This window comes from Dermacentor silvarum, chromosome 6 (assembly GCF_013339745.2).
Source record: "Dermacentor silvarum isolate Dsil-2018 chromosome 6, BIME_Dsil_1.4, whole genome shotgun sequence".
Taxonomy (NCBI): Eukaryota; Metazoa; Arthropoda; class Arachnida; order Ixodida; family Ixodidae; genus Dermacentor; species Dermacentor silvarum.
The window spans coordinates 145,285,627-145,427,862 of NC_051159.1; the positions used below are offsets into that span (position 1 = coordinate 145,285,627).

General features: G+C 43.1%; 9 protein-coding genes across 13 annotated transcripts in view; 5 read left to right on the forward strand and 4 right to left on the reverse strand.

Moving 5' to 3' along the window:
• The first annotated feature begins 3,400 nt into the window (after positions 1 to 3,400).
• LOC119456136 (persulfide dioxygenase ETHE1, mitochondrial-like) lies at positions 3,401 to 13,792 on the forward strand. 2 transcript variants are annotated; one of them, XM_037717746.2, is made up of 7 exons: positions 3,406 to 3,735; positions 4,919 to 5,063; positions 5,861 to 6,046; positions 7,906 to 7,998; positions 8,568 to 8,657; positions 11,467 to 11,583; positions 13,624 to 13,792. In XM_037717746.2, the coding sequence occupies exons 1-7, from the start codon at positions 3,577 to 3,579 to the stop codon at positions 13,680 to 13,682; spliced, it is 849 nt and encodes a 282-aa protein (XP_037573674.1). In that variant the 5' UTR covers positions 3,406 to 3,576; the 3' UTR covers positions 13,683 to 13,792. The 2 variants fall into 2 exon arrangements, with proteins under 2 accessions (XP_037573675.1, XP_037573674.1); XM_037717747.2 differs by lacking the exon at positions 11,467 to 11,583 and having other exon boundaries at positions 3,401 to 3,735.
• Positions 13,793 to 13,945: 153 nt separating this feature from the next.
• LOC119456135 (persulfide dioxygenase ETHE1, mitochondrial-like) lies at positions 13,946 to 21,439 on the forward strand. The gene is made up of 7 exons (XM_037717745.2): positions 13,946 to 14,272; positions 15,040 to 15,184; positions 16,273 to 16,458; positions 17,720 to 17,812; positions 19,567 to 19,656; positions 20,356 to 20,472; positions 21,102 to 21,439. Exons 1-7 carry the CDS (start codon positions 14,084 to 14,086, stop codon positions 21,158 to 21,160), a joined length of 879 nt encoding a protein of 292 aa, XP_037573673.1. The 5' UTR covers positions 13,946 to 14,083; the 3' UTR covers positions 21,161 to 21,439.
• Positions 21,440 to 28,432: 6,993 nt separating this feature from the next.
• Positions 28,433 to 50,967, reverse strand: LOC119456137 (splicing factor U2af 38 kDa subunit-like). Of its 2 annotated transcripts, XM_037717748.2 has the most exons (9): positions 50,843 to 50,967; positions 50,371 to 50,458; positions 50,201 to 50,267; positions 47,337 to 47,416; positions 46,872 to 46,943; positions 41,537 to 41,670; positions 35,365 to 35,403; positions 31,765 to 31,860; positions 28,433 to 28,801 (listed from the first exon to the last, which is right to left on the reverse strand). In XM_037717748.2, the coding sequence occupies exons 1-9, from the start codon at positions 50,884 to 50,886 to the stop codon at positions 28,660 to 28,662; spliced, it is 762 nt and encodes a 253-aa protein (XP_037573676.1). In that variant the 5' UTR covers positions 50,887 to 50,967; the 3' UTR covers positions 28,433 to 28,659. The 2 variants fall into 2 exon arrangements, with proteins under 2 accessions (XP_037573676.1, XP_037573677.1); XM_037717749.2 differs by lacking the exon at positions 35,365 to 35,403.
• A 600-nt stretch (positions 50,968 to 51,567) lies between these two features.
• Positions 51,568 to 83,937, forward strand: LOC119456138 (ubiquitin conjugation factor E4 A). The gene is made up of 20 exons (XM_037717750.2): positions 51,568 to 51,726; positions 52,160 to 52,440; positions 54,347 to 54,444; positions 56,580 to 56,735; positions 57,515 to 57,650; positions 58,839 to 59,056; positions 61,008 to 61,193; positions 61,735 to 61,852; positions 65,728 to 65,943; positions 67,784 to 67,964; positions 69,212 to 69,288; positions 69,789 to 70,045; positions 70,837 to 70,997; positions 72,056 to 72,248; positions 73,799 to 73,912; positions 76,926 to 77,138; positions 80,572 to 80,741; positions 81,738 to 81,831; positions 82,536 to 82,693; positions 83,709 to 83,937. Exons 2-20 carry the CDS (start codon positions 52,164 to 52,166, stop codon positions 83,815 to 83,817), a joined length of 3,132 nt encoding a protein of 1,043 aa, XP_037573678.1. The 5' UTR covers positions 51,568 to 51,726; positions 52,160 to 52,163; the 3' UTR covers positions 83,818 to 83,937.
• A 1,341-nt stretch (positions 83,938 to 85,278) lies between these two features.
• On the reverse strand, positions 85,279 to 86,786 carry LOC119456139 (uncharacterized protein F54F2.9). The gene has a single exon (XM_037717752.2). The coding sequence runs from the start codon at positions 86,759 to 86,761 to the stop codon at positions 85,331 to 85,333; it is 1,431 nt and encodes a 476-aa protein (XP_037573680.1). The 5' UTR covers positions 86,762 to 86,786; the 3' UTR covers positions 85,279 to 85,330.
• Positions 86,787 to 86,944: 158 nt separating this feature from the next.
• Positions 86,945 to 88,172, forward strand: LOC119456140 (succinate dehydrogenase [ubiquinone] cytochrome b small subunit, mitochondrial). The gene is made up of 4 exons (XM_037717753.2): positions 86,945 to 87,106; positions 87,239 to 87,379; positions 87,445 to 87,580; positions 87,935 to 88,172. The coding sequence occupies exons 1-4, from the start codon at positions 87,070 to 87,072 to the stop codon at positions 88,110 to 88,112; spliced, it is 492 nt and encodes a 163-aa protein (XP_037573681.1). The 5' UTR covers positions 86,945 to 87,069; the 3' UTR covers positions 88,113 to 88,172.
• Positions 88,173 to 104,218: 16,046 nt separating this feature from the next.
• LOC119456142 (phosphatidylglycerophosphatase and protein-tyrosine phosphatase 1) lies at positions 104,219 to 110,332 on the reverse strand. The gene is made up of 4 exons (XM_037717756.2): positions 110,080 to 110,332; positions 109,685 to 109,765; positions 108,054 to 108,245; positions 104,219 to 105,407 (listed from the first exon to the last, which is right to left on the reverse strand). Exons 1-4 carry the CDS (start codon positions 110,230 to 110,232, stop codon positions 105,240 to 105,242), a joined length of 594 nt encoding a protein of 197 aa, XP_037573684.1. The 5' UTR covers positions 110,233 to 110,332; the 3' UTR covers positions 104,219 to 105,239.
• Positions 110,333 to 110,878: 546 nt separating this feature from the next.
• LOC119456141 (electron transfer flavoprotein subunit beta) lies at positions 110,879 to 124,870 on the forward strand. The gene is made up of 7 exons (XM_037717754.2): positions 110,879 to 111,002; positions 113,366 to 113,524; positions 114,990 to 115,148; positions 116,947 to 117,009; positions 118,191 to 118,349; positions 120,997 to 121,169; positions 124,751 to 124,870. The coding sequence occupies exons 1-6, from the start codon at positions 110,949 to 110,951 to the stop codon at positions 121,165 to 121,167; spliced, it is 765 nt and encodes a 254-aa protein (XP_037573682.1). The 5' UTR covers positions 110,879 to 110,948; the 3' UTR covers positions 121,168 to 121,169; positions 124,751 to 124,870.
• A 6,949-nt stretch (positions 124,871 to 131,819) lies between these two features.
• Positions 131,820 to 142,236, reverse strand: part of LOC119456145 (serine/threonine-protein kinase Chk1-like) — a 13,740-nt gene continuing 3,323 nt past the window's right edge. For 2 of the 3 annotated variants that reach the window (XM_037717759.2, XM_037717760.2), the window contains 9 exons: positions 141,339 to 141,408; positions 140,386 to 140,571; positions 139,611 to 139,715; positions 138,808 to 138,906; positions 138,649 to 138,739; positions 134,051 to 134,237; positions 133,244 to 133,375; positions 132,912 to 133,013; positions 131,820 to 132,166 (listed from right to left, as the gene is read on the reverse strand). In XM_037717759.2, the coding sequence (XP_037573687.1) occupies positions 132,050 to 132,166; positions 132,912 to 133,013; positions 133,244 to 133,375; positions 134,051 to 134,237; positions 138,649 to 138,739; positions 138,808 to 138,906; positions 139,611 to 139,715; positions 140,386 to 140,571; positions 141,339 to 141,408 (1,089 nt within the window). In that variant the 3' untranslated portion in view covers positions 131,820 to 132,049. The remainder of the gene's footprint in view (positions 132,167 to 132,911; positions 133,014 to 133,243; positions 133,376 to 134,050; positions 134,238 to 138,648; positions 138,740 to 138,807; positions 138,907 to 139,610; positions 139,716 to 140,385; positions 140,572 to 141,338; positions 141,409 to 142,236) is intronic. The other variant, XM_049669565.1, reaches the window with a different exon arrangement.

The following is a 142,236-nucleotide window of genomic DNA, read 5'->3' on the forward strand; positions in this document are numbered from 1 at the left end:
TGCGCTCCGGATACTGGCAGACTGCCGTTGATGCCATGGACCACGAGAAGACTGCGTTCGTCACACCTGGTGGACTTTACCAGTTCAAGGTTATGCCTTTTGGATTGTGTAATGCCCCAGCAACCTTCGAGCGAATTATGGATTCTCTCCTTATGGGCTATAAGTGGTCAACTTGTCTTTGCTATCTATATGACGTGATTGTCTTTTCGCCTACTTTTAAGAACCACCTGACCCGCCTATCGGCGATTCTCGATGTGTTTCGCCGCGCTGGCTTGTAACGTAACTCCTCCAAGTGTTGTTTCGCTCGACGTCACATCACCGTTCTCAGTCATCTTGTTAATGCTAGCGGTGTTCAACCTGACCCCGACAAGGTGCGTGCCGTCCAGGACTTTCCTGTTCGTCACTCAGTCAGAGATGTCCGGAGCTTTGTCGGCTTGTGCCCTTACTTCCGCCGCTTTGTCAGGAAATTTGCCGACATTGCCCGGCCGCTTACTGACCTACTCAAGAAGGGCATCTCTTTTTCTTGGGGTCACGCACAAGCTACCGCACCCACAACCCTGGCCAGTTTACTTACATCATCGCCCATTTTAGCGCATTATGATCCGTCGGCCACTACAGAAGTTCGCACCGACGCTATAGTGGCCACGGCGTAGGCGCAGTCCTCGCCCAACGCCAAAACGACCAGGACCGTGTCATTGCCTACGCCAGCAGCCTGCTCTCGTCGTCGGAGCGGAATTTTTCGATAGCTGAGCATGAGTGCCTTGCTTTAGTCTTGGCTGTGGCAAAATTCCGCCCTTACTTATACGGCCGCGCGTTTTCTGTCGTCACGGACCACCATGACCTTTGCTGGCTCTCGTCACTGAAGGATCCTACAGGAAGGCTTGGTCGCTGGGTGTTACGGCTACAAGAGTATACATTTGACGTTCTGTACAAGACTGGCCGGATGCACCAAGATGCTGACTGTTTATCACGCTACCCTGTCGACCCTCCCGACACCGCCGAGCATGATACCGCGGTGACTTCGTCATGGCTATTGCAGATCTGGCCACCATACGCGCTCAACAGCAAAGTGACAGCACGTTACGATCTATAATCAGCCGCTTCCATTCTCGTCAACCCGACCCATCGCTGCGTCTGTTTGAGCTTCACGACGATATTCTTTACCGTCGTACGTAGTACCACTACCGATGGCCCAAAGCTCTTGCTTGTTCTCCCCATGCAACTTCGTGCTACTGTTCTCAAAGATCTCCACGATCTTGGCGATCTCGCACATATGACCGCGTGCAGCGCCGGTTTTTCTGGCCTGGTCTGTACCTATCTGTTCGACGCTACGTTGCTGCGTGTGACCTTTGCCAGCGACATAAACGGCCCTCGGCGTTGCCTGCAGGCCTTCTGCAGCCTATTTACATATACCCAAGGAGCCATTCTACCGCATCGGTCTTGACCTCCTCGGTCTATTCCCTACGTCTGCTTCAGGGAAAAAGTGGGTCGCAGTTGCGACAGACTACGCTACGCGGTAGGCCATCACGCGAGCTTTGCCGACTAGTTGCGCCACTGCATGACGTCGCCGATTTCCTCCTTCATGACGTCATCCTTCATCATGGTGATTCTTGGCAACTGCTCACTGACCGAGGCCGCTACTTGTCTAAAGTTGTCGATGACCTCCTTCGTTCCTGTTCTGTGGAGCATAAGCTCACTACTGCATACCACCAGCCGACCAACGGGCTCACCGAGAGGCTGAACCGCACCTTAACCGATATGCTGGCGACGTACGTGTCTGATGATCATCGGGACTGGTACAGCGCTTTGCCGTACGTCACGTTCGCGTACAACTAACCCCGTCATGACAGCGTGGGTTTCTCGCCATTTTACCTCCTGTTTGGCCCCTACCCTGCCTTGCCTTTCGACCTGCTACTCCCTGCTGTTGTACAACATAGCACGGAGTATGCCCTCGATGCTGCTGCGCGAGCCCATCTGGCACGTCAGATCGCTCATGAGCGACAATCCGACTCGCAAAATTATGCCAAAAGGACTGTTATGACCACAGCCACCGACACATCTACTTTTCTCCGGGATCTCTTGTACTTCTCTAGACTCCATATCGTCGTGTCGGTCTTTCCGAAAAGCTTTTGTCGCGTTATACTGGACCTTACCAGGTTTTACAGCAACTTAGTGACGTGAACTATGAGATCACCCCACTGGACAGTTCTTCACCATCTACCCTGTTATCTCGTGGCGTCGTGCACGTATCCCGGTTGAAGCAATACTTTTCCGCCGCCTCCTCCTTGTGTAGTTAGTCTGCGCCGAGACGGTGCTCCGCCCGCCGGGGACGTTAGATGTTACGAGCCACCTCCTTGGATTAATGAAGAAGACGACGATCGCCGGGACGTTGCGCGTGTTCAGCCATCTTGAACATCTCTGTAAATAGTCCGTTTATATGCCGTGCTTCTCTTTTAATCTATTTAACGCCCCGTCACAATATAACAGCGGTTCCACAAACAAACATTAAAAACTACTGAAAAACTACCTTAGTTTCACCGCAAATGATCTCAAATGAAAAAAAATAATAATAATAACACTCCCCTTGTGCTCCGACCCAAATCCCTTTGGGTCGGAGTAAATTGGTACGCCTGTTTATCGCAAAAACGCTCACCTAAATGGAAGCTATATTTTACACCGATTAAATGGGAGTAAATAGAGTGACAGGTGGGAGTGGCGCTGAGGACAAGTGAAAATACTCCAATCTGGGTGTTTTTCTTCTTTTTGAGCTACAAATGAGCTACTAATTGTGGTTAAAATTAGATTGCTCATTTCCACATTTCATGGCAACTAATCCACTGCGACGTTCGGAGAACTATAGCCGCACGCAGGCTCTTACTTTTTTTGCTCGTCCCTGACGACTGCAGTTTAACGGATGGCAATATTTTAAACATTGGCGGTTATTATCCTGAAAACACATTTTTACTACAAATAACATGGAAAAGAAAGACGGGCAGAAACGTTAAAGCAGCGTGCTAAGGCACCCCAATCTTAATAGCCTTCGAAAGTAAACTGGAAAGTGTGTGGGGGTAGGGGGGGGGGGGGGGGGGGGCGTGCGTGCACAAAGAGGAAAGGCCCATTCCATGCTAGTGCTGTACTGTACATTTAAACTTTAATTCATTTTTCTCCACCGTCGTTAATATGGAGGAAAGTATGCATATACTGTTCCTTCCGACATGCACAACAACCACTCCATGTTATTCCGGGATTTCCCACACGCCGCACACTGCAATGCAATAGCTGATACGGAAATAAAAAAAGGATAAGGATAACAATAAGCGCAGGGAGCATTTATCGGTGACGCTTCCTTGTTTTACTGACCAAAACAGCGGGACGTGGCGCCACCTTTGGAATCTTTAAATAACCAAACTCCCAGCTTTGTTGCACTCACGTGGAGAACAAAGAAAGGTGTGTCCAACTGCGCGTGGTAATACAGTAGCAATTCTGAGAGTAGCAGTAGCTGCAGAGGAAGAAGAAGCGGAACGAGTTCTAAGCCAGAATAATTTACATTGTGGTTTGTAAATATACGGCAGCTTAATGTCAATGAAGCTCCTACGAACAGCATGGCAATCACCAAGTCTTCGACCGTTGTTTCACGGGCAGCTAAGATCAGCGGATCCTTCCGCAGACGTGGCAAGATTCGTACGACTCCTGTCGGCTAGCCCAAGTATACGAAGTAATGTCCTCTTCAGACAGGTGAGCCGCCTTTAAGTCTTGTCACAGATGACACTGCAAATAATATATTCGTCAATAAATACGCATAACTATCGCGGCGCTCTTTAATTCAGAAATTCGTCAGCGTCCACTCCCGGTAGGTTTTTACAGCGCAAGCAAAATGGAGCAGAAAAGATGCAGTCGACACGTCTTGAACCTGTTATATGCGCCGTAAGGGCCTGTCATGAATTGCCGGCGAATTATCAACGAAGTCGCAAGGAGCGTAACTTGCGGGTTCTGCCGGCGTGCCATATCCTCACATTTCTCGCTAATCGTATCTCCCCCCCCCCCCCCCCCCCCCCGAAGAGAACACATAATATATGCTCCACTGACTCTGACTATGCAAGCAGTACCTGACATCGCGCATGATCGGTATGATGTAAGGATTACATTCGCTCAATTCTACTCATTTCTTATTACCCATGCACCGTTCACGGCCAGCCATTCCCGGTGGTAACGTGGGTGGAGCGCCACTCGGACCACTGACAAAACACAGAGAGATCGGCATTAGAATAGAATCGTAAACAATACCGCGGTCCAGATCTCGTGCATAATGATCCTGCGTGACAGGCGGTTTATATATACGTTATAATGGATTAACAAACGATGTAACCGCTATAGGTGCTTGAAATTTAGTTTACGAAACTAAGAACAATCTTTGGAGAAGTACTAGTGTTGTCCAGAACAATTTGCCCAACCCTGAAGAACACGCCCTAACAAAACGGAAGAGAAGGCGCGATCGTTTGAATGCCACAGCTGCGGCGCGCTATCGTGGCAGCTGCCAATAACACACTTAAATGCTGCAGCGCGCCACGTTTTAATATGGCATTCATGTGGCCTGTCGGTTCAAACAGTACCCGTTTTCCTTTGTAACATAATAAATCTTGCGCGTATAACACTTACTTGATCAGAACTCACCAAGGAACAACACACAAAGTTCTCTGATGGGTGTTAAATTATTGAAAACATTGGGTATCAGCTCTTACAGTTGGGAAACAGGTCCAATACATTGGAATGCCTTTTCAGACCTCCTCAAGGACAAATATTTAGCGCTATAGTGGCATATTGGTTCTTCACTCTTTCCTTTTTTTTAAAGCTACGGGCACTCACGTAAAATCGAATGTGCACGTAACTAAGATGATAACCGAATTACCTGTCCCTGTAGTTATTTGACGAGAAGAGCTGGACCTACACCTACCTACTGGCTGACCTGAACACCAAGGAAGCGCTCTTGATCGACCCAGTATTGGAGCAGGTGGAGAGAGATGCCAAGCTCATCAAGGAACTCGAACTTCACCTTATTTATGCAGGTATTCGCATATTAGGGAAGACGTGGAACATGGACGAATGACACATCTCGATTAAGAAAATGAAACCATTTTGTGTCGATTCGGTAGACCTTACCAAACTGTGTAGTGAACCTATCACAGGACACTGAGCTCGACTGCTGTATTCGGGACAAATGTATTTATCTGATACGTGGTCATCTATCCATATTCCCGTAAAGAACACGAAACGTTTCTTCAATTTATAGCAGTTATGAACACTAAACAAAAGTATGCGAAGTGGCTCAAACGAACTCCAGCCTCGAGTTCGCGGGATTCGGTACTGCGACCTTGCTGTGGAGCGGAACTCCGTAGCTGTTCGAATTGCACGCATGGTAATTTCATACACGGTTTCAAGCCGCAAAGAAGCCTCAGAAGAAAAAAACAACATATTTGTGTATATGGCGTTTATCACGTCATTAGTGCTTTCCATGTCTTCTGTGATAAGAAACATCTGATCTTTATGACTGATATTTGTATTGGGCTTTTAGTTCACAACATTTGTATATGAGTGTACTTGGTGGCCATAGTGTCTAGCATCATTGTGCATTATGATTACATGCATGTTGCTCTTATCCATTACTTTCAATGTGTTTGTCATACCTGTAAAACGTAACAATGCTTCGTGAGTGTCTGAAACGGGACCGAGGACTGGTCGGAGAAAATGTAACCTAAGTACCCCGGCCTCTTTAGACACTGCAAAAAGCCAAATAGAGTAGGAAAAAAAATACAGAGAGCTCTACACGACTGCCATGACGCACGTCGCCAACCATGTTCCGCAGTGAACACCCACGCGCATGCTGACCACATCACTGGTTCCGGAAAGCTGAAGGGATTGTTCAAAAGTTGTAGCAGTGTCATTGCAACCGCATCAAGAGCACGGGCAGATCAACACCTCAATCCAGGAGACGTGATCGGAGTTGGCAGCATTAAGCTGGAAGCCAGGGCCACTCCTGGTCACACAAACGGTACGTGCTGGTGTCTCTGATATATGCGTAGAATCTCCAAAAACTTGTCAAGTTCTTCGCAAAAGGCAGCAGCCTTTTGTGTATGTATACCTTATATATTCATCCATGCTGCAAAAATCATTGAAGATCTGCGTCACATGCACTAACCACCTAGTGCATGCGTCATCTGCCTAAGTGCTTTTAAAGGCTGCTCATAAAAACAATTAGACATGCCAGCTCTGCTACCTTGCAAGGTCACTTCAACAGTATCTACGACTCATAAGTACTTTAGCCAAAGTGAACTTTAATCTACTTTTTGTTCGCCTTCCAACTGTAGTAATTCAGTCTTACTGTGCGCGAAGCCCTGTTGAATACGAAAAAGCGCAAAAGCGAAAGATGAGCGGCGACAACACCTTGAAGTTCCCGCATCAGCTCTCCGTGACGTCATGAATTTTGACAGCCTCTGTTCGGGTCTCGTTATTCACTGATCAAAAATTCAGCGGCGATTTAGCGGTAAATGCGTGAGAAATGCGTTAGCATTATGACGCACCTCTCTGAGGTCCCGGATCCATGGTTTAAACCTCATTCACCACGTTGGACGATGTTACTCAGGAGCTCACTCGACACATCTCCAGCCTCTTCGAGGGCTACTAAGTGGTTCGTTATTAGAAAAGGAAATGTTGGCGCTATCTTCTGCAGCCCTTGAGGGAGCACGGCTCAGCGCCAACAGGGAGGGGAGAGTGGGAGAGGGATAGGTGTAGATGTCGCCATGGCAGGAGCGAAGCAAATGGGCAGTGCAACTGACGTTGGCACTCCCGACCCTCTCGCGACCTACTCAGCCACTCTGTACTTTCTCACATCCCATCTCTACCTCTACCAGGTGACCGGCTTCCCACACTTTACACACATACGCATTTTTTTACACTTTGACACTCATAATTCTAACACATTAATAAAGATGAATGTTGTCTGTTTCCTGTTTTCGCCAAAGATGGAATGTATTTAATTCTAAAGAAACCGAAGATTCAACCCAGTCAGTATTTGACTTTTTCTGCACGACAACGGCCTACGTGTGCGGGAAAAAAAAGTTTGAAATCCATGACGTCACACTGACGTGCTGGCGCTATGGTTAGGGCGAGAAATTGAAGAATGAAAATGCTGGCTTCATTTCTCCGCTAGTGGTCCATCGTTCGCCATCACGTAAATGGAAACTGAGTTTTGAAACAATAGTTGTTTATAAACTGATTTAGTCTTGCTCTTTAGTTCTCTGTTAATCTCAATGCAACGCTGCGCACTTGAATCTGTCACATTGTCTGCGCGCCAGTTTCTTGTTCTCGGTTGGTTGGGTCTTCCCGCTCGCATGTTTTGACCCCCGTTCCTCGAAAGGGCCTCTGTGTCGCGACCTCTGCTTCTTGCACTCTTCCGCAACGTTGAGACAAGCCTGCCTTCAGGTAGCTCCGCGCTCTATTGGGAAGGAGTGAATGGGCCAAACGGTAAAATTTGAGCACACCGAAACGCTTGTGATAGCAAATGAATCCTGGCCGCGTGGAGCAAAATTTATTTTGCATCACCGAAGCCCCAACTCTGAAAAGTGGAGAGCTGCTCTTGTGGTAACTACCAGATGTTTTAAACGCTTGGGATGGCTACAGCCGCTCCAAAACCCATGCACGGCGCTGTTACAGCTCTGGTCACGCGCGTGGCAGCTCGTGACTAGAATATTTTGTCGTCAACCTTACTGTATACTTGTCAGCTGCCAATTCATCCGCGGGTAACAGGAGGGTCCACACGAATCGGAAATGCTTGTATAGTCAGATGAGTGTGCGATACCAGCCGTTGCCGTCTATCTATATTATTTCTTAAAGCTGATTGTTGATTTTCAGGTTGCATGACCTACGTGTGGCATGATCAAAGGAAAGCCTTCACTGGAGACGCACTGCTCATTCGCGGCTGTGGACGAACGGACTTTCAGGAAGGTATAACTATATGCCTTAACCACGCATGGATGTTCTGCAACGCCTACGCGCGCACCCGGAGATGTTTAAGGGGGCACTGCAGACAAGCGTTTTTCTAGTTTCGCTTTATTTTAATTATCACATTTATTTTTGCTGAAATATTTCCACTAGCCAAAAAATAACATTCACTTTAGAATGTTCCTAAATGGATTATTTAGACTCCTTTTTTAGATCCATTGTATAACGCGCGAACTTCTCTTGATGATGATGACGATGATGATTTGTAGCGCATGCATGCGGCAGAACCTAGTGCAGTAACTGTAAACACCCGCTATGATATGCCAGCCTTATATAACTATGATTCACCTATCTTATCACCCATTTTACTATGCGCTTGTGAGTGTGCTCGATACTTACACTAATACGATGTGGATTTCACCCTATAAGTTGAAATCCAGAATCTATATATATATATCCTTGGCTTCGTTGCCTGCTGGCTTTATATGGCCGTGATTAACAAAAATCAAGGCCCTGTTTCCCTTCTTGTCATTCATATATATTAGGATGTTTTCTACTTCGTCCACATGCAGGGAATCCAGAGCACCTATTCGATTCGGTGCATTCCCAGATACTCAGTCTTCCAGGCGACTACAATTTGTACCCTGCTCATGACTACAAAGGTATGCCCCCAACGACTGTCCTGTTAGCGCAATAGTCAATATACCTGTAACAGAATACTGTGCATTCATTTGAGCAGCTGTGCCAATAACTGTTATTGACCAAAAACATCGTTCAGTTACACGTGAGACAAGTGTCTAGATGAACCTCTTGTCTCCCAGCTTTGACGCGGGCTCTGAAAGGGTCACCGGTAGAACTAACATTTGGGTCATTCCACGCCAAATCAACCAGCGTTTTTTTATTTATTTATTTCTTTCTCAGACATCACGGATATAGCTGAAAAAAATTCCACGTGTTTGTTGAAGTTCAAAACACGTTGTCCACGTTTATTTACTTTTGCCAGAAATTTCATACCATTTTGGCTACAATTTATTTTTCATGCCGCCTCTTGAGCTAGAAGGCATCAATCAATTTTTTTTTCAAAGGCACATTGTACGATCCAGTCATTCAAATGGTGTCTACGACAAGACAATAAAGTGATGTGACTGCCAAAATAGCCAATTTTTCATACATTTGAACACTTCGAGTGCTTTTGCCGGTGCTAAAAGTACTCGAAGTGTTCAAATATATGAAAAAAATGGCCATGTTGGCAGTCAAACACCTCACCTGAATGTCTGGATCAGACAATGTCCCTTCGAAAAAGTTTTGATTGGTGTCTTCTAGCTCGACTGGCAATAAATTTTTGCCAAAATGCTAGAAATTCTATTCGGAAGAAAAATAAACGGGGAGAATTAGTTTTTAACTTCAACAAACACGTGGAAATGTTTTCAACTACATCTGTGACGGTCGAAAAAAAACGCTGGTTGATTTATCGTGGAACGCCCCCATTTGCCAGCGTTATCATCCAAACGAGTTTCATTGATATAAAATGAGTTCGTTTTCCTCGGCAATTTATTTTACCATATACACTGGTGACTGCAGTTAAATAAACAACAAATATATTTTATAACCTACAGAAAAAAGGGCATTGCGGTCTCAGAAGCAGCGCTGACACAAATCGCTGGTAAAATTCCACTGAAACTGTCAGTCCAAAATCGATGGCGCAGGGGTTTTTTTTTTTTTTATTTTTTATTTACACGATACTGCAGACCTCGTTGGTCCAAGCAGGATGGGCAAAAATAAAACAGAATATTCGGAACGCCAAGAAACAATACTGCAAGTCAATAAAATACAGGGTTATTCACTAACAGCAGACAGGCAGAATATGGAAAACATGAATAGGACATAATTTATACAATGTTGGCAATGGAATTCACAAAATTTTCACTTTGAAACACATCTTCTGGTAATGAATTCCATTCCGTGATTGTTCGCGGGAAATATGAATATTTATATTGGTTAGTCCGAGCAAAGTAAGGGGCTAAGGTGAAATTATGTTTGTGGCGGGTTTTCCGTGTGACTGAAGGCGTGACGTAAGGGTTTGGAGAAATTCCAAATTTCCTATGAAGAAGAGAATGAAGAAAGCTTAATCGAGAAATTTTTCGTCTTATGTGGAGGGGCTGAATTTGGTTAGCTACCATTAGAGCAGATGGAGAGTCAGTACTTCGAAATTTGTTGTAGGTGAAACGCACTGCACGTCTCTGCACTTTTTCCAGTTCTGTAATGTCTTTTTTGGTATGTGGATCCCAGACTATTTCTGCATATTCCAGTTTCGGCCTGATGAGAGATATATATGCCAGTTTCTTAACGTTGCTTGGTGCTCCTTTAAGTTTATGCCTCAAGAGGCCTAGGTTTCGTTTTGCAGATGACGTGATATAATTAATGTGGTCAGTCCAACTAAGCTGGGAATTAATGATAACACCTAAGTACTTATAACATGTAACATCAGAAATAGGTCTGTTTTCAAGAGAATAGTCAAATTTTAGTGGCATTTTCTGTCTTGTTATTCGCATGGATACCGTTTTTTCTGTATTAAGAACCATTCCCCATTTGTCGCACCAGTTCAGGACATCGTTTAGTGCAGTATTAAGCAAGGCTTGATCAGAAGGTGAGTAGATCGGTTTAGAAAGCATGCAGTCATCAGCAAACAGACTAATAGCAACACTGGGATCTATAGCAGAAACTATATCGTTCACATACACTAAAAAAAGTAAGGGGCCAAGTACACTTCCTTGGGGAACACCTGAGGAGACGGGAAGGGGTGAGGAACAAGCGCCATCAACTTCTACAAATTGTGTACGGTGATTCAAATAGGCGGCAATCCAGTTGATGTGCCTCATTCGTAAATTATTATTATTATTATTATTATTATTATTATTATTATTATTATTATTATTATTATTATTTTATTACACTCTTACGTCTATACAGTATGTGACAGCGGAATTATATTCACTTTAAATACGCTTAAGGCTTACGTTAGAAGTGCTGCGCGCACGTATGTATCGTATACGTTGTTGTGTATAACAGTCTATAAAATAATGATGCACTTTTGTTTGCGTGCGTTTTAAATTCAAGGCAAAGAGGGCATTTCAATCGGTCAATACAAAGACCTGAAGCGTTCGAAATTCAAGCAGGAATAAAAACTTTAAAGAGAGATATTGTAAAATATCGCGTTAACTCGCAGGCATTTCTGCACAGCGTTTATCTTTATACGATCACTTCGGCTTCTGTAAGGAACAAATGTAATGCAGTAAGGACTAAGTTACGTCCTTCCAGTGAGCTATTTTGAAGTATGACGTAATAGTTCAGCGGAAACCCGCTAGGTGGAGAGTAATTAAAGGAAAAGTGAGACTAAGGGAAATGAGTTCATATTTTCCCTTTAATGCTTTTAAGTATACTCGGAACATTGTCGATTTGGTCTGCACGCAGGTATGACCGTTACTACAGTGGCAGAAGAGCTCAAACACAATCCTCGGCTGACAAAAACCAAGGCTGAGTTTGTGGAAATAATGAAGAACCTCAATCTGAGCTATCCCAAGATGATGGGTATATGGCTGATTGTATATTTCACTGACTTTTGCTATGTGCATCAGTAAATGAAGCAGCGGGGTTTAATGCCCTGATCAATTGGGGGAGGAGGGAGGGGGGGGGGGTGAAATGCAAAATCAACACTGCACTTAGATTTGGGTGAAATCGGCTGCTGCGCTTCAGCTAGTGGTCAGGGCGGGGCGCCTCTCCTGTCTTCTTAAGTTATAACCGACTTCTTTTTTTTAAGTTGCGACGCGCGAAAGTACGCTGCGCGAGAAAATTCGCAGTGGAGCGCGATCGGAATCGCGCTGAACGCGATTGCTTCTCGGTTGGATAAAAAAAAAATATTTGCTTTCAAGTTGGGGGTTCGGCTTTTTCACGGATTTATACGAAAAGAATCTTGTTCGTGTAATTGTCTTATGCTTCGCTATCATTAATACTCCTTCGCCTTTCCGGCAAAACTGCAGTCTTTTTTTTTTCTGAGTCCTAGTAGAAGCTCTGCTGCGTATGCCTGCTATTGATTCTGATTTCGAGTGAATCCGGCTTGGCCTCACTTCGGTTACTAAGTTAATTATGCATATTTATGGCCTCTGCATGCACGTTGCGATGTTTCCATCCTCAATATATGTTGTAAATTATTATAAGTTTTCTTTATGAGTCGCTAGCATTACCTACTGGAAAGAGAAGCAATACTGAGATACATATATCATTCACGTGTATTTCACACAACGTTGATAAAAGACTGCCGAAGGGGTCACTGAAGTCTGCAGGTCTTTTTCAGTGTCAAAAAAGTGTGCAAAGCAATCTGTAGCGAGTTGAACATACAGCAACATATTGATTCTCTAGACATAGGCTATCCATATCATTAGAAATAATTGTTAGTTGGCTACTTCTTTCTCTTTCAAAATATCATAAATTTTGTCCTGTGTACACATTGAAATATAATGTGTCTGTGCATGGTGTTCACATTGTAAATTAAAATAACATGTTGAAGTGAAAAAATACAGATGAGGGAGCCGCCGTGGGTGCTTCTAATGCGCTTATTTTCCTATTGCCAAGATTTTCAGAAATAAAGCGAAAGTATGAATAAAAGCCATGCACGTCCGCTTCAACAATGATGCAGTTAGCTTTTAGCCACAAGAACATTTTAAGGGAAAATGTAGAGGCAACTCAAAAGAAACCATAAACGGTTTGGGTAACAGGACTCTGGTACTGACATTTTAGGAGTGGGGGGGGCTTCGGCATTCCGGGAGGGGGCTCGAGCCCCGGAGCTCCCCCCGTAGTCGGCGCCTATGATCGTAACAGTGCACAGAAATGTTAGGGAAAGGTGAGGGGGGCCCCTGTCGAATCTCAGCACCTGTGTCGGCGAATGAGTAGCCGTGCATAATTGGTATAACGTGGACGCCTGGGCGTCCGAGACAGCCAGACTATCGAGTCTAGAGAGAGGGATAGTCCACCTCTGGCAGGCCGACACGCGACTATAGCGCTGTTTAGGGGTGACGACCTTGAACTTTGAAATTATACTCGCAGCAGTAGCGCACCCAGGATCCCTGCCAGGGGGAGTTTGACAGTTTGCCTTAGTTTGCCAATACCATCTAAACAGCACTAATTTAAATTAAATTTTAATTTTAATTTAATCTAAACAGCACGGGAAATTGTCAAAAAATGCGCTTTTTCCGCAAGTTTGCGAGTGTGCAGACGATTGCGCGTCTCACATCTTAGTTGCAGTACTCAAAGGCGCAAGGAAAGAAAAGGGGTCAAACAAAAAAAGGGGGGGGGGGGGGGGGGGGGGTTAGAACCCTGAAACTCCCCCGTCGGTGCGCCACTGCTCTGGAGGGAGCAAAACCAGACACCAAAAGCGTGGTGTGTCTGTTTCTACTCCTTGCGTCCCGTCTAGACAGTGTCCCGTCTAACTGACCTCATGTTAATTGAGTAGCATGTTTCACAGTTGTAACTTCGTCGCTGGGTCACTTAGCCAAATCAAACCTTATTTGTTACCGTCACCAAGTCCGCAGTTCATTTTTCAGCTGTTGCTAGTGCTGATCGCTCTATTTCCAGACAAAGCAGTTCCAGCCAACCTGATATGCGGACTGGAATATGCCTCCTCCAGTAACTAAAGGAAGCTACAAGTCAGGTGAAATTCATTCCAAGTACCTTCCAGAAAGGCGCAAGCAATGACATATTTTATTAAATATTTATATTTTACTTTGTTTTCACGTCTGTTTGTCATGATTTACACTCGCATTTGACTGCATAAGATTGTGCGGACATTTGTTCACAAGTTTGCTTTTTTGTCTAATTCTATGCAATGTCATTGGTATTATCTGGCATCTAAAAAAAGGAGCACAGGTGCACCCGCACAAGAAAATTATTATACACCCTACTACAACTCGGTGGAGTCATTTTTTCTTTTAAAAATCTCCATAATAGCACTCCCTGGGACTGGTGGCTCCATCTGGTAAGCATTTACACAAGCGCGCCTGTGTTTCTTTAAGAGTAAAAACCAAGAAAGTCGGCGATGTCATTGGGGTACCGGACTTTACTTGTGGAGAAACTTCGACAGATAGTAGCACACTCGCCCACTCTTCGACCGTCTTCTGGACACTCGCGAGACCGGTGTGCGGTTCCTACCGTGAACGTGGTGCATCGATTCGTGCGACTGCTCTCAGCTAGCGCGAGCATGAAAAGCAACGTCCTGTTCAGGCAGGTAAGTTCGTGTTTATTAAACATAACGCCGTGTGAACTTTAGGCACATCGCTGCTTTTGCGTATTTATTTTAGTGCCACAATTGGATAAACTTTCGATAGTTGCACGGACGGACTCACGTTGTTGAGCTTTCGTAGTTTTCCTGGATTCCGACGGGCGCTGCATGTGCGGCGCCTTGGTCTTGCGGTCAGCTGTTGCTGCGTGCTGCGTTCAGTGCACAATCATGCGCATCGTCGCCGCATTTCAATGCGAGAGAAAGACATTTATTAATTGAAACACATTTGAATGCGAGAGTGCGTATTGTCAGATTGCATAAACGTGACGACCTTAGTTTCGGTACCTTTTCGGACACTGTAAAGCCTGTCTAACGAATGATAGCGTTGTCTGATAGCGGCACACTTTATGTTAAACATCACATAACTCTTACGTTTGCCCTCAAAAGTTGACTTAGAAGTGGCCTAGTAGTTTGGAAAGTATTACTTTCCCTACTTGCATTGACTCGTAGTAAAAGAAAGGAAAAAGAAAGAATGGTTCTGTTTGAAGGCATCATACGCGAAAAGCCTGATTAGAGCTCGCTACTGGCCCTACGTACTTACGTTAAAACAACAAACTTTCTAATTGTTTCCAAGTTCTCCGTTTGGTGCCTCCCTTTTCTTGTTCCAAGTTCCGGTCCGCTATATTCGGCAGAGTTGCACAAGCAGCGCCGCTTTCGCATTGCGCGTCGTTTCGCCTTGGCATGATTGCTAATGGTTTCGTGTGTCCTTGTAGCTCTTTGACCAGAAGAGCTGCACGTACAGCTACCTTTTGGCCGACCTGAACACGAAGGAAGCCCTCCTGATCGACCCGGTACTCGAGCAGGTGGAGAGAGATGCCAAGCTGATCAACGAACTCGGTCTTCGCTTAGCATATGCAGGTGTGGGCTCACTGACAGTGGGAGGGTCAAAAAAAGAAAGCAAATACACTGTATGTCTACTCTTTAGACGTACTCTACACATACCACTTTTCATCCTCTGTGTTTAAAAGTTAGTGACGGTGGGTGGTAAAAGCTTTTTAGCATATATAGCTGTATAGGCGTGTAATGGAAATGATTAATGTGATGCACTCAACTTGTGATACCATGTGGTGCTTGTGTACTGCTAAGAGTGCACTGTATGCAGACGAATGAAGCACATTAACAAATATGATACTATTTCACTGGAAGAAAAAGAGGAAACATTAGTAAGGTCTTGATGAGGGCTAGTTGGTTCATGATTTAGAACTGAGGTTTGAACAGCGTGAATAAAACAAGGACACGAAGAAACAAATACCACAAACAAGTGCTGACTGCCAACTGGAAGTTTATTTGAAAATAATCAGCCATTTATACTTTTCCCAGCATAGGCATGCATACACCAGTCATATAAGCATACGCAAAATCAGCAACAACATAATCTATTATGCAAAAAAGCTATTTCTTTCTCCGACAATGCGAGAGAGGGAAAACTTACACATTTGTCTCCTTCCTTTCGAATGTGATATGCCTATCATTGAAACACTGTCCTGTTTGTCCAATATAATTTCTGCCACAGCTCAGCGGTATCTGATAACGTGCGTGCAATCAGTGAAATGGGATTTATGGTCGATGGTGCACAGATGCTGGAAAAAGTATAAATGGCTGATGATTTTAAAATAAACTTAGTTGGCAGTCAGCACTTGTTTGTGGTATTTGTTTCTTCGTGTCCTTGTTTTATTCGCGCTGTTCAAACCTCAGTTCTAAAAGGAAACATTACTTTCATGTACGAATTCCGATGTACTATGATGCAGTCTGCGCCAGTAGCATAGTAATTTCATAATGAAATTATCAGGCACCTAATGGAATGCAGGTTATAAAGTGTTCGTTCAAAAAATGTTAGGGGAAAATATTGCAGACAAGCATAGGATATCTTTCAGAGTACTTGAGGTAGTCATTGCTGCTGGTTATTGGCTGCCAACATGAGCATATATTGTAACCTTTCCATGCAGTGAATACTCATGTCCATGCTGACCACATAACTGGGTCTGGGAAACTGAAAGGTATTATAGAAAACTGCCGCAGCATCATCTCTGCTGCATCCAAGGCAAAAGCCGACGATCACCTCAATCCAGGAGATATATTTGGAGTTGGCTGCATTAAGCTGGAAGCCAGGGCCACTCCTGGCCATACAAATGGTATGTATTGCCTTGCACATGTCAGTAGTCCATATAAAGTATAATTCATGCAAACTTTACATTCTCAGCCATTTTAATGACTGCTTTTATAACAATGAAATTCCAAGGATATTTAAGTTGACAAAATTATCAGGTCTAGTTGAAGCAGTAACAATCAGTGCACTCAAGTTTGACCTGCCGCTTAATGCATTATGGCAATTAAATTTCTGTCATCCAACTGATTTCATTATACTCTCTGCAAATGCTTTGTGTTTTCATGTGTCAAGAGACAAAAGCTTAACCCAGATTTAGCAAAAGTGCTTAATGTCAAACTTTTGTCATCCAACTGACTTCATCATAACGGGCATTCTCCGCAAGCGCTTAAAATCTTTTCATGTTTTGAAAGGCAAAAGCATAACCAAGAGCAAGAGTGCTTAATCTCTGCATTGTTACATTTGTTACTGAGGGAAGGAACGGAACATGTTGCATCTCTGGGTGCTTGATCAAAAAGTTCAGTTTTTCAGTGCATTTACTATCAGAAACTATGAACATGTCATCGGAAGATATTCACATGAATGTGCACAAGCTTGCACAATATCCAACCCTGTCCTTCGTTCAGCACATACTGTTTGAAATTTTTTCTCATGTATAATTGCTTTATTTTGTCACACCACAGCACAGAAAACAGTTCTTTTTTAGGAAATGAACTCCGAATTAAATTAAATTCTTGTGTTTTACATGCCAAAATGATGCTGTAGGGGAGGCATGCTGTAGTGGGGGTCTCCGATTAGCTTTTACCACTTGGGGTTCTTTTCTAACGTGCACCCAATGCACGGTACACAGGCGTTTTTGCATTTCGTCCCCATCGAAATGTGGCCGCCGCAGCCAGGGTTCAATCCCACGCCTGCGGGCTTAGCAGTGCAATGCCAAAGCCAGTACGCCACAATGGCGGGTGTAATGAACTCTGAAAAGTGGCCATGCGTGTGTGTGAGAGATATACTGTTGAAGAATGTGAAGTATATATTGATGGGACAGCCAGGAAAATGTATAATCTCAGCTACAGCTCCTCTCTTTGAGACACAACACATACATACTTTCATTTGCATTGGAAGCCTACGTTTAAATGATTCACATCTGTAATACCTTAGCATGACTTTCCCTGTGCAAGCAAACTCACCACATGCTTCAAACGAGAACACCGAATTTAACTGTCGAGTTATAGTAGACAACACATGTGAAGGCATGCGAGGCTTATTTTCTCATATTGGATGGTTGTTTTCAGGCTGCATGACCTATGTGTGGCATGACCAAAGAAAAGCCTTCACAGGTGATGCACTGCTCATTCGTGGTTGTGGAAGAACAGACTTTCAAGAAGGTGAGTGTGCAGACTTAATTTTATCATTTTGCATGACATGCACACAAGCCCAAATATCTGGAACTGTCACTGAAGCAACTTTGTACTTGCCAAACTGATTGAGTAGGAAGAAAATTTAAGGTATTGGGTCTTCTTGAATAGCAAGGACATAAGAAAATTAGGCCTTTATTCCAGGTGTATTATTTCAAGCGTATTTCAGGCAGTATTTTAAACAAAGTGTTAGCAGCTTGCAGAAAACACTCAACTTGTTACATGGCCACTAGTGTTCTACCCTATTATAAGGTAACAAAGAAAAAAAAGTGACTATTAGGTTAGGTTAAATGTCATTATGCTGGGAGCAAGAGCTGCTGCTCTAAGCACACTCTAGAAAAGGGATCTGCATCATATGCTTTACATAGCACTCTGTCAAATGTTTTAGTATTTGCTGTACATCATATTCTGAACATTTGTATTCTAACATGAGTGTACCATTGCATTCAACCAGTACTTATGTATGGGACAGGTACTTGGAAATTAAAGGATCACTAAAGGAAAGCATCAAGTTGAGCTAGATTGAAAGGTTATGCTTCTGTAATAATGAACTCATCATATGTATCTCTCATGTGACATCAGCACTGCCAGATTCTTAGATAGTGGGAGGTCACATGGGAATTACATCAACTCATCTGTCTTGGTGTGGGCGATTCATATTGAGGAGCAGCAGCGAGACCGGTGGTGGTAATTTTCTATGCGAGAAAATTATATATTGGTGCACAGAAAATGACGATAGGTTTTTATACTAATAATCTATGAATCTGACCAGGCTTGATATTTGCCTTCGGTGTCCCTTTAATAAAGAAGCTTGAGAGGAAGCTCATCTGTATTTCCATTTTTTTGGCTTTAACTTTATTACTCCAATAAGCCAATGGTTAGGTCTATGCGTCATGTGACTTGCTAAACTTTATTTCTTGCTCAACTTCAACATCCTCTCGTTTGATGCCTAATTTGCTATCTCTTAACTGTACATTCATCACATTTTACCTGTACTAACTGTGGGGCAGAGAACTTGGAGGTTAACAAAGAAGCTTGAGAAGAAGCGAAGGACTGCACAACGAGTGATTGAACGAAAAATGATGGCTTAACGTTGAGATACAGGAAGACAGCGGTGCGGATTGGAGACCAAACGGGGGTAGTTGACATTAATAGGAAGAAATGGAGTTGGGCAGGCCGTGTACTAAGGCATAGCGCAGGGAAACGATGGTCTATTATAGTTACTGAATAGTTGTTGAGGAAAGGGAAGCACAGACGAGGACAGCAGAGAACTAGACGGTGTAATGGAATTGCTTATGGTGTGTAGTCATTGAAAAGAACACTACTTTTGTTGAGTGCCTGTGGAATTCGTCACAATACACACAGAACAGGATGCATGTCATGCCACGATCATTAAGGTTGACAAGCCCTTTCATAGGTTGTGAGGAAAGTGTACAATAAGTGTCTAGGATAGTTGCAAGTTATTGAAAGTGCAACTGGAGTTGGCTGTACTGCAACTCTTCTGTTGGCATGCATAAAAGTCACAAGTATATATATTAGTGTCCTGGTTATCTTATAATGATTACATGATATATTAAACAGCCTTTGCACTCCCCATCCTTTGTTTGGTTGTTATTGGTCATTGTATTGTCTACTACAAGTTGTTGCATGCAAACATATTGCCTGTGCCATGACACATATCTGCACCTCAACTTGCTTAGTCAAAACTAAATCTTATTTCACAGGAAACCCGGAGCGCCTTTACGACTCAGTACATTCACAGATACTCAGCTTGCCTATTGACTACAACTTGTACCCTGCCCATGACTACAAAGGTACGTGCTTATACTCTCCCTCTGTTGTGCTGAATGCAAGCTAGGTCTTGTTGCAAGATATCAAAACCTTACATATCGTCACTGTGTCATGTACAGAATCTCTGAAGCATTATTTACCTTTGCCAGCTGTGTCACATCTCTATGCATGGTTACTGCCTTGCAGAGTTCTCTTCACTTGACCCTGTCACTCTTATCCACCCATTCTTGTATTCTTAAGTGTCCATTCATGCCTAGGTAATAGTTCACTATTCAACAATGGGTTATTCGTCCAACAATAATCTAAATTCACCTAGTGAAGAACCACATACATCAACAGAGACAAGTCTGCCAACAGTGTTACAGGATCTCAAGCTGTTGATCTCACCAACAAGAATTCCCACTCGTCTCAGATAGTCTGCGAGACAGCTTCTCCATATTAAACAATTTGTGATATCATAGTGGTTGTGCAGGCACCATCCGCGAGTCAACAGGGCCATTTAAACACTTGTAGAAAAATAACCGCTTGTGTTTTGACTTTCTGGCAGTTAATTCCCAAGTTTTACACTTCATTAATCTAAAATATTCATAACAAAAGCATCAACCAAAGTACCTTTCAATGTTCTTGTTTTCATCTCCCTTGAAATTGTAGGGCATACGCTCAAGGGACAAATTCCCCCTCCATTCCAGTGCTACAGTGTACATTTCTGCCTTCAATTCCAGGTCAGACTACCACTACAGTTGGAGAAGAGCTGAAGTACAACCCTCGACTGACAAAATCTAAGGAAGAGTTTGTAGATATTATGAACAATCTCAACCTCAGCTATCCCAAGATGATAGGTATGAAAGACCACTGTTAACTTTTGTACCTATCATGTGCTCACCTGTACTCGTGTCTTTACACAACCCTTTATATGTACTTTCATGATAAGTGCAAAACAAAAAGAGACAGTCTCTCCCTAAGCCACATGCTTGCACCGAACTATTCTCATAAGGATCATCTGCATTACTTTTTGTTAGCAGTTTTTTAGGTTTCATAGTCTACAAGACACTGTTCTTGCAACAATCAGGCTGCCTAAAAAGGACTTTTTTTTTAATGCAACTTATTTACTTCTACAAAAATAGCCACAATTAACCTAGTGTAAATGCCTCATAGCATTTGCTTGATCTCTTTTGACAGTCATTTCTTCAAGATTGTCAAGTTTCCGATTTGAACTGAACAACCGGCTAGCACACGTCTAATTGCATAACTCTGCCTTCATGGCCAAGAAAAAAGTTGTCCATGATTGATTTCGGTCACCAGCGCTTTAGTGTAGCTGCTAGTACAGCATGACAACTCTCTCAGCAAAGGCATTAACAAACTCTTGAGATAGGCATAATTCTCTACCAAGATAACTAATACAAGATCTAAAGTGTTTGCACTTAAAACGTGATGTATTCTAACAGGTTAAGTATATATTGTTTTCCAGACCAGGCTGTCCCAGCCAACATGGTGTGTGGGCTTCACGATTTTGCCGAGACGTCATGAACCCAGTTACAAGAGCACAGCAACATTCACATTACTGGCACCTGCAAGAAACAGCCTTCAGGGTGTCGGTAATTATAAAATACCGCACATTTTAGCCACAGTTGCTTTGTTAACTGTTGTTGTGTGACAGCATTCCATAGTATGTCGGTTAAATCTTTCCCACATCAGGCTTTAGACACAAGATGTAGCATGTGAGCACTGTGACACCCAGATTTATTGAAAGTGCAATAAAACTATTTTGTTAATCGCTCAGTATAAGAATCTCCTGTGTGTTGCACTATTTCAACTGCTCTAAATGTGCAAACTACTTGAAGACATTATAGTGCCAAGCTTACTCACTGCCCCGCCTACTGACAAGTGCAACAACAGTGAGGCTGCAACATGGCTGTCACAGCCAGAGAGGATTCATACGGCCACTCCTACAAATAGCTTTGTGGTGAGTAGCTGTTATGGTTCCCATACACAGCTTTTGGGTTCTTTGTGCAAGAACATGCAACAGGCCTCATCAAGTGCTCTGCCTTCAGGATTGGTCCAATGGGTATGCGTGGGATGGGAAGACACTAATTTACACTACTGCTCTGCCAGTGAAATTCTTAATTTTTAAGTTTTTTCCTGTAGCTTAAGCAGCTTACAGGTATTGAAGAAATGCACTGACAAAGGCATGCAGGAAGACAAGTGGCAGTGCAAGGGCCAATTATGGCCAAAGAGCACCAAGCAATGGGATATTGTAGTCAATGATGCGGTCAATCACAATGGGTAGATGTAACGCGGTTGTACAAAGGCCTAAAAACAGTTGCTGTAAAGTGTGGAAAATACATAGGTATTGAAATAATGATAATGACTAGTGAGGTGTGCTATGAACACAAAACATAATCGTTAGAATGACATGAAAAAATATAGCACTACTGCCTACTATCCAGCGATTTCCTTTTTCAAAATTGCCCAACTTTCCCAAGTTTTTCATGGCTTTTGCAGTTAAATTTCGACTAAAAAAAAAAAAAAGAGCGAAGACAGCAACTGTTTTCTTAACAGAATTCTTGCAACATCCGAAAAATTGGGTAATCCAAAAGAAATAAAACTTCAGGGAATATTTTAAGCTTACAGTGACTGCAGATATAGTCTAACATATTAATTCAATTTGTTAATTCAATTTTTCAGTTAATTAGATCCCGACCGGCACTTGCACATTTTTATGGACCCAAGCTTTAGTCATTTTGAGTTGGGCTTTCGCCAGGTAATTCCAACTTTGGTTGGTCAGCAAGCATGCACCTAACCCCACTGGTAACCCCAGTGGTGACTCCACTAACAGCAGCACCTGTCTCGGCAGCACTTAGGGTAAAGTTAATGCGTCCAACACACGACATCGCCTGCCAAAAATGTATATTTTCGGCTCGTGTACCTGAGCCAGGCACCAAGACCACAATAGACAAACTTTTTGTTTTTAAGTTCCGAAATTTCTGTGGACTAATGGGCAGCATATGTGGCTAGAGTCACTTGCAATGCCAGACGAGCAGATGGCATCCAACGAGATCAAGTGAAACCTTTCAGGGAGTCCGAAATTTCAGGGAGTCCCCTGCAAAGTGCATTCCTTAATATTTCTGGAAAAAAAATGTTTTGTCTACCTCAGCGCCATTAAAATGTCACATGCAAGTCAAGACCTAGTGTACTTTTCTTTTAATTACGCCTAATTTCACGAGTCTAAACATTTCGTGGGCAATTTAGAGAAATTGCACTTTGATCTGTGACCCCTATTATTGGCCATCACTTTAACTGTGCTGTATTGTTAAATCAAGAAGCACAACTTGTGATAGGTCTGAATTTTATAGAACTTTTACCTCTGTTCACTGTCATTTTATTATCAGACACTGGACAATTGGATATATGTGCTTTGTCATACAACAAAGGGGGAAAATGGTTCCAATTTCAAGTAAAAAAAAAAAACGTTTGCCATGTGTTCTTCTGTAAATGCCACTTTGTTGTGTGTCATCTAATATGAAAATAAATTTGGGTTAAAAAAAGGTAATTGTGACAGAAAAATTCACCAATGGTTACAATACTCCCTAATGCAAATGTTGAGCAAAGCTGTTTAGGTGTTTGGATTCACAATTTATTATGGCAAAGAATTTGATTCTGAACGACGGGGTGCTCTTGGCAGAGGCACTGAGCCTCTGCTTGGACAGCTCGTTTAGTGGCAGCGGCAGACGAAGCATTTCTACCGGTTGCGTTGCTTGTTCAGAAAGCTGGCTTGTGCGGAGCACATTCCCTGGTGGCGCCGCAGGCAAAGTAGCGCGTGCGCAGTGGGTTCGAAGCCCACGCCAGGGCTCTGTTCCCGCACTCGCCATTGGCATGCCGCTTTTCTCCTCACCCTTTTGCCATAACCTCCTCTGTTTTCAGCCTCCTGCTTGTGCTGCACCCTCCTCTCCACTTTCCTCCTCACATCTTTCACTCCTTACTGCGCAAGAGCTGCGTTCTAAAAAGTTCTGTTACTGATCTGTTCACTAGCTATCAGTAATCCGCAGTACGTCTTCACTGCAATGGACGTCTTAGTCTGAAGAGCAATTCATCGTTTGAGAGCGTTTTTCCTATACGAAAATGCTGGAGTGCTGGACCTGTGGCTTGCACTGCACTGCCATGCAAGTTCTTCCTATTGCGTTTTCCAACTAAGCGCTGCACAATTCGAGTAGAAATGTATGCTGTACACAGATGTTTCTTTAAAAGAATTGACCGTTTCCTGCGGTGCAGCAGAAGCTGACTTCCATAACAGATTTGGTGTATGCCACATAGATTTGAGAACACTTGAAATTCCAGTAAAAATAACTTGAATTTATGATTCCAGGAAAATAAGTTACTATCGTTAAATACGTGTGATAATTACACAGCAAATGCAATGACAATGGCATGAACGCTTTGTTCTCTTGTATGAAAGATTGCTAATGTAACTGACAAAAAGGTCACTCAATGTCCAAGTCACTCTCGGTGGACGCACACGCACTAGAATCGACTGCAGCTGCTTCCACATGCCAATTTGATTGTACGTAGACAAGTTTTTGAACATGTTCACTTTCGAGCCTGTTGCGAAGCTTGCCATGAACATTTCCACAGACCAGTTTCGTTCACATCATGCAGATGGCGAAGGTACCTGCAGCAGCCTGGAAGCTATAGGTGTCAGCGGCAGTTTAGTGCAAAGGCTTTGCCACCAAGTTGACGGTTCCACATGCTTTGCGGGCCCCAAAGGACAGTCCTGGACCAAAACCCAGAGGGTGTCCTGTATTCCACTACGTTTAAAAGCTATGCTTACTTTTCAAAGCAAAACTGAAAGCATATAATGAAGACACTAGAAAGTTGTGCTGCCATTTTCGTGTCGTCTTCGCTTCTAGAATCGAATGCTGCAGAGAAGAGAATGGCAAGTGCAACTGTATGGGGAAATTTTAATGGTTTTTTCACTAATATTTCTGCTCTTCTCCAGACCCTTACATCTCTTGGCCCTGCAGTAGCCAATGAAGACACTCTATTACAAAGGGCTTCAATAATGTAACAAATTGCATCAATGCAGCTCTGCGCGTGAGGTCCATCCAAGCCCCTTCTATTGACCCTTTTCGCGGCGATCCCGTGGGCACTGCCATGTTTGATCACGCGGTGACACGTCCATTGCTTGCCTCAACTGCCTCCGTTGCTTCCTTGTTTACAATGGAAGTGTACGACGCCGGCGCGGCTTAGAAAACCTCTGTTTTCGGAGATATCGTAGACGGTGACTAGGTGGACGACACGAAGCTTTGATCACAGCTTCAGAGAACATGCAAAAGCGCTTTCGGAGCTCATTAAGCCATGCCCAAATGGCGCAAGCAGTGCATATGGTGCTTGTTCTAAAAGCGGGGCTAAATATGTATTCCAAGCTATCCAAGCTTTCCGATTATAAATTCAGTCAGGATTAGTGTGTTTTGCTCTTTGTTCATTATTCGGCAAATATTTTGAAGCAGTGGCTTGTCAGTTTGACTCAGTGAAGTTCCTCGGTGCGGCCACTATATCTGACTATTTTCTGCCTAATCGCTCGCGGGTGTCCTCAGTTCCGATTGATTTGTTCTTGCTGCGTACAAAGCTTGAAAGGTAGCTGTTTTGTACATTGTAATACCTTGTAGCAAATATATATTGCAGCTAGTAACTCGCTTACTCTTGTGGACCGTCACGAAACATTCAGCTACAAAAGCTTGAAAGGTAGCTGTTTTGCACATTGTAATACCCTGTAGCAAATATATATTACAGCTAGTAACTCGCTTACTCTTGTGGACCGTCACGAAACATTCAGCTTCGACCATTCGTGCGCCATTGGTGTAGTCCGTCATTTATTGTGCATATACAGTGCGCATATATTCAAGTGTGCGCCCATTCACTTATTCTTGATACGTCGGCGATAGAGTGGGCGTAAGTTTTCCTGCCATTTTGGACAGATGTCTACAGATAATGTGCGCGAAACTTGCTATGACAGGAAGCGACGGTACTCCCTTTATCATTGTTTAACGAGTGGTACTCACTCTTGCCGACGTTCTGGGGATGAAGCCCTTTCTTTGAAGGTTAACGATACAAGGCTGGCGGATGAGCAAATTTCTGCATCCTCGAGAAAAGCCGTACATCACGAAGTGCTGGTAACACGTTCGGACAGTTTCAGCAGCGGTCCGCGAACTTCGCCACACAGATTCATTCTATTCCTTAACATGCCAGTCACTATTTTTGCAGCCAGCTACTGCACACGTCTTCAATCCACATGATTCAATCTAGCATGATTGGAACACGGTGTGTTAGCGAAAACTCAGTTGCATTTCCGACAGCTGATCGCACAGAAGCAAGGTAGAAGCGGTAATGGTTTCGTATTCGTGCACGGTTGCTGAGAGGTATGGCGCGCCGCCGTGAGCGCCATCTCCATTTCTCTAAAACAAACTGCTCCGCGAAAAGGGTCAATATACGGTCTTCGCATGTTGGTACCCCATGTGTGTAACGGTGCAACCCATTGGATTCGTTACACTAACAAAAACTAACCACGTGTTTCTACTGCCAGAAATGCAAAGGCGCATGATAGCCTTAGTTGCTTATGCGCCATTAAACACAACACATGCAACTGCTATGCAGCATTTACTCAGTCAAATTATATATATATATATATATATATATATATATATATATATATATAATCACTTGGCGGTGAACTAGGCCAGTATTTTGTAGCGATGTGTTATTCTTTATTCTATACTAGTCTTATCTACCGCTCACGGCCCGCTGATCCCGTTGATAACGTCAGCAGACCGTCGCTCTGACCACTGACCAAGCGCAAAAAGGCATTAGCATTGGAAAATCATCACAACAAAATACCGGCCCTAGTCTTCGGTTCTTCGTTGGCGTGTACTCCACATGCCAGGTTTGCCCCTACCACTATGAATATCCTTCACCACAACATACAAGATACTTCACGTTCGGCAAGCCTTGCGCGTAAACTATATGGTGGGTTGTAGAAGGTCGGCTGTCTTGCAAGAGCATCAGGGGCTAAGTGTGTACTCACACTGAAGCCTAGTGCTGCTTGTATTTTACAAATCAATTCCTTTATATAGCGATTAAAATAAAGGAATTATATAATGTATTATGCAGGAAAGCTGATTGCAGCACTGCGAAGAGCCTGATAACTCTGTGGGGAACCTACCTACGTGAATTGAAACTTGGGTAGTTTAATCTCATTTTCCATTACATTACTCATTAAAATGAAAAATTCCCTGACAATTGCATGACTTTTCCAGCTGCTCAGAATTTCCCAGACTTTTCCAGCTTGTTACACACCCTGTTAAATGCAAAGGCCTGGAGACACATACTCAACCAAATGCTGCTATTGCAGCAGCAGACTCTAGTAAGAGAATGTGCTACGAAGCTTATAGGCTAATTACATGTAGCACAATATTACTTAAAAAAACTGAGAACCATATTGGTTTTAAAAAATGGTTCCTGGGCAAGAAACATTGCTGGACGGAGGGGAACCTGCTGATAGTAAGCTACAGGAATGCTTTTTTTTTTTTTCCGTTCAGCTTCTACTTTCCGCCACTCCAGTAAGGCATGGAGCATGTTCAACCTCTCGCCAGATCTACCATAAATGGTAATTTTAAACTGTAGCTAGCTAGAACATAGCACATTTATCTTCCCACAGAAATTACACAGGATTGGGGAATAAAACAGCACAAAATGCTTTATTTTTTTAGTAATGTGAAATGCTAATGTGTTGTATTTTTTATAGGGGTATTTCTAGCAGTGGATGCTCCTTCAAAGTGCGTCGCATTTAATAAATTCACTGATGTTTTCCCTTCTTCATTCTAGTGCAAAAGGAGTAAATTTATTCAAGTGAGACCATATTTCTGTGGTAGCTTCAAATACAATTTCCGAAGATAATAGAAAGCAGCTAAATATAGAAAAAGCAAACACTTGGTGGAAGTGTTCTCTATAATGGCTTAACATGAAAGTGAACAAAGAGCTGTTCATTCTTATGAAGCATGGAAATGTACACACATACAGTTTACGAGGAGTGTCTATATTTCACTGAAGCTACACTGAACAATGGGGCATGCATGTTCCAATGCTCAACGTACCCTGCTTTTGGCAGCACAGTCATTGCACGCATAAGTGGCAGTGTGAATCACCACGTGTGACCATGTCCGTTTTCTGTAGTGCATCTAACTACTTTGAAAAAAAGCTGCACATTGTGACGTGCATTTTGAACTGGTTGCATTGACAGGTGACGTACTCGATCATTTGTTGCAATCTCGAAAAATTGAGGCTTTATACTGTATTACTGTACTGTATTAAAGGAAAGGAAAGGGCATGCACGATATAAAAATTTTGCCAGTACACAATAATGCTGATAGCGAAAGCCATTTCACTATAAAATGTCTATCAGGCTCAATACATTCATTACCATTTTCCCAGCACCTCTTTCTTGAGTGATTTGACTTAACACAAATTGTTGGGTAGCCAATATTACAACTGAGAATGGGAGGTGGAGTTGGGCATGTTGTGTAATGCATAAATCAGATAGCAGGTGGTCTACATATAGAGTAACAGTACAAATGCCAAGGGAAGTGAAACAGTCGAGGGCAGCAAAGGGTTAGGTAGAGTGACGAGTCTAGAAATTGGCAGATGTGGGCAACTGAGGCGTGTTGAGGAGAGGCCTTTGTCCTGCAGTAGATGTAAAATGTGTAGGCTGATGTCGATCTTGCAAAAGGGGCAAGCACCAAGGCTAAATGGTACGACCTTGACAGCATGGTTTTATTCCAGCTTTCTTTGCCAGAGAGGGATGGGGGAGGGAGAAAGTACATCAATGTTTGTCAGGCTGCTAAGTGAGATGAAGGGAGAGAAAGAAAAGGAGGTCAGAAAACAATGCGGACAGCGAATGAAAATACAAAGCAGGAAAAGGAAATGAATTTGAAAAAAGAGGGGCACACAGATGCCCGTTCGGGGAAACGTATGGAGGTTCAGAAGCGACCAGCACGCTCCTCTCGGTCCTTCTTGTCTCGGGAGCGGGACCTGCGCTCACGGCTGCGGCTGCGACGCCTGCGCTCACGGCTTCGACTGCGGCGCCGGGGGCCCTTGGGACTCCGTGATCCAGACCGAGACCTGCCCAACACATAATAGTTTGTGTGAACAGTAGCCAAACCGGCGTTGATGTTAACGCTACATTCACAGTTTTCTGTGGCAATGAAGGGAAAGCTATACAGGTTGAGCTTCAACACATGCTACTGTGCCAAGTAGTTCAACAGTTTGGCAGAACTTTACATTTCAGCTTCTTGTGGCAGATACTGAATCAGCATAGCTTACTACAGCCGAACCTCATTTTAACGAAGTAGCAGCTGCCACTAAAATTACCTCGTTATATTCGACGTTCGTTATAAAAGTACTACATGAGAGAACTGCACGCATGACACCATGTGTCAGGATTGCAAGCCAGCCATCAAGGGCAGTATTCTCGGTCGTTCTCTTTCGTAGAGAAAAAAACATTTCATGCGACTAGCAACTGACTTGTTTGTGCAGACGGATGACGGCATCTTCCTGGCAATGTGCAAGCACGGTGTCTGACATGACTGGCAAGCCGCCATACTGCCGTTATTGGCCACTCGTTGCCGTGTGGCCAAGCCCACAAATAATGGCTATGCAGCAACATGCCAGTCACGTTAGAGCTGAGCAAAACTCACGCTGATCAATTGCATGCGAACACCGCCACATGGCATGTGAACACTACCTCATTTGAAAAAATAGACGTAATTGCAGTCGCTGGCTATTGACAGTGCATCGTGGTGAAGCATGTCGCATGGCCAGTCTACTCAGATGCCAGATGCACATTCCAGACCGATCGTAGCTGGAGCTGCGGTTTCCTAGTAGTGACAACGCTGTCGCTATATGTTTATCTAGTTATAGTAACAAGTTAACCCAAAGTTGACCCAAAACTGGGAGCGTCACGAGAAATGTTCATTTAGAGGAGCCCTGAAAGAACTTTTTGCCTGCAGAACACAAGTGGCATGGCAGACTTCAGAAGTGCAAGTGCCCCTGCCAAAGTGGTCACAGTTACCAGCATATACTCGTCGTCTATTCCCATTCTCGCACAAAATTCAACTCTTGAGTTGTAACAATCTGCTTGTCAGGTGTGCGACTGAAGTAGTTATTTGAAGAATTGTGCAGGCTATGGAGCACCCATTGTCGTCTTATATACTTCAATGTTTCCTCTCGAACCAGTAACCTCTGTTATTTTTAGTTTTGGTTCATATTCAGGCATATTGCAAAAATATCGGTTTGGGTTCGGTTTCAGTTCTACCCAAAACTGCAGTTCGGGTACGGCTTTTGTTCGGGTTTGGTTCGACACCTTGATTGTATCCGCAAAAATGACTGACCGAGAATACTGATACAGAATGCCTGCCTCCCAAGAAACATGTTTCGAGCTGTGAGTGAGCTAATATTAGCTTTGCTGTATCTGGTATTGCATTGGATCATCAATGCATTAGCCCAATGAAATAAAGCACAGTCAACCAAATTTTTATTTACTTCGTTGTACCCGGTAACTCGTTACATCTGTTTGTTATACCTAGGTTCGACATACTTGCAATGACTTCGCATTTGTCAAAACGTTGAAGATCAAAGTGAAAATAATTTATTTCTGATTTAACATTGTGCGGTGTATCTTATGCCTCATTACAAGTGCTGCAGTAAATAAGATTACTGTTTTCTCGCTCCCTAGCCTAAACAAGCGCGAATGAGACTGTGGAACTATCTTTAGGAGTGCTGTCACATGTGTGTTTTGCCTCTGTAGCTTTCCCTTCCTTGCCACAGAATACTGCCTGCAAACATGGAAGGTTCCTCATAACTGCTTATAAACAATATTTCGCAGTGCCTCTCCTAGACCAAAACAAAATTTTAAGTTGTATTTCATGCTGGTAGATGAAAATGAGGGATGACACAAGGAATATCAGTGAACTACAGCATATAAGGTCATTAAAGAAATCAAGGAGGATATCACTCGAAATCAAAAATGTTTAAAACCAGCCCCATTACCTAAGCATACCACAGGTTTGTTCTGCGAGCAGTCCAACTTCCCTAGATAAATTGCACACTAGCACCTAACACAAATTCTTCAGTGCTGACCTGGTGAACAGAACATACTTAAGTGTAGTAAAGGCTACTTGACTGACTACTGCAAACCAATCGCATTTTGCCCCTTCCACTGTTATTAATGACCGCAATCACTTTATCAGCACCTGAGGGTCCCATCTACATATTTTGACTGAAATACTGTATGCCTCCGTGTTTTTCGTGGGATTGCAGAAATAAACATTAAGTAGCCGAGAAACAGGCAAATGTGCTGTTAGTGTTACACGAACTGCATATGTGTTTCGAATTCTCGTGCAAGTAATGTCCGCCTCTCTGAATAATTCAGCTCAAGGACTAGAATTATGTTATCTGCAACAGGTGATTTTTGAAAATTCCTGGAAACTTAAAAATGGTCCCCTCGTATGTATAAATAGTACATACTATATATGTAACTTAAAAAGCGTCAGTTTGATCAATCACAGGCAGCCTCACTTAACATTGCAAAAAAAAAAAAGCTTCGTGCTTTTCCTAGACTTTTTTTTTGCATGCATCTGCCTTCGTAGCACTGATTACAATTTGTCAGTTTTACATGTTAAAAAGGTTTTTGTGCACTTTGCAGCTATTTAATTAAAACCTCTTCAATCATAATAATTTTAAAAAATAAAAAGAGAGAACTGGATAGGGCATAGTTCACTACAGCATTATCAGAATGCTATTTTGCGACCAAACCTCTAGAAACATCATGTATATTTCAAATCAAACCGCACACTTATTTGGCATGTAAGTGTAAGCAAAGAAACAGAGACCTTGCAAGTCTGCTTCAAACTTATAGCCTTATTTGCCTCCCCCACCCTAAATTGTGCAATGAATAAAAATACATAAATTGCAGTTGCTAATTGCCTAGTTGTGCAAAACACAGACAAAAAAAGAATACATTCTCTCACTAGCAAATGAAGCAAATGATCGCTGCTTTCCAGCTGTACAAAAAGGACATGGCTCACCTCCTGCGGCGCTTGCGGCCATACAGTTCCCTGCGCAGCTCTCTCGAGATGGGCTTGAGGTGCATGAAGTTGCAAAAGCCACTGCGAGTGCACTCCCTAGATACAACATGGAAAAGAAGGCAGTCCCGGATGAAAATGCACATCCCCCCCAGCCCCAGACACAAGGCCAGGCAATGCTCGACACACCAAAAGCTGCAAATGCCACTATTGTGCTACTCGGGCCACCACTGTGGAACTGCACTTCAGCAAGGTCAAAGCAAGCACTTACACTGAAACACAGGAGTCCAGACAGGCTAGTGGAAAACCCCCTCGAACAAATGTGCCTTTCTTATAGGCAAAAGAAAGCACTAAATGCTTAGGCAGGGACTGCAGAACTTCGAATGTTTTATAACTTTCCTCCTCGGAAAGATAGATAAAATGTAGCTACCTGCAGGACACGCAGCACCATGATTAAATAATCAACGAGCCAGACGTTCAGGCTACTGAACTTTCTTTACAGTGCGCCGTTTCCAGAAGCTGTGGTGCCAAGCTCCTACAATATGCCTGAGAATGGTTGAAGGCCTAGTGTCGATTACATGGTGTTCCAACAGATATTTCAACATACATGTAATCCACATTCGCTGCGAGCCACAATATGTGCACAATAATGTGCACTGCAGGTGACAAAAGCCAACCGTGCATTCCTCACACACTGTGCTTGCATACACTTTGTGATGCCACACTGCTGACAGTTATGAGTCACATTCTGTGAAAGTGTGCTACTTCAAGGGGGAAAACGCAATAAATATTTTGATGTGTCTACTTCTGTAGGTAGCATATCGAAACTGCACTCAAGCATCGCTTTCTTAGTCCAAGGTTGAAAATGCTTTCCTGACACCAACGTTATGTTGTGGAAGCTTTAAGGACGCATAAGCATCTTTTTCTACAACCGAGAGAGAATAAGGTTTAATATTACTAGGTGCTTAGAGTGGAATGAAGCTACAGCACATTTTGAAAAGAAATTTGTGGTTTCTGCTGATGTGATATCATCCGTGCTACCTCATGCAAAAATTACCTACACAATAGGAACCTGCAGCTCATTCAGGGTGGCAGCCCAAGTATCACTTCGAGCATTAGCGTTTCGCCTTCGTTAAAGTAATTCTCAATAACCCCATGTGTGTTTACAGTACCTATGTAATTAGCTTACACTAATGTAGAGAGAATATGCCACAGGGATACAATCACCAAATCACCAATGGCACTTGTGCATTGTAAAATAATCTCTGGACACTAACAGCTATGGTTACCAGCCATAACAGCGAACAATATCATTCACGAACAATCTCAAAGCTGTAATATTAACAAGACATACCAGCGCTACTCACAAAATGTCTTAAGAAGAAGAAAAGAAAATGAGTTAGTTTCAATATGCTAGAGCAGACTAATGTATATGCACACATTGTTCTTGTTAAAACTGTTACTTTTGTAAAACAATCTAAAATTTTAAGCAATGAGCCAGTCAGTAAAAACCTGACTGACATCATTATAGTAGAAACACCCTTGCAGTTGCTTAGAAAAGCACATTTGGAACACAGCACGAAGAGTGTAGCAAAGAAATACAAAGTAAACTGCACACACATGGGCATTTCTATTGGGTGCAGTAGTATAGACATACTGCTCAAGCATGCTCACACATTTTATGGTATCAAACACAGCCTACTTTGCACACACAGTCTGAACTATCCCACAGCTTACTCCGCCTATTAAGAACTGAAAGAGTGCACATGGTATAAAAGGGGGCCCTGAAACACCTGCTATGATGGCTGTACAATGCGTCTGGTATCTTCATGTACTGCCTTACGACTCTTATAATATCTATGCAGTGGTGTTCACGATAACCAGATGGCACACTACCGTATCAGTCATGCAATTTGTTTATGGCCCTGCTGAAAGCATTCATTGGCCATAGCATTTAAGTACAGATAATAGCCACCATGTATATTTGTGTGTCATAAAGAAAAAAAAATGGCAGCAATTTCAAGTAAAAGGAAAGGGCAGGCAGTCGTTTTGTTGAAATGTTATGCTCCTTGTCGTGCAAAGAAATAATATTTGCCCCATAAGAGTATTGTTAAGCTACTAGACAAGCTTAATTACAATGTTAAAAAAAAATCTTGCAAGACCCTTTCTAACCATGGTGACCTTGGTGGCTGACTTTTACGGTAAGTTTTGTAAACAGTCTGCAGCAGTACATTAATGAAAGCATTCATACTATCAGCTTGCACCGATTGCTTTGGATATATCGCCCTCATCACAAAACATTGAACCTCGCTATAAAAGTTTCAATTCATAACTAAGCACTTCATTGTCATCTGGAATCTGATGTCATCTGAAGTCAGGCAACAGCACCCCAATATAAGGCACTAGACCTTACAAGCCCTTCCTGTTACAACAATCCCTGTGAAAATGTATCATTTGTCACAGCAAAGGCCATACATTGCTGTCAGGTAGCTTTCTCGCTCTTATCAGATCAAAATAGTTGTGATTCTTAAGTCCTTACAGTTACTTGACTACACCTATTGTTGCATTAAAAGCATGTTATGAGCCTTTGTTTGATACCAATTTCATTTTAATACCAAATGACTGAAAGCACATTTTGTGCATTTCAGAAAACAGTAAAACACTTTTAAATACCACTTGCATAACCACATTTCTTTTGCATGCAAACTAAGCCCCTGTAAATAGTTGTTTATTATATACAGGCATTTCCTAACTGCATAATAACACAGGCATTGGGTTTCCAGAGCCCACACTGCATTGCCAGGTACCCTACAGCCAACAACTCTTAGATTACGGTTACACATTTCATTATGTGCAATGGTGTCATACTGTCAACAGACAACTATACATAAAAGACGGAACAAATGTCATAATGGGCTCAACGATGGACAAGTGACAGGTAGCGAAATTGCCGTTGCTCTTTGGCTATCCCTGAATCAAGAAATCTTGACCGCAAGGAAATAAAAACCACAGAGCTGAAAAAGAAGGTCACAGAGCTGAAAAGCAAAGCCAACAACTTTCGTGTCGCAGCTGGAGCTGAAAAACAAAGCTGAATAGAGGAAGGGAGGGAATGTATCGGGAGAAAGCTCAAACGTTGACCAACTAGATTTAGAGATGACCTCAAGACGAGACTGAAATGGAAAATACGGCGTCAGAAATGGTGGTATGTTTTGCTGCTGTCCGCGCCAACTGATGACTGTGCTATACAGTGTGGCAAGGGGAAAAAAAAAAAAAAAAATTAGAGTCGCATGCGGCACTCGCAAGCTGAAACGAAACTGACGGTTTTCACTAGTAGGCACCTAGAGGGATCCCAGTGCTCTTTCACCTAGGAAAAAAAAAGCTGGAACAAAATGCTGCGGGAAAAAGACAAGCCAGGGCAGCCACAACTTCATTAGTTAAAGCCAGCTTTTCTTAGCAACCGCAAGGAGTTCCTAGCAGGCAAAGGTGCAATTCTGCAATTGCTGAGAGTTTTTCTTGGTGACCCCACATGTGAAGAGCTGAAGCTGACCACGGCTACAACTGCCGCAACAACCTGACGCACCCACCCAAGGAAATGCCACTTACTCAGTAGCTGCCGTGGAACGCCAAGTCTTTGCTTTCAAGCTAAAAAGACAGAGCACAGGGTTACTCCTCAGAGCTTTGAATTGAGGCAGCGGGCTATCCACCACTGCCATTTTTTCAACGGCTTCAGTGTTCTCGAATTTATTGTAAATAAAAAAAGTGAATTGCACACCATTCCAGATATGAATTGATCCTAGCCGAAACTTTCACTGCCAATGTGCGGGCGGCAAGGAATCTAAACATACTGTTGATAATGCTAGGGAATGTGTGGCTGACTGAAACTAGCGCTGTCCGAGAAAAGGGGGAAACTGTCATAAGTGATGAAAGCTGCTACTGCAGCTGATCAGAAAATGCTAGAATGCATTCTTCAACCCTTCACCTACTATGTTGGCTTAGGAAAGTCATTCTCAAATTACTATCCTCTCGTTATCAGCTTGATAAAGGTAACAAACAAAATTCCCAGAATTCTGTTTTTAAATGCCTTTCATGTTATAACACAATGTGAAAAGTTTTGGCAACAACAATCGAAGACTCTGGCTTTCCTTCAAAACTAGTCGTGTACTTCAACTGTCTTTGAAGCAAGCAAACTTTTGAAAAAGTGCACACTAAAACATTGAAAAACACTTCCGTGCACATGACATGGTAAACCGATTGCCATCTTGGATAGAGCTACTAATGTTAGAAGCCGGAATATCTATAGAATGACTTGCATGCCTCACACACGCAGTGACAGTCCATCACACAATCATCAAACAGCTCTATACCAGGAAACTATTATGGCAGCTCTATCATAGAGATACCATAAAAGCCCGAGCAAGGCCCTTCAGCAAGACTGGTCATGCTTGTCTCTGTTCCCTCTTTCTGAGAGTTGTACACTATCCACTGTAATGGTTTCTGAAGCACATACTGAGCCAATTCAGTTAAGCAGTCACTGTGCTATGTGTAAAGAGCTTGACAATCTGCATTTTTCCTTAAAGATCTGACTGCCTGCAACAAGTGATGTTTAGTAGGCTACTTCGTCTCCTCCAGGACACTTAAAGCTTATTGGTGCAGTCTGCTCAATCGTTAAAGCATTGGTCCAGGTGAAGCAATTGCCAGCACCCTCGTGAGGCTATTCCAAATTGTTATACATCAATCTGTACTCTAATACCTGCTCAGATTGCGAAGAAAGGTTCCCAGTCAATATTTTACACCATTCTTGTGCAAAGCTCCTGGTACGAGAAATAACAGCTAACGATAAACGCAATTTCCCCCTATTCCAGAACTAAAATCATTCTTGGCAGAAGTTTTATTGCTTTTAGAACCATCTATAAATTAACATAATTCTACACACTGATACTTGTGTTCAGCAGCAAATGTGAGAAAAAAAGTGGAGGAATACTGTTTGTCTAAGGTAGGTAAGGGGTTAGGGCGTACACGCAGAAAATAATGCATACTATAGAAAACCGAGTGCAAGTTCATTGACAGACTCCACTATCAGCAAACGATGCAAAAAAAAAAAAAAAAAACCTAACAGATGACCAAATTACCACTCCCCCGCCTATTCTGCTATTTGCATTACATCTCATCACAACCAGTAGGCATCACATCTATACGTCAACATGCCACATGTCAGGAAACTCAAAAATCCTTTGAGTAAAACCTTTGAAAGCATGAGACCACCAGGACATATCAAGCAGGATAACAATACAAACCGAGGTATGGATAAAGGAGAGCTGCAGGTATAGCTAATATGAAGGTGTGCAAGAGTCACAGGCTCAGTCGTTACACTGCGCATATCGTGCTTCGAGCTTGAACGAATACTTATCTATCGATTGGAAGTGGATCACTCTTAAGCCTCACAGCTGCGGAAGGTAGCTGGACTTCTTAAATGTCAGAAAACACTCGGCAAATAATAGACCCCACTTTCAGCTTAAATTCTGCGGACAAGCTGGTTGTGTGGCAATTTTCCTAGTGCTCAGTTTTCTATCAGAGTACAAGTGATGTTAGTGTAAAGACCAAGCTAAAGAAAGCTAAGCTAGAACCATGTTCTCAACTGGAAATAAACCTCATAGAATCTGTGAGGGTGTCTTGGACCGTACATCAGAGATGAAGAAACTGGAGACCCCTCAATGAAACACTAAAACCTCCCCGATTATCTCCTCTGCACAAGGTGAATGATATATATCAACATATTCAGAGTCCTGTATTTCAAACTAAGAAAGTTCCATGCATTATAAACTCATGATTACAAAGTATTTTTGTGCTCTCCTGTGCAATACATATGCTAGAACTATGGCTACTTACCTGAAAAACACTCAACTGCTAATCCCCAAAAGGCATTTATCTTTCGTCAATAAATTCTTATAGAAACCACTGCAGCCACTAATTAGAAAGTTAATGACTAAGGTTGGCAATGACCAGAAAGCAATAAGGCCATGTTGAGCAGCTGGGTAGATAAGGTGTCACTGAAATCTGGCAAACTAATTTGCAGGGCTGAACACACCACATGTCTTGTAGCGAAAGCTGTAAAATCCCAAGTAAAGAATTCTGAAACGTGCTTACCATAAGTTTTGAATCGGCGCCTCTCATAAAACATGTTCTTTGCCAATGGTGACTACCCCTTTTTCTTCAGCTGCACTGAATATACACTCAAGACGATTTTGCGACACAGCCCTGATTCTGGACATGACCAACATCCTCATTCACACTACTAACCAACACAGCCTTTGCCAGGATAATTAAATGTGACCAAATAATCAGACGTAAATTTACCTTGGTTATGTTCTCTGTGCAAAGCAGCTATATACAAAAAGAAATTATGCACAATGCAACATGAACAGCCACTGCACTTCACACATGCTGAAGTAGGAGACGACGCAGGAGATTACATTCAACCAGCCTCAAATTCTGTCCCCAGAGGCTACCAGCTTGCAAGAAAAGCATACAATAAAAGCTACAGCTGATAATTCGCAGTGGTTCATCTGTCACTTCACTGCTAGTCACAACGAAGACAAGAGGCTTGAAACGATAGCTTTGCACGGAAGGCAGACAAGGCATAACTGCAGAAAACAGGGCCAAACCAGCCTATCCTATCAGCTCAATCACGTCAGCCACCAATGCATGTGTGCTCAAGGCTACTTATAACGAAGTTTGGCACAGCTTAAATGTGGGCACATTACATCAAGCTGGACATGGAATATGTTTAGAATGCATATAGCAACCACCAAAACCTGCCTGCTTTCAATTCCTGCCAGCATCTGGCTGCCTCAGCAAGCGATAAGCCCGCGTCTTTGACGTGACAGACTATAGTCAGACAGGCCAAAAACGCAGCAGTAAGCACCCCTCAAAAAGGAACACGTATAGTACATGTGCCAGTAAGTCTGTCGCCAAGGTCTTCCTCCCCTTCCTTATATATATATATATATATATATATCAATCTCCTGATCTTCACTGTTTTAGATGCTTCCTTGTAGCACACAATAACTTCTAACCCTACTGGGGAGCTTATTGTGTGTCAGCAGTGAATAGCAAATCTATGAAGGGAATGACTCAATTGGTTGATTCAGCATTTTCTGGTACATCTTGACAGTGGCACCTGCACCTACACAAAGCTAGCGGGGTAGGGGGAAGGGTTGTCAGCGAGGAGGTAGTTGTACATGATGCAAGTGTAAACCCTATTCTTACTCCCTTTTCAAATATTATTTGACAAATGAACAGTACAAACAACCTGTGCTCTCTTCTCTGACCCTAAACTTCGTGATTTGGTCTTCTTGCAAATGTGGTACGTGACCTGGTGTGCCCATTGCTGCTGAACAGCTACAGCTCCTCCTCTTTGTGCCAATGACATTTGTAAGGAAACGTATTTGTTGAAATGTGGAGGGATACAGTAAATGGCATGTGCACCGCACTTGTTTGAAAGGAGCCTATCTTGCATTCTTGACTTGTCACGACTATAATAATAATAATAATAATAATAATAATAATAATAATAATAATAATAATAATAATAATAATAATAATAATAATAATAAACAATAAATTCTGGGGTTTTATGTGCCAGAACCACCGATGAGGCACCCCGTAGTAGGGGACTCCAGATTATTTTTGACTACTTAGTGTTCCTTAACGTGCGCCTAAATAAGTTCACAAGCATTTTTGCATTTTGCCCCTATTGAAATGCAGCCACCATGGCCACAACTGCATTCGTGATCTCAACCTGAGCAGTGCAATGCCATAGACTGACTACAGTTCTCATACTGCATTTAGGCACAGGTCCACATTCATGGACTCATTACGTTAGCTCAACAAATGGGCCGCACCAACCTTGTGGCCGAGGGCTGAAGATGGCTGTGGCTTACATTACATACCGACCTTCAAAGTGACAACTGTTGAGGGTTCTTCCCATGACTTGAAATTATGTTGTAAGCAGTTGTCATCAATACTGCTGAATGCTTGAGAAAGAAAATCCCAAGAATTCTCAGGATTCAACACTAAGTGCGGCAATGAAGCGACCATGCTACACATGTAAAAACTGTTTAGGTGCAACTTTGTCACACATTAATCATCATCAGTCCTGCCTTTTCCCCCCATGCTACTTTGCTGTCAGGAATGCAAACAAATGCTGAGAGGTGCAAGATGTTCCTGGCCAGAAAATAGTAAACGTACGTTGTCTACAGCAATGTGCACATGACTGATGCCGATTTTTCTGTGACAAAATTGCACCTCAAAGAGAGTACAGTTTTTAATTAAGAGTGTAAAACAGAACTATACCAGCTGCTTTGATGCACCACATAATAAACTGCATGTGTTGAGCACAGCTGTAATTACGAGTTTTGCACTATGCCTCCTAGAAGGCTGCAGTTGTGATGTCACATCATGCCATTTGCCCCAGTACAAGATCCAGTGTTCCTTGCTTCATGTGTGACATTGTTGTTATGAAAGCTGCCTGTGTCCACCCTAAACCAAGCATGTGCAGGGATTAACTCTTTCGTTGCCACGCACATTCAAATTGATCACCGGTGATCTATTATTCCGAGTGCCAATTTTGGCATGTTGAAGCTGTCTTCCAAATACATAACACTACTCAGCTGGTAGTCCAGGAAAAGGGCTTTTCAGAAGCAGTTTTATTTTGTTTCTGTGGAAGAATTGCGATTTCAGTGTGGCGACAATTTACATGGCCTTTGTCCTTCACTGCATCCGAAAGAAAGCACGTTGCTCATGATTATGGCACACCAACACAAATTTTGTGATCAGAGCTCCAGCAGTAAGTCAAAGGACTGCATTACATTGCTGGATTTACGATCTCGCAGTGCTGATTGGTGATGATTGGAAGAAAATATTTGCAGCTGTCTGCTGGTAAGCTTAAGTTTCAACTCTGAGCAGCTATATTCCTTCCTCCACAGGCGCACTTAGAAAGGTCTTCCGCTTGTGCGTGAAAAACTGGGCTTCTTCACAATTTTTTTTTTTAACTTTGTTGTGGTTGTACCCAAAGAAATGACTGCTTTTTTTTTTTTTTTTTACAGGAAAGTGTTCTGGGAACATTAATCTACGATAGAGGCATATTCGTTTTTTTTTTTTTTTTGTAGATAAATTGCTTTTTACTGTTCTTTTTTTTGAGCTGCCACAAATGTGTTAGCTTCCCAAAGTTTTGTCTATTATCTGCTAAACCTTTCTTTCTTGCAACCTAGGTATTTAGGAATACCAATTATATTTCAACAAATCATAATGCAAGAAATATGCTAAGGCATTGTATGTGGTGACAAAAACACTTTTCTTAGATTCCTGAAAAAGTAATATCATCCTCTGGTAATGAAAGAGTTAAACAAAAGCAAGGAGATGCACGATCCCAATGAGCTATCCCTATTTCTTGCAGCACTACAGGTCGCTGCAAGTTTATTTGCACGTCAAAAGATTACAGTACCAATTTCCTTACAGTTTTTAGGACACTACTTAACTGCAGCCAAAAGTAGTGCCATATCTTTCAATATTCTAGATGTGAGAGCAGGGGAATACCTGCGAGTGTGCACGTTCTGATTTCTCGTTTTGACATTCTTAAAAATAAATAAGCATACAACGAACAATTACCAAGGTCTTTATGAACGAGCTCAGCTATAAAGAGCTCCTGAATATGTAAAAAACACTGCATATTTTACAGTTTATTGTAAGCGAGCTCAGCTTGCAACAGGTCACTTACCCCATCTCATACTGGCGACAGCAGGCCTCACGAAAGTCAGTGACTGGCGACAGCTCTGAATAGATTGGGTGACCGGCAAACCACCGATTGTTCAGGTCTGCCACAGCCTTCTCAGCATCTTCCTCCCTGCGAAACTAGACAAACACGATAAGCAGAAGCTTTAACTAGTGCTTCAGTGACCTACTTTTGAAGTTGACAGACAGGTATCACTGAATAATAATAATAATAAATAAATAATGGAGTTTTACATGCCAAAACCACGATCTGATTATGAGGCACGACGTAGTGGGGGACTCCAGAATAATTTCGACCACCTGGGGTTCTTTAACATGCACCAAAACTTAAGTACACGGGTGTTTTCGCATTTCGCCCCCATCGAAATGCGGCCGCCGTGGCCAGGATTCGAACCCGCGACCTCGCGCTCAGTAGCCCAACACCATAGCCACTGAGTAACCACGGCGGGTCAGGTATCACTGAAGAGCTTAACCTCTGGTGGGCCAATTCTTCTCGCCAAATGCGAACCTACAGGGTCGTTTCTTTTATTATTGCAGATTTAAAATCTTCAGACTGACTTATCTCAAAAAAATTTGCTGCAATTTTTTAGTGACTATAGTGGAACCCCGATTATACGACTTTCAGGGGACCACGCAAAACCATCGTATAATCGAAAAATTAAGAATATAGGCAGTGACGCTCAGTCTTGCCCAAAAAACGGGTACAGACCACCCGAATAAGCCCGCGGCATGAACCTGCACTGCCCCAAAGAAGGTAGATTAAATTATACAAAGAAATTACCATATTTATTGATGTAACGCACATATTTTTCAGGATTTTCGTTGCTTGAACTCAACCCTCGTGTTACGGTTGAATAACAGCAAAATTGGCCATTTAAATGCTTTAAATTCCGCGATTTCTAGCACTACGTTGGCAACCTGTAAAATTACATCTCGATCCAATCCATATAAAGTCGACCAAAATCGGAACTTGTTTTTGATAGGAATCGACGCTGTTTTCGCTGTGCTTGTGCCTGGTTATGATGCCGCAATACCCTACGGCCTTTTGCGGTTCGACTCCGTTCATTCACGACATTATGGCGACGCAGCGCATTAGGTATGACGGCCGCTTCAAGCGACGAGCAATTTTGATCGCCGAGGAGCTGGGAAAGTCTGCCGCGGCTCGGTGTCTCGACGAATTGTGGATGGCAGGATCAGCGGCAGGCCCTCTTTAAGTGCGAGGCCAGTCGGAAAGGCTCTATGGAACTTGAAGTGGCCTGGTACTGACTCCGAATGAAATGTTTGTGCGGTCTTTGAAGTATTCAAATCTCAAGCAAGCTCAACGGCACGGAAGATGACTTGATTCGCGGGCGATCACTTCTGAAGATAGTTTCGGTTTCGCAAGACTCTGCTCGTTCCGGCACCGAACCCCTCGAAGTATACGCACGACAGCACTCTTGGCGCTGATAACGTGCTTAGGACAGCGCCAGAAACGCTTGGTTGTGACGTTTTCAGTGCCGAGTCACACGAAATTTCGCAAAAGTGGAACTATCCACGAAAGTGATCGCCCGAGAATACCGTCCAAGGAAAGCTCCGTCTCCTCTTCAGACAACAATGATGAGTGAAGAGAACAAGTTTCCGAAGTGCGGTTACTTGAATAAAGGTACATTTCTTTTTCCATTCATCTCGCGTTACATTCTCGGTTTTATTTTTATTATTTCGTGTGACTGGAAAGTCACCCCTCGCGTAACAATCACGGTCACATATATTTGGGTGAAAACGGTACTGCACACCCGTTATCAGCCAGCTGCAGTGTGCTCCCGCGCCAGCCTGCGTCTGCTTAGGGCTTTTTTTTTTTCTTTTCTCGGACGGTACCGACAGAAGCGTCATATGAGGCGGGGTCAGCGTAAAGTTGTGTCGTATAATCGAGGTTATTAATACATTATTTCTATGGAGGTTTAGCCGGAACCAAACCAATTCGTCGTAAAATGCGGGTCGTCACATAACCTGGGGGCGTATAATCGAGGTTCCATTGTACTTTAAGGGGGGGGACGCGGCTTTCGCATCGCGAAATTTGGCCAAAAAATATTTTTTTGAAAATCACATTTTCGTATTGTATGCCTTTTCTATCTTTTTTCAAAATTTCGTCACAGAAAATCGTGCAGAAATGATGTAAAAAATTTTTATCGAAGCTAAGGTGGCGAGGAGTTTCTCGAAAATAGCGAAAAAACTGCATTTTTAGAGCCGCGATATCTCTGCAACCGCGTAACCTAGCGCTGCCATCTTGGTCTCTATGGATAGCGCGATTCTCCGTCTTCAAATATGGCACCTCGGCCGGCTGCACCAAGCAAGAGCAAGCGCACAGCAAACAAATGTTTCAAGGTCTCGCGACGGTTTCTGATTGGCAGCGCGCGCCACGCGAGTGTACGCGGCTCCGCATTGGTCTCCCGGGCGGTTGCCCTTAGTAACCAGCGGAAAGGTCGTCCGCACTGACAGCACTGAGGAGCCGCGAATTTTGAGTCTTTTCAACTCGTCGCGGCGTGGTTTAGAGATCGTATCTCACTGATGATAACGGACCGGCGCTCGCTCGTTAGAGAAACGAAAACGTTGTTGTCAAGCTCGGCCCATCTTAGTTTGGAGAACGGCTCTCGTCTGTGATCATGGGCCGGCGATCGTTCAAGAAACGCAAGACTGCGCATCAATTTGGTGCTCCTAGGTCGAAGCCACCGATCTCTAAAAAAAGTTTGCTCGACGGTGGCATGCAGCACGACGCGGACTTGCAGCTGAGCACCTAAAGCACGGATGGAACATCGTCCGCGCGTGTTGGTGAAACTGTTCAGGAACCCCTGGAGCAGTGTGTTGTGCCGACGGAAACATCAGTTCATCGTGCTGCGCAGGTTGCAGACATCGTGGATGCTCAGCCTAGTGTGAACTAAAGGTGAAGCTAAAGGTGAACTAGTGAGAAAGAAGCTAAAGGTGAACCACAGCGACCCCATAAATACTGTCCGAGACCCCACGTTGCCACTGCCCTGCTGCCTGTGTATCAGCGGCTTTCGGATCCACAGCTTCTCGAACGGTGTCAGGGCAAAAAAAACTCAAAATGCCGCTGAGAGCCTACATTCAATAATTTGGTCCATTCTGCCAAAAGAACACGCTTCATTGATAGCTGCAGAGACTGCCATCAATGAAGCAGTCTGCAGGTACAACGCTGGAAATCTCCGTGCATGTGCAGAACTTTGCTCAACTCTTGGCCTCCAGCCTGGACACCATGCACTCCGCAGAGCAGCTGAAAAAATGCCATGCGGAAAAAGAAAGCTGCAAAAGCTCATCAGGCTAAAGGTCAGATGGTCAAGCGATGCCGCATCGCAAAGGACACAAAGGGTTTAACCCTGGTGCCTATTACATTTTGACAACTTTGAACCTTGTTTTCTCAGTACTGTTTTTTTGGCATGTTGCTCAGCTCGTGGAGCAGATATCTTGGTAACTACTTTACACATTTTGATTGAGTTTGTTTTGTCAGACTCATTGAACTGTACTTTAGGGGATAGCGCTCTTCTTCATTTATCCTAGTGTTTTAAGAATTCTTAGTAGGGTTCCTTGTTCGCAGTGTAAGCGTGCTCACTACAGTGGGACTGGAGAAAAACAAACTACAAATTTTAGCGTTGCAAAAAAATAATTTCAAGAACGCTATCTCCTTCTGCATACATTTTGCTGTGCATACAGAATTTAACAAACTTTTCACTTCATTTCGTAAATCCTCCAGTCCCTCCACGAGGTTCAATAAAGAAATAATTTGTCTGGCAAAAAGTTTTCATGGTATCGCTTTGAAATTTTTATGAAAGCATCATAGAGCCATTCTTATTCTCTGTACCAATTTTCATTGACATCCACTAAGACATAAGAAAGTTGGTAATGAAAGCCACGTCCCCCCTTAATTCATTATATTGAAATTCGACTTTTTAAGCTAATAACTACAATCAATGACGGATTTTTCTTACACGGAAAGGGCCGTAAATTTTCTGACTTATCGATCACATGGAAAAAAAAGTTTTATTTTGTTGAACTACAGAGTCGGTGACCAAAGATATGGGCCGGTATTTTGTAGCAATGCCTTTCCAGTAATAATGCCTTTTCGCGCTTATCGCGCTTTGTCAGTGGTCAGAGCGACGGTCCGCTCGCATTATCAACGGGATCAGCCGGCCGTGAGCAGTGGATGATAAGACTAGTATATCGCTACAAAATCACGGCCGTGGCTTCATGCTGTATTGATGATATTTTCACATCAGTGGTATGAAGCAAAGCCTGTGAAGCTTTTGCGTTGACTCGGCCACCGCGGCTGTAAAAGCTCATTAATTAGAATTCCGCAGAGATGCTACGAAAACTCAAATTAAACAAAATTCGAACTAATGAAAGTCAGGAAAAATTGTTCGGTTAAGGTGTGTATAGTCCAACGTAGCCTGAACGCACGCACATGCTATGCCACGTTGGCGAGAACGTCTATAGTTCGATGCACTGGTGCAGCCAATGTAACCGGACACGGCCAACGCGGTCCGACGTGCCTGATGTTGAGATGGCTCTTGCTCCATCCGTGCATTCTTTGTGTCGACCCACAATGCATCGAGCGAAGAAAAAAAAAGTGCCCACGCCGCTTCGCCAACGGTTGCAGACAGCCGTTCAAAGCGGTGTGCGCGTTGGGGATCGTTCTGTGCATGCTCCAAATGGAGCAGCCAACGCCATGCTATGCTGCTTGCCCTGCACTGGCTGAGATGCCGTCCCCTCTATACTTCGACGTGCGCGCCGTTGGCTGCTCTCTTTGAAGCATGCGCAGAACGATCCCCAACCCACGTGCTGCCTCTCGCTTCAATGAGAACTAAGCGGCAAGAACACAGCACGCACGAAGCTATCAGCACTCGGCGCCCTCTGTCCTAGTCGCAGATCACTTTCAAGATAGGGGCCACACAGTCCCCACCAGAGTAGAACTCCATCACCCTCCTCCGTGTGCCTTGCGCGCGACGAAAGACAGCGTGCTTCTTCCCGCTTTCCTCCCTTGTGCACGTGAGATTGAGCCACCATTGTCGGCTCACCCTCGCACGCTTTCACTCGCACATGCAGCATATGGCGCGCGGCGACTATGTTATCGCCCTTGGATTTTGTACGGAACATCACGGCGATGCCGACTGCAGAAATGCACCTGGAGTGTCCATATAAATCGCAATAAAAGTTGAATACTTCGTTATATTGAGGTTTAACTGTATATTTCATAACCAAGTTTTTGCATCCTGCAATTTGTTGTAAATAGGTCTGATTGGACTGCACAAACACAATAAACAGACTTCACTCACCTTGACATAAACGTTGCCCACAAGATGGTCACCAAGGTTATCACACACATTCATCTCTTCGATCTCTCCATACTGTAATGAGAAAAAAATTAAAATAAATGAAGGCCAGGGCACCAGATACTAACAAACAAGTAGCACCAGTAATAGACAGAATGCACTTATGATGTATGCAAAGAGCAGGAACTTTAATATGGGCAGTTCTCCTTTGCTTTTGTATCATGTATATTTGAGCATTGCTGATTATACTTCTTGTAAATAGTTTTCTTTCTGAACTTCCTTGTTTTCTTGATGCTTTAAATTGACTATGCAGCAGATAATGTCTTGCAATAACCTTTGAGAGCTAGTCCAAGCAGGCTCATAGTTTGAGCGTGAGCACTAATTTCACAATTTCAGTCCCAATCAAACTTACAAAGTAACAAAACCACCAAAAATGAATGGAAATGCACAGCACAACATATGACATACCTTGTCTTCTAGCTCAACAAAGACATCTTCAAAGAAGTTGTCAAAGTGCTCTTGCATTTCTTCTTCAGTCATGTTGGCCACTGGAATGAAACAAACGTGTTGGCGTGAAACACTATTTGCAGTAAATTTAACGCAAGACGATCTACAACCCAATATAATCTTTAAGAATAAAGAAGAGATCATGTGTTTTGCCAACACTCAGAATTGCAAGTCTGGAAATGTTCTACCACAGGTGAGTCCTTATATTTGCTCATATGTATACTGCCCTTATCCAGCATGATTACTGAAAACTAAATGAAGCTTACTTGAGCTTACATGCCAATTTGAGTTTAATTAAGATTACTACACTAAGGTCCGGGCTTACAATCTTACTGCACAATTTTAGGTACCAATTTTCATTGATATAATAATGACGTTCAACTTTATCAATCAGGAGCATCCTGTTTGGTGAACTTGAGGCAATGAATTAACATGTATGGTCAACTGCATTTGCTACGAGAAATCCACCCATGAAACCCAGTTGGGTTGCTCCTGCTTTGAATGTTTACTTTCAACCATGACGTGCAAACAGTAGTGTTTCAGACCGCTATGTTAGCATTACCTTTATTGCATATTTAATGACCTGCCTGGTTACCTTTATCATTTTACTTGCAAACAAAACTGCTTTATTTAACACTGATGACTTCTCATTTTATGTATGTGAAGTAGGAAGGAAGGAAAGAGTGGAGAAGGAAAGGCAGGGAGGTTAACCAGTTTAGCACAACCGGTTTGCATGGTGTAATGTCAACATGCTTTGTATTAATAGTTAGTAACTATCTCTTCACAGCCCTGGATTGTCCCAAATAAGCCCTCCTCCTGTGTACTGTAATCATGTACACTTGCAATTACTAAATACTTTGTATTTTATTGAATATGTGACCACAAACAGCTTGGCACCTTTAGAGCATCAATAGCGTGGCATGCCACCTTATAGTTGGCAACAGTATGCACAAGCACAGAAAGCACTCTCTGGTGAGAGCATCATCTCTTACACTGTTCACATCAGGAGGACACAAGCCCTGCTAGGATTATCTGCACAATCCTGTTAGCAAGAAGCAGGTGTGACACTAGGTGTAGATAAAGACGTTACATCTGCAATACACTTTCCACTTTTTTTCTTTCTTCGTATTACTGGAACCTGTGCATGTGCCAGGATATCAAGATAGAAAAAGGAGGTTTATGATCATGTGTGAGGTTATGGTCTTAACAAAGAGGATGAAGCGATGATTGCAAGTACCTGTAGCTGCGTGGCCTGGCTATTTGTGGTGGTGCGCGATGGGGTCTCGCAAATAACAAAGGCAAGGCATGTGCGCAGCAGACAGCATTCGAGCTGGAAACTGATGTACACACTGGTGCATACTGTCGCCAATCTTGTCATTATAAGGCGCTGACATGCCATGTGATCGACACTCGTTCACTATTAACCCTTTAAAGGCCCAGTGATTTCAAATGGAATCATCAATTTTGTAGCTCAGTGGGCAACCCCAGGTTAAAAAAAAAAAGGTTGTTCGTATGCTACAACTCATATTTAGCCCATGCTCTACATATGCTGGCAAGCTGGTAGACTCAAGGAAGTGCTGCCACCTCTGAACGAAAAAATAAAAAGAATCGCTTGCACTGTTCCCGCCATTCGCTGAGATCCCCTCTTCTTTTCACCGTGCAGAGGTAAGACAGTTATTTTATTTTTGTCTCGATCACTTGGACTTTGACTATTAGGTGCTATGCTATCCCTTCGCAGTAAATTTATTCGGCGAAAAGTATTTGCGGGTACCGGAAAACTTTGTGAATCTTGATGATTGCAAATGGAATCATTGGGACGTAGCGGCCCCAACCCATCCGGTGATACATTTTCGATTGACGTTACCTAACTGACTAAATCGCGTGTTTGTTCATGCTCGAACGGCGTTTTCATGCCGTACTTGGCCATGTTTTGGGCGCGTGTTACCCGATGGATCATTATCGCGTCAGGAGCCTGTATTGTTGGTGGAGCCTTGCTCTGCTTTTTTTGCGACTTTATGTTGTTGATATGAGCTTATGCCGTGCAGATACTTTTTTTTTTTTGTGAAATCCCTCCGTAATACGGAAACATTTTCTGTCTGAACATATGGCGACAATCAGCACATGCGAGTTTTATGGGAAAAAAGAATGAAGTGCTGATTCCTTGAGGTGACATTGATTCGTCCGATGAAAAAGAAGTCATCGCGCAAACTAGAAAAAATGAAGAATGTGCTCTTACTCCCGCATTCGGTGCAAGAAGTGTGGCACACACCTCTGCCTAACAAAGAAAATAATTGCTTCAAAGAGGTTCATCTAGATTTTTGATGTATTGCTTGAAACATCATTTCAAGTCCACCAAATCCCACTGATTCCATTTGGAATCATTAAACAAGTTTTGATTGAAAAGTGTGAGCAGATTTTTTTTTTTTTTAACTACCACGATCATGCACATCTCAAATTGTAAAGAACAATTTTTTACATTGAACAGAATTAATTTGGGCCTCAAGGGGTTAAATAATAATGTGTTACAGGGCCAGCATATTGTCGTTTCCCACGGAAGCAACACATACACCATGCATTGGGAAGTGCATGAATCATTAGAATAGTTAATTTTTATAAGCGATACAAACACTACAACATCCCCTTTTAGTAAGCCGTTGTGAAACAGTATCGAAGTGCAAAAGGACTGCGCTACAGTGAACTACGCCAAACTACCGCCGACCACAAGGCAGCTGCATTTATAGCGGGTGCATGCCAGAATGGCTGAGGCTGTTTAGTTAAATACATGACGCGCCTTGTGATGGATTTGTAGGGTAAATGGCACTTACAATGAGACCCGTCAGCTGTCTGCGCCGAGTTCTGAGGATTGTGGTATAGGTTTTGCAGCAGAACAGTCTGCGAAAAAGGAGAAGATCAGTCATTGATAAACCGAATGCCTCCGCGCTTGATTCGCCAAGGCGGTGCGTCACACGCATCCGCGACAGTGTAGAAAATTTACCTGACTAAACGTAGGTTTGTTGTGAATCCTCGAGCATCTGTCGCCATGTCGACAGGCTCCAATCTTGAAGTAGAAAGAGCAGTTGACTCTACGAAAAGAAAACGTCGAACGAGTTAACACAGGCGACAAGTAGGTTTATTCACGCAATGCACACAGTAGGCGATATACTGCCATAAGTGAACAATGCGGTAAGCAAACTAGAACGCAACCCATTGTGTTTTTTAACAAATTAAAAAAAAATAAAGATTTATAATGTTCCGCATATTTGCGAGCATTACCATCAAGAAAAAAGAAAGCGCTAGGTGAAGCCATGGAACAGCGGCATCGCTGAAACGTAGACAGTTTGCTTGCCTATGTTCTCCAATAAATAACAATAGCAGCGCTAAGCATGGGCACAGACCTGTTGCTTGGGTAAAAAAGGTGAGTTGGGCTTGCAAAACATGCAGGCAAGCGCATGAAATTAGTAACTTACTTATCTTTTTCAGTGCCGAAAATCGAAGCCAGATACTCCGCCATCTTGAACTCGCTCGCAATTCTCTTCACTCAGGACGGCTTCTAACGATCATGTTGCGTTTATACTGATATATAGAGGGCGCTATAAATTGTATATTATTTAAAGATAAATAAAAAGATAGAGCAAAAACATTTTTGTTTTTGCGTTTAGTAAAACGCAACAACTGGCTTTTAAATTAAATTTTACCAACTGACACTGCACTATAGAACTATAATATTTTAGCTAGGACGCAACAGTCAGCTTAAATGACGAACAACAAAATGAATCTAGATAAATAAAATCTAATAAAAAACGTTCATGACTGCAAAAAAAGTGCTGGGCCGCGATTTTGTAGCGATGACTTATGACTTATTCTATACTATTTTATAGTCTTATCCTCCACCGCTAACGGCCGGCTGATCCAGTTGATAACGCGAGCGGACCGTCGCTCTGACCACTGACAAAGCACGATAAGCGCGAAAAGGCATTATTACCGGAAAGGCATCGCTACAAAATACCGGCCTTGTTTAGTAATTTTTATTATTAGAAACGACTACACGGCTGCGGTACAACGGGTACAAATGCGCAGAGAAAAAAAGGAGAGACACGGTGGTCACGGCCGCTCGATGACGTGGGAGAGAGTCCGAAATACGAAACCGCTACACGCATTTGCACGAGTGGCGGCTGATTCAGAAAAACTCTCTCTTTCACTCTGTTGCTTCTCCTCGCCACCAGTGCGTGGATTCTCAGGAATGGCAGTGGGGTAGTGTTTGGCAGTTGAGCTGGTGCGTAAACACCTGTTTCAGCGTCTGTCCTTCGGGAGACTTCAGCAGGAGTTTCTATAACATCTACTGACAAACTAAGTAAGTACACGTCAGCGAGAAAGGCACCCATCGCCGCTTAACGCATCGTGTCTTTCTTTAGAACTGCCGCGTCCGAACGCAGCTTGAGCTGTTGCAGATATCGCAAGCAGTGCGTAAGTGAATTTCACTGTGCGAGATCAGCTACCGAGGCGCGGAAGACGAAGCCTGCCGTCGAGGCAAGGCGGCAGTGGCTGACCCATATTCGCCCATTCACTTCCTACCTTGGCCCTGGTGTCCTACAATACGCTGGCGGTCGCTAGATGGCTAGACTCCCCTCAAAACAACACCTGCGCGCAGGATTTCCCAGTTGCTTCTAGGTCATTGAGTTCAGTGGCCTCGTTCGGAGAAAGTGTAGGAGTGAAAGTAGCCGCGGTGGATGTCCGCAATTGCCGTCGAGCCGTCTTCCTTGACGACCGTTCCTGGGTTCCCGCAGCACCATGTCGGACTCGGACATGGCTCGGAACCCGTTCGCGGCCCTCTTCCCGTCCATGGTGGACGTGCAGGCCTTTGTCCAGAACTCCGCCGAGGTGTCCCCTCGGGATTTCCCACTTGCAGTCACCGAGAAGGACCTCGCTACTCGTCGGATGGAGTCCAGCGAGAGCTCGCCACGAGAAATTATCACTTCGGGGAGCCACGTAACCAGCGGCATCGTGCCCGATGACCAGCAATTGTTGTCGGCCACACTCGAGGATATATTCAGGGTCGTCGTGTCAGGTAAGGAGCCCACGTATATTAAGCTCGACATTGGAGTTTCTTTTTTTTTTTTAATTTCTCTCTCTCTCTTCTACGAGAGCGACTACGCGCGTTGCGGAAGTGCGCGATTGTATCGGAACTAACCGCGGTGCAGGTGCCGCAGACTGCGCGGTTGTCGCTTGCCTTCAGCCTCAGCAGGTCCATTGCGAAACCCCGGAACCAGATTTTAATCGCGGAAGCGCGCCAGTGGAGACGGCCAAATGAGATGCTGAGAACTTTCAAACTGCTTTAAACAACTCTCGACAACTGAACGCTTGCAACGCGTGTTGTGGCATTGACCCACAACATGCGCGAAGAAAATTATTGCGGGCAGAATAGATTACGGAAGGCATGGTTCATTTAACATTATTCGGTCAAGTTGCAAAATAGCGTGGCTCGGAAAGTGCTTCAGTTAAGAGTACTCCTCGAGTGTGTGGCTTATTATAAGCTGATCGAGCGAATAACATGAACAATGAGATTTGCTGCGCAGTTTGTTTTGCTATGCGCGGCTTGTACAGAAACCACAAAGCGTGCTGTGCTTATGACACAAGTAATTCATATTTTGTCATATAACAGTGTGGTTTTCTCCATTCGAGCTTCATAAATCAGAGTTAACGTTTAGTGCGAATTTAAATGGCATCATTACACGTTTATTCGTGACCAACCCGTGAGCACAACTATCAGTTATCACCCTGTGTATATCAATAAGTAAACCTGTCTCAACACTGCTCTTGAAATTGCTGACCCATCAATTCATGCCTGACACGTGCACACACACACCACTTGCACTATGGAGGCTGGCCTCTACATGCGCCTTGCTTTGTGACCCACTGCAAGTAAGGAACGTTTTTGACGTATTCCCAATAAACTCATTTATTCTCTCAACTTAATATAGCTGGCATATTCACTGCATTCAATGTTCTGATGTTGAACAATTTAAGCTGTTGGAAGTTATGCCACGCTGTCATTTCTAAACATATTTCCCATGTCAGAGCTCGTACCTACCTCTTTTTGTCTCTGTGATGAGCTGCCTAGTCTTCATTGATTATCTTGATTATGTCCTTACCTCAGTACAAACGTCAAAACTTGCTTGTGGCCATCTAGGCAAAATTTTGTACATGTCTTTAGGCTGCTCGCGGTGCCAAGTTGTAATTGTTATTGTCTCACTTGACACATACCATGTTGCTTATGGTTAAACATGCACTTCCATGGTTCCACACATCTTCCAGCAGCCTAATAAGCATGATTGTGAATGGAAAAGGAACATTATGATTAGCTAAAGTGAAAGGTCATTTGTGCGTGAAATGAGGACATTTTTAATTTGATGTTGCTACACTGTACACCTATACTCCATCTCACAAGTCATTTGCAGCACGATGGATGTTGCAGGACTCCTTAGCCAATAGGAAGACTGAATGCTCCTCGAGATGTGTTCACCTGCGCAGCCGCATCTTCTCAGCGGTTGCTGCATTCGCGGCATACGATGCGCATGTTCAAAGGTCCTTACATGTCACATATTGCTGTAGTGCGTCATGTACCAAACAAAATAAAAGCCCACTAATCCTGCCATTAATCGGACAGTTACACCCGGAACTATATTCCACTGCACCTCGTGCCTTCAGCAGCACTGCAAACAACTTGTGAGATAGAGTATATACTTTCACATCTTTGTTCTTTAATCAGGCATTTGTGTTTCGTACTTGCATTGTTGCCATTTTATTACCCAGGAACACGAAAGTATTTGGCAGGATTGAGGCTTTAGTAAGTTATCAGTCTTACTTCCTCTCTCATGGCATCACAATCACCCGAGTTCTGTTTCTGTTTCCTTGCTAATGTGTGGCATAAAACATTGTGCTTTGCTTAGCATATTCATACAAACATATTTCAGGCGACATCGGTTCCAGACCGCGCAAGGGTCCCTGCTGCGTTCTCCTAGAGACGTTTAGGGATTCAAAAAAGTGCCTTGAACTTGATACGCTTGACGAGGTAAGAATTGATTTGTACAAGTGATGTGTATTTGTGTCAATGCTACTGTAGATGCTAAAGTAGATATTCCAGGTCAGTATGGGAGTTTTCCCTGCAACTTCTTTCCCTCAAAAATGAGAACACACTGGATTGAGTGCGACACCTTTCAATTAATATATGATATATTTGAACTTGTTAAAGGGACCCAATAATAATCCATGTATCAAGCATGCAGTGTTCACATTCCTAATTTCTTTTCAGCATAGTGTTTCTTCTCAGTTGGGGCAGCGCTCATAGCATTGCCCTGCCTATTGCTCCTTTCTTAATTTTTCTTCTTTCGGCAATGCACTAATGATAACCCTTCAAGGCGTCTGCGAAAGTGCCCGGGAGTGACAGAGGAGCAGTGACAGGACAGACTGGATATGTTAATAGCCACTGCTTTCCCATTTGCTAGAAACTTGGAAGGGTGTGCATGCATGCGCAAGCTTTTTCTCAGGAGTAACTCATGATCAGCACTCCCCCAATAGCCTACGCTGTCGCATGAGCCTATGATAACAGATGGTGCCTCGAAAGCTGCAGAAGTGAGTCCGACATCTTTTATGCGAGATTGCGGGCTCCTTGCTACACACAGTGGAATAATATTTAGCTCGCATGTTCATTGCAGCACTGTCTACGTATTGCAAACATTTTCTTATATGTTCTTAAAAGTGTTGCAGTGCTCCTTTAAATGGACCCTGAGCCACTTTTTATCGAAGTGGAGAAATATATTTGAGGTGAAAATTGGCTATTTCAGAAATACGTTGCCGCAAAAAGTACTCCAATGCGTTCAGCAGAAGTGAAGTTACTGGCAATCAAACACGGCCTCCACTGTGCTCCCATTCCTTCTTCACTGTGAAGGTTACAGCGAGGTGGGGCGTGCCCAAAACACTCCACCTTTGAAATGTCACCGTGGCGCGTAGTTCAAATTTCATTTTGGATGTTAATGTAGACTTCCGATTTTGGTGCCTACGAAGCGCTAAACGTAACCCAAACGCGGTTGTCCTCAGCGAGCCGCAGTGCGCTTAGCCATTGGACTCGTGGCGGCACCCCGCGGTGGCCGCAGTGTAGCCGACCGCAGCGACCAATAGCAGCCGCGTTTATTACGAAATAAAGCCCACATAAAAGAGTGAGGATCATGGCCTCTGTTGAAACAAGAGCGTTTGAGAGAAAGGTGACTTCGTGCTCCGGGCTTGCGAGCTCCAGGCACTGCGTACAACAGCAAAACTTGGCTGAGATGTTCACAGCAGCGTATGCTACCTGCGGACTATGTTATTTCACCAAGCCCGAGGGGTGGTTCAGGGCCCCTTTAATGATTATAAGTAATTGCAAAGTTCATGTTTGTGGCAGTAAGGCTATTTTATTATATGGCACATTGTGGTTCAGGCGGATACAGCTCCAAATAAAGCATGCACAAACAGAAATTAAAAACCAGCAGTTAATTTTTGTGCTCCTAGTAGCAGCAAAATGTTAACTCTTCTACCATAGGAAGTTTTTTCTTTCATACTGTGTTCATAATCTCATCCCTCTCCTCCTGGTAACTGAAATGTTGGTAAAACTGGTGGCAACGGTTCTCAATTAATAGCTCTTGTACAACTACTGCAGTTCTTACAAATGCATAGTCTGTTAAAAGCATGCAGGCTACTATGTGTGACCAGAGCTACCTTTGAGCTTTGTGGCACTCCCTTGGCAATCTGGTGCTCCTGTATATGTTTGTGTAATTGCAGCAACCTTACAACAGCCCCATTGAAGGTCTAAATGTGAAAATGCCAAGAAATGATATTAAAATGTTACTTTATAAACTGCACCACCCCTAACCTTGGTAAGTGAAACGAGCAATCTTCCTCTCACGAAAATGACAAGTCCATTATTTTATGCATGCAGCTCTTCCCTCAGTAGTATGTCAATGCGTTTTGTACAAGCTAGAATATTGTCACTGTCAGCCTATATTATTCCTCACAATAGTTTCATTTTGCAAATTGCAAATAAGTCTCCTGCCAAAAGAGGATTCCTTGCATTTGTTTCTGCGTGATAGCCGTGCCATGGTTTTGTGAGTGAAATTTTTAACAAAGTTTCATGTGACAGGAGGGATTACATGTGCTATAAACTGACTTTTTCAGGTGGTGTTTGAGAGGCTTGTCCTAGACGATCCCCAGCACCATGTCGTACGCAAAAGTACAATAGCAAGTGAAACTGCTGATGCATCAGAGCCGAGGGTTTTCTTCTACCTGTACCAATGCTACTTCAGGCTACAAAAAGCAGTGTCCAAACTCAAGGTGTGTGTGTGTGTGTGTGTGTGTGTGTGTGTGTGTGTTTTTGTTTCTTCTTTTCTTTTATAGCAACTGTACTGCACATCTACTCCGTGGTAGATCTGAATACTTTGTACAATTTTTTATGCTCTTTGTAAATACTGTACCTGTGGGATACAGCATGTGCAAATACATTATGTTAAAATACTGAAGGTTGCACCATTTGAATAGTAGTCAAAAGCATACACAGATGTGAAATAATGTCAATGAGTGCCTTATAAAACAAGTAAGTCACTCAGTTGAGCACCGGTTACCTGATTTTTTTTTTTTTTTTTTCGTGAACAAGTTCATCTATTTCAATGGCAATACACTTCCCTGACCACTGTGTGAACATGTGACACTGATGCTAAAATTAAACAACTTAGGCTTGTTTGAACATGGTAACAACGAAAACGCAACAGTAGGTGTATTACATAATGAATGGCAAGAAGTACTGGTACCAATGTGTTATTTGTTTTGTCTTTTGCAGCAGCGTATTGATCTCAGCATGATTTTAGCTGCCCTTATAATGAACTTCCAATTTAAATGCTTTTTATTCTGGATAAATGCCTGTGAGCCATGACCATTGTTTTCCCTCTGTCTCTTATTGAGCAAATCTAATTTTCGCAGTATTATTCACACTTTCTGCCTATTTTTTTGTTGTTTCGGTCTTTTTCACAAGAGCGGCTTGTGATGCTTTTTAAGTGACACATTGCTCGTTAGTTCCAAGACATTTGGTCAACCTGGTTTTTAATATTTGCTCGCAGAATGAAGATTTCAGAATCATCGAGAAAACAATTGTATCCCAAGCTTCAACATGCCTTTGCCACTGTGACATTTACCCTGGTAAAAAGATACAGGAGCAGGTGTTCTACCTTCTGGAAGAGTACCATGATAGCTCAGGCAAGTAGCTGGGTGATTTTTTTTTCTTTGTTAACTAAACGTGGGTCGAAAGATTGCCTTTAGTTTGTTTGTGTGTTGGTTTACGTGTAATAATGTGAGAGCAAAGGCTGTCATTACACCTTCACATCACATACAGTGCATGAGCACAATATCTTTGGAAAAGTGTATTGCCAGCTAATCATAATCACCATGGATATGCTGTAATATTTTTGGTATAAGAAAGTGCAGGCTGACTAGGTGGCTATCTTGTGCTTTTACGGCACAGCTCAAGTGTTTCGAAACTAATTCAAGACTTTACCCATCATGATCAATAGTAGTCGTCACAGTATAAAATATAAGTGAGCTAAAACTAATGTGATCAACAAAGACGTAAACCTTCGTGGTCACTAGGAGCCTTGTCATCTGAAATCGGAGAAAGGCAGATCCACTTCTTGTGGTGCTTCGCGAGCACTTATGCACCTATCATTCTTTGTGCTTTGAACTTCATTTTCTAATTTGAAAATCTTTTTAAATATGTATTCTCTATATTGTTCATTCTCTTCTAATGAAAAAGCAACACAAGCCCTGCCAGGCACATTCATATTACATTTTGTATTTTGTCTTACCGATTCTAACGCGCGCACAATTTTTGTACCTGTTTTATCGGAAAATGTGCGCGTTAGATTCGAGTAAATAAGGTAAGCGTGATTTGGTAGTGGGCTGTAAGGTCGTCTTTATGGTCCCACAACGACAGTGATATGCACAGAAAAAAATCGTGTGGCATCTTGTTGACATTTTCAGCAGTGGTGAATAGCTTTTAAAATGAATCTTTCAGTTAGTATTCTTCATTAATGTAACTAATTATAAGGAGGAGCAGTATGTTGTTACAGGTTAGTACATCAGTTGACCATAATGACATATATAATTGAAGCAAGAGGAGCATGGGAAAAAAAGACAGCAAAGTCAATCTAGCTACCAAGGCTATGGCACAAAGTTTTAGTGAAAAATATGTTTTTACAACCTGATGCTTTGTCATCGTAGCAATATACAGTGAACTATAAAGGTTTCTTTATGAAAACAAAAGATGCATCCAATAGCCCCGTTTAGAACTGGTTAAGTGTGAACTGATTTAAAATACAAAAGTGCTTTCTTTTTCATGGACTTGCAGTATTAAAATTTAACAAACACAAGTTCGGCTCTAATCCTCAGGGCATCAGGAGCATCTGGAGAGCTTTCTGCGGATGTGTGCCGACTCCATAAAGCAGCGCTTTGACGCTGGGGAGGAACAGGTGTCTCTGCTGGAGGTGCTGTCACACTCATTCGACATCCTCCGGGCACGCTTTGCAAGGGTGTCCATCGCCAGCCGTGATCTCTTCATGCTGCTCAACATACTCAAGTACTTCGCCCAGTCCACATCCATGGCAACAGTGAGTGTTGCTGCATCTATTCAGCAATCATTATTAATGGGGTATATGCATATCTAGCTTTTGATGTGCTAACTGTTGTTAGTCATAGTTACCTAAAGATGCAACTCATTTTCTTATTCTACATGTGTACTGAGGCTCCTGATGCACTGTTAAAGGACTACTTTTTGTAATTGCCACTGTAGTACAAGTGTGGGATTTGGAATTAAAATATACATTGACGTATTAGTATCATAAAGAATGAAAACGGCCATAGCACGTGCTGTAGTCTAAACTAAACTTATATTGCAGGTTATGGTAGCCGATTGGCTATTTGATTGTTAGTTTATGTAAATTTGTTACTTCTCAAGTCCTTATCTACACATTTAAACCATTGCCTAGGTTAACAGGTTAATTTGAGAGTACTGCGCATGTATTGTCACGCCTTTTGTTCATTCTAGCATCCGTGTTTCATGCTGCATGCTTCAGTCGCGAATCCAAGACATCCCACCTAGGCAACACACTGTGGAATATTAGGCAAATCAACAAAAGTGAGATGGGGGCCTCAAATGAAAAATGCTAGTTCTTAAGTGAAAATTTTGATTTTGGTTACCTATCGCTTTTTTTGAATATGCACTCATGTATACAGCAGTAGCATCTGTGTGGCAAAATAATAAGCTATTTTCATTTGCTGCCAGTGATGACTTGTTGTTTGTGTTACCACATGCAGTTTACAGAACAGAGCTTTATATAATCCTTTAGGTCTACCAGGCACGTTCTAAATGAAAGTCAGTGTATTGCTGAAATGTCATGCGTCTAATGACTGGTGAGTGTTCAGTTGTATTAGTATGATCAAATTGTCTTGATAGCAGGGCCACTTTACAACAGCAAAAGCAAGCTTGTTGTGTGAAGTTGTTTTGCTCATCTGATGACTGGAAAGCTCCAGACATTGTTGCTATTCTAGGCCTGGTCAGTAAAATGTCTGGTCTCTCCTTTTTCCCAATGTGCCAGCTCTGTCAGTGAAAAAAATGAGTGATTTAGATCAGCTCTTTGCCTTAGATTGTTAGCATTCTTACTCAACTCGCTTCTGCAGCCCGCCGAGTGTCAATGGCATTGAAGGTCACTGATCATAACTGGCATGTGTCCAGCAGTGCCGCTTGCCTTTAAAGATAACAGCAGGAGGAAAAAAACATGCCGTAGAGGGTTCATTGAGTTTTAATGAGGCGGCGTGGCAGTCAGTGCACGCAATTCTTTCCCGCTTAGCACATTGGCTGTCCACTGAATTGATGTGGTCACTGTTTGTAAATATAGAAATATGCCGTTAGTCACTTGTGCCAGACACACCTCTGGTTGGGTTTTCTTGCTTGTGTTTGAGGAACTCTACAAGGCTCTGCATAAAATACAACTGAATAACAAAAACAACTACCTTAGAAATAATGGTTGAGCAAACAGCACTAATCTAGTAGAAATAAAAGTTGTGGTTTATGAAAAAGCAGCATTTACTGTCTTGAGTCTTAGTCACTGTTATTGAACTGTAGTTCTTGTTTCAGTTCCTTGGTTGTGGTGTTTTATTTATTTATTTATTTATTTATTTATTTATCTATCTATCTATTGTTCATTTGATTGTGAGTATTCGAATGGTAGAAATCAGAACCTGAATTTGGTATGTTGCTTGTAGGTTCCTAATTTATTGGTTTCAGTAACCAGTGTTACTGTGTTTTAGGGTTGTATGAGATAGCTATTGCCAAACTAAAATGTTGGCTTTTTGGTTTAGGAGGTTTAGCTTTAGACTTCAGACCTTTAGTGTACTAATTGGATAGCAGTAAGAAAGGCCTTTCTAATAATTCTAATAATTGGTTATTATAATAACTGTTATTAATATAAGTATTACAAGTGCATTAACATCTTTCCCAGTACCAAATTTTTTTTGGCTTAGTGCATTCCTGTGAATTTGGCTGTGCTCAACATTTCACAGGCCTTGCTGGACTTCAGCACCCCGTCAGGCACAGGTGACCTTCGGAGCTTCCAAGAAAGCTTGCTGGGCTCACCGCTTTGTGTGTCGTGCCTGCCACGCAGGGAAACAGACCCCTTTGAGTTCTTTGAGACACCTTCTCAGTCCAACATGCAAGAGCATTCCATCACTGAAAGTAACCTCTGGCTGGTAAATAGTCCTTTTGATATTACATATTTAGGGAGTTCTTTGTGTCAAGTGTTTTGTGCATAGAATAATGCTTTTGCACGAAAACTGAAACATTAAAACAGGGGGAGGGCTGACTAAGAAACCTAAAGTTTAAATGAAAAATAGCCACAAAAAGTTTCATTTGTTCGGGCCACTATGCTTGAATGGTCCACTGCACTTTTCATGGAATTGTGCAGAGAGGCTTATATCTTTTCAGGTGGGAAACAGCATTGTAACTTTTGCCTGCATGCATCTCTCCTTATCATTCTCTTGTTTGGCATAGACGCCATACAAGTAAACTTTTTTCCCCATTGAGATTTCAGGAACGTCTTACATTGTTTCCATCATTGGTAAGAATCTGTATCAAAACGAGTTTTGTTTTAACATGCAACTGCGCAAAGCCATATTTTTTGTACAGTTGTTATAGAAATAGCAGTTACTGAAAATCTTGTATCTTTTGTATTTTTGTGTGTCTGTCATTGAGAGGTATCAAAAAGGCTGTCAACAAATTTTACGCTTGCAGCCACTGAAAGGGCTCGCTGCAGACATGCACAACATCTTCTACACCCTACTGAGACTGTCTCCAGAGACCCGCAACCAGACGCTCACATGGCTTGGTCAGTGCATCGAATCCTGTGCAGGTGAATGCAACAGTTTGCTGTCTACTTATTGAAACACACAATGTGCAAAAGCCACACCTATGCTCTGTGATCATGATTTGCTTTAATGTTACCTCAAATGCTGTCAGCTACACTAAAGAGTGTACAGTATGGGCCAGTATTTTATAGATGCTTCACAAGTTTCTGTTCAGTTCTCCAAACTGGTACTCAGTGCCATACTTATGCACATGTAGCCTGCCTTCATATTTAACCCATACCTCCAATGGTCAATGCTCAGGGTATGAAAAACACCTGCCATGGTGGCGCAGTGGCTATGGTGTTCTGCTGCTGAGCACAAAGGTTACAGGCTCGATTCCCGACCACAGCAACCTCATTTCGGTGTGGGCAAACTGCAAAAATGCTCATATACTTAGCTTGAGGTGCACATTAAAGAGCCCCAAGTGATTAAAATTCATTCAGAGCCATCTATGCCATCTATCATAGCTCATAACTTGCTTTGGAACAGTAATCCCCATAACTTGATCTTTCATAACTGGAGAGAAAAAAAATTGGTCTTCATAACCCGCACAGATAATTGCATACAACGCCATTCAAATCTTTATGAAAGCTACCTGGGGCAATTTTTAGTGCAAGGCAAAAATCTCTTTTCATATATGTCCAGTCATCCGCACTTTCCCTGTTGCTTCATGTTGAAGTGCATTGCTGTGAAATCGCATTTAAGGGTAATATTTGCCTATGACTGCCACCCTTAGTCTGTACAGTACTCACGAAATGAAATGCAACAGTTGGAGCGTGCAGCTCATGCAACGCTGCCTGTGGAAGGAAGATGTTTCGTTGTGGTATACTGCAAGGGCATTTCCGGAACAAAATTACTGCTTCCAGCTGCCAGCAAGCGGGTATGTAATTCACCACAGACCCAACTGTCGCGACTGTCTGACTGTTGCATTTCATTCTGTGAGCGGTGTACTTGCATTTAGTTTTGGTCAAGGTCAACACCCAGAATTGCAACGCTTGAAACATTTACTCTATTGTAATGTGCCCTCGATTGTAAGATTTGGCCGATTTTTGATGGCTAGAAATGGACAATGCAATGCCTTTGATTGAGATGCGTACCCCAATTTTTATATTTAAAAAAATGCAAAATGAATTATTGATTGTTTCGTTATTATTGGTTATTATATATATATATATATGTATATATATATATATACATAATTTTTATAGTTTAAAAATGCACAATTAATGATTGACTGTTCCCTTACGAGTATTCATAGTATGAGAGATAACTAGCAATTTGTTGGCACTTCAAAAAAATATGTATTCCATCTGAGCCACAGTAGAATGGGCATTACTTGTCGCTGTTTAAGGCCTCCTTTTCACTATCAACTGCCTAGAAGACGTCATGTTTGCTTCTGTTTGTGGAATTTGATATTCCACATTTATTAAATGCCTTTTTTGACTTTGCAGCATGGCCGTCAGGATCGGAACATGATATTTCGACTCCACCTATTGCAGTTTTGGTTTCATACTCGATTCTAATGTGTATGTCTTAATTTAGTAAATTATTCCAGAAAAAGTCCACATTAAAATTGAGTAAATAAATTGTGTTCTCCACCTCATGTTGAATCATAGCACAGGCTGTACTTGCAGCATGAAGAAAGAAAAAAATAAGGGCGTTAGAAAAGCACACATAGTTGTCAGTGCTTGTTATCTTCTTTCATCTCTACCCTCATCTTTTCCACACTTTGAATTATCAGTGCTTCCCAGATGGCCGAACTCGTCATCTTATATCTAGACATACATTGCTGCATAGCACGCTTATGTACTTTATAGGTTGTGGTAATCACTTTGTCAGCATGCCTACAGTTTAACCTAGGTGTAACAAAGCCTAGCACAGCAAATTACTAGATATGTATTACAAAGTGGACTAGAACTGTGGATCACTATTCTTTATTTAAATGGAAGTTCTGTTGCAGTATTGAAACAAAAAGGTCAAGGTCTGGCTTAGCATCTGTTTTATCAAAGGTAGATAAATGAGTAAGTTTGAGGGAGTGAGAAGTGTCATTCTTCCTGATGTGCCACGAAGTTATATTTGTGACATCAGAACTGGGAATGCAAATTTAATTTTGTTACTCTTTAAACGCATAAAGTTTTATACTATGATTGTTAGAAGAAGGGGAGCTCTGGCACTAGAGTCATTCATCCACCATGGAAGTCCTACTTAGAACTAATACATACATTTGTCTACAGCTTGTCATGGATCCATTGCACATTGGAACATCTTTTATTTGCCTTTGTAGTTCAGTTGTGTTGAATGCTGGCAGTTAAGTGCCTTAAATTGAACTCGTTTCATTATATAACTTCCAGTGCGTAAATTACACAGCTTGGGATATGTGTGGCACTAAATCTAGCTGAAATTTGCTTACTCAAGCTCACCATGCATACTGGTTTATTTCATGTTCTAAGCAATTACTTTTCTGTTATATCTCAGAAGCACTGAACCATAATTACAGCCTAAATGAGACTAGTGATTGCCACACAGTGCTTTTGCAATGAAAAATGAGCTTCAAGAAGGTTCACAAATATGCACATGGTCGTCGAAAGCCAGATGGATGAAGTTTCACCAACTCCATGCACTGACACATCTTCCATGCCTTGCAAAACTTGAAACGCCATTCTTACACTTGCACGTGACAACTACTGCCAAATTTCCCTATAGTAGTCTTAGTATAAAACATTTATGTTCAACCCGCATCGGTGGTGCAGTAGCTATAATAGTCTGCTGTGGGCCTTGAGGTTGCGGGTTCGATTCCCGGCTGTGATGGCTGCGTTTCGATGGCCGTGAAAGGCAAAAATGCTCGTGTAGTTAAATTTAGTGAACATTACGGAAACCCATGGGGAAAATTAATCCGGAGGCATCCACAACGGCGTCTGTTATGGCCCCAGTCTCGCTTTCGTACATTAAACCACACAAACCAATTAATCAATCGTGTTCAAAGGTGACAGATTTGTGCCTAGTGTGTTACAACCAGAGTTCTCACCACAGTGGGCAGCGGTGGTTTTGCCGCCCACCTCTCGGGGACAACTTTCTGTGCCTATGCAGTGGAAGCTATGCGTGTAAGAGGCCGGCTTCCACAAGTGCGCTGTTACGGACAAGCATGGATGCCGCTCTTCTTGTTTATGTCTATCTTGTTTTTATGTCGTTTTTCCTTCTGCTCTTTCCCATATAATACCTTGCATCAGACAATAAAATTTCAGTTGGCAGTAAGCGCTTGTCCTAGTTTATCTGTGTCCCACATCCTGCTTCGTGCTATACCACATAGCGTTGTTAAAATGACACAGGAACTGAATAGGGATCGTTATTCTGAAAAGTTCGGTACTCTGAAGTTCCTACTACTGAAATATTTTTACATTGAAACTATAAGCACTCAGCTGGGGATTTCTGATAAGTTAGTTAATCTGAAAAGTTTGTTAATGTGATGTTTATAGTAACGAGGTTTCTCTGTATTTTGGACACAAGTTGAAATCTGCCATGTTGTTGAAACCTCAAGGTCGCATAATCTGATTGGCTAAGAGCAGCCTGCGAGCATGCTCTCAATCAATCAGATGAGGCAACCTTGAGTTTTCAACAATATGGCGGATTTCAACAAGTACCCAGAATAGCACCCCAATAAGCTGCATTTGCAGAAATCTCTGCATTGTCTGCAAGTCTTTTGCATTGTTGCGGTGTGTGATTGTGCTTGAACATCTGTTGCATTGTCATTAATCAGTATGTGCCTCTGCCCCCCCCCCTTTGGTCCTCAAATGTCCACCTCTATAAATTTTCTGGGAAGAACCCTGGTTACAACGTATGCCTGCCATTTGACATTTTGCTCCCAACTACCTCCTGCACACAGACCGAGGCAAGCTGTGGAACAGTCAGGTGTCAGAACTGTTCCTGACGATGCAGAGGGGTGACGGCTTTGCCCTGAACCTGGGCGCTGTGCTGCTGAGGCTAGCTCGGCCTTTTTCCGAGCCCTCCTCGCCCAAGCTGCTCAAGGTCGATTACCGGTACTGCTCTGTCGAGCCGCAATCAGAGGAACAAGCTTCAAGCCTTAGCCTACACCTTCGTGGTAAGCTCTCGCACTTCAAAAGCGTGAACTGTGACCCCCCCACATACTGGAATCCTACGACTGGAATAGTGCAGGCTTGGGGGTTGAAGGGCTAACATGGCTGGTAGTATTACCAAATGCATTGTTCTCAAATGTGCTTCCTTTGTAGTGCTTATGATACCGTTGCTGTTGGTGTACTTCCCTTGTTCTCTCTTGTTTTGTATTCTAACAAGTATTTACCCAGTATAATGCAGCAAGGGCCATTCCATTTACATTGACTACTTAAAATTGCAGAATGTCAGAGTCATAAAAACAAACATTCATTATTATGACAATATGAAGCATTCATACAAGTTTTTGTCAAACACTAAAACCTGTTACATATTTCTGTTACAATAATCGTGTTGCTGATGTCTTTGCCACATTTCCCAACATGCAAGAAATTGCTGCCTTGTAATATGTGCAGGTGATTGCTGACAAAACACGACAACATATGTTTCCTTTTGTTCCACTTGCAAACATCCTGCTTTGCCGCTTGCGACTTATTCATAATCACCGGCTGTGTGATGGTTTCACTGAGCTGGTAAGTACAGTCGGCATCAAAAGTTTAGACTGAGATCTGAGAAAGGTTCCGTAGTCTGTGCATACAGCCCTATATACGGATTTCCAGCTTGTACTATACTCGCGGACATCTTTCTGTGGTAATGAAGGGAGAGCTATGGGGCCGGAGGTACTGCACATGTGTTGCTGCACCAAGTAGTCCGACCCTGTGTGAGTGATTTTATGTGCGAGAGTGACAAGGCATAAGCTTCAAGTAACGAGACAGGCCGTCATGCAAGCAGTTAATTTGTTCTTGTTGCCCCCTGTGTGAGCGATTTTGTGTGCGAGAGTGACGAGACAGGCCGTCGTGCAAGCTGTCAGTTCGTTCTTGTTGCTCAGTTCTGGAAATCTAGAATTTGTCGCTTGTCGCCTGGGAGTGCTATGAGTGAATAGCCAATAGCGCAAACCTGGAACAGGATGTACTTTAGTCAAGTACTATACCAGTTGTCGTACGGAACGAGTAAACAACCAAATTTTGATACATTAAAAGATGAAGAACCTACTGCAAGACCTTCAGAAATATTTTATGCTGCTCTGCACAACAAGAGAAATCAACCTAAATTATTAGATTAAGCGTCACACCACTTTTGGTGTGTATTTGCTGCCCTCATACCGGCAAATCTGGAAAGCCATCACTCAGTCATCGTTTACATGGAGCTCAACTTGTGGTCGATCAGTGGATGCGACAGCCTCCTCCATTGTGTTGCTTGTTGCCATCGTGTGCAAAATCGCTTACATTGGGTTTATATTTTACAGTGTTTTTGGTTTCTTAGATTAGAAATTGAATCAGCTTAGCTTCCATGCATGACAATTTTGCATTTGCCTAAACCTGGAAGAGAAAGGCAAAAGAACAAGTTAAATTAATACCCTATGGTGTGCTGTTTTATTTTGCTGTTGTAAAAAAAAAAATTTTTTCTCTCTTTCCCAGCTTAAATTAATGTTGATGAGAATCTCTGACTATATTCAGGAGCCCTCTTACTTGAATGTACTTTGTCTCCATAGCTTTCCTTTCGTTGTCTCAAGAAAGTTGCTCGCGAGTATAGTGTGTGCAAGCAACACATTGTTGTAGAGTTTTACTGCCTACTGTAACTACTAAACTGCTTGTAAATTGAACATTTCATCAGATCCCACAGTCCGTAAACTTTTGATGCCAACTATACACTATATCTGTTGTCCTGCAAATGATGCTTGAGTAGTTATATGCTAAATAACCGTTACAAAAGCTTGCGGTGTTATGATAACAGCAGCCTGGATGATGCAGGGCTTACTAAAGAAACATGCCTTGTGCCTCGGGAAGAAGGTGACGCTGCCCAGCCCCCTGTTACCAGCTTCAACTTCCCGACTGAGTGCTTCTTTGCTTGCCATCGGGTGCTTAGCCTTGGCTTTCGTGTGGTGCATGAACGGCTTGCCAGGCTGAGCCAGGACCTCAACCGAGTTCGCAGGTACTGTCCACAAAACTCGCCCCGTTTTCTTTGGTGTGTTGGTTGTCTAGTTTGAAAACATCACTAATTGATAGGGCTCGATGTTCCAAAAGAACACCTGGAGATTTGTTACTGGAAGGCCGAGGGCTAATGTTGACCATCTGTGTTTAATGTGTGCCCGAAGCTAAGTACACATGAGTGCTTTTTATTTAAAATTCCCAATGGAATATGGCCGCAGCTACCAGGAATTGAACCTATGAACTTGTTCCCAGTAGCATGAAGAGCAAGTTACTGTTTTGTTGCTTGATGCAGCTTTTGGCACCTGACTCATTTTGTCCAAATCTGTGTACCGAGGGTTGAAAAAGTGGGTTTCTTTGTGAGCTTTTATGGATTTTTTGGGCTGAAATTTTGATGTCAAGATGGGCGGGTGGAGTGCCAAGGAAAGGTAAAGTTCAGGATTACTACATTCGAGGAACATTCAGTCATTATTGCAGCAAATGTTCAAGAGAAAAACTTTAAATGGCTTAGACACATAATGAAAATATATGGGAACAATATAGAAAAGAAGGCCCTGGCAATTGGGGGGACTCTAGAACTAAAAAGAATTGAGGTCAGCTCGAGAAGAGGTGGTAAAGTGAGGTCAAGGACGAAAGTAAGTCACCAGACACAGTAACCCCATATAGATGGTGTAGCCAACAAAAAGTGGCCATTTAAATAGATGTATTTGATAGAACAGTGGGCTTGCCTGCTTTCTCTTTGCCACAATGTTCACCTACTAGCATAGATCTTGAGTCGTCACCTAGTCAAGAAGTGCCATTCAGTTGCCTAGAAGTGGCAGGAAGCAGACGCACCCTTCATGCTAATATGCGTGCTGCTTTCACTATTTCAGAATAAGAGGCTCCTGCAGACATTGATTGATTGATTGATTGATTGATTGGAAGTATTCATTGAGGGGCCGTGCACCTGTACATTTCACAATATACAGCATTTCCTCAGCATTAAAAAAAAAAGCTGACCTGCTTCCGTCAAAACAGCTTTCTGCATGCTTAGACTGCGAGAAAGTCTGTTTCTTCGCAGCTTCTGTGTTCCAGACATAAGTTGTGACCTGTGTAGCGAAGCTACATTAATCAGTGCCCCTTCATTGTATTTTCTGACTTGATGGATGTTTGGTAATATATTTGAGTTACTTGATTTCAAGCCGTTTTCATCAGCTTTGATGGATAATGTCTTGCTGCGTTTTTTTTTTTTTTTTTTTCTGCTCCTTGCAGGGTGTATGAGGAGACACGTGCACAAGGGGGCGAGTCTTCAGAGGTGGGCCGCAGGCTGCAGGAAAACATGGAGAAAGGTGCTCGCAGATGTCTTCTTTTGAAATTGCTCATCAAGTGACTCTTCTGTCTAACTGCTCTTCCACTTTTCCAAGGGAAAGAGTAAATCAGTTTAGACCAATAGTTCTCTTTCAAAACGTTAGCTCTCTGAAGCTGATAAAGTATTCTTTCAAGCTTCAGCTCTAGCTATCTGAAGGTGTGAACACAACAGTGCAGTGATGCACTGACACTTTTGACAAAAGGCACTGAGGTGCAAAACCTTAAAGGGGTACTGACATGATGTTTTCGACTATTCATTTTTTTTTTTTTCAGTTATAGGAAGGTTCTAAACCCAACAAAAAAATATTGTCAGGCCTCAAAGCACCCTAAATAATTTAATATAGTTTTTCCACAGAATTGTACCCCAAGTGGCACACATTCTCGAGCCTTTGTTTGCTAATAAAAAGTCTTACTTGTTGAAGCCAATTCGAATACACCCATAGTTGGAGCAAAAATGCAGCTCAGCCTTCTCTCCCTTCAGGCATGACACGTTTCCTGTCGCTGAAGGCAGCTCTGCTGGAGCCAACTTCCCTTGAGCAGATGCTGCGGTTCCATGTGGCATCAGCAACGTGGCTCTGTCATGTGGCCACGGATCCGGACTTGAACTCATACCAACCGCTGGCGTTGCCCTTTCCCGAGCATGGCTGCAGCCGCCTGGCTCTCGTGCCCGAGTTTGTGGTGGAGAACATTTGTGACTGCATCGTGTTTGTCAAGAGATTCAGCGAACGCAGTTTAGAGGTTGGTTCTACAACAGTCTATTGTCATGTAGCTGGAATGGTTCACTTGTAGGTAGCGAAGAAGGCAAGCAAAAAATAAACTTCAAGCGGCTAATTGGGTGAGCAGCTGCCCCCGAAGAAAGTAAAGGAAAGAAAACTTAGCAACTGCGATTGCAGCAAGCAAGGTCAGCAGTTGGTGAATCTAATGCCATCATTTTTACATTTTTGATTTTTTTTACTTGTGTTGCTGTACTTTCTAAATGCAGCGCTGGCAACCAAGTAAATTCTAGAACATGCCACAATCATGCATGAGCACATCTACTAGCTGATGTGGTGGGCCTGTCTTTTTGGAACGAATGGTGACATTCAAGATTCATGCGTTATAGTGAGCGTGCTCTTGTGCAACAATAGGGATGTAATAAGAAAAGGCACACAGCAAAAGTGAATGACTGAGACTGCAAAATTCTTGTGGCACTATGTTTTAACAGGCAGCATAGTGGACCTATGTGTTATGTCAGATTTTACTGTAAACAGCTGTCTTATGCACGCTCAGTGCTGATCTTCTCTGTTTTCTGTTCCTGCCTAAAAAAACCCTTACATTTGTTGACTGTGAACACCTATGCATCGATGTTACAGCCTATTTTCAGGCATCAAAATGCTTGTTTTGACACATGTGACAGTTCAATAATGCATTGGGTTGTACCTCAATCTCCACATAATTGAGCAGTGTAGTAGTCCTATAGGCAGTGGAAGGATTGTCAGCTTGCCCTTGCCCAATTGCACAATCTCAGCCTTGCCATGCTTGTCTCTCAGTTTGTAGGGCAAGACTTGGAACACCTTATGACGCTGGTGCTGGTGTTCATGGGCAGCCCACAGCGCATGAACAACCCACACCTGCGAGCACGGCTGGCCGAGATGCTCGAGGTTCTCATGACCTCCTCTGAAGATGAATCCTTCACTGGCATTGTGCCCTTGTAAGTGCTTGTTAATTAATGGACGCTAGGGACCATGCGCCCAGCAATGTGAAGAAAAGTGCTGGGCATAATGTCAAATGATAGAAAAGTGGCAGTAAGAATTAAAGATCAAACATGGGTAAGTGATACTATTCTGGTTAAGACAGAGAGGAAAGAGTCATATAATTAATACAATGGATGCCAATGGAAGAAACGCACTTGAGGGTAGCAGCTGATTAAGTGTAGTGATAAGGAAGCTTGCAGGCAAAGAGTCAGTTTAGTTAAACAGGGTACAGGTATAATCAGATACCCCAGTGATCCCGTAGTGGACCTGCAGTTGGCTGATAGCAATGACATGCTGAAGCAGTCTTCGCAATAGCAAGGTGGTTTGGCATAATGATACATTCTTTGCTTAGAGCCGATTCATTGGTGGTGGTAGTAGTAGTATGTAATGAGCCTGCAGTGCACTTGTCTTGGTTAAAAGTAGAATATATAATGTCCCATTCAGTTTTGTACTGAAACTATTGTTTTCTGATGGTTGTCTTTCCTCTATTAATAATCTGAATGACCATAGCTACCATGTGTTCTTGTGTAAGGGCCACACCCATAAATTTTGAGAAAGCAGCAAGCTAGGGGTAAACCACTACCATTTGGGTACCATTACAGAAATGAACGTTGGGTCAGCACTACCACGTCAGTGTACTCATTGTACTAAGACGGTGCTTTCCATATTCCAATTAAATTTCTTGAGACATTCTGTATTATTCAGACTTATTCACAGTGCTAGTTTGTAGAGTCAGCATACAACCAACACTGAAGTTTCAAGTGCCATAAGATGTTCGTTTTATTGATCTTTTGACATAGCCACTGCCGTTTTAGTCCATCACATGTTCCCATTTTTAAGTGCATTTAACTGCCATTTGGATGCCATAGGCCAGGCACACTCAGTTTCTGTATGAAACTTTGAGTTTCCTTACTAGGAGAAAGAGTGTTCAAAGCAATTGGTTTTATTATTACAAACTCTTTACGAGTTGAGTCGAATAGGTTCATGAAATGTTCTTTTCTCTTACTTCACTCAGGAGCAACAGGAAACGGCTGTTCTTGCAGCATCCTTTTGCAATGGAACTGTCGCCAACACTCCTTCATGTTTTTGTGAGCATTGAGATGACTGGACAGAGTGTGACATTTGAACAGAAGTTTCACTACCGGCGTCCAATGTACACCATTTTAGAGCATCTTTGGAACATACCCGGTCACAGAAATAAAATGAAGGTCAGTATTGGCTTCTGCATGTCTGTTGCTGCAGCTCTGCATTTTCTGGATGTCCATTGTAGCGACATGTGTTGTTGAGTAGCATAAGGCAGGAAGTTCCTGATTGATGCAACAGCTAATTCCCTGCTGAGTCTAGCTTCGTAGTGGAATAGTTGGGCGGCATTGAAATTTAGCACTGATGTTTAGCAGAGGCTGTCTAGCAGATGTTTGTTTCTGCAACTATGAGCGTATGGCACCATTAATGCACTTCAATGACATCTTGTTTCTTGCGAAGGTGACTGCATTTGTCTGCGTTTGTAAAGTGCACCTGGCAAGTGGGCACTGTTACTTTTACTTCCTGCCCTGTCTTCGTGGTGGCAAGAAAATTTTTTGCGAACAGCTAGTCAAGAAAGGGGAGAGATAGCGTTACAAAGGTACACTGGAGTGAGGATGGCATGGCATGGCGGAAATTGATATATCACGATGTCAAGACATGCGTTGGACATGCTACATGCATTGTGAGGTAGCTAAGTCAGTGTCACTGCCTGTCCTCTCTGGCCTGCACTTTTAAATTGTAACCATGTCCAACATCAAGCAATGCTTTTATCTCTCCATCACCTCTTACATGTTCAACAACATGTCAGCAAAATGTGTTTTTAGCGAAGCCCTGGTGCAGCAGTACAGTTCACTTATAATGATGCTACATGTAACTGAGTATAAATTATTCATAACAAACAGCCATGCTGAACATTATGAACTTTTTCATTGGCTGTGTGTAGAAATAAACTGCATGTGAGAATGCAATTACCATCACTCATCAGATGCAACAGTCACATCTTTTCTTTAAAACATTGTTTTGGGGTAAGGATCAGATGTCAAGAGAAATGATTCAAGGAGATTAAAGCTAAACAAATAATGCCAATTTTAGCTGGAGTCATTGTGGATGATCATTTTAGTTTGCTGCACTGTTATTCAAGCAATTTCATGCAGTTCGGAAGGCTTCAATCAGCAAATGTAAAGCAACTGGATGCAGAATGGCAGCAGATATTGCTACCCTTGTGCAAGTGCATAAATATCATGGGCAGTAGTTCTAAGATCAGTTTAGGTTTAATGATAACCTGTCATAGTATTCGAACATTTGAGTTTCATTAATAAAGTGGATTGGGTGTTGTGTTGATGGATTGAAGACTTATTTTCATTGGAGTTATACATCAGATACCAGATGAATGTTTTAATGAGAAAGCTTTGAAGAACAAATCAAAATGCACCAGAAGACATTGTCTTTGTTACGAAGTTACCACAACATTTCTCATTTGAGAGTTACGGCACAAAGTGATTTCATGGCGTTTCCTGTATTTTCACTTCACATAAACACAGATATGAAATCCCCATGCTTGTTGAATATAGGTGTTAGTTACTAATTTTGATAACAATATCGCTCTTAGTGACCCATCACCGATGTGCCATTCTTGAAACCCATCTGTTGAACAGGCAACTATGTATTTCTTGAACATGCATCTCTAATGTGTGTGGTTGTTCTATTCCATCTTGTTATTTGTCTAAACCTGCAGAGTCTGGCGGCTGAAGCAGAAGCAAACATTGAGTGTTCCACACCTCCCCTTTTTCTGAGATTCATCAACTTGCTCATCAATGACGCTATCTTCCTTTTAGATGAAGCCCTTTCGGTGAGTTTAATTTACATCTGCACCTCTTGCTTGTAAGGTAGTGCATTGAAGTGTGAGTATAAGCTATTTGCTGCTGAGCTGTGTGCAGAGCAACATGTAGCGGCCATCGCCAAAATGTTCTGTGAGATAGCTGCCTCATTTTATTTAGCTGGGCATTAAAGAAGTTTGCATCAAAGAGGTTCAATAAAGACCAGCACAGGCCAAGGGGGCTCATATCCAGTGCTCCAAGTTGGCGTCAAAGAGTTTCATATAAAGGGGCCCTGAACCACTTCTTATCGAAGTGGAGAAAGGCATTTGAAGTGAAAATAGGCTATTTCAGGAATACTTTGCCGCAAAAAGTACTTTAATATGTTCAGCAGAAGCGGAATTATTGGCACTCAAACACGGCCTCTGTGGTACTTCCACTCCTTCTTCAATGCCTTGCACTGCGAAGGCTACGGTCGAGTGGGGCATGCCCACAGCGCTTCACCTTCTAAATGTCACCGTGTCATGCAGTTAAAATTTGGTTTTGGATGTTAACGACGACGCTACTTCCGATTTTGGTGCCTATGATGTGCCAAACGTAAGCCAAACGCGGTTGACTTCAGTGAGCCGGAGTGCACTTAGCTAGTGGACTCGTTGCGGCGGCCGCGGTATCTACGCTGCATAGCATACCGCTGCTACGTGCAACCGTAGTGCGTATGCACAGCGTTTGCTTTGTGCACGACAAAGCTAGAATGCATGCTCGCCCTCATATGCAGCAGTCTGACCATGCTACGTGGTGCGGACCGGCTTTGTCCTTCACCAGGCGGGGGTATTCTGTAAGAGTCCACCCAGTGGACTGTCCATTTCGGCATGAAAGATGCTGGCTCCTTCTCGCTCGTGCTGCTGGAGCCAATTGTGACAGCCGAAGTGGACAGTCCACTAGGTATGCACAGCGTTTGCTTTGTGCACGACAAAGCTAGAGTGCATGCTCGCCCTCATATGCAGCAGTCTGACCATGCTACGTGGTGCGGACCGGCTTTGTCCTTCACCAGGCGGGGGTATTCTGTAAGAGTCCACCCAGTGGACTGTCCATTTCGGCATGAAAGATGCTGGCTCCTTCTCGTTCGTGCTGCTGGAGCCAATTGCGACAGCCGAAGTGGACAGTCCACTAGGTGGACTCTTATAGAATACCCCTCCTGCTTGACCGCAAGATAGTAGCCACATCCAACTTGCGTTTTTTTAGTCTGTCAAGACGTCTACCAGGAGTGGCCACGAGTGAGCACATGCTGGCAAGCATGAGGATGGTCTGACCTTAAGTTTCATGTGGATCGAGGATAGTTGAGCATTCAAAACTAGTCTAAATTGCCGAGACGCGACAGGTACGATACCGATAAGCCGGGTGGGCAACGTTTATTTCCTACACGGGCTGCCGCGGCCCAGCGTGAGCAGACGATAGTCAGCTTCTTCCGGAAGTACGTAATTATTATAGAAATTTGAAAGCACATTTGCACTTACTTCAGCCTGTTTATTGAACTTCGTGTATAAATACACACAATAACAATAGGAAGAAGTGCACTGATCCAAACACCCTTTTTGATTGATGTCAGCTATTGGCCAATAGCAGCCGCTGTCGTATGGGAATCTGCTATATGACGAAATAAAGCGTCCAGAAGAGAGCGAGGAGCAGGCTAGTGTTGAAATGAAAGCGTTTGAGAGAAATGTGACTTCGTGCTCCGCTTGCGGGCTCCACGCATCGCGCACGACTGCAAAACTTAGCCGAGATATCCACAGCAGTGTATGCCATCTGCGGACTTTGTTTTTTCGCCAAGCCCGAGGGATGGTTCAGGACCCCTTTAATTGTGGATTTGCTTAAACATTGAACAGCTTATCTTTGATGTCTTAATCTTCATTTCCTGTATAGTGCGAATGACAAGGGCATGTAAGCTAATAAGCACGAAAAAACACTGAATAACATGTTTTGCTATGCATCTTGCACGGGTTCTACGATTCCTACAGAGGAGCAATGTAAATGTGTCATTGCACATGGATTTTGGTGCCAAATAAAGAACCCTGAGTGGTAAAGATTAGTATCTTTCAAAGCTCAGGTGTTGTTTTGAGATATTAAACGCGATTCATCTATCAATCCATCAGTCAATCAATCAGTCAAACTTATGGCAGTGTCTGTTTTGCAGTGTTGGTAACTTTCTTTTTCAGAAAAGTCACTGGGTTGCGGCCCAAAAACACAATTTTTTAGTGAGAATGTAAGTGATGATGATGATGACTAGGTCGGAATTCCGCTCATGTTTCAATTTTTATAATATAGCCTTAAGTTATTTTCGGTGGCAGGTCGAAGCTTGAAGAAGGGAAACCAAACAACCCCCAATTCTCCAAAACAGTATCCAATCTCAAGATGGTGGTTCGCCTGGAAAAGCAGCTTGTATGCACCTATAGTCGGGTACAACTTTAGAAGGCAGCGGCATTTGCCTCCTCAAAGGCGGATGCATACGAGTCTCCACCTCTCGGCGCGCCCTAAAGACTTGCGTCATGAGCCGGATGGCCGGTGTCCCCGCCGACGGAGAACATGGCAGCCCGCGCTTCAAGCCGGGGCGAGTCGCGTCAGCGGGACTATTTCTTTAGTCGCGGAGGAAATCGGCTGCTGCGCTTCGGTCATCTGGGCGGGGCCTCTCCTAACTTCTTAAGTTGTACCCGACTATAGATGGCTCACTAATAAGCTTTTCAGCATGTCTTTAGAGGTAGTTGCAATAAACAGAGGTGTATAGTATATCCCCTAAGGGATCAAATAAATGGGAGCAAGGCATTAAACTTAGCCAAAGTCTGTTGAGCAATTTTACCAGGGCTATTATATAGCTATTTATGTCGTGAAAGAAGTCACTAAAAAATTCACCAGGACTCCAAAAAGGCAACGTTGTCATTAAGTTAACTATAAACTCTCCAAATTTAGTGGCTTTCTTGCTAATTTACCAGCACTGCTGTTGTGTTACTACAGTATTCACTTTGGATGAGCAATTTGTTGAACATGTTGCTGCAGTACATGAGCCGGCTGCGAGAGCTGCAGCAGCCTGGGCAAACGGCGGAGGCCAACCTGCAGCACCTTGGCATGCTGGCCCACTTCCATAATGTGATGGGCACCGAGACCATCCGCACATTGGCAAGGCTCACGGCCGAGGTGACCTCCATCTTCTGCCATCCTACCATGGTAGACCGCATTGCGACCATGCTCAACTACTTCCTCCTGCACCTCGTAAGTTTCACCCACTGCAGAGGTCACGATAGTTTCCTGCTAAATTTACTAGAGAAACTCCTTGCACTGCTACCGTTCAGCTGCCATGGGAATGATGGGTAGTGTGTGGATTTGTCTATCATGCTTGTAACTTCGGGCGTTCATTTGGCTTTATTTATACGTAATGTCCAAAACATGTTGGCCATGGCGTGTTTGTAGTTCCTGCTTGTTTAGTAGACAAAACATGACCTTCAAAATCCATCTGTTACTCCGAGGGAGCCATTACTGGGGGTTGCAATTTGTACGCCCCCTTCGGTCATCAACCGATAATTCAGATTTAATGGGAACAGCCAAAATGTCAGAATAATCGGATGTCCGAAATACCGGATTCACCAAAAAGTAAGTCTTTATTAAACGAGTGGCCAAAAAATTTGCGCTGTATACTCAGATCGTCACTGTCGTGGAGTGATGGCATTCTTAACACTTTAGTCTGTAATCCGTCGTCGCTGTCACGAGCCGAGAAACGGTTAACACAGTACCAAGCTCACTATATTTCACGTGGTTAGCACAAGACGCGTTGGTGTCTACAAGCATTTTCATTTTTGGAGCAGTACCAGGCTTGCTATCCTATCACTGTGCAGAAATGGTGCTGCCGTTCGACGTGTCATGTGCTAGTGATCATTAAAGAATACGGCCCACGTTTGTCAACACTGGTTGCTGCGTGCACATATGTTTATTTTCGGCCTAAACATTCTATGGCCACGATTTTCTAGCAATGCCTTCAATGCTATTCCTTTTCATGCTTTTTGTGCTTAGTCAGTAGTCAGAGCGACGCTCCGCACACGTTATCAACAGGATCAGCCAGCCGTGAACAATGCATGATAAGAGTGGCATAGAATTGAGCAGCAGACGATGCTACAAAATCACCACCCATATCTTGACCATTGTCGTGCTGTTGCTACAGATAGACGAAAGTGCAGTCAATGCATGTGCCAAATTGTCATCAGCGACTACTAGATCGACTAAGCTTCGCTAGTTTCGGTTTCACGGAGCAACAGCGACATGGCCAACGACCATGCTGGCGTCATTTCAAAACAAAAATATCACTACAGTTAAACCTGCTTATAACGAAATTTTTCTATTCCCTGCCGTTAATCCATAGAAGCACATGTTTTTGAGACCCCCACATAACGAAGTGGCAGCGGGAGACCCCCTTGAAATAACGAATTTTCCCCGCCGACAACCTAGATATTTCGCCCCAAATTTTGTCATTTTTGCGCGAGCAGCAACCGGAAGCACCTTCTCTGCCTCGACGGAATGCGAAGCGGCAGCGGCGCACTTGGCGCACTCAAATTCACGGCGACTGCGAGGCGAGAGTGAGCGCACGTGTGCATGCGAGCGTGCGCGAGGCTGGCCTGCATCCCTCGGCCCGGCGATCTTGCTGCCGCGGGCGTGACATTTCCCCCTCCCTTCATTCAAACCTGATCCCGCCGCTTGCTGCAGCTGGCCTAGCCCGCCAAGCCGGCACTCTCCTTTTCCAGTTGATGTTGCCGAAGGGAGTATTTTTTTTTTTTTTTTTTCCGCACTGGCAGCGCCACTTTTTGATTACTGCGCAAGTCTCTGCACTTCACTTCACTAACCTGACACTAGGTGACACTATACAACGCTACGCAGTAGCGCACCCAGGATCTCTGCCAGGGGGTGTTGACAGTTTGCCAATACCATCTAAACAGCACTAATTTCGATTTCTTCACGGGAAATTGTCAAAAAAATGCGCTATTTGCGAGTGTGCAGACGATTGCGCGTCTTACATCTTAGTTGCAGCACTCAAATGCGTAAGGAAAGAAAAGGGGTTAAACAAAAGGGGGGGGGGGGGGTTACAACCCCCGAATCCCTCCCCGTCGGTGCGCCACTGACGCTACGACACCCTTTTGCTGGCTTACCGTATTTACTCTAATCAAACGCGCACTTTTTTTTTTCGATAAAACGGGTCCAAAAATTGCCTGCACGTTAGAATCGAGTACGACCCTAAATTTGCGCTACCATATCGCCATCAGCATCGGCATTTACAAGGACGTGTGTGATAAGTAGACTGGGACCTGCCCTCATTTGTGTCATTGCATACTGAAGATGCCACTTGTATAGGTGGTGAAACTTCTATACCCTTTTGTTGTTAATTTGTTAAGTCGGAGTAAAACTTTTTTCAATCACTGTAAGGTGTCCTAATTGCAGTCTATGGGGGCTAGTGGTGGTGCTGCGGGGTTGTCCGAATAATCGGTCATGGACTGTAATGCGCTTTCTAAGTTTCCAGGCAATTGTATTTTTCTAAATGCATGAAGTCAATAAGTCATTGTGCACATGCATAATCATTGTGAACTAGTTGCATTTTTAACGCAAATATTTTGTCTAAAATGATGAATTCACAGTCATAAAGGATTTGAAGCAAGGATGAAGTTTAGCTAAATCCATGTACTACCCATCTTTCTCGTGCTGGCTAAATTTTGATTTGGCTGAACTGTCATGGATACCGTATTTTTGCACTTATAACCTGCACCAAGAATTTCAAAAATTTAGGTGCAGTTTGTATGGCTATTTTGCCTTGAGGCGTGCGCTGCCATGAAGCCATATTTTAAAGCTAAGTTCTAGGGAAGCAATGTTCTAGGGAACCCCACCTTTTGCCCAACCCCCCATCTTGAAGCTCCCTTCTCTCCTCTTTTCGGGTCGCCATTTAGCATTTGGGCTGTGTTAGCAGTTGACGAACAGTGCATGCAGCACCAGCGAACCAAAACTCTTGACCACAATGAGTTGTGCTCGAAGGCAGCCTTTTACAAAATAGCAGAAGCTGAAGATTATCAGCGTCGATGAAGAGGTGACGAAGGCAACCACTAGCCAAAGATGCAATGCGGATGAGTTGCGCATCTGCAAACGGAGATGGTGTTTACAAAGATTTTAGCATTGTTGTATGCAGTTGTTTTTGTGAGCTATGTGCAGCTTTTTTTTCTCCCCGGGAGTTTGTAATTAGCGACGTGGGTTATATGTTCACAGTAAAATACATTGCTTGCACCAGATTTCTTTTTGGCAATTTTTGTAGGACTCTCTATGGCAGTGCCAGTGTTTGTCTGCTTTTCTACATCTCATATTGCGCTTTGTGCTGAAGATGAATGTGTACCAACTTGCCTGGGTTTTGGTTCTTTTACTCTGTGGCACTTTTAGTGAGAGAGCAATTTATATAACATAACTCTGCCAACTTTATGCAATAGTGGTCGACCTGCTACATACACAATGCTGGAATTGCCATATTTTGTTCACTTGCAGTCCACATTGGATGTGCAGAAGTCTTGCAGTGGCCAGTCATAGCCGTTAACATGTTCTTGGAATAGCCTGCAGTCACTGTGTATAGTCCATGCTGAATGAAAGAATGTAAAAACTTTGCTTCCACCTGTTCATATTGCAGGTTGGGCCACAAAAGAAAAACCTCAAAGTGAAGGACTTCAGCGAGTATGAGTTCAAACCGCAGGAGCTGGTTCAAAACATATGCAAAATCTACACTAATCTGGGCTCGGCGGATTCCCAAACGGCTCAGGCATTTTGCGTTGCAGTGTCCAAGGATGGCCGGTCCTACAGGTGGGTGAGACAACCAACAGCCAGAGGGCTAGTTTTTTATTAAATTTAGGCATGTTTGGCAATGAAATCCTCAAGTTGCTTTACATGGAGCCAGAGCGTCATGCCAAGATAAACACTGAATCAGTTTTGACTGATAAAGTATTCTATCAAAACTCAATTTTTGTTAATTTTGCAGTAAGTGGTTGGTTACTAGAAGAGAAAACCAAGCCCAAGCTAGGGAGTTGGTTGTATGCACTTAAATCAGCATATGCTTGGAGTGCGATATGTGCCATCTAATATTGAAACAGTGCATGGCATGTCCTCAGTGTGTGCACAAATAGCTGTTACTTGGCTATCTTGAAAATTTGATCAGCAGATATTATGCTGAATCTGGCTTGTGGGCAGACATTCGCATACATTCCCCTGCTACTTATGCCTTACTTGGATAATATATCTTTGACTCATGCCTTTGAACGACACTCCAGTGCTTGTGCATATATATGCCTGCACATCTAGCCGATTTTCTTCACTTGACCTCTTCCCGATTGCAAAGAAGCAAGCTGCAGCCGTCTGCCTTGCGCAAGACACACCGCGGTTGGCCATTGGCTATGGCATTGCGCTGCTGAGCTTGAGGTCGCAGGTTCAATCCCAATCGTGGTGGCTAAATTTCAGCGGGGGCCAAATGCAAAAACGCACGTGTACTTAGATTTAGGTGCACGTCAAAGAACTCCAGGTGGTCAAAATTAATCCGGACTGTCCCCCACTACGACGTGCCTCATAATCAGATCGTGGTTTTGGCTCATAGAACCGCAGCATATATTTATTTTTTGTGTTACGTCAGCACCTTCTTTCACTTTCTATCAAGATTTTTTTTTTCTCTCTCTTTTGGGGCCACCTTGGGATGTTGGATAAATTTATGCATAGCGTTTCCTAATTTTCTTAATTACTGTGAACAAGCGTGGCAAATGGGAGGAGTGAAACAAGTATTTCTTTTTTTGATGCCTTTCCTCTCGCCAGTCCCGAGTTGTTTCCACAGGCACAGAAGGTTCTCATGAAAATCAGGCAAGGAGCCCTCTCTGTGGCTGTGGGAGAGCTGGCTGAGAAGATCAAGGTGTGTGTGCTCACGAGCATTCTGCATGCATTGCTTATTTTGCACCCATGAGAACATACACAGTCAAACCTCGACAGAAAAAATGCGATTAATAACAAAGGAAATCTGAAATGTTTCTTGACATCAGCACGTAACAAATATGCTTATAAGGAATGTTGCATATAACGGTGTCATTTTCATGTCGGATAACACGGTTAGTTTGAACGAATTTTGGGGCATGTCTTTTAAGGATTCATAAAAGTGTTGTTCTAGGAAAGCAAAACATCACACAGACATTTCTTTCTTGCTTTCTCAAGTGGGTCATAATATCATGGGACAACACAATGTATCAAAGGTGCTCGCACCTTTCCCCCTGCACAGGTAGCAAGTGATGCATGTCGGAGGTCTCCGTTCGCAAACATAAATATGCTTGTTTTCATATTTGTCAGAATGCTATGAAAATATAAAATCATGTGTACAGCAATTAATCCCTTCCGTGTGTTGGGCAAGCTCTGCTCATCAGTGGTATTTTGCATTTTCTAGCAGTGCCATGGATGAGCCTAGTTTTGTCTCAATGCTTAGTGGCGCTTTTGGTAGATGGCAGCACACAATTCATTTGCACAGAATTTGTTTCCATTCAATAGCTTTTGATAAATTTATGCACATAACTTTTGGTGAAGCATAATTTTAAGAAATGGCTGTGCAATGTATGTGCAAACTTGCAGAAGACAGCCTCCCAACAGAAGCAGGAAGATGAAGCCACTGGAGATGCTCCCGAGGAGTTCCTGGACCCCATCATGAGCACAATCATGACCGACCCAGTGGTGCTGCCAAGCTCGGGCATTACGATTGATCGTTCTACCATAGCAAGGCACCTCCTCAGGTGAATAACATCCTTCTCATTTGAATATCGCAGAGCTGTGCCCTGATTGACTGTGCACCAATATGAATGCAAAATAGGGCTTTGCTACACAACTCTCCTGTTGTAACTTCCATACATTGAAAATATAGATCTAATATTGTTAAAGGCTGCACAAAAGTGGGCAGACAAATGTATGCCGCTGTATTCATTTCCCTCGCCTTCTTTGTTTCCAAGTGGACACGCATCACTTAAATGACGAGACAATACAACAATGAATCCAGACATTGTAACAATAGAGACTTTAGCTTTGGAATACAACCAAGAAAAGTACCCCTCATTTTTCAGTGCCCTTTAAACGGCAACCACATCCATATGATATTCAAGTGACAGCAATGAGCAATGCGACAGGCAGACCCTGTTGTGTCGCAGCGTGGAACAACCACATGGGCGCAACATCGCGAAAAAAAGTAGCAACAAATTTACATTGTAGTACCACGAGGCCAATTTTTTAACCAAGCTAGGTAGCTTGGTCAAAGATAGCTTTAATATGCTGTCATCGCCAGTGGAAATCAGTTCCAGGCCGCCAGCGTGAAATGCTATGGCGCTATCCGGTGAGCAAAACTCGAAACACTTTCGCTGCTCTTGGTTGCACCCGAGGCCTAACAGCGTCAAAATCTAATCGCAAAAATTACAAGACAACACCAATACCTTGTCCTCAGCTTGACACTCAGCGAAGCGATGGCTGATTTTACTATTTATTTTTTGCTGTGTCAGCACAGAGCAAGTTTCAAGAGTGAATTGCGGATGAACTGGTTGCTGCCATGTTGTTGCGCAATCACACTGTCCCCTGCGAAAGTCGCCGCTTGGACTTCTGATCGCGTTGCCATTTATTTTTTGCAAAATTTTCCGTCTGGCAAAAAAAATGGCGATGCGATCCATAATGACATGTCGCCGTTGCTCGAAAATTGTGTGCATGTGGTTGGGGCTTTATGCTATATACTATATCCCCCCCCCCCTTGTTTTTTTTTTCTTTCAGTGATCAGACTGATCCATTCAACCGGTCCCCTTTGACAATGGAGATGGTGACACCCAATGAAAGCCTGAAGAAGAAAATCCTGGAATGGAGAGCAAAAAGAATCCAGTGATGCTAGCTCATTTTATCTTCTTTTAAAGTGTTAAGTTTTTTAAAGTGTCTATCATCTCTTGGTTTTGTTATCCACGTCCTGTAAATATTTAGCAGAGAGAATAAAGCTGTTATTTCCCAAGGTGGTTTTGCAACAATGCCTTTAGAATAGGTGATGTTGTAATTTTATGTCCATAGGCCTCTCCTGCTCCGGAGGTTTGAACGCTTTGTGGCACTGCCTGGCATGGAACAATGAATTTGGCTATGCAATACACTCCAGCCCAGCCATTACAGTAACAGTAGTATCATGGATATCCTTAGGCTTTGTGGCCTGTTCAATTGATACACTTGTCCTCCGTCACTGCCGAAGACATGTGGACACTCGGTGAACTCTGCCTTTTTCTAGCCAAATTTTATTAGCCTTGTAATGCTATATATGCCGGTCTTCATCTGATCACCTAAGTGGAACTTGGTGATTGCTGCGGAGGAAGACCGCCTGAGAATGCCAAGTGCCAATGACTTCCAGTCTGCCATGAAATAGTTCAGGTGTACTAATTGTTCGTGACAGTTACGATGTCCTCCCACTCTCCATCCTAAACGAGCGCCATTATTTTGGGACTAAGTAGCGCAACTGCTCAATGCGCAGAATGATTATCACCTTGCACTGTTATGACATAATTGCACAATATTGACATTTGGCTTAAGTTTGCAAGTCAAGAATAGCAAGTACTATTTCTTTATTTTAATCAGTTCATTTCTGCCTCGGTTATGATAAAAAAGGCATCAGTAACCACCCTAGCATTAGCATTCACTACCAGTTGCCTGTATTTAAGCAGCTCACTGAAAATACTATTTGGTCGGGTCACGCAGAGCAGGAAGTGGAGTTTCGGAAACTGTCACTGCTGCTGCACTGACAATCGTAGTTCTTTTTTCAGAGCTATAGAAAGTGTTGTGGCAGGAGTAGAAATTATTATTCAAAAATATAGCATAGTAAACCAACAGATGCTCCTCACTACAAAAATCTGCCAAAAGGTCACAAGCCGTTCAATTTTCAGTCGGGAAACTTCTATGCCACTGCTACTGCCCGACAAGACGTTTGCAACTCTTTGCACGCCGTTTTTTTTTTTTTTTTTTAGAAGTTTCCTTTCCTAGTGAAGTGTATAAGGTGCATCAGAAGTGTTTGCATACCACAGCACAACCAAAAGTAACATATTCTGGATCTGCACTTTTAAAAGCAGTCGCTTGGTTTCTGTACTGCCAAAGCAAGCAGATATGAAGCATTACTGATCATGCAAACAAGAATGTGGAGATTTAAGGCACTGTTGGTCAGCATTTTTACAGCAAGACCTGGGCAGTGCAGAATAATTACCATCGAGATGATGCTAATGCAGCCAACCTGAAACCCACATCAACACAACCAACTTACAAGCCACACATGACTACTTCACGATAATGCACGTTGTGGTGCACACTGAGAACAAACTATTTCAAAATAAATATATTTCATCATCAACATTAAACAAGCAAGTGCACTGTCAACTCATTTTTGACTTCTCCTCAACCTTTCTTCGCTTCAGTTGTTCAACGAGAAACTTGAACCTGAGCATACACTCCTCCTTTGACTTGCCGGGAACAGCCTCGGCTATTCTGTCCCAACGGTCTTCTGTTCCTTTCGGGTACATCTGCAGCGCAGCCTCCATGCACTTCTGCTGTTCCTGGCTCCAGTCAGCGACCCTTTGCGCAAGCGGTAGCGCGACCCTGGGCTGCTTCTCGGCACGCGTAGGCGGCGGTAGGCTGAGCTCGCCGTCCGTGCGGGTCGCGTTTTCGTCTAAACAGTGGTAGTCTTCTCCTGTCACACCCTGAGAATGTGGCAATGCGTTGGCAGCAGGCGAGTTTCGAAGCTGCTTCATTACCGACATGACTTCATCCTGGCTGCGATTCAACAGGTCAGCAATCTTCAGCCACCGGTCTACGGTTCCCGTCGGGTACTTTTTCATGGCCCTTATGAGGGCGACGGTGTCTTCCTCGCCCCAGGGCGTCTTCCGAACGGCGCCCCGGTCACTCCCGCCGTCCTTTGGAAGTGGCGCGAAGGTGTCAAGCGCGGGAATCGCAGAGCCAGCCGCGACAGGCATCTCTCCGGCCTCGGGGATGACTCGCGCTCGCCTCCGAGGCTTGCGCTCGCGCTCAGATGTCTCGTCGCACGACTCGTCGTCGCTCGTTTTCTCTTCCTCGAGTGCGGCTCGGCTGCGGTGCTCTTGGATCTTTTCAAGACACTCGCGCACAAGTGTCGGCGAATTCCACACGGCCCAGCCGAGAAACACAGTGAAACGCACAATCAGAAGGTCGTGGTAACGCGGCTTGCCAAGACTATCGAGGTACGACGCGCGAATTTCATCCTCGACAGGCGTCAGCTTCTTCGACTTGCGTTCTTTGCGCTTGAACTTGGCCAGCACGGTCTCCTCCAGCTCGTACTTGCGCTCCCAGTAGGCCGCCCACGCCAAAACGTGCTGGCCCAGAGTGAGGAGCACAACGAGGAAGAATGACAACTCGGCGATACCCATCTTGCGCACTCGCCTGTAGTAGTACACGGGCTGCCTCCAGTCGGGCAGGCCATTTTCGAGCACCGCATCGTATTTTTTCCTTTTCTCTTCATCCTTTAGTATCTCTACAACGGCGACGATCTTACGGAACTTCTCTTCGGAGCCCGGCTCTTTGTTTTTGTCAGGGTGGTACTGAAGAGACAGTTTCCTGTACGCTTTCTTGATTGCCGCCGTGTCGACATCTGGGGATAGCCCGAGGAAAGTGTAGAAGTTCTCATTGACCTCTTCCACAACGTCGAACAGCTCAAGGTCCTCCTGAGTCCACGCAGATGCACCACCGTACAGCAGAAAGGCAGTAATCGCCAAGTAATACAGTATTTTTGAACCGAGAGAGCCTACCGCGACGAGGCACGACCGCGTCAACATGACATCTTATCCATGATGATGATCATGAAATAGGCGAGCTGACAGATAAAAAGGTCAATTACAATAATGCATGTTTTTGTATTTGAATTGCGTTAATTGTTTATATGTATATTTGTTTAATATTGGCAATGGTTGAAATTAGACTTGTCATTTGCTATTTTATTAATTATCCGGCCAATCCAGGTCAGACTTCAATCCGTATGCAGAAGGTCCGGCCGACCTCCACGATCTAATCCGGGAACGACTACATAGCATAGAACGAGCAGGTTACACCTGTGTAGCCACTGTAGCGTTCATACAGGCTGAACATGGCTGCAAGCATGCTGCGCCTGACTATGTGCCGAGGTAACGAACTTCTAACCTAAATTAAGATCTTAAGTACCGCAGGCATCTACGCTGCCTTCAGTGATGCTCCAGAAAGCAATCGTTTCACTATGCGCCTGCTCACCGGCATGATGCATTCTCTCTATATTCCAGGAACATCTCTCGGCACTTTTCAAGCACGAGCCTTCTTTTCGACCGTGGCCAGGAAGCAGCTGCCCGTGGTTTCGTCAATGTCTCATAAAATTGCTCCATATAATCCTCAGGTCACAGCGGTACGGCTGGCTTCCGCAGACGGTAAGCGCTACTGGCAATTGTTGTGGCCTCTTGGCGTGCATTAATTGCCTCATTCTACGACGCAGCGAACTACGTGAATATCTGGAAGGCGGAGCGTATTCTCGCCGCGTCTATGCTCGCTATCGTTCCCGGGGCATTCATGCTCCCCTGTCCAGTGATGGATTGCCTCCTTGCAATATCCGCTGTCGTGCACATGCACTGGTAAGTATCAATTTGGTATGCCGTAGACTGTCCCATTGCTAATGGCAGTTTGTTCTGGTGCTAATTGCGGCGCCAGACAGCGAAGCATTCAGCGGTAACAAGTTTCCCAAAGATATAACGACGAGCTTACAACGGCTTGCCAGGTGTGTTAAACTTTTCTTTCTGTTCATCAGTAATTTTATGGAGTGCTACACCGATTCCGCCTACTCTGGTACAGGTAAAAGCATACTGCAGTTATTAAAACCTCCTTTTCTTTTACGTACCTCTGACGTTCCAGCTGCTTGCAAGGATAAGGCCAATTTATCGAGGCCACCTTGTTTACAGCATCTAAGTGTGTGCCGTTATGCTTTGCAGGGGCGTTGAAACAATCGTGGTGGACTACGTTCGACCTGCTCTGTTTGGCAACCTCATCCCCAAAGTTGCAGTTGGAGCTGTTTATGCACTCTCCATTGCTGCGCTCACGGGCCTTTTTTACTTTAACTTCACAGACGTGGGTATCATCAAAGCCATTCAGATGCTCTGGACCGTGTGATCAACTAGGCAGGAACAGCAGGCAAGCTTTCTTGACAAATAAAGACAGTCAGGTTGTTGAGTAATGTCTTGGTTTGTGCATTGATGGTTACACCAATGTTACACCTGTCAGCTATTTGGGTTGGAATTTTATTACATATGGCTACTGGCAGTACAGTTTCAGTCACAGAAATAAACGTGACCCCTTTCAAAAGCAGCAAGTGTGACTAGTCATGTTCTTTCCTCACTGCAGTCTAGTATAAAATGATTTATAGGTGGTGTCCAAACAACACCCAAGGTGCTTTCAGCTCCCTTATGCACTGTGGGGCCATGGTTCATAAATTAAAAACAATTAAATGGGGGACAAAAATGTTGGACTGACCGTGACCTCTGGCCTTGTGTGGTGATGGTAGTACAATGTGGCTGGAAATGATACAAAGGCATTGTGATACACCAGCCACTGCTAGCACAAGTATCTTTCATGGCCTCCAAGCTTGGAGCATGCTGTTGTCTGCAGAGTGCTTGAGGCAATGCAGTCTCCGAGGACTTGGCACACTGTAGTCATCACCCACTTGCCATCACCCACTCACAAAAGCAAAAGCAGAGTTTCCTCTGCTACATCAAATTTTTTGCATCACAGTTGTGGCTGGGTGCAAGCAGACCCAAAACACACAATAGAATTTGGAAGGCAACATATGATATTGGGCTGTTAGCAACTTACAGTGATGTCAGGCATGGACTGTGGACACCGCCATTCCAGAGTATGAGCATGTGGCCTTTGATACATTCTGCACCAAGTTGAAGCATACATTTAAAAGCATGTCGGAAAAAAAAAAAGGATTGTCAGAACTTGCCACAAAACAGATCAAATGCCATAAATGTTGCTTTCATAATACATACTTGCAATCGGTATGTAAAATTCTGAACATGTAGCTTGATAATGTTTTGCCTGCTTTATCAGTGAAGAGTAAATGCTAGCTAAAAAATTCCGGCAGAACCTGTCTCACGATGAATGTCGACATTAATGCAAGCAATGTAGCAACACCGTATTGCCGAAGGCAACCATATTTGCAATCTGTAGGGGTCATTCTGAAAATTCCATTGGTTTAGAATACATTTGTACATGTGAGGGGTCTGTGGATGGTGAAGTACGACACATATTTAAGTGCTTTAAAGTCGGTGAAGACCCCTAACAAACGTGGTGAATGACCCCTCCTGTTCACACTGTGGGTACATCTTTGAAGGCCTTTTTGATGCTAAACACCTCTCTCAAACTAGGGAAACCAGGCATTAGCAGGTCTTTTCCATTCTAGCTCGGCAGCTGATAAGGCACTCTTATGTGCCATGTCATAACTACAATGAAGGCTGCGTGACCGGTTTTACATATAGTCGTGATTTATGGCGTAGCTGGGACAATGTGCTGCTGTTGTATTTTGTATTGGTTGAACTTGCACATACGCTATTGTTTCGCAAGTAAGAGCAACGTTTCAGGGGCTAGACAGTAGCAGCATGCCAAACTGGGGGAAGTAGGCTAAGAATGCTAATAGCATTAAAATGTTTCTTCTATAAACAAACTTTGCCTCGCCATTTTCTTTTATTAAATGCAAAAAAAAAAAAAAACATTCTTGTAGAGCCAGTTTCCGATGTATTTCTTCTAACTCGTGCTTGAAATGGCACTTCCCAGCTTGCGAGAAAGTTTTTTCTAAAAGCAAATTATCAGTTGCCTGCCAGTTATAACAACCTCGTAGTAACTAGTTTTTCCAATTGACATCCAATTGGAAGCTCTAATTTAACACTAACTGGCGTGACACTCTTCGCAGTCGACCTCCAACTGGAAGCACTTACTAGTACTACACGTTTTCTTGAGTCCAAGCACAACCCCCTTCCACTGTGTTTATTTAGAGCGAAAGCTCTACTACACCATGTAATGTAGAAAGTTGGGCTAGTTGGTGATTGATCATCATACCGTATTGTCAGTGCGCTGCTCCGCCAATACGGTATGATGAACTACACCATGTCTTGCAAGGTCATTCATCGCATCACAATGACCCAGAGCCGCCGGAGTGCAACTGTGGTGAGTGTGATGTCACGCCATGTGATCCGCTGCGGAGAGGCGTCGCAGCTGTGCTCGCTCAGAGCTTTGCCACTGCGGTACCACGTGACTAGGCGAGGGTTTAACGGCTGCTTCGTCGGCGCTTGGTCACTCAGTCTAGCCATGGATGGCGTTCCGGCTGGGCCGTCTGTGCATGCACTTCAGCGCAAGCAGCAGGCTGAATTCAATCATCCAGTAGATATAGCTAGACGGGAGGCTGCGAAATCTCAAGCAAAGGCAAAGTTGGCTGCTGAAACACCGGAGCAAAGGGAGGCCAGATTGGCACGTTATAGAGAAGCTTACCAAGCGCGGAAGCGTGCATTAATGAAACACTCTGTGCATAATTTTTGCAAAACCAAGCCAAACAGAGCATTTGCTCGTGATAGGTAAGTTTACAAGAGTTGAACCTCAGCCTTTTTTTTTCATGCTCATGATGGCCAAAGTTGGGAGCAAGGCGCCTTAATTTTACTGAAAAGCCCAATCAGGAATTTTTTCTTCCGAGAAATTACGCTCCAGCATTAAATTAATGATGCCCAACATTAAATTTATCTTGGTCCAAAAGTACAAGCATGGCTAGTCCATATTCCATTTTTTAATATGGATAGTGAGGACTAAAGCAACACGGGGACAGAGAAATGGAAGCAGGAAAGTGCTAGCTGCGATAGCTATCCATGTAACAAGCATTAATGGGCAACTGTCAACACATTAAAATGGGCCTGGAAAACTAGAAATATGTTTTAACACGGTGCTGACACAGTTTAATTACCTTACAGACATAGGCCAATAAGCAATTGCAATGTGTTTAGATTTACAGCAACAAAGGCATCACATATTCACATATTAGAAACAATGCTTGGCATGCAAGCTCTTCTACCAAACCACATTTATGCGCTAGATTTGAATGCATGTATAAAAAAGAAATGGCAGCAAATAGATTTTAGCACAGAGATGATGCAAACACAGTTATAAAAGGCAAGAAGAGAAAACTCCAGTTAGTGTCACGAGAAGTTTATTCATTCCAGAAGTTACATCAACAGGGCACACTGTGTCCATTCTTTGTGCAAAAAGAGAAAGACTTGGTGCTTGTACACAGTTCATCAGAGGGTTCAACAGGGCTGGGAACATCTCAGTGGTTAAAATAGAATCGCTATCCATTGTATCACAGAAAATGAAGTGCTTTACATGTTCTGTACGTACAGGTCTGTGGAAGTCGGTGGATAAAAGGTAAGAACAGCGTCTGGGCTACGTCTACACTAAAATTTTACTATGCATTCATAGACACCAGAGTCGCAGACATGCCATGAATACCTCGAAAGACTATGGCAATCCGTAGAGACGGAGTGATGGCTGGCAATGTTTCCTGCTAGGTTTTTGCAGCAAGACAGCATTGGTTCCACAGTGCATGTGCTACTTGCTTTATTAAAATCAGCAGCCTTTGGCAGCTGTACAATCTATGTTGAAAACTTCATGCTAGAGCTTAGATACTGTATTATGAGAAAGAGTCCACAAATAGCTAAATGCAAGCAACGCTGGAACGAGCATCTCCATAAAGACAGCTGCCTAAATGCCTGCTTTTCTGAAGTACACAAGGCAGATGCCAACTGACAAGAGCCCAGGACGTTGTGCGGAATGGTAGGAGGTATCAACTCTGAAGCAACACATTCGGGGTTAGTTGACCCATAGATTGGCCAGTCAGTACTTGGGCTGAGAAAGACTGCCTACATGATCTCAACATCAGATGTGCCAAACTGCACCAGTTTTGCTCCTGTATCCCTTAGACCCACAAAGCCAAATGTATCATTTTTGATACGCTGGGGTGAGATTTGATTAGTGGATACTTCTGCAAACCAATTACTGACTACTATATTAATAAAGTTTGTACTCTACTAATGTTTCATAACTTTTTTTTTCCTCTCTTTTCTTTTTTATGAATGTACTCTCCATGGCCAGAAATAGTGGTCAGCAAGTTCTAGTTTTCCTTGACGTGGAATGGTGCTTGGGTTTTCTGGGGTTAAAGTTCAACTGCAATGAAATTTTGGATTGCACGAAAATCCTAGTTTCAGATAGTTTCGGTACACAGCAGCCATTGTGCAAGATTTTACATTTAATATACGAGTTGATGCGTCACGAAAAGCTAGCGAAAACTGACATTTTTAAAACCGTAACTAGAAAAGGAAAAAAAAAAAATAAGCTGCAACTACCGCTCACCCTGAAATGACGCAGAACTAAAAGCATTGAGAATTACTGCAGTTCCTCTGCATGACCTCCGAGATTAGGCGGCGCTCGCAGCGTGCCGAAAGTCTCTGAAGGTCTAGGATTTGTGTCATATCCACAAACAAAGTGTGCATGTCGTCTGCTTAGGTACTATTTAAAGGGTGTCAATAAAAAAAGAAGAAAAAAGGAAGGAGCTTCCAGCCCTGCAACTCTGCCAGGACTGCTCTAACAACTCATTTATAACCAATTTAGAAACAGTGAAATTTATTGCAGTTAGCCTTTAAGTAACCTACTTCCTTCTTTTCAATGTGTCACCTTTGCAGCATGCACCCTTTCTTCTCCGCAGCTAGACTAAAACTGACATAACATGAGAGTTAACAGTAGCTCTTAATACCAATGGACTAACAGACATGGATCAGGTTAGTGCTGTCACTAGTACAGGTGAGGGAATTGATAACACTATCACCTCACAAGTGCTTATCGCATTGTTAGCATACTTTATAAGAAACAAGCTTCAGCATACAGAAACTCATGCTAGCAGTATCTTGACAAGGAATGTGCCGAAGGAAAGTTGACCATATAGGTTTTTTTTTTTTTTTTTTTAACACACTTGTTAGAGGCCTTGTTTGCATACCCTGGCTGACCACTGCAGTTACTGCTGTTACATAGATTTGTAAAACAATTTCTTGCTGCACAGGCACATGTAAATTACCTGGTGTCCGAAATCAATCCCCTAATTTGTACTATACCAAGACACCTGTGTAAAAAAAGAAAACTATTGTATGACTTGACTCTTGACAGGTGGAAGGAACTACGCCATACACCACCTCACATTGTAAACATCTTTCACAAAACGAACACTGCTATTTGTGTTTATGCACAAAGCAGTATTGCAAGTATGGAGTTCTTCCAGCTAGGAACCAGTCAATACAGGTCAGGCATATAAGCAGTACAGTGAAAAGTAACAGGGTAAATTATGCATAATAGATAGGTTAGCTCAGCTTTGAGCAAACAGTTTAGGCCCCACAGTTGGGCGAGAGAAATGATTATACAGCAAGACTTCAAGCTTTCACTATTCAACTGTATGTAGCAGATCGACTATGCTGCCATTGTGGTGATCCAGCCCAAGTTCACTAGTGCAGGTGTCCTAACACAACATTGCCATGTGCAGCACTTTCTACATTACCAACTTTTCAAACATTTCTCAAAACTTAGAAATTCAAATCAAGTGTTTGGCAATGAATCTACCCCACGCCTGCTTTTACATCTGTTGTTTGGAGTAACCTAATCTGTTTCTTCACGTAAGTTACGCAACTTGCGACAGGTTGAATCCCCATTAGCACGCACGAAACAATACTTTACCCATGGGACATGTGCAAGTTTAATGCCATTAAGTGTCCAGGACCGTAATTTCTTAATGCTATTACATCTGAAGTTGCTGCTAATTTGTGCACTTTTAATGACATAAAACTTAGTGATGACGATAGCAGCAGTGAATACAATAAAATTGTTTGACAATCCTAATACCTCACAAAAAATATTTAACAATCAAAAGTTAAAGAAATGACACTGAAAACATCAATAGGCACATTTTCTGTAGAATTATTTCAACTTCAAAATTCACTTTGGTCCTAGTCCTGTTCTCACACTGTAGTCTCAAGCATGGATTGCACCAGTGCTTCACAGAGGCTTTCGTGACTAGGACCGATAAAGAGCAGCCATCAGAACAGAAAACAGGAAGGTTTGAAGGTTTGATATACCATGAGCACCTTTCTTTGCCTGCAGTAAACACAAAACAGACAACATTATGACTTGCAAATGTAGCACAATGCTTGAAATGCAACAATGTCCACAAACAGACACCATGAAAAGGTAACATCACTTTTCAGTGGCCAAACATAAGTGCTCAGAACTGCTTGAAAAATGCACTCGTGAGAGTTATTCAGGATGCCACTGCACACCAGCCATCCTTGCCCTGTTTGAATGTGGAGGGTTTATAGGGAGTGTGTTTGTGCGCGCCTTAAATGGCCTTGAATCACGTCATTAAGTAGGGCGGGTTGGGACAAATTGTGGTTGATACCCATCTTGTCTAGTCTCGTGTGCCTGTGACCCAGAAAGAGTGGCTGGCAGACTCCCTCCCCAGACATCAAGAGGTCATACTTTAGACTTGCAGCTTGACTGACGACTAAGCCTACCTTCACTTAATGGACCCGAACTGGGATTTCACGTTAAATAAAGTTGTTCTCTCTCTCTCTGTCTTGGGAGCACCACCAAGGATGGTGCAAGCTCCCACGAGGGCTCATTTCAGGCAGTTTTGTGTGCTCCTTTCCACCCGGTAGGAAGTGCCATAAAAAAAACGTGCAAAATGTTATCAAACATTTGCTCACATTCGGCAAACAAGCATGGAAAAGAAATTGCATCACTAGAACTACTCTGGACACAGCACTCTTTACAACTACTGGAAAAGATTGTTGTAGTCTACCACAGTAGGATCTGTGAAACCAGTGACTATCTCAGGGAAGAGAAAAAAAAAAAAAAAAAACATTAACCTCAATGTTCAGCATAGTCGCAGGAATCTCCGGTTTCTACTGTGTAGACACTAACTTAACTCAATGGTTGAAATGGCCAACTTCAAAGTTATGACTTGTTCATATTGCTTTTAATGCACCTTAATATTATAGTAGTAATTCAAATGCTGCTTCGAGTTTCTTGCCCAAGCAATGAACTGACCAAAATAACAGTGCATCTTTTGTCCCCTCCCCCAAATGCAAGACATACAACCCAAGATAAATTAAATACCTCTTGTATATTTTGCTCCGAAATTCTGTAGTATAATTTTAAAATGTTAATTCTGTAGCTTTAAAGTGCTAAAACCATGATCTGATTATGAGGCATGTCGTAGCAGGTGGTCAAAATTAATTTTTACCACATGGGGTTCTTTTAACGTTCACCTAAATCTAACTACACAAGCGTTTTTACATTTCGCCCTCATCGAAATGTGGCCGCTGCAGCTGGAATCGAACCCACGACCTCAATCTCAGCAACACAACACCATAGTTACAAAGCTACCACGGCGGTGGGGCCTTTGTACAAAAGAAGCCCAACCTATCTTGCGTGAGAAGAATAAGGGGAATCAAGGGGCCAGATTTTTTGTTTTAGTTCCAACCACATAAAGCCAACAGATAATCAGGTGATGTTCTACCATACAGCAGCGGCCCCATTATAATTTTGTGCGCTGACAAAGCCCTAGAGAGAGTTAGGAGCCTGTGACCACTGAATAACAATTATGTTTTACGACGTATTGCCTTGAGTCATGCATGTTTGCAAAATATGTTAGTAGTTCTGCAGAATAAAATACCGAATTGCACCTTTCCTGCATATGCATTCACACAATAATAGAAATTCTGACTTGTACCACAACTTGTTAAATTTTTAGTCATTCAAACAAAATACACATACGTGAGAAGTTTGAATTAACACAAATCGATTGCAGTTGACATCTGTTGCAGCATTGTTGTAACATGTAGTGAGGAGGAGAAAGCTGATTCAGTATGACCTTGAGGTACCATAGCCTTGTTCGCTTGCCCTAGCTAGGCAGACCTGAGTCTCAAATGACTGCTAACATACAAGGGCCATATCCTGTTTCCTATCCTCATAGAAATTGTTCCTCAGAAGCACACTTTAGTCAGCTGAAGCAGTAGATGCAGATGAGCCAGTTAAATTCAGTGACAAGGATAGGTGCACAGGCCGACAGCAACAAATTCCCAAGCTAGCCTTTTAGATGCAGTGTGTGGCTGTAGTCTTGGATGCTGACTCCAGCATGACCGTCCGAAAGTGAACGCAGCACTGCAATGTGCTGTGATTCACCACAGCTGTGCAGGAGCTATCGACATAAAGTCATAACAGAATCGTTTTGGTTGCTTGTGAGCACTTCAAGATTGTAAAGCTTTGATGAGATGCCTTATCCAGCAATGAAGCGTTTCACAGTCTTAATGGAAAGTGGCACCTTACATAGCCGCTCCCAGCAGATTGAAGATTATACAGCCAACAGCCACAGCATTATGGTGTGCCCAAACTTTCTCTCATAATTGTATTGATCCTGCCTTCTCCACTATTTCAGCTGATCAAGGCCCGTCGCTTGGTTGGGCTTGGATCCAGAAAACAGCTCCAGCAACAGAATGTTGCGCAACACAATGAATGGCTCATACCCACATAAACGCGGCCTCTCCATTACGACGACAGAAGTGAAATTTTACGATGGAATGATTATCGGCAACGCAGCCAGCTGTGGAAGAAGACGGCGACGAGAAGACCTTCAATAGAGCAGGTAGCAGCGCTCCTGGGTTGTCTGTGTTACAATGCAGTTGCAGCTCTGCCAGTATGGCTGTAACAGCTCACACGTAAAAACGATACCAGGCTAGAGGAGACAAGAGAACGACAGGAAAAGCAGCATTCCTGTGGTTTTGCAGTTGCCCATCTGTACCTTCCTGACATATCAAGATTGGTCATTGCAAGTCATTCCGAACACTCTTGTACCAAGCTCTTGAAGTCCCCTAAGGGTACCCCATCGCTAAAACACCACCCACGAACACTCAACATCAGTGCAAAACATGCTAGTGGAAGACTATGATTCGCATACAGTTTCAGGTTCACGCTCCTTTAGTTCTCTTTAGCAGTCACTGTACTTGTGGCAGCTGTCAGGCATAAATAGCTCAGCACAACCCGAACAGGGGAGTGGATGACTTGCAGCCTATGCTTGCAATGCTTATAAGGCTGCCAGTAATGCCAACATATGCACTGTGTACACTCAGAATGGTGGAACACCTGCAAATTTCAAGTTAATCCCACAGCACCACTCAAACCTGTTAGCACAGCAACTTGTAGCTACGTTTAACATTATGTATGAATGTCTCTACGAAGCAGAGCACCGAGTACAAGCTGTGCCTAGCAAACATGAGCACTGCACATGTCCCAGACAAAGTGTGCAGTGGCACCTGCCTCAATGAAATTATTAAACGGAAAATACATGAAATGGGCCTCTGCTTTGAGAGCCAAGCATCAAAGTCAGTGACACAGCCAGCAGATACAGACAAGTCAACAGCGTAATGCATTTAAGCAATCAACCACCCTACGATATCTTAACATTCGCTGAAGTGTGCATAATTCAGGAGTCACTGGTGGGTATGGAGAACAGCTAGACCAGCACGAGGACAGTGTGGACTCTTCGTAAAAAGCATGCAGGCCCGTGAACATCGAACCAGAGCTCTTGTCAGGCCATTTGGCCATGTTCTTTTATCGCTATCATCACTTCAAAGCTTGAGAATGTGAGAGCGAGTATTCTCGTAGAGTTTGAGCACTGAGGCTGAGGCCCCGCTACACAAGCTGGCCTAAGCAATGGTCACACGCAGCATGGCATATACACCTTTGATATAAAAGTCTACTACTACATCGGAATAACACGAACACCTGATATTAAACTAAAGGATGCATTACCTTTTCTGCATTAGTCAAATCATTGGTGCAATTCATTCACATAGCCACAAGTTTTCAGCCTAGAGTGCACCGAGTGCCTGCTTACACCATGATCACACATCCCAATCAAAACTAAGTGTAAAGGGTGTTTTACCAGCTTTTTTCCTATTCGTGTTTCACTCCAGCATGACAGCTCATACATACCAATATCTACAAATCAGCTGGAACAAAAAGGATAGGAGGAGCCAGTTATCTGAGTGCAATCGACAGGCGACCAATCCCAACAGAGTACAAACTACAGAAGTACAGACTGTATCCACCCATACTTGCACCCAAGTGAAAGACGCAAAACTACAACTAGTTCTACTACTGAATGGACAGTAAAAACCTCTGCTCAAAAAAAGTCTGTATATCACCATTTTCCGGATTGAAAATAGGCAATCCTGCCACTAGTGGTCTAGTTCTTCACTGATGTCACCACAATCCATATACTATCTTACCAATTAGCACTCCTGTGGGGTATTCTGTAAGTGTCCACCTCGTGGACTGTCCATTTTTGCCACTGCTGATTGGCTGGAGCAGTACAAGTGAGAAGGAAGCAGGCTGGGGGCATCTGCCTCGCTCTCACTTGTACACCAGCCCAGCCAATCGGCACTTCAGCAGCAGCTGAAATGGTAAGTTCACTAGGACAGAATACCCCCATGTACTACGCAACAACTCGCTAGATCCTGAATTGTTACTTCACTACAATGTTGCCATCAGCAACAATTAAGAAAACTAGATCAAATGGAATTGCATCAGCAAGTGCGTATTTGGGCAAGTCAGTTCGACATGTGGGAATGCCAAGCTATCTCGTGTCTCATGACATTCGTCTTCCCTGCAGGACACACTTGATGGCGGGACTCGATGTTGTAGTTACATAACTACGAGAGACGGCACAATCACTCCAATGCTAGCGCCACCTGACAACATAAATAGCTCAGCTGCGAGAGGAACTTGCTCTTCGGCTGCAAAATGATGGGGCATGCGGCACATTTTATGCAGGATCATCACCTATCACCCCACACCTCTTTAAAAATGGCACTGAAAACATTTAAGATCTTGTTTCCTTCTTTTTCGTGTACATTTTCTGTATTTATTTCTACTGTACAGTATTGCAAGTCATATGTGTGTATGAAATAAGCTGGAAGTCGGTATACCTGTATGTGTTCATTTCTTATGCTCTTCTTGTCATCATTCATATGATAATCAGTACTGAAAGTAATAACAAGACTGCCTAAAAATATGTCTGTAGCACAATTAAAGCCACCATGGCAAAGCCATCATGTAGTGTAAACATTAACCATATGTTAAACACATTCTTCCCATGCATCCATGCAAGATGTTTCATAGACAGTCACTGCAGACGTCTCTGTTCTTTACATAATTAAACCAGCTGCATGCATGCTCTTGCCCCTTTTAATGTTGCTTTGCCCACCACGTCATGCAATACTAGCCAACCAACCTGACTACACAGCTGCTTGTCAAAACAAAATATTCCTTAAAATGTCGTAGTCATGCAAACCACATTATAAGTATCATCACCACATTTTGTTCACACTACATTGCATATTATCCTTGTCTAAGATCTAAGAGCCTCAACTAAGAATTGGTATTCAAAATTATGGGGTTTGTTGTCCCAAAGCAACACCGAGTCTGTAAGAGATGGCATAGTGGGGAGTTCTGGATTAATTTGGTCACCTGGAGTTCTTTAATGTGCATCTAAAGCACGGTATATGGTTGTTTCTGCATTCTGCCCCCATTAAAATAGCGAGGAATCGAACCCGTGAGTGTATGCTTAGCAGTAGAACATATCACTGAGCCACCACTATGGGCAAGAGCTGATATATGTACCAAATGTGTTACTAAGGGAGACAAGTATAAATGCCTGTTACGCCAAACTTTCATTCACACTCAAATTCAGCACAGATGTGGAATTTGGTAGTGGGCTTCATTTGGTATCACGGCTGGGTGCAGTACTTGCCTGCTTCACAAAAAATGAAAGAAGTGTGCATCATCTGCAGCGATGCTGTACTAACAAAAAAAAAGGTAAGGAAAAAAAAGATTTTTGTTGGGAAGAACCTACGAAGAACTGTAGATATCTGATGCTACAACACCAAACAACTCTACACTTTGCAGTCTTCCATTGCCTCTACAGTGGCGCGACAGATGTGCACAGACACAATAGCTGTCTTAACTGTTGTGTGGCAGGAGGGAGGCCACTGTCTGAGCCCTATGCTGCTGAGCTTCAGCAATTTGATGAGAACCTAGGTAATCAGCCTATCGTGTCCAATGGCCTTTCAGTGGGCATTTGATTCCCAGGGCAACTGATGGCACCACCATTCTGCCTATTCTGAAAATATAGGTTTCTTGGTTCAGATTGACTTGCCTTTGTTACATCAATGCAAACAGAACAGGCCATCGGGGGTTTAATACTATAAGGCTACTTGTCTCATACTGCGGATGCTGTGCGATATGCACCGAGAATCTAATATTGTCTCAAAATGTTTCCACTTCACACATTACAAAAAGCAGTACAGCACAGCTATTCAGGCCATATCATTTTACATTAAATAAGCGTGGTCAACATCTTTCTCATCCACATTGCCGTAGAACATATGTGTTGCATACTATGTGTAAGGCATGCATAATATGCTCCCTTTCCCTACATATTTGCTCCACTAATTGTGCTACTTACAGTGCTGTACTGCCAGGTGTAAGGTGTGTGGGACCTCATGTAGCTGTTCTTTAGCTTCTATAGTCCTGCCTGTTATTTCAAGAACAAGTTAAAAATATCCAACAAACAACTTTTGGACCAACAAGGGCCTAACCAGTGTGTGTTCAGCCCCATTCCTTGGCCTTATCATTCACTTTCACTGTCTTTCCTGCATGTTGACATACCATACAAAATCAGAGCCAGTGATGAAGTTGGCATATCTTCTGACCCTGTGGCAGGCCAAGTGTCATGACTTCAGAATGGTCACAAGTTAGAAAAGTCTCGACAGCACCAAGCAACGGTGCTGTCTATTACTTTGAATAGGCTCTTGTACAGAGGACCTTAGACATCACAGCTTAAAAGCCAACTGCAACGAAATATTGGACCACGTAAAGAGCCTAGTTTGAGATAGAGAAGATAAAGAGCAGTCTCCACGCAAAATTTTACGTTTGGAATATCATTCGACACACTACGAAGAGGCTTACAGAAACAGACAGTTTTCGAAACCAAAACATACAAAAACGCCATAATTACTGCTCACTGGAAGCGACGCAGAATATTAAGCGTTGAGAACCAGCGCAACACCCTGGCATGACCTCCAAAACTTCGGTGGTGCCTGCGGCACACTGTAAACCTTGGAGGCCATTTCCTGGAATCTGTTGTCAACGAGCACCAGCTGCTGGCATTGTCTGCATTGGTACTACTTAAAGGCCGTTAACAAAATTACACAATTACCAGTCCCGCAAATTTGCCAAAATTGCTTCAATAGTACATACTACTCATATATAGTCATATTAGACAAAATGAAATTTCACTGCAGTTGGCCCTCAAGGAATGACCAGCAAAAGTTGCAGTGCCACACTAAATAAAACAGCACACGTGTGGAGGACACTGCATGTTACAAGTATGAAAGCACCTATAGGCAAAAAAAATATAAAAACTACGACAGCAATATGGCACTGTTGAAGCCACAGCGCGGCTCTGCTGCCTACAGATACAACTAGCCTGGTTTAACAAAATGACATCACATGAATGGGGACAACGTGGACAAGGGAAAGAAGGTCCAGAGATACACTAACTCTGCCAAACTTTGATGCCTTCTTCACTAAATGAACAAATATCAATGCATCAGAGAACAGCCTAGAAAACTACTTCCAGGAGCTACTCGCAGCACTGGCAATGGCAGTGTCAAGTAAACACTTTGTTGAAAGCCATATGTACTACACACTTTTACTAAGCTTTATCACCCATAAGACTGCCTGGTCACACTACAGCAAAACAAGACCTCACGTAGTTAAATAAAAAAAATGCAGCTGGTGTTCCTTAAGCACATTGCTTAAGCACATTCTCTCACTGGTAATTTCTTGGATCGTGTGCTGCCTACACGAGACTACAAGATTGGCAGTGCAAACCTTTTAAGGACTGAATTTTGCACAGCACATTTGTTTTTAACATTGAAAAATCTACAAATCTTGTATTGAGCTTGGAAAGCACAAAGAAAGCTAAGAAACATTGCAATCTCCCCTTGTCTACAACAGCTTATCGAGCATCACAAAAAAATTCAAAACTTTATTTCAAAGCTAAATCCTCACTTGATCTGTTTTTTAAGATACTCACCAATTGTTAAAGCCACACTTGCAATCTTTGCGGACGACAGTGACAAAACAGGTCAACCTTTGCACCGCTACCTCTTGAAGTACCCTTGGAAGTACGATAGAGTTCATTCCCACTGGTAGCTGCAGATGCGAAGTTCTGCTATAGAGCCACAAAACCGACTAACAGCTGACACTGCTGCCTTTGTTTGAATTATTATTGCGCACGAAAAAGTTCATGGTAATTGCACAGGAGGATGAGGATGTTCTTGGCTGCAGGCAGATCTATAGCCTTGCACGACATGCCAGCAATTGCTCCGCCCAAGCGCCTCCTTTCAGGGCAGTTCATTCTCGTTCAGAAGCACTGTAGAGAACGGGTGAACAAGACCAGGCAAACAGCGAGACGAAACAGGACACAAGCCGGAAGCCTGGGAGCCATGTCGCACACAATGCCATGCCAAACTGCCCTCTCTTCTTGGATTAACCCTTTCAGACGCTATGTACACAATTGTGTACACCAAGATAGTGCATCAACAGCAAAAGCACCGATGAAAGTAATCATATTTAACATGTGCCACATATATCTTTAAACACTTATTGGAATTGTGCTGCAATTTTGGATAACATGCGCAAAATGTTTTCGTAAAATGAGTCTGAAGGTAGACGTTCGGGTGTTTTTGCTTGGTGTCAGTATGTTGTTGTATGTAGGGGGTCACTTCTTTCATTGTTTTTCACAATGTTATGCACCAGGCATAATAATCAAATGGCTGTGCAAGTTGCTTTTCAAACTTTCAATACACAAAACAGTTGATGTTCTTATATATGATGTTCCTGTAGTGAGTTTTCGTGTGGAGTCCACATTCTGTAAACTTGACAAAACTCACTAAAGAATTGAAAACTCTTATCTATTCTGCAGCTGTAAGCTTTTTATGATTCAGAAGATGCAAGAAATGTGGCTAAAGTAAGTTTTCAATCAACAGGATAAAGTGGCGTCTGAAAGAGTTAAGTCGGTCTGAAGAATTTAAAAGTGCAATAAGAAAACATGACCATGACCGGATGTTTTTTAAAAAAATCACAAGGCCTGTCGAGAAAATGGTGGTAAGCGAAGCTTGTCGTGTGTTTCTTCAGCGTTCCTCGGAATGAATTGCACTGACAAGTACCACGTTGTGCTCGAACCACAACCGGTCAAACGCACTGCAACTGGCTCTGAATTTCCTGCTGAGAAACTCGTGTTGAAACCTGGCCATCGAACCGAAGAAGTTGGCGCTAGCGTTGCCGAGGCGTGCACCACCGCTGTCGGGTTCCTGGAGGGCAAGACAACGCGTCGCAGGCGTTCCGCTTCGTTTGCCCTAAACTCAGGGTTGGCGGCTCTTCGCTGACGTTTCGCCTCAACATTGCGCTCCCACAACTAGGGGTACGCGGCTCTTCGCTGGTGTTTCGCCTGGGCTTCGGAAGCCCTCACGCTAGAATTGACACGCTAGAATCAGACAACAAGCTTTGCTTACCCCCATTTTCTCAACAGGGGAAGGGCTGTTGATTTTGTCTCTTTGGGTCCCATGTGTGACAAGGGTAGTTCAAGGGCACGTTACAGGTCCCAGAGCCCACAGGGGTATGTGCCATTGAGCTGGGACCTTTCCTACACTATCCCCAGGATCGGCCCACATGACAGGGGTATGTGCCATTGAGCTTGGACCATTTCTGCACTATCAGCAAGATCGGCCCACTTTTTTGCGTACACGAGACGCCACCGAAATGTGTACTTTATAACAAGCTTCGCTTGAAAAACAATGTGACCCTCAAAGGGTCAAAATCTTCAAGAGGAGTTGGGACAACTCCCTCTCGATTGTCCAGTGTCCTCATGGAAACAACCAAAGATCTGTACTCTGCAACGGGCCCGGGACACCCCAAAAAATGGTGTTCCACATCACTATTGCACAACTAATTGCACAATTTGCCAGAAGGTTGCAGTAAAAGCACAGATGTTTCCTCTTGACACACACATACCAGCTTTACGATTGCTTTATTGACAATTCCGTAGTTTAACTCTCACTCCTACTTGTGACCGACAATTACTCTTAACTTAGCATATAGCCTTTCTAGTTTAAGGGTCATGTTACTGAAGATATGAAACTAGCACAAAAGAGAGAAGGGAAAGGACAGCACTGAAACAAGAGCTTCTGGAAGCATACTGAATTAAAAAATATGGCTCTGTATAATGTGTCAGTGCTCCACCTGTTATTCTCAGTGATAAAGAAGACGAGCATCTAAAGCGACATCCAGTTTTTGATTAAATCAAATGCCGTTGCAGTGGTCTGGTGCACGCATAAAGTGTTAGCTCGCAGTTTCCTTTGAATAAACTAACAGTTGCAAGTGCAGCATTTGTCCTGTCACTTTCTTAAATTAAATTTTGGGATTAAACGTCCCGAAACTGCGCAGCAGGTTATGAAGGATGCCGTAATGGAGAGCTCCAGATTACTTCTGATCACCTGGGGTTCCTTAACATGCACATAACCCTAAAAACATTAGTATTTTTCTTCTAAATTTCACCCCCATCGGAATGCAACCGCCGCAGCTGGGAATCGAACCCGCGACCTCGTGCTCAGTGGCAGAACACCATAGCCACCGAGCGAATTCGGCGAGTCCTGTCGCCATTTTTTACTGCTGCCCTCATCTTTCTTATGCTAGTTTCTTACATTGAACAAGTGATTCTCAGCAACAAAGCAGTTACTTCAGACACCCAACACAGATTATGCAACACTATGTCTGCATGTGCTTCACACATATCTGCAGCTGCCACTGCAGATATGGGTGGGAGTAGGTACCTTAGAGAGAAGAGGAGGGTTTAACAGCATTGTCTAGCACATCAGAAGCCAGAGCTTCGCCTTCCTCGTGTGGGCAACAGAAATATAAATACAGGGGCTGGAAGAACTGCAGCATCACAACACTTCCAGCCCTAGAGTTATCTAGAGGCACATTGTAAAACACAAATATGCAATGAGTGGCAATGGCAAGCGAAGCCTGAGATTAGCCGGGACTGCTGCTGATGACTGGAGGGTCACCCGATTCCAGAGTGGCGGCAACATTTTTGTTGAAGTAGGTGTGCAGCGCCTCCCATTGGGCATAGTGCAGCAATATGTGGGGGCGTTTCTGACGCAGGAGATCCACGGTCTTTTGTGGCGTCCACTGGTACCGCTGAGAGGACAAAAACATTTTTAGAAATAACATTTAAGGTGTACTACTACAACGTCGTAAATTTTCGTTTGTAATGATGGCACTGAGCTTTTTGCAAAAGCTCACCCACCATTTGTGTACTAATTTCAAATGCGAAATATACCAAAATGCAGAAAGTAAGCTTTTTAGCTTAAAATTGGGTAAGCAGACAATTGACTGGAAACCATGCACACATCAATCTCACTTGCCTTGTTTATTCTACATCCAAGACCTACAGATGAACTGCGAGGGATGCCACACTTGAAAGCTCCAGATTAATTTTGATTTCTTGGAGTTCCTTAATGTAAACTGTCTGAATATATGGGCATTTTTCTATCCCACCCCCACTGTAATGCATCTGCTACAGTCTTGAATTAAATCTGCAAGCTTATACTTAGCAGCAGAGTGTCATGACCCCTGGGCCACCAAGGCCAATGTCACATGGAAAATAATGAAGGCTGGTGAGCTCATGCAATATGAAACAACCATATCATCATATGGTCATATGTGACTGAACAATAAGTTGTGCAGAAATAAGGTGAATGGAACCTCTTTCTTTCATTGCCTCATTCGACATATAACGAGTCTCAATGTCCACTATGCCATGCACATTCTTGCATTCTGTTCACTGCCTGTTTTGCCTGCACATCACAGCATTAAAGTCAAATAATGAAACTAGAACGCCATTGAAGGAAACACCAAAATGTGCAACAAGCAACAATAAATAGAAAAGGAAGAAACAAGTAGAAAAAGAGTTGCAAAAACAGCTGACAAGAATGATGGATGGCAAACACTGGGAATAGTGCAAGCAAATCGCTGATGCCTGTTGGAGGAAAACATCACGCATAATATGCACATTTCCTCATGGCAGTCAAGAAGGAAGTGACAAGCCACGGCTACTTTTCCTCAACACACAGTGGTACTAGGGAACGACAAAACTATCGACAACTAGCTCTTGCACATTCAGTGAGAAAACATCTCTTTGGTAACAGCACAGCTTGAAGGGTCATAAAGATTAAGATGCAAATCATTCTTTACTGCAAACAAAAAAAAGTTAAGTCCAATGAATGCATCAGCATGCATGAGACTACTACATTCCCATGACATATAGAGCAGGTCAGAATTCTAGCACAAAATATACAGACTTCTATACTAAGGCAAGTTGTTACTCTTTCTACACAATGTATGACTATAGCCTAGTAATTTGCTTTAATGTTAGGCCATGCAATAGAGGCACTACTTTCTCGTCATCAGTTGAAGTCAAAGCAGCACTTCAAACCCAGTGAAGTTTTTTTTTTTCTCCATAATTTTTTTTCTCTAAATTACCTTCACTACAGGAATTGTTTTACCAAAGCAAAGTTTCATGAAGAGTAATATCTGTTAATCATTTATGCAGTATTTATGTCATTAACCCTTTTCATACAGCAGTAAATGACCCCCCCCAAAAAAGGCCAAATTTTCCAGAGGTTTCCAGAAATGCGGTTGCATGAGGATTACACTTGTAATCGGCTATATTGGTACAAATTCATGTGACCCCTACACTCATCAACGATAGGGAAACGGTTGAAGAAACTTCGCAGGCTATGGCAAATACCACAGCAAGTGCAATCAGCTTAGGCAACTTGAGACTTCTTTATCAAGGTCAAACCTCAGCATGCATGCAATATGCACCAGTGACACAAAACTACAACAGCTTGAACTTAAGCTAGCAGAATTAAGTCGACAAAATGTTTCATATATGGGCGTCTTGCTTAGACAAGCTAAGCAAAGAAAGGCATATTGTAAGATTTCCTCCAGTCGAAGCACAACTATGTTGGTTATGCAATACTGGTTAACATGCACCGAGAGCCTGAATATCATGATATAAAACTTTACTTTAACAGCTAGTGAGTAGGTTTAATGAATGCTGCAGAAAGCCATACAGCTGCACTGCTGGTGACAAAACGTTTGAATGTGTTGCCTACCATGTCCTAAAATAGGCTTAAGAAGGACAGGTGGCGCAAGGTTAAAATTACTGAAAGAAATAGAAGATGCAAGCCTCACCGAGCTAATCATTTGTGAATTTAATAACGGCTCCAGGCAAAAATAGGATTTATCAACTCAAGATTACAGCGTTAAGCCGGCTCTTTCCTCAGGATTTAAACAATGGATGGCAGTGGAAATCAGCCCATGTTTGTTTTGTGCAGTTTTCCCTCCATAGTGAAACTATAGTGGTGGGCAACCTTTTGTTGCAATGAAGGGAAATATACAACGGAGGATCTTTTGCGTGTGTGTTATTACGCCAAGTATTCCGGCAGCATTTAACAGCACTTCTGGTTTCTTGGAATGGATATTGTATCAGTGTAGCTTCCTTGTGCGATGGCTACGCATTTGCCTGAACACTGAACAGCAAAGTAGAAAAATAAGTCAAATTTGACACTTAGTGGTGTATTTTGTCTTACTTTGCTTTCATAAATGAGATGTTACATGGATGAGAATGTGGGACTTTTTTCAGCCACGCTCTTACATGCGTGTCCTCTGCCTCCATATAGCTATCGCTTCATTGCCACAGAAAGTTGTCCGTGAGTATATCAGGTCATTCTAATTCGCAAGCATCCTCAAGGTGTGCAAGATAAGTGTGCAACAAACCTGCATCAGGTAGCAGCCAACAAGTGTCGCACTGCGCGTCCTGCCAGCCTTGCAGTGAACGTAGACAGAGTGGCCCGTGCCTTCAAAACTTTGAATGAACTGCACGCCTCGTTGGAGCTTTTCTTGACAGGGTGTCTCAAAGATGTCCGTAGTGCTCAACTGGAGGAACTTGACGCCACATTTCTCCCACTCCTGAAGCAGCAGTTGGAAAGGTCGCACACACAATTCACTACAGCGTCACGTCACCTTGTGTGTCATTTAATCGCTTCAAGGGATCATTCGCCAGTATACTGCCTACATTCCTAGATACAAAAAGTCTACCGTGTGTTCTTACACCTAAACTGTGGTCAGGCATATTACTGCAAACAGAACTCATGAGCTGGCAAACAAGCAGAATGTGCCCGTCCATTAAAAACAATTTAAAATGATTCTCAACAATTGAGCCAAATTGAGCCAGTGCTTATTTCAATGAACAAATTACATTGATGTAAGTTCCGTGGTAGCCTAATGAAAAAAGTTCAGCATTTGACGTGTATGCTCTGAACTTAGAGTTGCCTCTAATCTAAACCATGCTCTTAAATTGCATCAGTAGAGTATGTTCTACATCAGCCACCATGGCTAAAAGCACCACCGGCTGACACTCTTAAGGTCAGACCTTGTACACATACACAAATACCCCCAAAAGTGGATGGGAGAATAGCCGTAGCTCGAGTGGCAGAACATAGCATGCCCATTGCGGGAGGTGTGGGTTGAGCTACCACTGGTGGCAAGCTGCTTTTTCATCTACTTTCATTTCCCTTTACCTTATCATTTCTACATTGCAATTAAAACCACACGTAATTTCCCCTGTGCTTTCCCTGGCTTAATTGCCTATTAGCTTCATGTGGTAGTGCCTAACAAAAAATTCGAGCCCCTCGGTTTCCCTTCTAGTTCACCATAAGAGTTTTGTTGGCTAAAGTAACCACAGACTTATGCACTCAGGATCAGCACAAAAGGAGGTATTCAATGATACAACATAATTCAAATTAAGGACAACAGGTGAAGAATAAAGGACAGAACACACTTTCTCATATGAGGTTCATGTGATGCATAATAACATTAAGCTGTATCACAACAAGTTCATCAAACCACATGCAAGTGCTAGTTAAATTAATTAAAATATGCGAGTACACAAATTGTGCTTACATCATTTATCCAGTAGCAGTAAATAAAGTATGCTTTAGCTTAGATATTTTTTCTCAGCTTTTCATCATGGACAGCGCTCCACTATTTGGGAATGAATGTCCCGCTTATATAAAGTGTTCTTGGTCGGCGGTAACTATGTTGCAAATGTTACAATCTTATCCCAGTCAAGACCATGCTATCTAGCTGGATGCTTATTTAGATGAAACAAGCACACTAAACATGGTAACAACTAACGCACTAAAGTATGCCAAATTCGTAGTTGGCACAATATGCAACGTGCTTTTCCAAAACGGGTGACTGCTCCCACCTTTGTTTTTCTCTCACTCTCTCGCTCTGTCTCTCAATCTGAACAGTAAAAATACGCGAAATAAGTCGCCCAGAGCTTTCGCCAGCACTCCCGCTTCAGCGCTGCGAATGAAGTGTCCGCCAATAGAACTCGCACTTACTTCCTTACTCGTGACCCAATATCGTAGCTCGAAGTCTTCGTTCATTGACACGACCCCTCGCACGTTTTCTTCTTCGAGCAACTGAAAGGTGAAAGAGAAAGAAAGAACACGCATGCCTAAGATTATGCTCAGTAATTAGACTGCTACACACAGTAAAGTTTCGCGTTAGCAGGCAACATGGGAGCATTAAATTGCCGGCCGAACCAGATCGAGCCTTGAACTTTCCGAAACAAGTGCACGCGCGGCGCGCTAATTCACTCAGCTCCGCGGTAGTACCTTAAGAAGTACTTAAATTAATCAAATAGCGTTGATACGCAGCAGGTGCGGAGAAGGCCTCGGTTTCGCAAAGCAGAAACGAAAAAATCATGCATTAAGGCAGGAACGACAACCCGTACCTTTGGCGTGATGCTCCGGAAAGGCAGTGCTCCGAGGATAACGGTATCGTCAATGCGGTCGTACCACCGCCTCGTTGACACACGTTCCATGACGACATTATATATTAACGAGGGATAAAAAGTAACCCTCGAAAACATTCCGTGAAATTTCATGCAAGTACCAAACTGGTGCACTGGATAGTACCCAGCGCACAAAAGTAAAATCTTTCCGTGTAGTCTGCTTTAGGGCTTCGTCTGCGCGAAAGGAATGGTGGGAAACTCGCCACGTGACCAGACTGCCGCGCCGATGCCGATTGTTTCTTTCAAGCGTGCTTTCAAGATTCGCTTCTTCCGTGCTTCTTCGTCTAGCATTTAATCACAGTGAATAGTAATTGTTTGGCTACGTACCGTTCGCTCTTACTTAACTAAGCTGCGCACTTTGTGGAATTTTCACGAGAGGCACTGGCCTTGAGTGATGAAGTGTTTACGGTTTGCGAAGTAGCCGCCTCGTCTACTGTTTATTTTATAAAGTGATTTTATGCGAAATATTCATTAATTACTGTTAATTACTGAAGCAAAGTACCTGTTTCACGCTAGGCTCTAACAAGAGCAGATACGCATACATTTCTTCATTTGTCGCGCTGCTTATTTGATGCATTAAAGCCTACAGCCTTCCGAGAACATATATATTTTAACTGCTGAGAAATTATGCGTGATTCAGTGTTTATTTATTTATTTATGTGAGGGTGTAGAAGCGGGATTGAAAAGCGAAATTTTGAAGTACAGAAGTACACCATAGAGAAAGAAATTGAATTCCTTTCTCTATGAGTACACTCTATTTTGAAGCAACAGAGGGCGCATCCTGCACTTTCACATTTTAGGCTGCTATCATGGCGCTCAGGGTGCTCGTCGGCTGCAAGCGTGTGATTGATTATGCGGTTAAAGTATGTACCCGTGTTTATATCTACTCCGTTTCCATTAGCATCCATGCATTAAAGTTCCAGCTAGTATTGAGTCGGCCGCTGTTATTACTAGCCGTTTTTGTGCGTTATTCAGAACTGTTTGTATAGAGCCTGTGCTTTGCGAACGCACAATGAAGTTTCTGATTACTAATCATTTAACAAATTTTGGATAAGCGCAGACGAAATAAAACGTACGCATTTAGCTGTACTTACCACGTGTGCTTGCCTGTATAGATGTCGTGGAGCGCAAGATCCTGGCGGATAAGACCCTCGAAGCAGCCTATACGTACGGCATACTTAATCGCCAACCGATATGCCTCGCGGCTCGTAGCTGTAATGTCCTTCAGATTTGACTTTTTCCGGTTGCAGATTTGACAGCGTCTTCGTGGTAACATTGGCCCTTACATTAAAGTGACACCCGTTCCGCAGTATTATAACGCAGGTAGTGTCATTTGAATAAGTCCCATTTGGCTTTAAACTCGCGAGCGACAGCAATGTAGCAGACAAAAAGAATGTTTGCATCTTTGTGAACTACAAATGTAGTTGTCATGTTTCTAAAGCATACTTTTTGTTGCTATTCCACGCCTAGTCCTTTGCAACGTACAGTACAGCCGGCTACGAATCGTAAAAGGAGACCTTTGCCGACAAGAAAGAGCTTCGTAAAGACCGTGTATAGGTAGCATAAGAAATCATAAGCATGAACAGTATCAGCAGTATGCATGAAGGTTGTTCGGTATATCCACAATATCGATGTATCCGAATCCACGCGTGACAAATACGAATCCAGAATTCATCTTACATGGATTCGTCGTAAAATAAAAGCAAAGGAAAATGCCCCGTCGACTTGAGTGCAGACATTGTTATTGCTGCAGTTCGAATATTGTTTAAAGCAAGCTTGGTTTCATCCTCGTAATTTCGCACCTAGCACTTGCTTTGTTAACGTCAAAAGGCGGGTGGTAAAACTTCTGAATGTAATTAAAAAATCAAAGTTGAAGGTTCAAGGAAAAAAGACAATGAAATTGAGACCCGGGAATATAATTAAGAAATATTTTAAAGTGAGTGTTTAATAAACCAGCTTGTGTCAAAATGATATAATGGAACAGCCTTTCACACTCTAATCCTGGTGTTAGACAACATTTCGTAGTTGCAAATTACCTTGAAATGCACATGATTTTCTTTACCTTGAAGAAATTAGTCTGCCAATCACCCAAGTCACTCACTCAATATGTGCACCGTTTTGGGAATTATACATATAGGGAAGATAAGCCAAGCAATTACTGGTGAAGCTTTATGGTTCAGTATAGGACAATTATTTCTGTTTGCCCATGTTGAGGTGGGCATTTGTTTCCTTCTTTCCTTCAACTTTGATTTATGGCAGGGCTTCGATTAAAATTTTCAACCCGTAATGGAACCTTCTGTTGAAATAAACAATCGATTAACCAGATTTGTGGGTTATGTGTGTGAGCTAAGAAAATGAAAGCTTGATACTTTTCTTACATTTACTTTGTAAAAACACAGTGCTATTTGAACCAACATTTGCCTGTAATATCACGGTGGTGAAACCTTGCTTGAGTGGGCATTCAAGCATGCCAAACTCACTTGGACACAGTCATAAGGCCAGCTGCAGTGAGGGTATGCACTTGACCAGAGAGAGAGAACAACTTTATTTGAAACGAACCCCAGTCTGGGTCCACCACTTGTCCTGCTAGCTTGAAGTGAAGTGCAGCATGCATGGGTGACTTTTTGACTTTTAACCTGACCCCTGAGAGACGTACAGGTGCTATGCAAGTCAGAACACACAGTCTGTGGTAACTGTTGAGCAAGCGAAGTGGACATGTCAGTAGTGATGTTTGCCTGATTTTGCTCATGTGACCTCAAAAGACTAATTGTGATCAATAAAATTAATTGCAATAAAATCATTAACAATTAGTTGCCCATCCTTAACTTGAAGCTAAGTACCATGCAGTGAGTGATAGAACAAAAAAGCACGGGCATATAATTAAGTGATCGGGACACAGCAGTGCAGATAGGAGAGCAGACATGGGTAGCTAGCGTTCTGGTTGAAATTGAAATAGGAAGAATTGGAGTTAGGGGAGGCAATATGATGCATGGAAGTGATTACCAATGGTCCATTAGACTGACAGTTTGGTTGACAAAAGAAAGGAAATGCACTCGATTGTGGCAGATGATTGGATAGAGCAATATGATAGGGACATTTGTAGGCATTGTATGGAGTCAGCCGACGCAGAGTAGCAGCAATGGGCAGTCTCTGGTAAAGACCTTCTTTTGACAGTAAGCTTAAATTGGCTGATAGTGGTGGTGACCTTTTCTGCATCTTTGTACAGATACGTGTCAAGCCTGACAAAACCGGAGTTGTGACTGAGGGCGTTAAGCACAGCCTAAACCCTTTCGATGAGATTGCTGTGGAGGAAGCAGTACGATTGAAGGAGAAGAAAGTAGCGAGTGAGATAATCGCTGTCTCGTGCGGGCCTGCTACATGTCAGGTACGTTTCTTCTTTTTCTTTCTTGGAATCTAGTTGGATTTGGTTCTATAGCTACGGTGACTTAGAACTCTGCTTACATACTAATGTCACAATGTTTGAGTGACAGAGCAGAAGTACAATTAGGCTGTTGTTGCGTTCTTGGTTCTGTTGTGCTCTGTTTATGTTAGGTTACTATCACACCAAAATCAAACACAGGTAGCAAGGAACAAAGTGGACCTCCTCTGAAGCTTAATTACTTGAAATTGCGATGTGTTACAATGTTTGAAGGAGGCACTAAATGTCCTCTGGCCCCAAAGCTAAGCATCTGTGAAATGAATTACACTGCTGCCACACACGCTGGTGAATGTGAGAAGGGAGATACATCTTGTAGATAGATTGTTTCCTTGTCTGTGGGCTGCATTTGAGCATGATAATAAATTTCCCTTTTGTGTGTAAACCAGAGGTCAACATATTTTTTTGTGCACTTTTTAGGCACCACGGACGTGCCGCTACTTTTTGATTTTCATTTTTCTATCTGCGCTGCATGTAACGTGTTTCACAATGATTGCCTGATGCTACAAAAAGTAGGGGCTATTTAAGAATTTGTTTATGGTCGCTTTCATCCAAAGCCCCAATCCTGGGTTTTTTCTTGTCCCCATTTTATTTGTGCTTTTTTATTTCTCTTTATTTTTATTTTCAAGCATGTACCAGGTCTTCCAAAGATGCAGTTTACTAATAAACAGTTTTAGTATAGCATAATGTCTATTTACATAGACGCATGCAGAACAGCTACAGCCATGCTATGCGCACATCCTCTATGATACCTTTATTAGAGTTCCACATGGCAAATGAATGGCTAATGCCAAAGGCTGCGGTGCCATTGGTATATAGAAATCAAAGCACGTTCGTGGCAACGGCAGTGTGTTTGCTGGGTATGGCAATATCGCAACAGATGGCTGATCTCAATAATGACAAAACATCACTAGTACTTGGTCCTCGAAAAGACGCAAGACTAACTGAAAAATTATTTCACCATTTATTTTCTGCTGCAGAGCAAGTTACAAGGCTGAATTTAGATCAAAGTAGGTGGATTCAGCACCACATTGTTATTATGCTAATCATGCAAAGCCCACCACACTAATCCAAAAGTTATTGTGCATACATAACCTGCAAAGCTGTTATATATAGCATTCTGTGCATGTTCATTTTGGACCTTATTATAGCGTACGCTAGGGTTTTGCATATGCTATACTAAAGCTCTTTAAAGGTTAGGAACATCTTTGTGAAAGCATAAACAGGTTGCTTAAAAGCACAGAAACAGAGACAGTTGCTGACAGCCTCAGTTACATGACATGTTCATCACAATTGTGTGTCTTTGCACTTGACATTTTTGTTTGGTCTCTTGAGTACCAGAAAGCTTACATCTTTATTTCTGAATTCCTCTTGTCCTTCATTAAAACTACGTCTTGTTGACATTGTTTACCAGGAAACATTGAGGACAGCGTTGGCCATGGGTGCAGACAAGGCCATCCATGTGGAAGTAGAAGGCAAAGAGTATGAGACACTGCAGCCTCTACATGTTTCCAAAATCTTGGCCAAGCTGGCGGCTGACAACAAGGTGGATGTTATTATTGTGGGGAAGCAGGTGAGCATTGCTACCCTTGGTGCTGCTTGTGCTGTCTACTCCATGAACTTTCACAGGGTGGTCATTAATAGCTTTAGGGAGAAACAACTCTGCAAGGCCACTTCAAGTGTCCCTTGTTAAAGGATCTTTCACCAGGCTCCGTAGCAAATTTTGGCTATATGCTGGAAGTTATTACATGTCCACTAGGGAGCGTTCTATTGCAAGAATTTTTTTAAATTGGTTCAGTAATAGCACAGATAGAAATATTTGAAGTGTTGTGAACCAGTGATTTTAGGAGGCAAGCTTCACTGCCAACATAGGCAATCTCTCCACTTCCCCATCTAGCCTCCGCAAGCGAAACTCCTTCCCTGCATTCTCCCATACCGGAGCCAAAGAACCACGTGACGTATATGTCACGGCTTCCTCCCTCCCTTTTTTTTTCCCCCTTCTCTCTCTATCTCGCCCTTTTGTGGTACGGTGCACTTCCCGTGATGGTCTCGCGTGCGAGCTGTTTCGTTTCTCACGCTTCGCGCAGAGCACAGTTTTGCTTACTGTTTACCAGAACACTTGACTAGCTGTATAAGTCGGGGCCACACGAGCACTGCGGCTGACGCAAGGGGTTCGAAGAGTGCGACTGTGCACTGGAACCCGGTAGAAAATGGCAGATAGTTTTGTTTCCTGCATGCGTGATTGCGCGATGTGGTAACAAGCAGATGTAAGGGAAGTACGTCCCTCTTGCTGCGGCAAGGAGTAAAGCAGATTCGCTGACATTCAGTTTGTAGGTTTTATTATTTCTCTAAACTTTAATTCGTCTAGTGGAGCAACAGATTAAACAAATAACTCCTTTAGCCTCGAATAATTTTTGAAGTCATGGTAAGTGACATTTCAGCAATGTGAATTACGTAGGTGCACTTGTGCGTCTGACCTCAATCTCCGGCTGGGAGCAAGGCTCCCTTGAGAAGAAGGGCATGCGGCATTCGGCTTGAAATTTCAGCTGTTCTAGCGACGCACATTGTATACACTGCGCTTGTCAGCTTAAGATGGCCAAATATGGTGAGGGGCCCTTTAATCACGTTTGTCTTGTCGCAACCAAAAAATACTGAGCCAATACTGAGAGGCACCAGTTCCATGCGTGAAGCCCTCCCTTGCTTTTTGTGCCTGCGCATACATACATGTGTGCATACGTGTCCTTATCTTTTCAACCTAAGGCTACGTGCAGATTTATTAATTTAATTTATTCAAAACAGTTTTCTATCATAGGGTGTAGACTACATGGTCTTTGTGCTGAACTGACGTCTTTCTCTCTAATTTTATAAGGAAGTATTCCACATATGATCCAACATTCAGAGCTCGTTTTCTCTGAACCGGAAGCTCACTGGAAGCTCGTCTCTGCTCCAATGTGTTCAACATGCTTTGCACTGACATTGCCATTTGGATAAACTACACTGACCGTACTGCAAGCATTGGAAAGTTTGTAGTCTATATGCTCTGTACCTCACATCTGGTGCAGTAAAACCACATAAGCAATGAACTGGCAGCAGGTACATAAAGCCCAGTGCATTTGACGTGCTTGGTACACACCAGCAATGATATAGAAAGTATTCTTTGATGTTAACAGTCATGCGAGCCTGCCAGACACGAAACATTATGCAGTGGCAGTTGAAGCTAGTGTAGTCGGATGCCAATCAGCGATTATGTCAATGACAATTTTTAAGTCTCTTTGTCGTGCTTGCAGTTGCATTCTGAACAGTTTGTGTTTTTCTGAAAAAAAAAAAACTATTAGTATGTGTTGCTGTTTTTTTTTTTTTTTTTTTCATAGGCTATTGATGATGACAGCAATCAGACAGCCCAGATGACAGCTGGAATCTTAGACTGGCCACAGGTGAGGCTGTTTGCCACATAGGTAGATATGGCAAAGTTCTTAGCTGCAGAGAAAATGCAGCATTTAAGGACAAATGTCACAATGTGTGATCTATTGTTTAGCCTCCTGATATCTACTAGCATTCAGTGTTACCATTATCAAGAGGGCTGCATTGTTCACATTACTGTTGCCCAGACACTGTCTAGTTTCAAGCCAGTGTAACCATCAAACAGTATCCACTGATGCCACTTTTAATATGCTGCACATTCGAGAATGTATGTGAAGACGCTCTTCTGGTTGGAAAAGAGTAAATGTCAATGTGGAAAACCACTCATCCAATGCCGTTGATAACAATCTCCTTAATGGGTAACAGATTGGCACTGCACACAGTGTGCTAGCATCGTGGCCATTACGTGGATTTTTCAATAAAATATAAAATTTCCCGCTGCAGTGCCCTCTGCTAATTTTAGTTTTGTTTGGCAGGACAATTTTCATGCCACATACTTAGTACTGCGAACTGCAGACTGCATTCACTTCACGGAAAGGCAAGCTTATATTTGTTTTGTTTTTTCTAGAAGGTGTGCATTACAACTGCAACACTGTCTTTCTCTCTTGTATGCCAAGAACTTTTGTATAATTTGTTCTATTTGGGTTAGGACTTTTCTATTCTTCAGAGTCTGGCATGACTACAGTAGAACTTTGTTAAGCCCAAAATCTCTGATGAGTTTAACAGCCTCACAACCTTCATTTAGCCTTCCATATTTACTGTACTTCTGTGAAGTCAAGTTTACTGAACACAAATATTACAAAAGTCCCCCCAGGATTGTTTTGAAGGGGTGTTCTGTGAGCGGACAGGTGCAATGTGTCTTGGTCTGTGGAGCCTTGCTTAGGTGTTGTGACATTTTCGGTAGCCCTGCTGATAGCTGGTCACCACCGATTAAAAAAACAGTTGCCTATATGGCATAACTTCATCGATGCATTCCCAGTACACACAATTTCTCTGCGTGTTGAACTTCAATTTTAATTACACATTTTAATTAATACTAAGCTTATTTCCTTGATTGTCTCATGAATATATCAGAAAAGTCTTATTGTACATGTGCAAGTTAAGGGCAATTGCTTTTTTGTTCTTGTGATATACTAGATGTTGATCTGTGTTCCTTCCTGATCTACATCACTTCTTCTGTTGTATGTGCATCCAGGCTACTTTTGCTTCAAAGATAGAGAAAGATGGAGACAGCCTGAAGGTGACACGAGAGGTTGATGGTGGCCTCGAGCACATCAAGGTGAAGCTGCCCGCGGTCATTAGTGCAGATCTCCGACTGAACGAGCCCCGATATGCCACCCTCCCCAACATCATGGTTAGTGTTACTGAGCATGCCTTGCTCATTTTGTCTTTGCTGGGAGTGTGCTGGCTTGAAGCACAATTTCATCATATAGAAATCCAGCATGGGTCATTTCATTGCCTGTAGGTTGCTTGCATGTGATGGTGTTCATTACTGTGCTCTTGCTAGCAGTTTTAGAATGCAAAACGCATTAAAATTTTCTCACAGTCCAAATTTACAGAAAATAAAAGAGTTCTGGTTCACTATGTGACTTCTACTTCAGCAGGGTGTCTAATATGTTAGCGTTTCCAAATTCCCCTATGTTTCCAGGTTTTCCCCGACTGTTCTTATGAAATTCCATGGCTGTTCGTGACACTGGCAGTTCGAGCGCATTTAAAGAAATGGTTGTTTATACAGTAAAACCTCGATAATTCAAACTCGGTTAATTCGAAATTTCGGTTTTGAAGAATTTGAGCGGTCCCGTCATTCTCAATGCAAATTCTACCGGATAATTTGAATGGCCCGTGCGGCTCTATTCGGATAATTCGAAGTTTCCGGCTAGTAGCAACGTGCGGCGGTTTGGTTAGGGCGCTCCGTACAGTCGCCAACCGATTTTCCGAGCTCGTGGGGACTGAAAAATAGTCCGGAAAACTCGTTCGGCTGAAAAAAAGCTATTAGTCGGCTTTAAAAAAAATCTCTAATAATGCCCTGCCTCATACTACGCTTGGAGGGGATCGACTTGCTTGGATTTGCGCAGCAATGACGTCGTCTCCGTGTACAGTCGACACGAACGAAACCGCTCCGGCGCTAAGTACGCAGTTGTTAGAAGAGTAGAAGTCCCTCCCATACCCCCACGGCCTTTCGCACGAGGGAGGAAGTCATGTTTACGCTCTGCCGTGCGTTCGCTCTCCATGAAAGCGCGCGTCCTCCGCGCACTGTCACTCGCACATACGGCGGGCGTGCGGCGATGATTTTATCGCTCTTGGACTTTGTATGGAACCTCAGGGCGGCGACGCCGACGGCGAAAATCCGTTTGAAGTGTCCATTAATTGCTGTCGCAATAAAAAAACATCCCACAATAAATGGTTACGATAGTGCTGCACGCATATACTAAGAAAAAAAAAAAAGACCAGTACTCTGGCGCGTTTTGTCAGCCAAGGAAGAGCGGGCATGGCCTCCGAGACTGGAGGATTGCGCGAGCTCTCTATTGATAGCGCGCGTTCTAATCTTGGAGGCTATAAAGCGAGCTACTGGAATCCAAGCCAGTGCAAAATCCAACATGGCGGCCTCCAAGATTGGGTAGCGCGGCTCGGAAAGAGCAATTTAGTCCGCAAAATCGAACTTTGGGGTCTCAATTCGTCCGAAAAATTGGGTGCGAAAATTCATGAACTCAATGGGAACCCTGACGGTGCATTTTTGAAGTCCGGAATATCCAGCAAGTCCAAATTTTTGGAGTCAAGCACCACCACGCCCGCTTTCGCGGCAGTTATCGATTCCGTGAACATCGTCCGCAACTTTGTTGAGTGCAGTGTGGGTGATATTTGTATGCTACGTTTTTTGAGCCAGCTGGAGAGCATGGCACTAGGGGCGGCAAACCAGCGCGCCAAGTAATCCCGCATCGGTGATTACATTGAGTAATTTTTCTCGGACATAGGAAATAAAGGTGATTTCTTTTTGCGACAAGTTCTTGCTTGTTTTCTTTTTTATTATTCATTTTGGTTAATTCGAAAATCCGCTTAATTAGAAGAATTTTCGCGGTCCGGCGACCTTCGAATTATCGAGGTTTTACTGTAGCTCACCACATCACTGCCAGCCTCTATACTTCCAGTAAAGCATCATTCAGTTGGAATGCACTATCATATTCAACTGAATCATGTGCTTCGTGCACGTCCCAGTATGCCCAGGCTCACAGCCAGAAAACCAGCCAAGGAAACCATAATTTGCAGATTCCGTAGGTTCGGTGGAAACCATTGCTCCCTTCTGCCATATCACAATTGTCGACAATTATTGTAGGTACCAATTTCCCTGATTCGAAGCAACCAAGGTGAAAATGCATTTTTGTTCTATGAGTTGTCCAGAACTTGAAAATTCCCTGAAAATTCCAGGTTCTTCCCAATGATGGACAGCCCGTGACTACACAGCTACAGAATGCAATGAGAGGCTTACGCAGTGTCACCATTTGCCAACATAAGCCCTAAAACACTCCCATGTAGATTTTTCAAAAGGGCAATGCATACAAAAAAAAAATGCAGCCTATTGTCCCTTGTGCAATTTTGTTGATGTGCTGCCTTTTCAAAGATGATCAAGCTTAGCAGAGGAACATGACAAAAGCTAGAATGTCGGTTATGAACAATTACTGGTGGGAGCAATGTTACAAACCAGAATTGCCACTTTCTTGTTGGTAGAATCAGTGGTTTATACCCCCCCCCCCCCCCCCGCCCCCCCAACACTTCCACAGGGAGGAGCCAGACACCCAAATGTTATCCGAGATGATAACAATGTACCGATAAGGAAGAAGTGCATAATAAACTCTCTCTCTCTCTGTGTGTGTGTGTGAGTGAATGAGTGTGAGAGAGATATGAACACTGCCCTACATTTTCGCAGCACTCCCCTAGAATATCCACTAGCTAAAGTGGTGCACCATCTATGCCATGCTTCAATACTTTCTGACTGACCGCTGCAGAAAGCCAAGAAGAAGCCCCTGGAGAAGAAGACACCCAAGGACCTGGGCGTGGACGTGGGTGCTCGTATTGATATTGTGAGCGTAGAGGACCCGCCTACCAGGGAAGCTGGCACCAAGGTAGAGTCTGTGGATGAGCTACTAGAGAAGCTGAAGGCCCTGGGGCGTATCTAGAGGTAAGCCTCCCTGTTAAGGTTGAACTAGTATATCCAGGCTGTCACTGGATTGGCCTTGCACTGATCTAGTGAAAACAATGCGTAAATTAAGGTTACGTTGCACTGCTATTGAATTGCAATTAGAAGTGATGAACAATTTGCTATGAGATTGAGCGTAGTAACCACCTGGCAAAACCACTTATACTCCGTTTCATACATAGCAATGTATGCTGCAGAAGCTACGCAAGTACAGTGGAATCTCGATGATACGATCACGGCTAATATAAATTTTCGGATGATACCAATTTTTCTGCGGTCCCGGCCGAGCCCCATTACTTTGCAACGTGCTAGAAAACTGTTGTTACAAATCGATTTTCGACCCGCGTTGGTTGATACGAATAAATGCCGCCCCACCGACGGCCGCAAAAGAGAACAGCGCGCAGTCACGCGCTTTCTCGCTTTCTCTTTTGGTGCGGAAGCGCGGACGCGACGCCGGACAGCGCGGAGGCCGCGACTGGGCGCGAAGAGTTTGAAGCGGTGGCGCTTTTGTGCTTTTCCTCCTTTTCTGCGTGCCATCGGACAGAGTGGCTTCCGTGCTTCGGGCCGCGTTCTTTGTGTTTGCGCCATTTTGCCTAGTCGCAGCGAGCTATGTCTACCGAAATACGATCTCAGCTGATTCGCGCGGCCGTACGCCGACGCGCGGCAGCCTCCGTTGGCGCGTCTTCCGTCGGCTGCGTATCGGCTGCGTTTGTTACAAGATGGCGACGACGGATGAATTGAGAAGTGGAACAGCGAAACTTTGAGCTTTCGAATGATACCAAGATGGCGGCGCTCGGTGGCGAGAAATATGAGATATGGCTCCGTGAACTGCGGTGATATTGCGCGATTTAAAGCTGTTTTCTCGCCCTGCGCACTGACGAATTAAACTTTTTCGGGCACTTTTGGTGCGTTTTCAGCCAAACCATTTTGATGCAGCGTAGATTAGGCGTTGCAGATACCCAAACACGTGGTTGTCAAAAATAGATTTTTCTCACGATTTCCGTGATCTGATCCCCGAGTCCCCCCTTAATTTAGCTAGTTTTATTTGTGTTTGATGAACGAATTTCGGCTAATACGAATATTTTTCATGACCCCGTGAGATTCGTATCATCGAGATTCCACTGTATAGTGAAATCCTGATGATTGGAAATTCAAATTGACGGAGGATTTGAACTGCTCTGTTGATCCCAGCAAAGTCCTATGTATTCGAATAGAAAAAAATGCTTAACCTTGCACTCGGCCGCGCAACACTTGGAACAGCGAAGCTGAGCGATCGTAGCCCAGCATTTTTCAGAAGTGTGCGCAAACTTATCATCTGGTTTTTCATGATGATGATAATTACTTTTCGTGCATCTCGGTCTTACGGCCGTCACTGCGCATTGCATAACGCAGCTTGCAACACCGACACCGCGTTCCAATGCCGACACCTTGTTCCGGGAGACCCCCCCTCCGTGAATGCCTCTCTCTCTCGCTCTCATAGCGCGCAAACTTCGCAGAGCACGAGCGTACGAACGTGCCAGCTGTGGACGAAGACGACGACACTTGAATGCAATCGTATGGTTCGCATAAATGCACGTTCTGCAAGCGTGGCTCTATAGCCTAGTGGTTACGATGCTTTGCTTTGGGACCGGGAGTACGCGGGCTCAAATCCTGCCTCGGCAAGAAAATTCTTTTCTTTTCTTTCTTGGTAGTGTCTTGCTACGCACCACAAATTACGGCTGGCTCAAACAGCTTCGCTGTTGGAAGCACTCCCGCAACTTCAAACTCCAAGAAGCATGCAAGCATGCGTTTCGAACTAAATCTTTCACTCCCATGCACTGCTTCTCGGACAAGCACGAGCCAAAGGCAAAGGTTCGATGCATTGCTAGATACTGTAATGTTGCGTGCCATAAAAATGGCGAGGAGAGATGTGTGGGAAGCAGAGACCGAAATGGAGCAAGCAGACCAACACATGTCGTTCTTTCCCATCCGGCTTAAAACGAGCCCCCAGCATGCACTTGGTCACGTTGCTGTGCTTTAAGTAAGGTTGGTGGTTTGATGAGCACAGTCTTCCTGCAATGGCTGGAGGAACGAGCGTCGCGGTCGGTAATGCAATCAAGCATACGTGAATGCAGGGCGGGGCAAGTTGGCATGCGTCTCCTTTTATAGCGCAGCCATGGCTGTGCATAGGTGTCAGCGCGTCTGAGCGCATACACAGCTCACATGCCCTGTTTTAGGGCTGATATGCCGCATGTGCAAAGACTGTGCGAGCTGAGATGGCAAGGCATATGTGCTGTTTTCCAGTACGTTAATACTGGAGTTTGCGTAATCTCAAGTTCTCGTAATTGTAATCTGCCGAGGCTTTTCACAATAGTGTTGTCCCAATGCAGGCAACACTATCATGTGCAGGGATGGAGTGGATGCGTTAGCGCGGCTGGCTTTGCTTTGTACCACTGATGTGAACATATCGTCGACACTGCACGAAACCGCATCTTTCGTCACCGGCTCTCAAATTCAACAATTAAATTTTTTTCTCATCAAATTTCGTTTTCGGATTGCCTGATAATCCGGAACTTTGCGGCCCACTTCCATGTAAGAAAAATCTATCTGTGAATGTACTTATTTGCATTAAAGGTCGAATTTGAATATAACATATTAACTGTACATGGCACATACCTATTTAACTATCTTTCAAATGTGGTGCACTATTTTTGGTTTCTAATGTAAGCGATGAAAGAAGTATCTTCTCTAACCTTTGTAGTGTTGCCTGCTATGTATGAAGCCCAGTACATGTGAATTGCTTCTCTCGTTATTTGCCAGCCAATGATGTGCAAAGACTATACAAGTTCCTTGTTGCCCAATTGTTTGCACTTTCTTGTGCAAGAAGATTCTGTACTTTTCATGCAGAAAATGTGACGTTGAACATTATATTTCTTCACTGTGATCAAAGCACTTAATTACTAGAAAATTGGCTCAAATCGCTTGTGGTGAAACGCCACCGTGCACAGCCTCCCGCATTTTTAGCTATATCGCGCGAGCGTCCATCACATGTCATTTTAGCACCTTTAATCAGCAATAATCAGGGAGACTGGCAGAAGTATTCTCCTGTGCAGGAGTTGTCTAATGCGATGTTCCTTTCAGGACGACGTACGACCATATTATAGTGTTCTTGTGCGATATAGTTTAAAATGCGTTGTCTTCCATTGTCTTCCATGGGGGACTACTTATCCTTACTAATAGAGCTGCCACCTTTAGGTTAGTCTTGCAGGAAATAAGTTTGGCAGAATGCCAGCTGTAGGAGAAATATGTCAAACGAGTGCTCTTCACTGTGGACGTTGGAGGTGCAGTAGGATGTCTTCAAAACGTGGCAGCTGTAAAATGCTTGCAAAGGTGTTCAGTGTTGCAAACTATGGACAGGATCTGTCACTTTCAGAATGCCATTATTTGGCTACAGTAATTCCTTTCTCAACTGTCATGTTTCATGAAGATCTGTCGTGTACTGCTGGCATAAGTTTTTCGTTCACACTTTCAAGTGACTGCTCAAAGTGTAAAATTGCAATGGATGGTGCTTTGCTCCTTTACAGATGTCTGGCTCAACTTTGCGCAGCTGCATGCATCCTCCATGTTTTTGGTGGAAGCAAGGTAGTCAACAAATTGTACACTGTCCTGAAGTAATGCTTAAAATAAAAGATATTTTTACATTCCCTGCTGCTGCATTGGTGTTTCTGCAAAGATGCATCGGCCAAAGTTGATACTTCGACGCTGTCTACGAGGGTGAGTCAAGTAACGCCAGTAAATTTGTAACAAAAAAAGCGAAAGACATGCCGGCACCAGTTTCCTGTAAGTTGGCCGACTACCGTAAAAACAGCATAAACTATAATTTTTTCCAATTATTTGCGTCGCAAATTTTTGCACCATACGATATGCGGGTCCAAATCAAAATTTCAGCCAAAGATCGAGCTCAATGTTTTGGTTTCTTGTTCTTGTGCCCTAGTGAAATGGTCCAACCCACTCTGGGGTTCACCACCCGATTCATGGCCGATCGGCCATGAATCGGGTGAAATAAAATAATAAAGTTTTCAATAAAGTGAAATGAAATAAGTATCTTGCAATAATTGGGATTGAAAGCGTCTGCTGTTAGAGATAAGAATGATAATTTTTTTTTTTAAGTGTTACAGAAAACATTTCTGCGAGCATAATAAGTATTCAGAAGAATACTAGCATGCAATTCTTTTTGTCGCATGTAGAAAGCTGCAGAGGGCTTCACAAACGTTCCTGTAGCTGTAACTCAGTACGGTAACCCTGGAAAAGTCATTACTGGATAAGTAAAATTCAAGCCGAGGTTTTCGAAGGGTTCTTCTAAAAATCTTTTCCTTTGAATAATGAACCGGCGGCACATTAAAAAGAAGTATTGGAGAGATTCACTCATTGCATAATGGACACAAAGGTGATATAGCCAGGCCAAACCTGTGGAGGTAAAAGTTCAGTGGGGGGACTTGGCACCATAGTCTCATAATCGTTACTTCCAATTTTTCTAGTGGAACACTATTTGTTGCTCCACGGAAAACTGAGATGCAGGAAATCAGATGTTGCCAATGATGATTTCGTGAAGTTATTTGTAGTGTATTTTCTGAATCGTGCCGCAGTGATGAAAGTTGACGTAGGTAAAATGGGGATAATATGAATCTGCATATTCGTTTAAGGCTAGACCTTTGTGGCCTGGCACACACACTATACAAACGAGACGCAAGTGTCTTGGGAGGAGAGAATAAACAGTTTCTAATGAATCTGATAACTTGGACACGGTTAGTGAATAACAGACAAGACAATCAGATTACTGCTGATGACAAAGATGGTGGCAATTTGCGTAAAGCTCAGACAATGGCCAATAATTTGTTATTGCTGCTAGACTAACTTCATCCTCGTAGTCCTCTAGCTATTGTACAGGAGGTACCATCTAGACACGGCATGGGCTTGACCGCAATGTGCCGACATAGCAAGCAAGTGTCGCACTTTCAAGAAGTGCAGCACAGTCCATTGTAAATGTTTTCGCTGAGTTGTCTGCACTCGTATATACCCGGATGCATTTTTCTTCTTTTTTTTTTTTGCTATTTGCTATCCCCAAATCTCTCCTAGTATTATATGCGGGGTTTTATGGTACTTTGAGTCAAAGCACGACAGGCAAACCTTATTTGAAAGTTGCAATAGTTATGTTGACCTTACTACCAACAATTTTACCCGTCGAGGTGGTTCGAAAATGTCTTGTATAATTAAATATGTGCACACAGCAGCCATCAAATTCTTCTTAAAAATACTTTTAGCAGAAACTGAATTTTGATTCAGAAAGTACATGGCACATTTTTGTTTGTCTTTGATCCAATGGACTAACGTTAAAAGGCCAACTGCAATTAAATTTCACTTTGGCTAAATTTGTTATTGAGGAGTAGCATATACCACTAAAGGCATTTTGGCAAAGTCACAGGGCTGGCTTTCAATAGCATCCAAGCAGACAACGCTATGACCCAAGTCCCAGCATGCCGCCTTCCAACATTCTTCAATGCACAGCGGGCTCCGCCCTATCTCCGAGCTCATGCCAAGCCGGGCGCTCTAGGTCATGCACAACTTTCAGCGAGCATTAATGGCAGCATTTGTTTTCACAGTTTTGGTATCAAAAACGGCTATTCTTGCAAGCTTTTCATTATGCTTCTGCTCGTATTTCAAATATCAAATTTCGCACAGAAGCTCCTCTATAACTACATTATCTTAAACTAGGCTCTTGCGCAGTCCAAAATATTAAACACTGCACCATACGCTTCAGACACCACATTCATTGCAAGCGCTGCATTGGTTATGTACTAGTTACCAATAGTCTGAACATTATACATGCATAATTACTGCAGAATTTCACTTGAAATATTTATTTAGTCACATGTTAGTCAGCGGCTCTGTTGCTAGAACATGTAAAATTGGCACGTTCCATGCTAAGACGAATAAACCTGCTTAAGCAAGTTCCCAGTTGATGCAACATTGTGCAGCAGTTTTGTTGGTTCATTATAAATGTACAGCGATCAAGGCACCATATAAAGACAGACACACATCCATGAAAACAGTTTGAAAACCCCTGGTTATGTGTGCGGCTAACGTGTATGTTTAATCCAGCAACGCACTGCATGTAAATTGAAAGACAATGTCATTGCCGCCTAAATGCAATAGCACCTCGTTGACATGACCGATCCCATTGCCAACAGTCACAATCGTAAGAACTAAAAAAAAAAGATGTCCACTACAGTTCTGCTGGTTCTTTACCCGTTTATGCATTCCCGGAAAACGCAATCTTTCAGCACCAACGTTCAAGCACCCGCCACGGCAGCTTCCCCACAGTACTTGCCCAAATGTGCTACATGAAAATGCGGCACGCATTCAGTTTCCTCTTCTGGTATCACCAAAACTCTCAGCTCTTCACACGTTGCCATTCACAGATATCACTAACCACATTGTGATAACCAAAAACTATTAGTATCAGAGCCCCTTGCATATGGCGTGGTGCTTGCTGTTGGAAGCGTACTGCTTTTGTTGGGCGTCATGCTTTTGCTCTGACAGCATCATATTCTGACCTTGACCGCCAGCTCGGTGTTGTTTTGGGTTCCTGTCGTAGTTTTAAAGCATTATTCAATGAGAAAACGAAGCGTGTCTCGGGCCACTCGAGCTTTAGCAGCATGGCACGTGTCGGCATCTTGTGCTGCAACGATTTGCACAATGGTTCAAATTTTGTAGATGTCATCAGCTACAGTCTAGTCTGCCAAAATTTTCAGTGCTTTCAAATTCTACATTTTCACAGCTAATACATTTTTGTGTGGACAGGGCCAAATAAGATATTGTAAGACATTCTGCATAAACATGCAATTACACAAAATGACAATCAGTTTCTCGCGCCTAAGTGTAAAGCTACATAAGTCATGGCATCGCAAGTTTGAGTCATAAATTTCTTCCAAGTACAGTAGACTTTTGTTAATTCGATACCGACCGAATGTCTCGGCCGGCACCCATACCATTCTATGTCCCCCCCCCCCATACTTCCGTTCTTTCCATTTCAAAATTGGCCTTAGCCGGATAATTCGAGCTTCGCTGCAACACAGCCTTGTTATGCGGTGAAGCATACCAAGAATGAAAAGGGGCCACTGTCACGGAAGATAGTATGCGTTCCTTAATTACACGCGCACGCATGTGCCATGCACCGAGAACCAGAGAAAATTTGAGAAAGTTAGCGAAAAGGAAGGCGGCAAGATAAAAAGAAACTCTGAAAGTCAAGGGGGCATTTAAAGCCAATAACAGTAACACTAAAGTTACTAGGCGCATCTGTGCTCGCACTGTGATCGGAGACTGCGCCAGGTGCGCATGTAAATTAAACACATGCTCATAACAGTGGCACCTCCCCCCCCCCACCTGCTTGGTATGCTTCACTGCATAACGCGACTGTATTGCGGCGAAGCTAACTTTAAAGACATGCTGCCAAGTGATTTGAGTGTATAACAAAAAACATTTATTTCATTACTAAAAAATAATACACATTGTGCGGAGCAAAACCGTGCAGTGGCGACCATGCAGGAGCGCTCAGCGTCATTTAAAGGGACACAGAGGCGAGTGGCGACGCCACCTTGAAGTTCCCACCCTTGCTCACCGCGATGTCATGGACTTTGACAGCGTCTTCTAGGTCCCAGTTAATTCTTTAGCGATAAAGATTGACTACATTGTGTTCTAAAGGAGACTTGACGTGGCAAGTTTCGTGAACATTTACTGAGCCAACGTGGCCCAAACAGGAAAAATAACTTTAGAAGTTGTGATGTCACACTGAAGTGCTGACGTCGGGGTTCCCACGCGAAATTCAAAAAAAATTAACTTTGAGCTTCATTTTCTCTTCTAATAATTTACCTATTGCGATGTAATTAACGACAGCAGAGTTCTCGAAGAATACTTGATCAGTCTTAAGTTGATTTATTGTTTTGCTTTAGTGTCCCTTTAAAAATGGCGCCAAAAACTGTGCCTCCTGGTATTTACAATGAACATAAAAAATCACTTTGAAATCTTTCGAACTTTGATGTACCTTTTCTGGAAAACTATCTGACCAATTACGTTGAAATTTTCTCAGATTATACTGACATCCCTTGCAAATAGTCTAAACTTTAAAATGTGAAAAACTGAGTTATAATTCTGAAAAAAAAATTACTTCAAGGTCTCACTTACGGTATGTGACAAGTGAGGGCAATATTTTTTTCTTGCGAGATGAATGTAGGAACCCAATTTCTTTTATAGGTTCGGATTAAAGCCACTATCATGTAGAATTAGTGTGCAAAATTTCACGGTCATACTATGTTTTGTTTCTGAGAAAAGATACATTATAAACCCTAGCCTGAAATTTAGTTCTTGAATACATAAAAAATAAAAAAAAGGCTGCAGTGAAAAAATTACACCAAGTGAAGGCCAAAAGCATTCTTATACAACACGCAACATCTCACACTAAAATGTGGAACGGTTGAGACATAAAGGTTAAACCAAGATTACCCATTTACCCCCCCCCCCCCCCCTAACAGCGTAAGCATTTCTTTGCTTACCCAACGAGAATAACTGTCCGTTCTTCGCGCAAGACGATCGCTTTCTAGATAGAGCTAGCAGCAATGTTTTACCACTAAAGTTGCTCACACCTTGTCTTACATTCTTTACAAAGTTATTCCTCAAAATTTTGAGAATGACAACTCGCATACAAATGTGAAAGAAAACACCGGCTGCAAATGCCTTTTATGTTAAATCTTCTCAAGCTAAATATTAAAAGTGCGAAACAAAAAATTGACAGTCACTATAGCATACGCCGAAGAGGGTGAAGGCGAAAGCCTGTGCGCTCGAGAGACATTTATTAAATTACTTGACATTCTCACTTATTAGTACTTGTTTTTTCCGACCAAAGGTCGCGGGATCGAGTGCCTAAATTGACCCTACCTTAATTAACTGTGCCTTAACACCAAAGATTGTGGATTTGAGTGCCTTAATTAACTCTATAAATATTAACTTCACCTTAACAGCAAGGGTGGTGGGTTCGACTCCCACACAAGGTTGTGTGTTCTAGTGGCATAACTATCTTAATAACACGGTGACAACGGTGACCCACGAATTTTGAGAATGACAACTCGCATACAAATGTGAAACAAAACACCGGCTGCAAATGCCTTTTATGTTAAATCTTCTCAAGCTAAATATTAAAAGTGCGAAACAAAAAATTGACAGTCACTATAGCATACGCCGAAGAGGGTGAAGGCAAAAGCCTGTGCGCTCGAGAGACATTTATTAAATTACTTGACATTCTCATTCGAATGCATTGTTACTTATTAGTACTTGTTTTTTCCGACCAAAGGTCGCGGGATCGAGTGCCTAAATTGACCCTACCTTAATTAACTGTGCCTTAACACCAAAGATTGTGGATTCGAGTGCCTTAATTAACTCTAAATATTAACTTCACCTTAACAGCAAGGGTGGTGGGTTCGACTCCCACAGAAGGTTGTGGGTTCGAGTGGCTTAACTATCTTAATAACACGGTGACAACGGTGACCCACGAACCCTCAAAACTGTAGTAACGCGAGCGTTGCGTGCTTGACCCACGCGCCATCAGAATTGTTGCACGAGCGTTGCTTGCTTATTCATAGAAGATGACGGTGACCCGCACACCATTACAATTGTTGCGCGAGCTTTTGCATACTATATGCAATACACGATGCCGGGTCGGTGTAGTAAGTGAATTACTACTAAACAGAGTCGTCATTGTGTATGATTTCGCTTCGATGACACGTTTTTTGCTCAAGGACGTTGAAGGTCGACTGAACGATGAGACACATAAGACTTTCGTTGCCTTAATAACAGAAGATCGGCCTACGCAAGAGGCCTCGTTTCTACCATAAAGCGCACCTTCATGCATAGCGTTCACTGCTAGCATTTTCTGGTAAACATTACGGTTACATAAGCTGCAGTTGCCGGGAAATCTGAGAAGCAGTCAAGGATCTCTGAATGCTATTGCATTGCACTCTTAAATGCGTAAGCATTTAACGAGAAACCCAACGAGAAAACTGTCCGAGCATCCGTCCATCCTTCGCGTAAGACAATCGCTTTCACATTTGCCAGCTGTGGAAGAAGACGACAACAAATCTGCAAGCAGTGACACGAGTGCATCTCTGTGACTGCGTGACATGTGCAATCAGGAACGTACTAGGCACACATTTAGCAAGCCAGAACTGTGGAGCAGTCGTGGCTTCAGATCGGAACGTCGTCAGCGCACCTGCAGTAGTTTGCTTGCCTTATCAGTTCACGCTGCAGCGTCTTCCGCAGCAGTTCGTGTTGCCGCAGCATTGTTGCATTTACCGTAATGGCGCCCGGACGACCGCAGCCGCTCAGCAGTACTAAGATTACCAGCAGTGTTGACACCATGTCTTTATTATGAAATGGTTACGCATCATTCAGAAAACTCCCTGAAGAGATTCTACTTAATTTTTTTTTTCCTGGGTTTTCTTTAATTCGACCAATTTCGTCAGCCCCGCCAGGATCGAATTCACAAAAGTAGACTACAACACAATATACAATAATACAACACAATAATACAACACAAGCGGTGTATTCGTGATAAAAAGGCACTTTTATTGTCTATAGCATGCCTAAATTCTAGTGACATGTCAAAGCCAAGGCTCATTAGCATAGCACTATACAAGGCTCATTAACATAGCACTATTTACACTACAAATGTACACATTATCAGGTAAGAACGTAGGAATTGTTGGGCAGGCACGATTGGCACATGAGATTCTGTTCATCAGTCTCATGAAGATGGCACTAGACTACGACTTAGGTCAAGGAATGCTGTTAGTGGCCACAGCTATAGGCCAGCTGACAGGGCCTTTGGCAATGTGTTCAGACAGGTGGTTCCTGATGATCACGAAGTGCTTCTTGAACTCCAAGCCGTCACCCTGAAAGACAAGCCCCTTTGTTAATTCAGTGCACTGGTGGATATGCTGCATGTATAGTTCCATGCATCGAATGCGCAGGTAAATAAAGCTTGATATGATTTTCAAGGGAAAACCACTGCTGTTCAATAGAAGCAGCCAATCAAAATGTCCAGGTTCAATATAATCATGTTTAACTGTGTACCTTGTGCCATACTGCCATCAAAAGAGCATATTAAAAGCCTCTGATTCAATTCCAATATCAACTGCCCAATCAATTTATAAGGATGAACAGAGTTCAATTAAAATTTATTCTAACAGCAAGCATACACATGTTTACCTTCCCAATCATATAGGTTACCTTATAATAACAATATGGAAGAACTTGGGAACAAACACACCACAGCTAGCAGTTCAAATTTTAGCACAATCAAGCAAAAAAAGTTCACCAGTCATTGCACAAATGGAATTGCAGAATTATTAAAATGTTACTGAACTTACGGGCAGTCAAAAACAGTTTACACCAAGAGGTGACATATTTTCAATGTTATGTAGTGAATTACATTTTCTCTTTCTGGGTACACAAAACCAAAGGAATGAGAGCACTTAGGATGGAAGTTTTAAAGTTGTGAAAAGAGTAAGGTTCTTGTACTCTTGACAGCTATTACAGACACTATAAAAACACATAAGGATGTGAGATCAGCAGCAAAAAAAAGGGGGGAGTGTCCACAAAAAAGTTTCTACAAAGAGCACATGCTGCTGTACTTACACGAGACAGCCTGAAGTCCACAAGTATCTTTGCACTCATCTCAATCAGGCTTGCTTTAAACACTAGCTGTGCTTTGCGTTTGTCTAGCGTTGTAACAGTGATCTGCAACAAAAAAGAACAAAAAGCATCGGATCTTGCCGCAGGCAATGTCACAGCCAGCTAGCTATAACTATTTCAGCAGAAATCGTGAAGTGCAGCATGAAGTGTGCCACTGTTGTACACAATATATACTTATACCATCAGAACTGTATTACGAAAGGGGGGCTAACATAATGGCTAACATGTCATTAAAACATGACATGAACAGCCACTAAAAGAAAAATTGTGCTTACCTGTCCAGGAGAGTTCGTCTTCCACGAATAACCCAGACGCTCAAAGAGTGATTTGAGCTCCTCAACAGTCTGTTGGGCATCAGTGGTGACAAAGAACCTTGTCATTCGCTTCACTAACCTCTGAAGAGGTGTCTGAAAGAAAAAAAAAGAAAAAAAAAGATATTAACCGCACTAGTCTAAACAATTACCAGTCCTGCACATTTGCCAGGATTGTTCCAATAGTATATGCTACTTAATCTATAGCCAATGAAAAGCCAAAGTGAAAAGTTCCATTGCAGTTGGCCAGAATGTCTGGTCTTGGAAGAGAAAAAAATCTGAGCTGTATTAGTAAATTACCCTCCTACAAAAAAAAGGTCACTCCTACTTTGAAAAGAAATCTAATAAGCCAGAAAAGTCTACAAAAAAAAACAAGAAAAACATGGGTGGCAATGCCGCCTGGGAAGTTCCCACAATCAGCTTGCCGTGACAACAAATTATGATGCCATTTTCTCGGGACTAATCAGTTTTTTTTTTTTTTTAAATCAGTAATCACTAGCTACATTGTACTCTAAAAGAGTCAAAGACTGAGCTTAGCAAGTGTAGAGAGCATTTACTGAACCAAGGTGGCCCCAATATGGCGGGAACAAAATACTTAGAAATCCACAACGTTACACTGACGTGGTGTCACTGAGCAAAATTTCATTTTCTCTTGTAATTAAGTTGTTTATCCAAATCAAAGGAACAATTTACCAGTGTAAACTGATTTGAGTGTTTGTTTAGTTTCTTACACTATACTATTTTGAGGTGCATATTTATTGTCCAGCTCACCTGTGAAGAGCTCTGTGTACCCTGTGTCTGTGTGCTCAGTAGCATGTCATCAAGGTGTGCTGGTTGAGAAAAGCTAACATGTTGCACAACCACATCTGTATCAGAGGCCAGCTCCAGACTTGGCTCAACACCCCTACGCAATGGATCCGGCTGTGAACTTGAGAGCCTGGTGATGGTGTCGTCGTCCCTGGCAGAGAACCACGAAAAAGGGAAAAGTGAGCAATGCATTGGACAATAGAAAAGGGCTGAAACCAGAAAATTTGTGTGAACATTACTAGCAGCATATGTTCACAAGGAATCTGTTCAGTGTAATACAGTAGACTTCCGTTTAATTCGATTCTGACCGAACGGGCCTCCCCGCACACATGCATTTCTATTGTCCCAAACTTATTTCAATCCTAGAATTGGCCTCCGCCAGATAACCAGTCAGCACACACGACCAGTCACGTGAGTTTGACCAGTCACGTGCGCTTGACCAGCCAGCACGCACGCACCTGACCCCTATGGTGAACCCAATACCAACCCCTTTAGTGGCAACGTGTTTCTCAGCGAAGCTGAGGGGACAGTCAATGCATTGAACACATGTCAATTCCCGTCGAAAACAGCTATTTTCGGCCTGCTTTAGGAAGATTTTATCGCAATAACCATAGTTCACATCTGATTACTGTATTTACCCAATTTTAACCCCTTTTTTTTTTTTGCAGGAATACTGAGACAGACATTGCCTTCACGACGCAATCGGATTCGAAACCAAAATCACCTTCGTGTGCTTTACCGCATAACACAGAACTATTGAGTCGAAGCTGACCTTAGAAAACCGGCCGCCATTGTGCTACATATTAGAACCTTGCCCATTTTACAGTGAAGCTGTGAGCCTCTCGTTGGTTGGCATTTTTCGTGGCGTCGTACGAGGGCAAAAAATGTGGGCCGATCCTGGAAGGAGTGCACTACTGGGCCGACCCACAGCGGAGGTGAAACAGGCTTGAATCATTCAGCAAAGTGAAGCGAGAAGTGCATACGTTCTTTGGAATCACACATACAACATACAGAACAGCATTTGTTTCAATAAAGAGGAAGGACAAAACAAGCATCCGAACCACATAATTGATGATAAGGCGCTCCTGATAAGAATGCGAATCACGTAGCACTCCCCGCATACGTTTCCAGGTAAAGATTAGTGTTGCACAAGCTGCTGCTTGCAACGTCACTAGCCTTTCGTATATAAAAGAACCAGCCTAGCAACAGATTTCATTGTTGCAGCACCGCTATGGGTAGGCAACGCTCAATTAGGACTCCCGAGGAACTGCGTGAATACGAGGAGCAGCAATACGACTAGCAGTAGCGTGCTGTCAAAATTACGATTACTCCCGTTACTCTAAATTACCATTACTACCATTACTCTAAAGCATTAAAGCATTGTACACCGCCTCAGCATTTGTAATTGTGGCTTTCAACAGCTTCACCGGACATCCACTTTAGCAGGGCTGGGATGGCGAGTCAATTTTTTTTCTTGCTGAAAAAGCGGGTGAGCATTACATTTTTTTCTGTTTAGTAGCTTCAATGTGATTTCTCCATTAGTTTTCAACTCTGGACACATGGAAATTAGGCGCACAATTGATTCGAACGAGTGTTAGCATCGGGCAAACTGCGAAATGAATCAGTGGTGTTTCGTCATTTTTTTCTGCATTTTGTTTAATTCGATTAATTTTGTCAGTCTGGTCAGGGTCGAATTAAGAGTCGGCTGAAGTACCGACTACCAAGTGAGTCCTTAAAGGAAAAAGGATATGGAGAGGTTGGCATTTTTAAAAATACACCAGTTACGCTATTGTTGCAAAGTAGGAGACTAGGTCACAACGAAAAGAGAAATTCAGTGCACAGGAGATAAAATGCCCATTTGGGGGTTCTTGAGAAGTTCAGATATTCTGCAGCTCAATTTCTGCGGTGCAGGCATAGTGAGACACTCAAAACGAATGCCAAAGTGCATACGTGTTTTGTCCGACTAATGTGCACGAATTAGATAAGTTTGAGAGGTCCTGAAATGCTGGTCTGATCGACTTCTGAAGCGTAAATACAACCGCACTTGCATAGACAAAGATGCACGTAAGCGGGGTTGCAACGGCGCTTGCGCATGTGTGCTGTGTCGTCGGCTGCGCTGCTACTTCCGATTGCTGCTGTCTGCACCAAGTCGGCACCAACAGTAAAGGGTGCAGCAAAATTGTGAACCAGCCCTGCACCTTTAGAAATTAATGGCGCGGTTGAGAGGGTGCCGCTGCTGCACCAGTGAAATTAATGACAGGGTGCAGCACCTCATAAACTAGTTCAGGTGATGCAGGCAAATCAAACATACCTAAATTGAACTCCATAGCTAAACAAGAGATGCTAAGAATAAAATCTGCAAAGATATAAGCCAAAGTATTGTGTTCTATTGACTGTTTGTATGTCTGCACCTAATGCCACCCAAGTAATAAAGAACATATACTGCCTGCTAACCTGGCAGTATATACAGTAGAACCCCGCTGTTACGTCGTTTCTGGCCGGTCCCGGCACAGCTTCCATAGAACCCAATGCATTGGTAACCCCGCTGTTACGTCGCAACTGTGGGACCGTTCCCGCATCATACATTGCGAACTGCCACCCCGTGCCGGCCTGAGTGGTCATTGTGACTTTTCATGTCGCTTGGCTTGGTTGCTTGACGGTGGCATTGGCCGCCCAAAGTGCCGGGGACGACACTTATGACGTATTTTCGGTTTCCGTCAGCAAAAGTATGGCCCTTGAGATCCGTATTTGCTATCTAAAGATGGTGTCTATGACGCGTTGTGGCCCTAAAATTGGCTTTGGCTCATAGATGTTCCGTATAAAGTCCAAGGGCGATAACGCCGTCGCCGCATGCCGTATGCTGTATGTGCGAGTGCAAGCGTGCGAGGGGAGCCAACGACTGCGTCTAAATCTTGCGTGCAAAAGAAAGAAAAGCAGGGAGGAAGCGTGCGCCTTCTTCTGTTGTGCTCGAGGCACCGGCGAGGGACCGAGGGGGGAGGGATAGCAGGAAGCGTTGTGCCCACTGTAGTTGTGCTCTGGCATTAAGGCCGTATCTTGAAAGCAATCTACGTTGGGGCAGAGTATACGCAGTGTAGGTGCATCAGCGGCTCGTAGCTTTGGGCGTGCTGTGTGTTCTTGGTGCTCAGTTTGCGTTGAAGCAATAGACAACAGCACCAGACAACAGCAGCAGCGGCGTCTAAATTCCTCACGCCAGCGTTTGACAGCGCGTGTTGCGCTCATCGAGTGTGATGTGTTCATGTTGGCCTGTGGGCGCTGACACCATGTTTGTTAATATTGTTAATAAGCAATTGTTTACAAGTTTATACGGACGATAAAACTACTATTCTTACTTTGTATAGCTGTGTACTAATTTGCTATCGTAATCGATACTTCGGCTGTCGGGCGAAACTACGACTTTTTTTCACATGTAAGAATTAAAATAATATTGTGTGCAGTTCAACACTACTCCCCATTTCTCAATTTTTCCTGTTTCCCGGCTCTTACGGGTTTTTTTTACGGTCCCGTGAAAAACCTATCAGCGGGGTTCTACTGTAATGCAGAAAGTGCTACCAACAGCTTTTGCCACAACTTGGCAGCAGATGTCACAAGTCAATGTTTTTATGTATTGAAGGCCACAAGCATGTCGTTAGAGTTGAAACACAGTATTATGTGCAAGACTGTCCACCATGATCACAAACACTTGCAATTTGCAGCCCTTCTATTATTTCACCGAGTGCAAAGGAGGGCCACTTCTGAACCTAACTATTCAATGTACAGGCTCATCCACTTTTAGGGAATAAATTTCTTAGTATTCCAAGCTTAAGTTTGGCATGTAATCCGGCAGACTAATTTTGTAATAAATATCTGCATTAGGCATGGCATAAGGTGCATTTACTCCACGAAATCAAAGAAGTGCTGCAAGTACACTAGCTTAAATACAATAAGGTGATTCCCTTAAGAATGGATCACCCTGTATTTCAATAGTGCCCCTCAGCCGTTCTTGCAATAAGAAGTTACTTGAGACACCCCTCCACTTCAAAGACAATGCTGAAAGCGCCTGGTTGTGAAATGATCAATGGTCGACAAAAGATGTCAATAAAGCCAACATCTCAACAAGTGGACTTGTCATCGTGCCGTTGTCCTCCTGGCAAAGACAAGTCCACTTGTCAAAACATTGGTTCCAGCAACATCCTTTGTTCAACCACTGTATACCGTCTCCATCGTCCTGTGATCATCTGTCTTGTTCAGTGATGAAATTATAACACAGGTATCACTGAAGAGCTTAATAGAGTGCAGTGACTACTTCATTTGACAGTTGGCGCTGTTGCATGCTCACCGGAGCACAGAAAGGGCCTCAAGCCAATCATGTCTGAACAAGAGATTAAATATCCAAGCCATGAGCAGTGCTATCACAACTTAAGTAGCTGAAAAGTCATGCTTCTACCACAGAAGGAGTGTTGCTTTATGGAACGGGTGTGAAACCCACCAAGTAGAAGTTATAAAATTGACAATGCCTCACAAACAGAACCAGCACAAAATAAAGGATATAAAACGACAATTACCTGCTTGCATCAGCCGCCTGACCAATGTCAAAGCAGCTATTCTTGCGTGCGAACGAATCCACATTGGTGCCCAGCCACTTGGTACTGGCATCTGAAAGTCACAAAATGTAATTCAGAAACATGTTAAGCATGGCAAAAGTTGCTTCCAAGAACACTCACTTTTCGACTTGAGAAGTTTCTTCATCCACTGGTGGTTTTTGATTTGCTCTATTGTGTACCTTTTTGCTGGGTTTGGCATGAGTATTTTTCGAAGTAGTGCTGCAAAATGTTGCAACCAGGGCAAACCACATCAATGAGCTGTTACCCAAGAATGCTATAAAACTCAGCAATGCTTTGAAACAACTTGTGCACACTACAAAGATATAGTATCGGGAAGAACATGCTGCAAGAAATGAAAGGTTTTGTGTTCTGACGCCGTACAAGAAATCAAAAGCAATATGCCTAGTTATTGCAGCTTCTTTTACTAATCCAGAATGTAACAGTTCGACACGCATCAGCGTCGCTGTAACGATTCGCACTACACCTCAGATTACGTAGATGTTTACAGTCGAGTGTCAAATTTTTTAATTCGTATGGTGCATTTTCCCCAATTCGCATATTCTTTCCTTGCGTTTTTTTTTACAACGTATGAACGAGGGTCTACTGTACTATGAAATAAAGGACCTATTATTATCATCATAAGAAGGGTGGCATTTCTAGACGCCAGAATCCATTCATGGCAGCTGTCACACACAAACGAGTGTTCCTCGTATCTAGGGCATGTCAGTGTCTGAGACACAGTCAGCATTAATCGGGTAAAAATCGTGAAGCTGTTAAGCACCAGAAAAACACTCTTTAGAGTTTCAAATTCAGAACCTCGCTACTAAAGTGCAATAGACCTGTAACACTTTTAACAGAGCTGAACGCCATTAGCTGCCAATAGCACGAGATAGTCATGTTGACTTATTGTACAAATCACTCACAAAGAACTGCATTGTCCAGTTTTGACCATGGTGGCACAGTAATCTTGCAATCCTTCCAATCTTTATACTCTGGGCAACATGCAGAAGGCTTGTCCCAAGGCAGTTCTATAATGTCAACATGATAAAGCATCAAACAGTCATAATGAGTTGGTGACCAGCAAAAAAGTATGTTCCCTCCATAGTAAAGCCATGTCATTAAATGTTTGCAACACCAAGCACAGACCACGCCAGAATAGTGATGTTTTATATATAAAGCCTCAGTCAGAGACCAATAAATGCAATAAAGTTACCAGAACTCTGTTCATCCTAGTAGCTTTGTAAAAGCACAGATAAACAAAGTACAGCCACTGATGTGCAACTCTGACACATTTGAGTAAGCGGGGGGAAAAAAAAGTAAACATAGGACAGAGTAGGTAATGCCACTTTGAAAATGTAGTGCCAGCTCCAATGATAACAAATACTGTTTATAACTTAATCAACCACCAACAATGAACAATTACAAGTTTTTTTCTGAGTGACATAAAATGCAAGATGCCTGGTGCCCTCTCTGTCAGAGCCTTGACTCAGAGCAGAGCATTACCTCGGAGATTACTGGCACAAGAAACACTGTTGCTGGCACTTTCAATTACCAGCATATGAAAAATATTGCAGGTTTTCTATAAGTGTAGTCCAAAACCATAGATTGATTCAATGATTACTTTTGTGTCACCCTTTATATTGATCAGCGCTCCGTTGTAAATATGACTAGGATAAAGCGGTACAACGAGGCACTCACCTCCACCGAGCAGTGCGACTAGGATGACCCCACAGCTCCAGATGTCGGCAGGCTCTGCACGATACTGCTTGACAAGCACTTCGGGCGCAATGTATGGCAACGTACCGCACCTCTTTACAAGTAATCTTTCTTCTCCCCGAAACCTGAACACTGTCGCCAGGCCAAAGTCTGAGATCTTGATGTTGTCTACGAGAAATGGAGCAATTTTCCAGTTTAGTTGTGTATTCAGTGCACTATTAGAGTTGTGAGCAAGTTTCCAGTGAGAAAGTGATTGTGCACTAACGACCAATGGTGCACTAACGTTTAAGCTGGACCTGCACAGCTTCTTTTATTTAAAAATGGTGGCCATGTGCACACCCTGAGCAAAACAGCAGTGACAAAAGTGAATCTAAAGTCATTTTTGTTTTTATTACATTCAGAAGCAAGAGTGAATAGTGTGTAACTCTTATGAACAGCAAAATGTCTGTACATCCCAGTGTTCGAAGTTTAACAAGCAATGCTTTGAATGAACTACATATTCAGCCAAGGGATCACTGAAGTACCCCCTTCCTCCCCCTTTATTATTCTGGCAAGTTTGCTGAATGTGTATAACAGGTATAACAGCAAAATTGCCCCACTGTCACCTCCACACAAATGGTGGATAAAGAGATTAAATATTTGTGCACGATATGAAAAGAAATATACCAACACTATAACTGCATGCAGTTTCTTACCCAAATTGCATATTAATGGAACCACCAGTTGGCAATGCTCTCTCGCCTCATTTTATCATGTCGCTAAAACTGGGACACCTTCTGATCACCGAGTTGTCATCACGACCTTTGGGTGTGGTGGTTGCATAATCTTGAAGTTTTTATAATTTATCACTCCACACACTGTATAACAATTTTGGTGCTTTCTATTTAATTTGATAAAATCTTTCAGAAGCAAGGGCAAACAATAAGAACATTCACCATTGGCATCTAATAGGATGTTCTCAGGCTTCAGATCCCGATGTGCCACACCTTTTGAATGCAGGTACTCCTGTAAAAAAAGCAAAGTGGTCAGTTAAATATCTTGACAATATAAAAAGCTTTGCCACAAGTCTACATCTAATGCTTTATAGGTAAAGTTGCGTCACAAGGTTTTACAAATTTCACACACAATCAGACAATTTCTGCACTTTGGCATACCAAGCCAGTTCTATTTTTTACTGTATGCACATGACCATCGAGCATACATCAAAATCAAGTAAATACAATCGTACTGGCACGATTCAATAGCACACAGACTTCAGGTACAGAAACAGAACTACACCACCGGCACGATACATATATGCTGTAGGTCCAGCTGGTCTTCACTGTCAAACTAGCATAAGAGTTATAGGGCTTAACAACCAAAGCCAACACATTAGTGATGAGGGTGCTGTAGTGGAAGACTCTGGATTAATTTTGACCTCCCAGGGCTTTTTAAAGTGCACTTAAATCCATGTACTGAGGTGAGCAGCCTTGTCTAGAATGCGGGAACGGCAGCTTCTGGGGCTCTCCAGAGCCAGCCAGCGACATCTAACGCTAGCTGCTGGGTTTGACATCTAACGGTAGGTGCTGGGCACGTTTGGGCCCAACAACTACCGTTAGACGTCGCCGGCTGGCTCCAGAGAACCCCGGAAGCCGCCATTCCCGCGTTCTAGACAAGGCTGCTCACCTCTGTATATGAGTGTTTTGGTTCAATTCTCGAACCAAGAAACAGCTAAGAATCAAACCCATAACCTTGTGCTCAGCAGTAAAATGCTGTGGAGGCGGAACCACCACAAAGCTCAACCTAAAGAGACAAACAAGACAAAATGAGAAAGCCACGTGAACAGCCCTAATG

What these genes read in the sequence shown, in the direction of transcription:
- LOC119456136 (XM_037717746.2), top strand. Translation starts at nt 3,577, where the DNA reads ATGTCAATGAAGCTCCTACGAACAGCATGGCAATCACCAAGTCTTCGA. An exon ending in GTAATGTCCTCTTCAGACAG is followed by an intron (nt 3,736 to 4,918) that starts GTGAGCCGCCTT and finishes CTGTCCCTGTAG; the next exon opens with TTATTTGACGAGAAGAGCTG. An exon ending in CCCTGCTCATGACTACAAAG is followed by an intron (nt 8,658 to 11,466) that starts GTATGCCCCCAA and finishes GTCTGCACGCAG; the next exon opens with GTATGACCGTTACTACAGTG.
- LOC119456135 (XM_037717745.2), top strand. Translation starts at nt 14,084, where the DNA reads ATGTCATTGGGGTACCGGACTTTACTTGTGGAGAAACTTCGACAGATA. An exon ending in CACTCCTGGCCATACAAATG is followed by an intron (nt 16,459 to 17,719) that starts GTATGTATTGCC and finishes GGTTGTTTTCAG; the next exon opens with GCTGCATGACCTATGTGTGG. An exon ending in CAGCTATCCCAAGATGATAG is followed by an intron (nt 20,473 to 21,101) that starts GTATGAAAGACC and finishes ATTGTTTTCCAG; the next exon opens with ACCAGGCTGTCCCAGCCAAC.
- LOC119456137 (XM_037717748.2), bottom strand. Translation starts at nt 50,886, where the DNA reads ATGGCGGAGTATCTGGCTTCGATTTTCGGCACTGAAAAAGATAA. An exon ending in ACAAACCTACGTTTAGTCAG is followed by an intron (nt 50,268 to 50,370) that starts GTAAATTTTCTA and finishes CCTTTTTCGCAG; the next exon opens with ACTGTTCTGCTGCAAAACCT. An exon ending in GGCCGCAAGCGCCGCAGGAG is followed by an intron (nt 28,802 to 31,764) that starts GTGAGCCATGTC and finishes TGTGTTGGGCAG; the next exon opens with GTCTCGGTCTGGATCACGGA.
- LOC119456138 (XM_037717750.2), top strand. Translation starts at nt 52,164, where the DNA reads ATGTCGGACTCGGACATGGCTCGGAACCCGTTCGCGGCCCTCTTCCCG. An exon ending in ATTCAGGGTCGTCGTGTCAG is followed by an intron (nt 52,441 to 54,346) that starts GTAAGGAGCCCA and finishes AACATATTTCAG; the next exon opens with GCGACATCGGTTCCAGACCG. An exon ending in CCTTAGCCTACACCTTCGTG is followed by an intron (nt 65,944 to 67,783) that starts GTAAGCTCTCGC and finishes TGGATGATGCAG; the next exon opens with GGCTTACTAAAGAAACATGC.
- LOC119456139 (XM_037717752.2), bottom strand. Translation starts at nt 86,761, where the DNA reads ATGTTGACGCGGTCGTGCCTCGTCGCGGTAGGCTCTCTCGGTTCAAAA.
- LOC119456140 (XM_037717753.2), top strand. Translation starts at nt 87,070, where the DNA reads ATGGCTGCAAGCATGCTGCGCCTGACTATGTGCCGAG. An exon ending in GCGCCTGACTATGTGCCGAG is followed by an intron (nt 87,107 to 87,238) that starts GTAACGAACTTC and finishes TCTATATTCCAG; the next exon opens with GAACATCTCTCGGCACTTTT. An exon ending in GCTGTCGTGCACATGCACTG is followed by an intron (nt 87,581 to 87,934) that starts GTAAGTATCAAT and finishes TATGCTTTGCAG; the next exon opens with GGGCGTTGAAACAATCGTGG.
- LOC119456142 (XM_037717756.2), bottom strand. Translation starts at nt 110,232, where the DNA reads ATGAAATTTCACGGAATGTTTTCGAGGGTTACTTTTTATCCCTCGTTA. An exon ending in TCCGGAGCATCACGCCAAAG is followed by an intron (nt 109,766 to 110,079) that starts GTACGGGTTGTC and finishes TTCACCTTTCAG; the next exon opens with TTGCTCGAAGAAGAAAACGT. An exon ending in TTGGCTGCTACCTGATGCAG is followed by an intron (nt 105,408 to 108,053) that starts GTTTGTTGCACA and finishes TTGTCCTCTCAG; the next exon opens with CGGTACCAGTGGACGCCACA.
- LOC119456141 (XM_037717754.2), top strand. Translation starts at nt 110,949, where the DNA reads ATGGCGCTCAGGGTGCTCGTCGGCTGCAAGCGTGTGATTGATTATGCG. An exon ending in TGATTGATTATGCGGTTAAA is followed by an intron (nt 111,003 to 113,365) that starts GTATGTACCCGT and finishes ATCTTTGTACAG; the next exon opens with ATACGTGTCAAGCCTGACAA. An exon ending in GAATCTTAGACTGGCCACAG is followed by an intron (nt 117,010 to 118,190) that starts GTGAGGCTGTTT and finishes ATGTGCATCCAG; the next exon opens with GCTACTTTTGCTTCAAAGAT.